This window comes from Jaculus jaculus, chromosome 15 (genome assembly GCF_020740685.1).
Source record: "Jaculus jaculus isolate mJacJac1 chromosome 15, mJacJac1.mat.Y.cur, whole genome shotgun sequence".
Lineage (NCBI taxonomy): Eukaryota > Metazoa > Chordata > Mammalia > Rodentia > Dipodidae > Jaculus > Jaculus jaculus.
The window spans coordinates 22,248,101-22,392,279 of NC_059116.1; the positions used below are offsets into that span (position 1 = coordinate 22,248,101).

Sequence of the window (144,179 nt, forward strand, 5' to 3'; positions counted from 1 at the left end):
TCCCTGTCTATTTTTCTTTCTCTCTCAAATAAATAAAGAAAAATAAAATATATTTTTTAAATGATGTGGAAGGTAAGGACCACCAGCTGAAAGCTGTCTCCTGGTTTCCACAAGCACCTCAGTACATGCATGCAGACACACTCATCTCAAACATACACACAGAGAATACTCAATCCGAGTTTATATGTATTTACAAATATTTTCTTTATTTATTATTTATTTGCATGCATAAGAGAAAAAGTCACAGAGAAAGAGAGAGAATGGGCACACCAGGGCCTCTAGCCACAGTAAACAAACTCCAGACACATATGCCACCTTGTGCTTTTTGTGGGTACTGGTGATTTGAACCTGGTCCTTTGGCTTTGCAGGTAAGCGCCTTAACTGAGAAGGCATCTCCCCCAGCCCTTGAGTTTATATGTTTTAATTGTTAACATATTTTGAGGTCTACTTGTTAAAGGAGTGTTATTCTAACTAATCAAGCTTCTGTCCAAATATTCCACACACATACACATACACACAGACACAGACACACACACACACACACACACATTTTTCAAGGTAGTGTCTCACTCTAGCTAAGGCTGACCTAAATTCACTATGTAGTCTCAGGGTGGCCTCGAACTTACTGTGGTCCTCCTACCTCTGCCTCCTGAGTGCTGGGATTACAAGTGTGCGCCACCACACCTGGCCATTCATTTATTTGAGAGTGAGGCAGACAGAAAGAGAATTGGTGTGTTAGGGCCTTCAGCCACTGCAAATGAAGTCCAGACACATACACCACCTTGTGTATCTGACTTACGTGGGTCTTTTGGCTTTGCAGGCAAGTGCCTTAACCATTAAGCCATCTCTCTAGCCCATATTCCACATTTTTTATAGTCTTTAAAACAGCCAGAAATTCATTCATAGCAAAATAAGTAAAACAGCATACCTGTTTCAATTCTTTAAAAAATTTTTTTTTTATTAATTTTTTTAATTTTTTTTATTAGAGTGACAGACAGAGAAACAGGCAGATAGAGAGAGAGGGAGAATGGGCATGCCAGGGCCTCCAGCCACTGCAGAGGAACTCCAGATGCGTGTGCCCCCTTGTGCATCTGGCTAACATGGGTCCTGGGGAATTAAGCCTCGAACTGGGGTCCTTAGGCTTCACAGGCAAGCGCTTAACCGCTAACCCATCTCTCCAGCCCCTGTTTTCAATTCTTGAGCAGATTTATTTATCTTACTTGTGGTAACTTTTGAATGACTCCAAGTATTTAATAAGTGTGTAGTTAACATGTATGTAAAACAACTGAGTTCTAATTTTGATAGGCACACGTATAACACAGTGGTCTCCAAAGTGGGGGCATATCTACTTTGTAGAATAGCAATTTAAGGCTGGGCATGGTGGCACATGCCTTCAATCCCAGCACTCAGGACGCAGAAGTAGGAGAATTTCTGTGAGTTCAAGGCCACCCTAATACTACATAGTGGATTCTAGGTTAGCCTGGGCTAGAAAAATACCCTACATTGAGGAACCAAAAACAAGGAAATAACAACAAAAAAAAGAGAATACTGGTGAGGAGGTAATATGATGGAGAATGGAATTTCAAAGGGGAAAGTGTGGGGGGGGTAGGGAGGGAATTACCATGGGATATTATTTTATAATCATGGAAAATGCTAATAAAAATAATAAAAAAAGAAAATACTGGGCAGGAGAGATGGACTGGTGGTTAAGACATTTGCCTGCAAAGCCAGAGGACCCAGGCTCAATTCCCTAGGATCCATGTAAGCCAGATGTACAAGGTGCAGCATGCGTCTGGAGTTTGTTTGCAGTGGCTGGAGATCCTGGTGCTCCCCACTCTCTCTGTTTCTATCTGCCTTTTGTCTCTCTCACTCAAATAAATAAATAAAAATATTTTTAAAAAGGTAATACCAATTTATATCTTTGAGGATATAGCAATGATGTCTTGGTCTGAGAAAAGAAAGCATGAAAACTAGAAAGATTCTTTATCCCCTAATATGGTCTATTTTGAGTATAACGTGGTTATTTATTTATGTGTGTTATGTCAGAGACTGAACCCATGGCTCATGTGTGCTAAGCACCTCCCATATACTTTATACATAAGTAAATATATATGTATATGGAACACACATTTTAGGGGTTGGAGAGATGGCTTAGCAGTTAAGGCACTTACCTGCAAAGCCTAAGGACCCAGGTTTGATTTCCTGGTACCCAAGTAAGCCAGATGCACAAGGTGACTCATGCATCTGGAGTTTGTTTGCAGTGGCTGGAGGCCCTCGTGTGTCCACTCTCTCTATTGCCCCTCTCTCTCTCTCTCAAATGAATAAGTTAAAAAATGAAGTACACATTTTGTTCAGAATTTACACAAAATTTGTACAAAGGTTTTGTACCAAAAATATGTATGATCAATAATGGATGGAGGGCAGGGGATGCAGCTCAGTACTACACTCCTAGTCTAGCATATCCAAGCCCTGTGTTTGATCCTCAGCAATGGAAGAAAGAAAGCCAGGTGTGGTGGGGCATGCCTCAGAAGGCTGAGGTAGGAGGATTTCTGGGAGTTCAAGGTCAGTTTGGGGTTACCGAGTAAGTTCCAGGTCAGGTAGAAGATAGAAAGAAAATTCCATTTGGAGACCACTGTCAAACTATTCATTCAAAGGCTATGAAATAGTCATAGCAACACAATAGTGTGAGACATCCAGAACACATTTAATAAGGAGACAGATAAGAGAATGTTTATATACAGAGAGATATACCCATCTGCTAGTAAGTACATTATAGTCTTAAGTCTAGTTTAAGTTCCTCTGTGTTTTTGGACAAGTTGCTTCATTAGTACCAGCCTCATTTTCCTTATTTCAGTTATAGATATTGGGCTAATTTGATGTTAAAAAATATTTATTGGGCTGGAGAGATGGTTAAGTGCTTGCCTGTGAAGCCTAAGGACCCCTGTTTGAGGCTCAATTCCCCAGGACCCACGTTAGCCAGATGCACAAGGGGGCGCATGCGTGTGGAGTTCGTTTGCAGTGGCTGGAGGCCCTGGTGCGCCTATTCTCTCCCTCTCTCTCTCCCTCTGCCTCTTTCTCTCTGTGTCACTCTCGAATAAATAAATAAAATTAAAAAACTTTTTAAAAAATATTTATTGGTGGGCATGGTGGCTCATGCCTTTAATCCCAGCACTCGGGAGGAAGAGATAGGAGGATTGCCATGAGTTCAAGGCCACCCCGAGACTACATGATGAATTCCAGGTTTGCCTGGGCTAGAGTGAAACCCTACCTTGAAAAACAAAACAAACACACAAAATATATAATTATTTATTTGAAAGAGGGAGGGAAGAAGGAGAGAGAAGGAGAGAGAATGAATATGAATGGCCACCTCAGGGCCTATTAGCCACTGCAAATAAACTTCAGATGCATGCGACACCTTGTGTACCTGGCTTTTTGTGAGTACTGGGGAATTGAACCTGAGTCCTTTGGCTTTGCTGGTAAGCACCTTAACTACTGTCTCCAGTACTAATTTAAGGTTTTTATACTTGTACTTAATAGTGTTCCAGAAGTTTTGAGCAATTCCTGTAAAGCTCAAGAGGAGGTGGAAGGGAAGACTGCCTTACCATTCCTTCATTGAGACTACCTAGCTCTTGCTATAGTTCAAATTACAGAGAAGGAACAAAGGCTCTGGACACAGGGCTTTAAAAAAAAAAACAAAACAAAAAACAGCAAGACAACAATAACAACAAAAAGAAAACCAGCCATGCATAGTAGCACATATCTATAATTCCAGAACTTGGTAGAATCAGGAGTTCATGGTCATCATCAATTACATAGCAAGTTCATGGGCAATCTAGGCTATATAAGACCCTGTCTCAGAAGAAAAAAAACAAACAACACTTAAGATTTCTCCTTTCTGCTTCAAAGAATTTCATCTATTCATTAAGATGAAGTAAGATTCTGTTTTTTTTTTTTTTAATTTATTTGAGAGAGAATGAGAGAGAGGAGAGAAAGATGATGGACACACCAGGGCTTCTTGCCACTGTAAATGAATTCCAGATATATGTGTCACTTTGTGCATCTGGCTCTATGTGCGTCCTGGGGAATTGAGCCCAGGCCTTCAGGCTTTACAAGCAAGTGCCTTTAATCACTGAGCCATCTCTCTAGCCTCTTGTTTATTTTTTTTATTGTTTTATTTATTTATTAGATACAGAAGGAGGGAGAGAGAGAAAGAGAGAGAGGGGGAGATAATGAGTGCACCAGGGCCTCTAGCCACTGCAAACAAACTCCAGATGCTTGTGCCATGATGTGCATCTGGCTAATGTGGGACCTGGAGAATGGAACCTGGGTCCTTAGGCTTCGTAGGCAAGCACCTTAACTGCTAAGCCATCTCTCCAGCCCAGCCCCTTGTTTTATATTATTTATTTATTTGCGATAGGGTCTTGCTCTAGCCCAGGCTGACCTGGAATTCACTCTGTAGTCTCAGAGTGGCCTCAAACTCACAGCGATCCTCTTACCTCTGCCTCCTGAGTGCTATGATTAAAGTTGTGTGCCACCACGCCCGGCAGCTTCTTGTTTTATTTTATTTTATTTATTTGAGACAGAGGAAGAGAGAGAGAGAATGGGTGCATCTGGCTTACGTGGGTCCTGGGGAATCGAGACTCGAACCGGGGTCCTTAGGCTTCACAGGGAAGCGCTTAACTGCTAAACCATCTCTCCAGCCAGTTAAATGCTTCCCTGTGAAGCCTAAGGACCCCGGTTCAAGGCTCAATTCCCCAGGACCCACGTAAGCCAGATGCACAAGAGGATGCATGTGTCTGGAGTTCGTTTGCAGTGGCTGGAGGCCCTGGCGCGCCCATTCTCTCTCTCCTCTCTCTGACTCTTCCTCTCTCTGTCACCTTGTAAAACTGAAAAAAAAAAAAATTTCAAGTCCAGAGGTAAGTGCCGCTCAGTGGCACAGCACGTATGTGCTTAGCATGTGTAAGGCCTTGGATTCAACCATTCTAGTATCCCTCCCCCAAGAACTAATTTTACATTTATTATACTATGTCATAGTACATATTAAACTCCTGGATGAGCCCAATACAATTAAACATATGGAAAGCCATAACGATCTACTTCATATAAAATGCAATGCTACCGTGTCAGGAATCTGACATCTCAGTTGGCTTTTCCTTGAATTAATTTATCTTATAAAGTCAAACTCAAGTATATATAACTGTTAAGTAGCTATATTTTATTTTAAAATATTTTTAAAAATCAACTTAGTAATGCCCATAATCAATTTAACTGCTTGACAAGGAAAAAAAAAAAAAAAAAAGAAGCCAGAAGAGAGCACAAAGAGAAGCGTTAAGCGTTGGTATATATAGCCACTTGGAACTCATTCTGTATCCCAGATGGACTTGGCACGTCACACCTCAGCCCCCCCCTCCACCTCATTCTCCTGAGCCACTGGCTGGCTGCAAGCGCCCTTCATTGATTAGCATCAGTGTAGCAGTTACTTTCTCATCACTGGAGCCACACACGCAACCAGAAGCACCTTATGAAAGGAGAGGGTTTATTCTGGCTTACATTTACAGGGGAAGTTTCTATCGTGATGGGGCAAGCGAGGCTTCACATCTTCACATCACATTAGCAGGCAGGAAGTAGCAAGAGAAGCTCTGAGCCCCAAGAGGGCTGGACTGATACCCCCCAAGACCCTCCCCCAGTGACAACCCCCCCCCCGCAGGGCTCCACCTCCCAAAGGCTCCACCTGTTAGGGACCGAGTATGAGGCTTCCGCACTACCGTAAAAGGACAGTGGTAATTTTATTTATTTATATTTATTTATTTGTGTTGGTTTTTCGAGGTAGGCTCTCACTCTGGGCCAGGCTGACCTGGGATTCACTATGTAGTCTCAGGGTGGCCTCCAACTCATGGTGATCCTCCTACCTCTGCCTCCCAACTGCTGGGATTGAAGGCGTACACAAAATTCAAACCACCAAACTGATTTAAAACTTTGCGGGTGAGATATTTTGAAGCATAACGAGAATTTAGCTGCCTTGTGTGGAAGCAAATATTTTAACTCTTGTAGGTCTTTAAAATTAGTTTTTAGTGACCTTTGGGATCCTATAATTGCCATGTTCTTGTTAGGTAGTTACATGAAAAATTAAGGCCAGGTGTGGTGGCACAGGTTTTTAATCTCAACACTAGGGAGGTTGAGGTTGGAGGATCATTATGAGTTCCAGCCAACCTGGAAACAATGGCTGGTGGCATCGTTTATGCAGCCCTGGAATTCATGACACTCCTTCCTCAGCCTGGCCAAGTGCCGGGATTACAGGCATGCACGACATCCAGCTGATGCAATGTTTTTAGGGTTTGAGACAGGGTTTTGCTATGTAGTCCTGGCTGGCCTGGAATTCCCTACATAGGCCAGGCTTGGCCTTGAACTGGTAGTGATCCTCCTTCTATGGGTGAGTATTACAGGCATGAATCAATAAGTAGGGCTGAGTCGATGTTTTTAAAATGTCATTCCTGGACTGGAGAGATGGCCTAGCGGTTAAGGCATTTGCCTGTAAAGCCAAAGGACCCAGGTTCGATTCCCCAGGACCCATGAAAGCATAAGATGCACAAGGGCGCAGGCATCAGGAGTTCGTTTGCAGTGGCTGGAGGCCCTGGCGAGGTCCATTCTTTCTCTTTCTCTGTCTCAATTTAAAAAAAAAAAAGTTAAGGGCTGGAGAGATGGCTCAGTGGTTAAGCGTTTGCCTGTGAAATCTAATGATCCCGGTTCGAGGCTCGATTCCCCAGGATCCACGTTAGCCAGATGCACAAGGGGCGCACGCGTCTGGAGTTCGTTTGCAGTGGCTGGATGCCCTGGCGTGCCCATTTTCTCTCTCTCTCTCTCTCTCTCTGCCTTTTGCTCTAAAATAAATAAATAAAATTTTTAAAAAAGTTAAAAAAACCTAAATAAAAATGTCATTCCTTTTTATTATTCGAGTAGTACAAATCAGAAACGATTCCCAAACCCTCAAACTTGCTTTTTGCCTTTTGACACCGACTTACGTCTTAGGAAAAGGCATACACACGAGAGACACCATCGGAAAGGCTTTATTGAAGTTCACCAGACCTAACAGCATTCTGTTGTCCTTTAGAAACAACAACCACAAAAACACATCACCAATCTCCCACTCTGGTTTAAGCTGTTTCTAAACTGTCCAGGGACTAGAAGTCACCCTGAATGTGTGATACAAACTTGTCCTATTCCTGCACCCTTTTCTTTTAAATATTTTGTTCATTTTAATTTATTTATTTGAGAGCGACAGACACAGAAAGACAGGTAGAGGGAGGGAGAGAGAGAGTATGGGCGCGCCAGGGCTTCCAGCCTCTGCAAACGAACTCCAGACGCGTGCGCCCCCTTGTGCATCTGGCTAACGTGGGACCTGGGGAACCGAGCCTCGAACCGGGGTCCTTAGGCTTCACAGGAAAGCGCTTAACCGCTAAGCCATCTCTCCAGCCCTATTCCTGCACCCTTTTGATCCCAGCACTGGGGAGGGCAGAAGAGACTGGGGAGGGATCCCGGTGAGTTCCAGGCCAGCTTGGGGCTACAGAGTGAGGCGGCCCTGATCTCGAAAACAAAAACAAATCGTATACAAGCCGAAGAAAACGGTGTGCAATCCCAAGTCCACAGCCTCCCCCTGCGCCTAGGGGCCTTCACCCCACTAGCAGCATCCTCACCGGCCAGGGGTCGCCTCCCCCATCCCCAGCTCCATCCTCACTTCCTCCAGCCCCACCTCCAGCTCGGTCCCGCCTCTTTCCTCGCGACCAATGGGACGCGCCGTAGCACCGGGTAGGGGGTGGTGGTGGTGGGGGGGGGGCACCACCCCGGGGGTCCCGCCCTTCGCCGCTTCGAATGGAAGCTGCCTCTTCCCGGTGTTCCCGGCCTTGCTCATGCGCACTGCCCTCGCGATCCGGGCTAGGCGCTTAGGGATCGCTTTCCTAGCGTTCGTTTTCCGTCCTGGCATCCCGCTCGTCTCTTCCCCCCCCCGCCCCAGCCTCCCCCAAACCCTTCCCATCCTCATTCTCGCCCGGGATTCCGCTGCCGCCCGCGTCTCGCGGTCCCCGCCGACGCGCCGCGGTACCCGGATGTGGAGCCGCTCTTTCTCTCGGCCGGCGGCGGGGACTCGGTGGTGGGGCGGAGCGCGGCGGCGGCGGCGGCAGCGGCGTGCGCGCGGGACGGGGGGGGCAGGATAGAGAGAAGGGGGTCCCCGCCTCGGGGTCCGGGCGTTCATCGGGCCCCGTCGGGCGATAATCACCGCCGCTACGCGGAGGAAGAGGAGGTGGCGCGTGCATTCCGGCGAACGTGGAGGCCGTCGCCACTCGGTCAGCTCCGGACGAGCCTCTCTCCTCCCCTCCGGCCTTCTGCGTTTCCCGGCCGGAGGAGGAGGAGGGGGTGGGGGAGGAAGGGAAAGAGCGTGATTGATTGAATTCCCGACGGCCGTCGTGGTAACCTTGCCAGGCGGAGGCAGAGCTGGGGCGAGAGTGATTGAATTCCCGACGGCCGTCGTTGTAACCCTGCGAGGCGGGGCCAGAGCTGGGGAGAGAGTGATTGAAATCCCGACGGCCGTCGTTGTAACCCTGCTAGGGGGAGGGCAGAGCTAGGGAGAGAGTGATTGAAATCCCGGACGGCCGTCGTTGTAACCCTGCTAGGGGGAGGGCAGAGCTAGGGAGAGCGTGATTGAGATCCTGACGGCCGTCGGTGTAACCCTGCGGGGGAGCCTGGAGGAAGCGGGAGAGTCCCCGCCCACGGCCGCCGCCGCCGCCGCCGCCGCCGCCGCGGGTCTGCGGGGTGGGGGGCGCGGCTCGGAGGGGACCCCGCCGTAGTCCTCGTGAGTTACTCGCAAGTCCCGCGGGGCTCGCTGCCGCCTCCGCCGGCGCCCAGAGTACGGCCCGGGCCCAACTCCCTCACGGGTCCTCCGGCGTTGGCGTTGGCGGCAGCGGCTGAGCCCACCGCCCGGGCCCCGATGAGTAACTCTCGTAATAACCGGGTGATGGTGGAAGGAGTGGGCGCCCGCGTCGTACGCGGCCCCGATTGGAAGTGGGGTAAACAGGACGGCGGCGAAGGCCATGTGGGCACCGTGAGGAGCTTCGAGAGTCCCGAGGAGGTGGTGGTGGTGTGGGACAACGGCACGGCCGCCAACTACCGCTGCTCCGGGGCCTACGATCTGCGCATCCTGGACAGCGCTCCCACCGGTAAGCATCCCCCCCTCCGAACCCCTCTACGCCCGAACCCCTTCACCCCCGAACCCCTACACCCGGGCCTGCGCGCGTGGGAGGAGGCGGACAAGGGGGGGGGGGTCCCAAGGATGCTGGCATTCACCACCCGGTCCATCAACACACTTGCAAAGGACAGACAGACCATCCATTCAGGGCATTACATGGACCAGGTCCATCAGCAGCAGCAGGATGCTTTGCTTCTTGCTTGGAGAGACAGCCGCCACGGTCTCCCCCACCTCCTCTTCCTTGGGCTTGAAGAGGTCTGTACAGGCCTGTCTCATTGAAAGTAATCAGTCACCAAGTGGTAGCTGTCTGAAGAGAGCTAGCCTTTGCCATATGGTGTTCTGTTGCCAAGGAGCCCCGGGAGCCCTTTTCTTTTTTTTTGTTATTGCTGTTGAGATAGATTAATCCTCCCCCCACCCCCTTGCTGAGACACAGAAAGACTTGAGTTCAGTGGACCAAGGGTATCTGAACTGTGACATGCTTTTCCACCTTAATTTTATATCTTAGTGCGCTCGCACCTCTGTGTGTATGTGTGTGTGTTAAACACTTTGTCCAAGTGGAAGCCAGTCATAGGAGACACTTGATTTTTTTTTTTTTTTTTTTTCCTGGTGAGCATCTTGTCTCATTTACTGTTAAAATTCATTCACCAGGGAGTAAATGATTTGCCACTACCTTATAGGGGTCTCTTTGTTATTTCAGGTTTTTTTTTTTAAATGTGATAAACTGAAGACCTGTTCTCACAAAATATATGATTTATTTTAACCTAATTTATTTTAAATGAGATTTATCCTTGATAATTATATTCATTAAAAAAAGCTCAAATAGAAATTACATACTTTCAAGATTTTTAAAAAAATTTTGATTTAGAGTCAGGCGTGGTGGTGCACGCCTTTAATCTCAGCACTTGGGAGGCAGAGGTAGGAGGATTGCTGTTAGTTTGAGGACACCCTGAGACTACATAGTGAATTCTAGGTCAGCCTGAGCTAGAGTGAGACCCTACCATGAAAACAAACAAACAAACAAATTGATTTATTTATTAGAGAGAGAGAAAGAGGAGGGTAGAGAGAATGGACATGCTAGGGCCTCCAGCCACTGTAAACGAACTCCAGACATGGGGCTCACCTTGTGCATTTGGCTTATATGGGTACTGGGGAATCGAACCTGGGTTCTTAGTCTTCATGGCAAGTGCTTTAACCACTAAGCCATTTCTCCAGCCTTCATTTATTAAATGAGTTGGTTTTAAGACATCAAGTTTGGCAAAACTTAAATCTTAAAATAGGCTGTAAAATATCAGTAACGATCAGCAATGAGAGAATTAAACTAAGCAGATCAGTTTTTGAACAAGTCACTTATAAGATTGCATTTGTTTACTCTTTTTTCCTCCTCCCCCCACATCTCTTTCTCTTTGAATTATTGGTGTGCAGTGTCACCAGGGTAAAGTTATATTTCGTAGCTAGCTTTTTAACCAACAAGGATGCATTTGCATGACTCAATGAAAATGGAAAGGTTCAATGGTACGAACACAGGTGGCTATTGTTATTACTGGTTTCTTACATATTCTTATTTATTTATATTTATTTGAGGTGGGTCTTGCTGTAGCCCTGGATGACCTGGAATTCCCTATGTAGTCTCAGGCTGGCCTCAAACTGACAGGGTTCCTCCTTCCTCTGCCTCCTGAGTGCTGGGATTAAAAGCGTGCATCACCACGCCTCTTACAAATTCTTACAGAACACTTGTAAGCACATTGTAAGCACAGATGTGAATACACAGAAAATAAAAATCTCTTCCCCCTGTAAGTACAAATGTCACTAAGCTGTGTTTACTCGTCTGTACTTTGTTTCTTTCACTTTATTCATGTTGCTGACTATTTATTCCATGTTAGGACACATGGAAAAGTCTACTGTGTTCTTTCATGGCTGCAAGTATTCCAGTGACTGGATGCAGTCACAATACTTTATTGGTAGACATTTTTCTATTGACGTTGTGCAGAGAGGAGATCGTCACATGAATGTTCTGGTGCACATGTGCACGTCTGCTGGAGTGCTCTTAATGTATTTTTATTTATTTATTTGAGAGAGAGAAAGAAAGAGGCAGATAGAGAGAATGTGCATGCCAGGGCCTCTAGCCACTGCAAACAAACTCCAGACGCATGCGCCCCCTCGTGCATCTGGCTTACGTGGGTCCTGGGGAATTGAGCCTGGGTCCTTAGGCTTCCCAGGCAAATGCTGAAACCGCTAAGCCATTTCTCTGCCAGCGTTCTGATAGATGGATAGAGACCAGTTGCTCTCTGAAGGGCTTTGGCCACTGCATGCTCCAGTGTATATGCATGTGCCGCTCCTGTACTTTAAAGTCTTGTTTTCCTGCTGGCTCAGGCTAAAGTCTCACCACAGCTCAGTCATTGAGGGGAATTCTTGGGATCAGTAATTGTAGGTTTATGGGGGAAATTTGAGTGTCTTTCTAGGGTAAAGGAAAAGTGTAACAGATCTGAACCACAGTGATTTTAAGAAATCTTAAATATTATTTCTCTATGATAAAAACATTCAAAATCCTTCTAGCTTTTGAAAAACACACAATCCCATATAATTATTGGTAGTCACCCTCCTGTGCAGGACTTCTCCTGTCTTCTATGGTCACGTTTGCAGGGTTGTTAATGTCTGTTTTGTAGCATGGTGTGTATCTGTTGTGCTGACTTCTCTACTATAAAAATACATTTTTATTTCAAGGTAGGGTCTCAGTCTAGCTCAGGCTGACTTGGAATTCACTCTGTAATCTCAGGGTGGCCTCGAACTCATGGTGATCCTCCTGCCTCTGTCTCAGTGCTGGGATTAAAGGCATGTGCCATCACACCTAGAAAAAAAATTTTTTTTAGTATTGACTTTGCTCCTAAGACCTACTCCTGTTTGTTTTTCTTTCTTGAAGATATATAATAACTGATGTCCATTGATATTTAACTACATTCTGCAAGGTTGACTCTATTATACTAGGTATTTCTTTTTTTTTAAATTTTTTTGTTCATTTTTATTTATTTATTTGAGAGTGACAGAGAGAGAGAGAGAAAGAGGCAGATAGAGAGAGAGTGGGCATGCCAGGTCCTCCAGCCACTGCAAATGAACTCCAGACATATGTGCCCCTTGTGTATCTGGCTAATGTGGGTCCTGGGGAATTGAGCCTCGAACCAGGGTCCTTAGGCTTCACAGGCAAGCGCTTAACCGCTAAGCCATCTTTCCAGCCCTCTTTTTGTTTTTTTGAGGTAGGGTTTTACTTTAGCTCAGGCTGACCTGGAATTCATTATGATTCACTATGTAGTCTCAGGGTGGCGTCGAACTCAGGGCAATCCTCCTACCTGTGCCTCCTGAGTGCTGAGATTAAAGGCATGTGCCACCATGCCTGGCTAGGCATTTCATATTTATTTATAAAAGTTAAAAATCACAAAATTTAAATTACTGCTGGGTGCAATGACACCCCACCATCCTGTGATAATCCATACTATCTCCAGACATTGCTCAATGCCTTTGGGTGGGGGGCAAAATTACAGGATTCGGGCTTAGTGGTTCAGGGATGTAGACATATTTATGTGTGGTAATGATGAACCAAACTCAAGAGAGCATAATACAGCTGGGAGAAGCAAACCTGCTTTGACCTTGTGGTGAGTGCTTCTTTGTCTTAAATGGGGTGGTAGGTACACTAGGTTTTGTTAGAATTTTATTTTATTTTTTGTTTTTACATTTTTATTATTTTCTTAGTTTTTTGGTTTTTACATTTTTTTTGCCCTTTTATTTTTTATTTTTTTTACATTTTTATTAGCATTTTCCATGATTATAAAAAAAATCCCATGGTAATTCCCCCCCCCACCTTCCCATTTGAAATTCCATTCTTCATCATATTACCTCCCCATCTCAATCATTGTACTTACATATATACAATATCAACCTATTAAGTACCCTCCCTTCCTTTCTCTTCCCTAGAATTTTATATTTTTTTGTGTGCTTGACATATTTTAATAGTTAATTGAAAGAAAAAAAAAAGGGCAAAGACATGAGGCTAAGCTTTTCACCAGAAAGAACTGCATGGCGTTGATCATTCTCATTTTTGTTCTTGATTTCCACCCACATTACATGAACACAAAGTTGAGCAGTGTGTTTGGGAATGAAGAAATGGGTAATCCTCATCATTCCATTTAATTTTTTAATACTTTATTTTAAATAAAATTTTTAAAAATATTTTATTTTTATTTATTTGAGAGAGATACAGAAATAGGCAGGGGGAGAGAGAGAGAGAGGGAGAGAGAATGGGCATGCCAGGGCCTCTAGTTGCTGCAAACAAACTCAAGACGCATGGCTTCCCTTGTGCATCTGTCTTATGTGGGTTCTGGGGCGTAGAACCTGGGTCCTTTGGCTCTGCAGGCAAACGCCTTAACCGCTAAGCCATCTCTCCAGTCCCCATCATTTCATTTTTGAGACTCCTGACAGTGAAGGGTTCTGGAGTGATTGGGTCATTGTGCATCTTTCTGCTAGCCCTACTCACATGCTAGAGAGTTTCTGTGGGAGTTGTATGTGGGTCTGAAATATTTTGGCATACAAACTATTTTTTCTTTGAGGACACACATGATGTATTTGCATTTATGTCTTAGGTTAGTCAGACCTTAAGTAGAAAACATTGGGTAATATCTGAGTAATGCCGCCTGTCTTATAGCCAGAATCATTTGGCTAATTTGTAGTCAGCAAGAAGATTGTGGAAATACATAGGTGATTAGTTTGAAGCTTATTTTGTGACCCAGTGATCAATAGGTATAATTGACTTTGTATCATTAGGTACTGGTTTTAGAATTTGGGGAGAAATGCATGTCTGTTTAATATCTTTTGTGATCACTTGACTTCAGTGTTACTCAGACTTCCTACTACTGTTCTGTCATTCTTGGATATGTAACAAGAAAGGAAAATTGGCTTTCTTCAAAAGTAGCTTCAATCATAGTTTGGTTAAAGATGTCTGAAGGGCAAATCTTTGGTCTTTCTTCCACTTGAAGCAAGATGTTTGTCGAGTGGAAGATTTTAAAAGTGCTGACTCCGATTAAAAAAAAAAAGAAATGGATGAATAGATTTTACTTTTCTGAGGTACCCTGTTCTGATTTGTTTATTGAGCTGTAATAGGAAAGAATATTGGCAAGGACTCAGAACCTTTGGGCAAGACAGGACTTAGGGGAATCACAGGTTGGGGAGGGGGTGAGGGATAGGATGTCAGGCCTGGAAAGGGTGAACTACTGTGACATACTGCTTCATAGCATCTGTACAGGAAGCTGATTTTCCTAGAGATCCTGCTTATTTTAAAAGCTTCCTATAAAACGACTTTCTCCGTTTATTTCTGTCTGTTGAAACTATTTTAAATGAGACTCCATGTAGGTTTATCTGGGGAAGGAGGGATGGAGATCCAACCTAGAGACATTTATTTATTTATTTTGGTGTGTAGCAAGTGCATGTTTGTGGTCACGTGACTGAACACGAGGAGATCAGGACACCCATCTCTCTTCTCCTTGTTCTCGAGCTAGGGCCCCTTGCTGGACCCAGAGCCGTTTTTCTGCTGGACTGGCTGACCAGTGAGTGACAGTGATTGTCCTGTTTCTGCACAGCCTGAGTTGTGTGGCCACATCCAGCTTTTTATGTAGGTGCTGGGCGTTGAACACGGGTCTGCATTTTTCTTTGTGTTCATTTTTATTTATTTATTTGACAGCGACAGACAGACACAGAGAGAAAGGCAGAGAGAGACAGAGAACGAGAGAATGGGCGTGCCAGGGTCTCCAGCCACTGCAAATGAACTCCAGATGCATGCGCCCCCTTGTGTATCTGGCTAACATGGGTCCTGGGGAGTCGAGCCTCGAACCGGGGTCCTTGGGATTCACAGGCAAGCGCTTAACCACTAAGCTGTCTCTCTAGCCTGGGTCTGCATTTTTGAGCAATAAGTGCACTTACCCAATCAGTTATCCTGCAGTCCCAATTCCAGAGTCTTGAGACCTTGCTTGGAGGTTCTAGCAGGGAGCTCAGCTGCTTGTATTGCTGTGACCAATGGCTGGTCCTCCCCTATTCCGGGAAAGCACGTAGCTTCAGGAGGGACGCACATGGAGCAGCAAGGGAGGAAGGGGACACACCTGGCCAGCCAGATTAGCCAAATCAGCCCTGGTGATCAATGGGGTGACAGACGTCGCAGCCAGATCACCCTCACCATCCTTGAGTCTTGAATAGATTAATCCCATACTTTTCCACTACTGCCCTGTTGTTAGGCTGCATCTTGGTTGGCTGGAGGACGCAGTAAATCAATGAGTGGACCTTCCGTGTCAGTAAGCGAAACTTTAGGAAGCACTCAGGTCACTGGGATTTTCAGTACTGCAGATTCTGACCCGCAGTCTTCTGATTCTACAAGAGCATTTCTAGCCGGTGGCTGCTGTCTTAGTACAGGTCTGGCTCTGCAGCTCAGCTTGGCCCGGAACGCGCAGTGCTGGTCTTCCACGTGCACCGCCAGAAAGAGTATTCGTGACCAGGTCCTGGATGACGCCTCACATGCTGGCTCACAGACACACTGAATAGCAGGATGGGGTGACTGGGGGCTAAGTGACAGTTTGCCTACTTGGAGATACCAGGCTGTCTGTTTAAACTTTTATTTGTTTTCATTTATTTATTTGAGAACGACAGACAAAGAGGCAGAGAGAGAAAGAGGCAGATAGAGAAAGAGGCAGATAGAGACAGAGAGAGAATGGGCGCACCAGGGCCTCTAGCCACTGCAAATGAACTCCAGACGCGTGCGCCCCTTGTGCATCTGGCCAACGTGGGTCCTGGGGGATCGAGCCTTGAACTGGGGTCCTTAGGCTTCACAGGGTGTGTAACCGCTAAGCCATCTCTCCAGCCCCTGTTTTTAAACTTTGATTGTTTGTTCATGGTAGTAGATTAATATTCTTAGTTGGGGAGAAAGTGTCTCCAAAGAAATAAGGGAAACATGTAACAATTTTCATTCCTATATATAAGCATACATACATGTGCACACATATGAGAAAGGGTCCCTCATATAATACATATGTAAAATGCATATATAATTTTTTTTCTGGTTATATACTTTCCAGCCTTATCCCTCTGATTGGGTTAGATATTGGTATGTTCCTAGTAGCTACCAGCCTGGGTCTCCACCTGGTTTGATTGCCAGCCAGTGAGGTTGTAGTATAGTTGTGCTTTTGTCTATTACAGTGTTGTAATTGTCTTTTGAACTAAATTACTAGTTTGAGGAAATGGTGAATGTGTGTGAACCTTCGGAGAGCCGTGGCTCTGAATAAAATGTGCTTTTCAAGCCAGGCGTGGTGGCACAGGCCTTTAATCTCAGCATTTGGGAGGCAGAGGTAGGAGGATTGCCATGAGTTCAAAGCCAGCCTGAGAACCAGGTCAGCCTGAGCTAGAGTGAGACCCTACCTCGAAAAACAAACAAACAAAAAAGAAAAATGATCACCAGCCATAGTGCTTTTCCCTGTGGAAAAATTGATTATACAATAAAAAAAAAAATTAGAACCGAAGCTGGGCATGGTAGCTCATGCCTATAATCCCAGCATTCCAAAGGCTGAGGTAGGATCTCTGTGAGTTAGTCTAGTCTGGCCTGGGCTAGAGTGAGTTCTATGTCACCCTGCCTCAAAACCGCCTCCAGTTTTTTTCTTTTTAGAAATGACATTTGTGATAAAATTCTTTATCAATTGGCAAGTACTGTTAGAAATTTGTTTTCTGATTTGTCTCCTCCTCATTGTGGGCTATTTAAAGTACACTTTTGGGTTCAGCAGTCACAGGCACTTGCTTGGAAAGCTGCTGCTGGCCTGGGTCTCAGCTGCCCGGCCACCGTGCACAGCAGTCATTTGCAGCAGTGAGAGACCCCGGTGTGACACGCGCACGCAGGTAATTGAAAAGATGCAGAGTACATTTTTAGGGGCCTCGGGCGGTGACCAGGTGGATAAAGTACTTGCCATACAAGCCCGGGTACCTGATTTTAGAGCCCCAGAATCTAACCAAAGCCTGGCATTGTAGAAAGCGTCTAATTCCAGTGCTCTCAAGGGTGGAGAGGGAGGTGGAGACAGCATGTCTTGGAAGCTTGTGGACCACCTCTCTGGCAAACCCAGCAGTGGACAGTGGGAGATGCTACCTCAAAACCAAAACAACAACCCCCCCAAAAAACTCACCCAAAAATCCAGGTGGAAGGTGAAGACTGACACCCGAGGTTGCCCTGAGACCACGTCGTGCTGTGGCCTGCATGTGTCTGCCCTCTCAGACGTGAGCGTGCGCGTGCCTGCATGTGTCTGCACTCATATACATGAGCGTGCGCGTGCCTGCATGTGTCTGCACTCACATACATGAGTGTGCACGTGCCTGCCTGTGTCTGCTCTCTCAGACGTGAGCGTGCGCGTGCCTGCATGTGTCTGCACTCATACACGTGAGCGTGCGCGTGCCTGCATGTGTCTGCACTCATATACGTGAGCATGCGCGTGCCTGCATGTGTCTGCACTCACATACATGAGTGTGCATGTGCCTGCCTGTGTCTGCTCTCTCAGACGTGAGCGTGCGTGTGCCTGCATGTGTCTGCGCTCATATACGTGAGCGTGCGCGTGCCTGCATGTGTCTGCACTCACATACATGAGCGTGCACGTGCCTGCCTGTGTCTGCTCTCTCAGACGTGAGCATGCGCGTGCCTGCACGTGTCTGCTCTCTCAGACGTGAGCGTGCGCGTGCCTGCACGTGTCTGCTCAGACGTGAGCGTGCGCGTGCCTGCACGTGTCTGCTCTCTCAGACGTGAGCGTGCATGCCTGCACGTGTCTTCCCTCTCAGACGTGAGCGTGCGCGTGCCTGCTACACCCTGTAGTTGTCCCATACTGTCTTTGGGGAGTTGGTTCCAGGAGCCCCTGGAGACTCCAGAATTCAGGGGTGCTCAAGTCCCTTATAAAATGGGATAGTGTTTGCATCACCCCCCATGAGCTTTGAATCGTCTGTAGACTACCTGCCCCAAGGAACACCTACTGGAATGAAATGCTGCGTTACTTCCCGACCAAAGAATGGCAGAGGAAGGTGTTTGTGCAGATGGAAAGTGGTCAGCGCATGTGCGTTTTCTTTCTTTCTTTTTTATTTTATTTTAGTTTAGTTTTTGGTTTTTCGAGGTAGGGTTTCACTCTAGCTCAGGCTCTCCTGGAATTCACTATGTAGTCTCAGGGTGGCCTTGAACTCATGGCGATCCTCCTACCTCTGCCTCCCGAGTGCTGGGATTCTTTTCTTTAATATTGTTCACGGTGGATTCAATTCGCAAAGGTGGATGCTGACTCTACGATGCTGTTTTATGCTTTTTTTTGTTGTTGTTGTTGAGCTACATGTTTTCTGTTTGCCTTATAAGTAGCTTAATATGTACTTCTTTTTAAAAAGGTATTTATTTGCAAGCAGTGACAGACAAGAGAAACAGAGAGAATGGGCACACTAGGGCCTCTAGGTGCTGCAAACAAACTCGAGGCACATGTGCCACCTTGTGCATGTGGCGCTACATGGGTACTGGGGAATTGAACTTGGGCTGTTAGGCTAACCGCTGAGCTCTCTCTCCAGTCCCAGCTTGCTTTTTCCTATGACTTTTGTCTTTTTATTTAAAATTAAATTATTATACTTATTGAGGGAAGTACAGAGCCAAGGAAAGGCATCCACGTGGCTAAAGATTCCACATGGAGAACCTGGGGAAAAAAGAAAGTTCAAGGAGCTCCTGCCATGCGGGGAGTTGGAGGGGATAAAGAACCCATGTGGAGAGTTAGGGCTGGGGACCCCCTCCCGCCTGGGCCCAGCCTAGGGAAAACCTCACCCACAGCTGGAAGTTCCCAAGTGGTCCGAGGGCCTGCCCTCTCCTTGCAAAGACTTTTTAATAACATATTAGTGGTGGTGGGCTGTCTTCTGGCTCAGGTGAGCCAGAGGGACAGCTGGTTGGTTAGGGCTAGGGGCCGTCCCAGGAAGAGGTTAGCCCTGATACCAAGTTCTGGGGGTTGAACTTGACCAACCGCCATGTTTAAATCCTATGAAAGACTTCCTCCCCAGGAGGCGTCCTGGTTGTGGAAAAACAGGTCTAAGGAACTAGACAAGAGCTGAGAAGTCAGATCATCGTTGTGTGCATGTTTAGTTGTTTTGGTTTTGCAAGGTAGGGTCTCGCTGTAGCTCGGGCTGACTGAGAATTCACTATGGAGTCTCAGGGTGGCCTCGAACTCATGGCAATCCTCCTACCTCTGCCTCCTCATTGCTGGGATTAAAGGCGTGCGCCACCACGCCTGGCTTCATCTTTGATTTCTAGCAAGTGCTTTTCACCTTCAGGGGTCCAGTCTCCCTAACTGTACCTTCCTCTCATTCCCACCTCTCATGAGAAGACACTTTAGCTGCTGTTAGAGGGCAGGGGGCGATGATGTTAGATCGTGAACTGTTTCTTGCTGAATGGCGCATGGAGTTGTGGCAGTTAGAGAGTCTTTCCCAGAGAGGGGACTACTCTAAAGGACCCTGAAAGTGTATTGATGGAGTGCAGGAAGATAGTCTTGGAAGAGAATGCTGGGGAGAAAGAATGAAAGTAAGAAGTTAATGAGAAGCGAGCGCTCAGCAAACTGGTCGCTGCCCTTCTTGTGGATGTCAAGGCCCTGGGGGAGCATTTGATGGAACCCAGGTAGACGGAGTTGGATTGTCTCGAGACCATCTGAGCATGAGCTGGCTGAGATTTTCTTCCAGAACTGTTCACTGAATGACACAATAATGTCTGACACCATCTGAATCTGTTTCTGTTTGGCTTGTAAAATAGATAACAAATTAGCAGAGTTATCGGGAACATATATTCAACATTTAACTTTGATAGTGGTGAACATAGCATATTTTAAAAATGGCCTTCCATAATAATGTACCTTTTAAAATTTGTCCTGGGGGTAGCCATGGCCAAAGTTTGGTACTATAACCACTGGGTGCCATTAAAGGCTGTGCAAATATATTTTTGGTCTCAGGACTTACTTAAGGATGTCCTGGCACAAGTTAGAAGAGATTCATTCACCATTGTGTCCGGTATAAGGACGTCTTCTGAATTAAGCAACCCATGGTCAAAGTCGTCCATATATATTTTAGATTTAAAAATAACCCTTTTGACATCTCTGGTTGAATTTGTTCTTTGACAACTTTTCAGTTCAGCACATAAAAATCTGTCATCTTTTCAGTAGGTGCACAGTATTTAATAGTTAAAAAATGTTTTACTGGGCTGGAGAGATGGCTTAGCAGTTAAGGCACTTGCATGTGAGGCCTAAGGACCCATGTACGACTCCTCAGATCTCTTGTGCATCAGATGAACAATTTGTTATAAGGATTTCTTTTGTTAATGACATGATTAATTTTGAGTTTTTTTTTTTTTTTTTTTTTTTTTTGAGTCTGGATCCCATTCTGGCTCATGCTGACCTTGAACTCACAGGGGATCTTCCCACCTCAGCTACCCAGTTTGGAGAATCTTTTTGTCTTTTAATTAAGAGAGGAGTATAGCTTGTTCATATGTGTTGATTACTGATAATCTTTCTGATCACTACTATCTCATTCCCTTTCATATGTATTCTTTTTTTCCCACTGAGTTAGAGAATGTTATCATTTTTTTCTGTCCTGCTGATAGTTTCCATTTAATATTTAACAAACTTAAAGTTGGTTTACTACATAGAAAACTGAAGTTTTTAATTTCCCTTGCCCCACACATATGCTTCCCTTTGTTGTGGTTTTCTGGAATTTTATCAGAACAGAGTCCCAAATTGCTTTTCCTTGTCTTCCTCCTTGCAAATATATGATCTCTTTTATGTTTTAGAATTAACTCTAAAGTTGCATTAAGTTTCAAGAGATTGGGGTATGTAGCTCATGGTAGAATGTCTGCTTAGTATGTGTGAGACCCTGGTTTCAGTCCCCAGCACCAAGAAAACACACCCATGCCTTGTTCAGCCAAAGAACCCAAACAGAAAACCCAAGACAAAGCCCAAAGAAAAGCATTGAACTTCATAGTTACGTTACTGCGAATTCACTGGGTTTAAACATCTAGTAATGAGTTAGGCGTCGTGGCATGTGCTCGATGTCTGAGCTGGTCAGGAGGCTCAGAGGCACGAGGCCAGCTGGGGCAGCATAGCCAGACCCACCCCGGCAAACAAGCAGAACGCACGCTTTAGCACTTTGTTGTTAGTGTTTCTTCATAATTCATGTCCTTCCTTTTCTGTTATCCTATTTTATTTGAAAAAGAGGACACTTAATTCTTTTTCAAAATTTCCTCTGTTCCATTACTTTCTAGTAGTTGGTGCTGAAGATGACAGGTCTTTTGCTAGTTGACAGGTTGATTGTTTGAAATTGCTTGACATGAATGACTTCCTGTGTGGAACAGGTAGTTTATGATATGTAATTACGTTTAGCCTCCCGCAAGAAAACTGTCACGCAGGGGACTGTTATCTAGCATCTACCAAGAACTCCAAGAAAAAATTAAGCAACTAACAAAGCAGATTGAATCAATGAACAGAAAAATTAGTTGAATAGACAGTTCTTAAACGAAGAAATGCATCTCACTCTTGCTTTCTCAAATAAATAAATAAATAAAATTTAAAAAAAGGGCTGCTGGAGAGATGGCTTAGTGGTTAAGGTGTTTGCCTGCAAAGCCAAAGGACCTCGGTTTGATTCCCCAGGACCCACGTAAGCTAGATGCACAAGATGCCACATGCATCTGGAGTTCGTTTGCAGTGGCTGGAAGCCCTGGCATGCCCATTCTCTCTCTCTCTCTCTCTCTCTCTGCCTCTTTCCCTCTCTCAAATAAAAAAAAAATATGTGGGCTGGAGAGGTGGCTTAGGGACTAAGGCGCTTGCCTGCAAAGCCAAAGGACCTCGGTTCGATTCCCCAGGACCCACGTAAGCCAGATGCACAGGGTGGCGCATGCGTCTAGAGTTCATTTGCAGCAGCCGGAGGCCCTGGCATGCCCATTCTCTCTCTCTGTCTGCCTTCCTCTCTCTCAAATAAATAAATAAAAGAAGAAATACTATCGGCCAAAAAAAAAAAAAAAAAAAGTCAAAGGTCTGACAGCGGGTTCCATACCTGCCAGAGAAGTGCAGATTACAGTCGCCTCATTTTCAGCATTGCAGCTGTGGAGCGGGCAGGGTGTGGAGGTGCTGCTCAGGGGTGCCAGCGATAGCTGCACTTGACTAGTTGCCAATTAGAACTTAATTTCTTTCTTTGTTTTTTTTTTTGGGGGGGTGGAATATAAAAGCAGATGTTCTCTTTGTTTATTTTATTTTTTTTTTGTTTTTTTTTTTTGTGGTAGGGTCTCACTCTGGTCCAGGCTGACCTGGAATTAACTCTGTAGTCTCAGGGTGGCCTCAAACTCACGGCGATCCTCCTACCTCTGCCTCCCAGTGCTGGGATTAAAGGCGTGCGCCACCACGCCCAGCTGCTTATGTTATTTTGAGACAATAATTCCAAATAATTTGGAAGAAATGACTATTATAAAAGATGGAAGGAAGTTTTCACCTAACTGGTAAATGGGATAGAAAAGGGATAGCCAGTCTTCTCCAGCTGGAGATTCCACATTCCACACAGGGCTTCTCCCTGTGAGGCCCAGGCTGGCCTTGAACTTTTGATAACTTCTGCATTCGTCTACATATACTGGGATTCACACACTGTGCTGCTATGCTCAGCTCAAAAAATAGAGATCTTAATTTAAAAATTATTATGTATTAAAGAGAAAGGCAATAAAAACGAGAGAGAGAGAGAGTGCGAGCGAGCTAGCGAGGGCATGCCAGGGCCTCCTGCTGCAGCCCATGAATCAGACACATGTGCCTTTTGGCATCTGGCTTTATGTGGGTACTGGGAAATTGAACCTGGGCCATCTGGCTTTGCAAGCAAGTGCCTTTAACCAATAAGCCATTAAAAAATTTAAATGTCTTACTTATTTTTTCATAGTTTCTTGAGAATGGGCGCGCCAGGGCCTCCAGGCACTGCACACAAACTCTAGACCACACGCCCCCTTGTGCATCTGGCTTACATGGGTCCTGGTGAATTGAACTGGGTCCTTTGGCTTTGCAGGCAAACGCCTTAACCGCTAAGCCATCCCTCCAGCCCTGTTAACTTATTTTTCCTTTCTTCCTCTATCCTTGTGAGTGCCACAGCACGTGAGTGAAGATCAGAGAACGAGGTTCAGGTTGGTCCTCTCCTTTCCACGCTGAGGTTGGGTTTCTCTCTGGCCCTCCCTCCATTGATGTTCTTCGTTGAACTTGCTGGGAGCCTCCTGGATGTTCTCATGTCTCCGCGTACCAGCTCTCCAGCAGCATGCTGAGATTACAGAAGCCCACCCTAATGTCCTGCTTTTGTTATTTTTTATTTTTATTTTTTTTATGACAGAAAGAGAATTGGCACACCAGGGCCTCCAGCCACTGCAGTTGAACTCTAGATATGTTTGCCACCTTGTGTGCATGTGTGACCGTGTGCTTCTGGCTTACGTGGGCTCTGGGGAGTCAGAGCTGGGGTCCTTAGGCTTTGCAGGAGAGAGCCTTAACTGCTAAGCTATCTTCCAAGTTCCTGTTTCTTTTGTGGGGTCTGAGGGTTGAACTCCTTTGCTGAGGCTTGAGCAGTGAGGTTTTCAGTCACTGAGCCATCTCCCCACCCAGGAACCCACCACCGTCTTATTCAGGACGCCTAGGGCTTAAGTTTTCGTGCATTTGGATCTCAGAACAGTGCGTGATATGTCTGAGGCATAACACAGACCTCGAGATTCACTCGTGGCATCCTGTAATCAGATCCATCAGCTTCCCAGTGGAGCACAGGCCTCACTGAGGCATGCTGGCTTTGTACAGTAGGTAGCCTCCTGCGTGGTTAGGTCAGGGTTGACTCAGTGACACGACACTGCACGCAGCCGCTTGTGGGGTTAAGTCAGGTGTACTCGGTGACTATGTTGCTAATTTGTAGAAAACCTTACAGGTGTTTAGGATTTTGGAATTGCACTTACGAGATCATCCCTTGGACTTAAAGGCTTATGTTCTGCATCCCCCTGGATCAGACACCTCACTTTGGAGGAGCTTGTGCATTATCGATTTCTGTGGGGACATTCCACTTTAGCCTCTTAAATTCAGGGTTTTTTTTTTTTTTTTTTTTTTTTGTTTTCCGAAGTAGGGTCTCACTGTAGCTCAGGCTGACCTGCAATTCACTATGTAGTCTCAGAGTGGCCTTGAACTCACAGCAATCCTCCTACCTCTGCCTCTTGAGTGCTGGGATTAAAGGCATGCACCATGTCTGGCTTCTCTTTCTCTCTTTTTAAAAATATTTTATGCTTGGAGAGAAAGGTACCAGCCACTGCAAATGATTCCAGATGCATGTTCCACTTTGTGCATCTTGCTTATATATGGGTAGTGGCAAATTGAATCTAGGTCCTCAGGCTTTGCAAGCAAGTGCCTTTAACCTCTGAGCCATCTCTCCGGCCCAAGAGGGGTGGATTTAGCATTATGGTAAACATTTTCAAATAACCTTTAATATCTAAAATTTATTTGACTATTAGAATATAAGATTTAGGGCTGGAGAAATTGCTAGCAGTTAAGGAGCTTACCTGTGAAGCCTAAGGACTCAAGGTTCAATTTCCCCAGGACCCACATAAGCCAGATGCACAAGGTGGTACATGCATCTGGGGTTCGTTTGCAGTGGTTGGAGGCCCTGGTGCGCCCATTCTCCCTCTGCCTCTTTCTTTCTCTCTTTCACACAAATCAACAAGTAAAAGAAAAAGAATATAACATTTAATTTACCTTACACTTTCAATCCAGTAAACATGATGCCTCGTTGTCTCGTTATTACGCAGATGAAGGAAGTCACTATGAAGCTGGTGGAGAGAGGCTTTGAGAGTGCAGTAAGCTGGAGTGTTGCTTTTAGGTCACACCCACGGGTGCTAACCTGAGCCTGCTGCCCACTGACATGTGACTGTAGCTGTTACTTCTCCCAGTCTCAATTTCTTCATGCCTAAAAATGGGGATAAGAGTGCTAATTTTTGGGGTGTTGAGAAAGTTGGATAAAATGTATGTAGAGCACCAAGGTTGGTACTAAAAGAGTGGCTAGCATTATTAAAAAAAAATCCTATTTTCATTAATTTAACATTTCTCAAGAGCAAGGAATGTGGAATATACCAACCAGCTGCCAGGTCATAGAGGCCAAGGAATTTTAATTACACTTGAGCCTCCAAACCAGTTAAGTAGCTTGATGGGTCAGGGAGACTGAGGCGGATACTCAAGGTGGTTAGCTTGCTGTAATCTCTCTAGTACTTTTGGTCACATTTGATACGGGGTTAAAGGTTGAATAAATCCATAAATCAGAAATAGAAGTTGCTATTCGGTTGGCAGATGGCAACAGTTATGCTGTAGTAACTAATTACATTTGAATAATTGCAAGTGACTTGTAACTTCCATTTTAAATATATTTTTTAAAATTATATTTTATTTGTTTATTTGAGAGAGGGAGAGGGAGAGGGAGGGAGTGGAGGAAGGAAGGGAGAGGGAGAAAGAGGGAGAGAATGGGCACGCCAGGACCTCCAGCCACTGCAAACAAACTCCAGGTGTATGTGCCACCTTGTACATCTGGCTTACATGGGTCCTGGAGAATTGAACCGGGATCCTTTGGCTTTGCAGGCAAATGCCTTAACTGCTAAGCCATCTCTCCAGCCCTGTGAAATGCCATTTTAATTTAGTTACTTTAAAAAATTAGTATATGTTTGTAAGGAGAGAGAAAGAGAGAGTGAGTGAGAACGAGCCTACCAGGTCCTCTTGGCATTGCCAACCAGCTCCAAGGGCACGCACCACTTTGTGCATTTGGCTTTCGTGTGAGCACCAGGGACTTGAACCTGGGAATGTTAGGCTTTGTAAGCATGTGCTTTTAATTATTGAGCCTGTAATTCTGTTTTAATGTTAGACGAAACATTTTAATATGGACAAAAATTTTACGTGTTAGCTAGGCATCATATTAATCTACTAGGGATGCTTGTTTCTTATTTGAAAAAATATTAGAATTTATTATGTAATATTTAAGGTATCCAAATAGATAAATTAGCAATATGACATACACATTAAACCTTAGCTATTGAGCAATTATTACTACATGTATAGTTTTTTAATTTGAGAGAGGGGAAGAGAATGGACTCACCAGGGCCTTTAGCCACTGCAAACGAACTCTAGATGTGTGCCCCCTCCTCCCCCCCGTGTGCATGTGTGACATCACGTGCTTGCATCACTGTGCGTCTGGCTTAGGTGAGACCCTGAGATTCCAACACGAGTTCTTAGGCTTTGCAGGGAAGTACCTTAACTGCTAAGCTCTCTCTCCGGCCCTGCAATATGTATTTTATTTTATTTAGTTGAGAGGAAGAGAAAGAATGGGCGCATCAGGACCTCTAGCCACTGTACTCAAACTCCAGATGCATGCACCACCATGTGCAGCTGGCTTACATGGGTACTGGGGAATTGAACCTGGGTCCTTAGGTTTCTCAAGCAAGCACCTTAACTGCGTGGCCATCTCTCTAGCCCCTAACTATTAGAATATGTTTGGACACCTGTACACTCCTTCCCATTGCATTGCTTTCCTTTCTTTCCTGAGGTAACTATCATAGCTGAGTTAACATCATTCCACGGGAATCTTTATAGTTACGTTATGTTTTTCTGTGTCTCCAAACAACTTACTTACTTAACCTAGAACAGTTTGCTTATAACACTTGATGTTCTATAATTTTTCAATGAACGTTCATCTTTACATTTGAATTTCATAGTAGTTTCAGTTCAGTTACTCTGTTTAGATGCGTCTCCTGTCTTGTTAAAATTATCTTGTTTATTATTATTATTATTTTGCTGTTATATAAAGTGCTAATTTAGACAGTGCTTATCCCATATTGAAGTGGTTCATATGCTGACTTGCTTGCAGTGAGAACTGTAGTTCACTTAAGTTTTCTTTTTTGGGTTGATATTTTACTTTAATCTTTGTGAATTTGAGTTTTTCTTGGTTCTTTTAAGAGCTTTTTTGGGTTTTTGAGGTAGGGTCTCAGTCTAGCTCAGGCTGACCTGGAACTCACTATGTAGTCTCAGGGTGGCCTTGAACTCAGTGATCCTACCTCTGACTCCTGAGTGCTGGGTTCAAAGGCATGCACTACCAACACCTGGCTAAGAGCTTATTTTTGATTAAAAAAAGAATTATTACCCATCTTGAGCAGCAGGCTGTGCTGGGATGATAAACTTTTCTAGCAAAAAGCTTTCAGCTATGTAGTTCCCTGTGTTGCCGAAGGTGGGAGAGAAGCCGTTAGGACTTAGAGCAGATGGACATCCGCGTTTCGGTAGAATGAGTCAAAAGCATTCATCAGCTCATTCATCAAGCGGCGGCAGATGTCTTCGTGAAGCTTGGGGAGGAAGAGCATTGCCCCCAAGGATAATAGGGCAGGCCACAGCAAGCAGAAAAGACGCCAAGGGCTCAGCTAGGGAATTAAGTGATTTGAAAAGAAGATTTTCAGAAATAACCCATGTCAGAGCTGGTGGTGTAAGATGCGCACGGATGTGGAGGGTCTGAGCGCCACACGAGAGCAGCGAGATGTCGCCCTTGTTACTTACCATCCTCTGTCCTGGCAGGGTTTCTTTAAACAGCAACCTTTGTTTTAAAATCAGCCACGCTCTCGTGACAGTTCCCCCGGGCTCATTTTGGCCGGGGAGCAGGTCACCGTGTGCCCTTTTTTCGAACTCTTGGTGCTCGTCTGGCCACAGCTGTTCAGGGGTTTTGCAGGTGTTGGAACGGTGGGGAGCAGGGGAGGGTTTGGATGTGCTTTTGTGTGCCTTAATGGCTTTCCTGAAGTACTCTTTCAAACCATGCATTGTAGAAAGTGGTTCTTTTTTTAACGAGTTGTCATTGCGTGCTTAATGGTTTCTTGTGAGCCCGTGAATGTTATCACTGCAGTTTGTGGAAAATGAACTTAGAGATGAAAAACATGTAAATAAAGCCTGGTGAGGTGGCGCACGCCTTTAATCCCAGCAGTTGGGAGGCAGAGGTAGGAGGATCGCTGTGAGCTCGAGGCCAGCCTGAGACTACACAGTGAATTCCAGGTCAGCCTGGACTAGAGTGACAAACAAACAAACAAAAAATGAAACAAAATTGGCATTGCGTTTTGATCTACATTATTGAGGGGTGACAGTTATAGCTAAATTCTTACTATGTGGTATGGGTGATACACTACGGTAAATGTTAAGTGTCTTCGTCGTTACGATACAACCTCAGGGTAAGGATTAAAGGATAACACGTAGAAGGCTGGAGAGAGGGAGAGAAGGTGCTAGCCTGCAAGCCTAAGGACCCAGGTTCGATTCCCCAGAACCCATGTAAAGCCAGCTGCACAGGATAGTGCGTGTGTCTGGAGTTTGTTTTCAGTGGCTAGAGGCCCTAGCATGCCCATTCTCTATCTCTTTCACTTTTTCTTCTCTCCCCCTCTCTTAAATAAATAAATAATACTTCTAAATAGCAACTATGCAACTATAGCTCTTACTGGCGTAATGAGCTGGAAAGGCAGTTTTGTGTAAATACTTGCTTAGGACTCCTGATGGTTCTTTTTTTTTTTTTTTAAAAAATTATTTATTTATTTATTTATTTATTTGAGAGCGACAGACACAGAGAGAAAGACAGATAGAGGGAGAGAGAGAGAATGGGCGCGCCAGGGCTTCCAGCCTCTGTAAACGAACTCCAGACGCGTGCGCCCCCTTGTGCATCTGGCTAACGTGGGACCTGGGGAACCGAGCCTCGAACCGGGGTCCTTAGGCATCACAGGCAAGCGCTTAACCGCTACGCCATCTCTCCAGCCCCTGATGGTTCTTTTTATTGTTAGCTTGACTGTTAAGTGCTGGACACCATTGCTGCTGCTGCTGGAATTAATGTGTACACAGGGCAGGGCATTAGAAAAATCACAAAATGCTTATCATGCAGCATTTTAGTAATTATCTTTCTAGTTTTTCTATGCAGGTGTGTTATGTAACTTTTAAATATTTTTATTTATTTGAGAGAGGGAAGGAGGCAGAGAGAGAGGGAGGGAGAGAGAATGGGTGCAACAGGGCTTCAGCCCTGTTGCAAATGAACTCCAGATGTATGCATCAACTTGTGCATCTGGCTTATGTGGGTTCTGGGGAATTGAACCTTGGTCCTTAAATATATATATATTATCATTTATTTGAGAGAGAGAGAGAGAGAGAGAGAGAGAGAGAGAGAGAGAGAGATATGAGAATGAATGGGCATGCCAGGGTCTCTAGCCAATGCAAAAAAACCCACCAGATTCATGTGCCACTGTATCTGGCTTATGTGATTGCTGGGGAATTGAACCTGGATTGTTAGGCTTTGCAGGTTAGCACCTTAACTCTGAAGCCATTTCTCCAGCCTGTGCTTGATTTCTTACTAGCTATTTTATGCTTTTCTTGTTTTCAAAGAAAAAAAAACATTTAGCTTTGTATTTAATTTTTGAGGCTAGCCCACCTGACTGCCTTTTTTTACACGAGAGAGAGAGAGAGAGAGAGAGGGAGAAAGAATTGGTACACCGGGGCTTCTGGCCACTGCAGTCAAACTCCAGATGTGTGTGCCTCCTTGTGTACTTGGGTCACTGCGTTTGGCTTATGTGGGACCTAGAAAGTCGAACATGAGTCCTTATGTTTTGCAGGCAAGTACCGTTAACCGCTGAATCATCTCTCCAGCCCTTAGGCTTTTATTTTTGATATTTTGTACTATATAGAACAATTACAAATATAAAATATTCCTTTGTTCCGGTTACTTTGGTCACATAGATTACATTTTTTTTTCTCAATTTTTATTAACATTTTCCATGATTATAAAAATATCCTATAGTAATAGATTACATTTTAACACTCTGTGTTGCAAAGGAGTGTTTCTGCTGCATATAGTGGAGGTTCCTGTGGGTCTGGAGTTGGGGACGGCACAGGGAGCCATGGCTGGTCTAGACGGCAGGACTGGAGCAGCCTGGCTTTCCTGGCAGCTCTTGTTGGCCGTGGTCCTGCCCATGTGATTGTTGGCTGCTTCTCTCCAGCCAGGTTTCTGGGCATTGGCTTGATGCGCCTAACGTAGGACTCTTGACAGCGAGGGAGAGTCATAGACAGATAATGACAGCCACATGACGTCTGCACTGGCCTTCACGACCTGACTTCAGAAGTTACTTGCCTGCACTCTGCTTAATGAAGCATTACCTGTGTGCTGAGGTCTGAAGGGGAGGGAAGCAGACTGTCTCTTGATGGTATAGGGTCAGAGCATGTGGGGTATGGAGATAGATTAGCCTGCCATCTTTGGAAAATTCTGTCTGGCATACTTCATTTTAAATATACTCTCAATTTTTCAGAAAATAATTCATTTATAGTACACAACGTAAAGCAGGGAATAATACACTTACTTTAGTATTAAAATTTGTGCATTTAAAAAAGCTCATGAAATGTATTATAATTCTTGACAGTTTTTAAAAAGTTTAAGAGATAGGAAAACTAAAAATTATTTTTATTGCCCTGAATCAGATAATTATGAAAAATTTTCATAATGTTTTATCTGTTGATAGACTTCAGAATTTACTTAAACAGCTTATCTTTATGAGTAGAACAGTTTTCTACTTTGTAAACTTTTGTTAGTTGTGGAAGTAATCATTGTAGAAATAACTACAGAATTATTGTTACAAAATGGACATTATCTGGGATTATGTGATTTGATGCGTAGGATAGTAAATTGTCAGTCACCTAAGAGATGGTTATGAATGTTCTGTATGGTTGTGGATTAGCTGGGTACTTTTATTTTTTTTTTTTTAACCCTTCCATGATTAAGGAAGAAAAGCCAGGTCCCTTTGTGGGTATTTGCTTCTGTCCCCAGAAGGGAGGACTAGGGCAGTGCAGTTCAGCGCACTGGCCCACGGCCTCGAGCATGGAGGTGCAGGGCGGTGAGAAGGTGCACAGCCTCGCCGTGCGGCTGCAGCTCTGTGGTGGGGAATCTGTGCCGCACTTAGACCGCACTGTGACTTCTTCTGGGCTTGTGGCTGATGACCACTTAAAAAAAATTTTTTTTTTTGTGGTTCGTTTTTATTTATTTATTTGAGAGTGACAGAGAGAAAGAGGCAGATAGAGAAAGAATGAGCGCGCCCGGGTCTCCAGCCTCTGCAAATGAACTCCAGACTCATGTGCCCCCTTGTGCATCTGGCTAACGTGGGTTCTGGGGAACCAAGCCTCGAACCGGGGTCCTTAGGCTTCACAGGCAAGCGCTTCACGCTAAGCCATCTCTCCAGCCCTGATGACCACTTTTGTGATTGATAGTCTTACCCCAGTGTGTGAAGTGTTCCTGTGAACTGGTGATGGTGGCGGGGCACCTGCCGTCAGCCAGCTCGGCGGTGCAAACCCTGGAAGGGAACTCGGAGGCAGTCTGCCCGGAAGCCCTAGCTCTGGGGAAAAACACAAGATGCAATAGTTGCAAGAGCCACTGGGAAGTAGAACAAGTTGCTGGAGTGGGATTAACTCACACACGAGTAACCGAGTGTTCTCTGACAACTTGAGACTTCAGTTTCTTAACTTCTGTTAAATATTGTAGACTTTTTCTAGGACATATGATGATTTTGGTCACTAAATTCTTTTTTTTTTAAAAAAAAACATTTATATTTATTTAGTTATTAGAGACAGAGGGAGGGAGAGAGAATGGGCGCACCAGGGCCTCCAGCCACTGCAAACGAACTCCAGACGCATGCGCCCCCTAGTGCATCTGGCTAACATGGGATCTGGAGAATTGAACCTGAGTCCTTAGAGTTCACAGGCAAGTGCCTTATCCACTAAGCCATCTCTCCAGCCCTGGTCACTAAATTCTTTCTGAAGACTATTGCATTTAATTAATATATATATTAAAGTCAAACTAACTAGACAGAGTGATGCAAGCTTGTAATCCCAGCTTTGGGAAGGGGAAGCAGGAGAATCATCCTGTGCTTGTGGCCTGCCTGGGCTACACAGTGAGACCGTGTTTCACAATATGAATAAATAGATGCACTGTAGTCTGTTTGTATTCCGCTTTACCCCATTCATATGTGTCCTTTGTGTATCACTTTCCCTTTTGTATGAATGGAAGCATTTTATCAGTTTACAGGTAATGGTATTGGCTCTAGAGTGGTTTAAATTAATTTTAAAAAATTTTATATTTTGTGTAACTAGTAAGTTATAGAAAGTAGGGTCTTAAATTACATACCCTGTTTTGTCATTTAATGTAACAGTGTGAATATGCAGGTTGGAAATCATGTCTCATCTTGCCGTTTTCCAGTCTGACTGTAATTCTTCTCCAAGCCTCTGATTATATTTTATGTTCCTGCTAAAACATGAATTCTCTTGGTTAATTTACACACACTGATCTCTTGTGATTTCTCCTTCCTTTCATTTCTCCTCCCCCACTTTTTTTTGAGAAAACATTTTTTTCTCAGATTACATGTTCCCAAAGAAGAACAATTTCATTTTCTACAGCTCAAGTCCAGAAAGCTACTTATAGCTGTTTTAGAAACAGCCTTCTCCATGTACTGCAGCTCAGTTCTCCAGTGCCCTGCACGAGAAGGTCCTGAGGATGTCCTACACCCTCCTACCCAAAGTCCTTTCTCCTTGTCCTGTTTTGTTTATTTATTTATTTTTCTTAGAGAATTGGCATGTCAGGGCCTCAGCCACTGCAATCGAATTCCAGACTTGCGCCACCTAGTGGCCAAGTGCAACCTTGCACTTGCCTCACCTTTCTGTGCCTGGCTTATGTGGGATCTGGAGAGTGGAACGTAGCTCCTTAGGCTTCGCAGGAGAGTGCCTTAACTGCTAAGCCATCTCTCCTGCCCTCTTTTTCCCATTTTAGTGGACATGAGAGCTGGCATAGGCAACTTTGATGTGATAACAGTCTACTTGAGTAGTTTGTCCTTACCATCCTGATCAAGGAGGATGATCATGATATCTATCTTCTCATCTGTTTTTTCTGTGAAATGTTTCCTTATTCTTTTTTCTGATGTAGTTTTTTTTTCCTAAATTCTTTTTTTTAAATTTTTTTTAATATTTCTGTTCAATTTTTATTTATTTATTTGAGAGCAACAGACACAGAGAGAAAGACAGATGGAGGGAGAGAGAGAGAGAATGGGCGTGCCAGGGCTTCCAGCCACTGCAAACGAACTCCAGACACGTGCGCCCCCTTGTGCATCTGGCTAATGTGGGACCTGGGGAACCGAGCCTCGAACTGGGGTCCTTAGGCTTCACAGGCGAGCACTTAACGGCTAAGCCATCTCTCCAGCCCCTTTTTTAAAAAATTTTTATTAACATTTTCCATGATTATAAAATATATCCCATGGTAATTCCCTCCCTACCCACCCCCACACTTTCCCATTTGAAATTCCATTGTTCATCATATTATCTCCCCATTACAATCATTGTAATTACATATATACAATATCAACCTATTAAGTATCCTCCTCCCTTCCTTTCTCTCTCCCCCCCTTTTTTTTAAGACTAGTCAAGTGCAGTAGTGAGACGGGGGGAAAGTGTAGAACAGGGAGTTCAATCTGTAACTGACTGTGAACAATCACTTGAGACAACTCACTACCTTTGGACCGGCCTCTGATGTAGTTTTGGTGCTGGCACCTGATTTCAGAAACTTGGGCCTATACCATGCAGTTAACTACCAAGGCAACCCCAAGCTCTAATTAGTGTGTTACTATTTGTTTTTGCTTGATGGCTCCTTTCCCTCCCTCCTTAACTTTTCCTTCTTTTGAGATGTCTTGCTATATATAACCTGGGCTAGCTTTGAATACACAGTCCTGTCTCTGCTTCCTGAGGGCTGGGATTGCAAGTATGATCCTTGTTTGTAAGCAGAACAGTTCTAGATTTCAGTTTATTACACTGCTTGTTCCTAAATGCCTTCAAGGCATATATATATATATATATATATATATATATATATATATATTTTAAATGAACTCCTTAATGTTTTCTCATTTATTACTTTTATGTCTTTGTTTTCTGCCCTATAGCCACCAAGTCCTGAATAGCTCTACACTATTTCTTTTTCTTTCTTTCTTTTCTTTTTTTTTTTTTTTTTGGTCTTTCAAGGTAGGGTTTCACTCAAGCCCAGGCTGACCAGGAACTCACTAAGTAGTCTCAGGGTGGCCTTGAACTCATGGCAGTCCTCCTACCTCTGCCTCCTGAGTGCTGGGATTACAGGTGTGCGCCACCATGCCTGGCTGTACACTATTTCTGTCTTCTTTTCTTGTCCCCCATTCTAATTTAACTGTCAACATATGTACTTCTGTAGACTCTTTCAAACTTTTACAGTCTGTTACTTTAGCCATCTTCACATTATAGAAAGGGTGATCTTTGAAGCCTGCCTCCAGCACACACTGATGGCCGCAGCCCAGGATCTGTGTAGGAGGAGACTGCAGGATGGTGCATGAAGCTTACTTGGTGTTGGGGTGCGCACAGGCTTGTGTGGTCTAGCAGGAATCCCAGTTTCCTGTCAGCTCGCTGCCTGTTCCTCCTCCTCCTTCCTCTCCTTCTGGGTTACCTCATAGAAACGGGCTGGTGCCCAGGCTCTGCTCTTTGTTTGAAAGCTGGTCACCTGGATGTAGAAAAAGCCATTCAGGCTCTTTTCCTTCTTATCAGGGAGTGGCAAGAGGGGGTCCATTCTTGTTGAATTTAGTAATAACAGCACTGTTTTGTATTCTAGTTCCTGCATAGGCAGCACATATTTGAGTTTCAGAACATGCTCTTTCATCTTTAAAGAACATACTGCCTTCTCCAAAGAAGCTAAAGTTCTGACTTAAAAGGCCTTGGTTCTTTTATTTCTTTAGGGAAACACTTCTCAACTTTGACAAAGTAAGAATGATGCACTGCCACACTCCCATTAGGCATTGTGAGCATGGCCAGTCTTTTTAAAATTTATTTTTATATATTTATTTGAAAGGGGGGAGAGAGAGAGAGAGAGCGCGAAAGCGAGCACGCGCGCGTGCGCCGTAGAGAAGAGAGACAGACACAGAGAGAATGGGTGTGCCAGGGCCTGTAGCCATTGCAAGCAAACTCCAGATGGATGTGCCCCTTGCACATCTGGCTTATGTGGGTCTTAGGGAAATGAACCTGGGTCCTTTGGCTTTGCAGGCAAATTCCTTAACCACTAAGCCATCTCTCTAGCCCTTTTGTTTTTTCGAGGTAGGGTCTTGCTCTAGCCCAGGCTGACCTGGAATTCACTATGTTTTCTCAGGGTAGCCTTGAACTCATGGTAGTCCTCCTATCTCTGCCTCTTGAGTGCTGGGATTAAAGGTGTGTGACACCATGCCCAGCTGTGTGGCCAATCTTGTATTTAATTCCCACCTTTCCCTTGCCCTTCCCCCCATTATTACCATCTTGAAATTCTTGCATGACAGTTACTTATTGACATTTTCTTTTTTTTTTTTTTTTTTTGGTTTTTCAAGGTAGGGTCTCACTCTGGTCCAGGCTGACCTGGAATTAACTTTGTCATCTCAGGGTGGCCTTGAACTCATGGCAATCCTCCTACCTCTGCCTCCCGAGTGCTGGGATTAAAGGCGTGCGGACATTTTCTTTTCTTGAAGTAGGGTCTCACTCTACTCCAGGCTGACCTGGAAGTCACTATGTAGTTTCAGAGTGACCTTGAACTTACAGCGATCCTCCTACCTCTGTTTCCCGAATTGACAATTTTTATACATATATACAATGTATTCTGATCATAATTCCTTCCCATTATCTTCTCTTGTCCCCTTTCCCACCCCCCCATGCACTGAACCCCTTCTTCCCAAGCAGCCCTTCTACTTTGATGTTCTTTTTCCGGGTGTGTATGTGTGAGAGAGAGAAAGAGAGAGAGAGCGAGACAGAGATTTGTACAGAAACCTTTTCAAAGGCACAAAGATAATTTAAGAGTGAGAACTTGAATCTGGGGGTGTGTCATAACTGTCAGGTTTGGGGTTTGAGACAATGGGACTGGAAGCAAACTGCTTCTTGGGCCCTTGACTTTTCTTTAATGGCGGTGCCTGAAGCAAAAAAAGCAGCTCTGGAGTGCACCCCGAGGGAGGGGATTTGGAGGGGCCTGTAGGTTTTTAGGGAGAGGAAGAAGGGTAGCGTACCATGCTTTAAGGGAGGGATGATGTGGCTTCCGGGATGGGGAGTGGCATTCCCTTCTCTTAACCCAGAGGTCATGAAGCTTTTACTCAGTTACCCTAACAGTAGGTGATTCCAGAATCCCAGACCTGCTCTGAGTGTGGCTGGTAAGAGGGAGACCGGGGTGGGGAGAGGAGGTGGTCATTCTGAAATCTTGCAAATTGTGTAAGCCTATAAGCCTTGCTTGACGTTCCACTGAGTCAGACCATCCAGGACGTATTTATAAAGCAGTGACCAGTTCACCAGCCACTCCGTGTTAAGAATTCTGGTTTCAATTTATTGAATAGTGATATTAATGTTACAGAATGGTAAAGGAGCAATACCCCACCCAATCCTGTACCCTAAGATGAAAATTATTTTCATTCAATTATGGTGACATCTTTTATAGCTTTGGTGTGTGTCCCATTTATGTGAGCAGCTTTAGTGAAGATCATTTTATCAAATGTCTCTTTCCTTTCCAGGATGGGACACTACCATGGCATTTTGTTTTCCATGTAACAGGGAAATTGGCTTGCTAATCATTTTGTTTGTTTTGAGACTGGATTTCTGTTGCCCAGGCTGACTTGGGACTTGCTCTTGGCTGAGGGTAAACCTGAACTCCTTGGTCTTCTTGTCTCTACGTCTTAAGTGCTAGGATTGTAGATGTGCACCACCACGCCCAACCTTTGCTAACCGTTTTCTAAAATTTATTATTTTTTAAATTTTTTTGTTTTATTTTTATTTATTTATTTGAAAGCGACACACAGAGAAAGGGGCAGAGAGAGAGAGAGAGAGAGAGAGAGAGAGAGAGAGAGAGAGAGAGGGAGAGAATGGGTGAGCTAGGGCCTCCAGCCACTGCAAACAAACTCCAGATGTTTGCACCCCTTTGTGCATCTGGTTAACGTGGTTCCTGGGGAATCAAGCCTCGAACCGGGGTCCTTAGGCTTCATAGGCAAGTGTTTAACCGCTAAGCCATTTCTCTAGCTCTAAAATGTATTGCTTATGGCGGAAACACACTTGTGGATAAGTGCTCAATTGTATTGTTGTTTCTTTTTCCCATGAAATCATGAGGATCAAATCATATTTTCTTCACTTAGAACAACTTTACATGGAGAACGTTGCAGAGGCAGCAGGCCCTGGCATGCCCATTCTCTCCACACCTCTCTCTCATAAATAAATACTAAATAAATAAAATGCTCAGACGAGGACACATGGCTCATTCTTTCATGGACGAGAGCTGGGTAAATGGTATTGAATCACATCCTTACTAATGAAAACAGGAGAGAATATGCTAAGTTCATAGTTGGTATTTTTAGATTCTTTGTCTTGAAATTATATGCGGCACAAGTGTCCGCCTTTGTTAAAATAGCTTGCGGAATGCTGCCCTCCACAGACCAGTGTGCGCCCAGGTACCTGTGAGTGGTCTTAAGCCTTGCCTTTGTGTCACAGGCATCAAGCACGACGGGACCATGTGCGACACCTGCCGCCAGCAGCCAATCATCGGCATCCGATGGAAATGTGCAGAGTGTACGAATTACGATTTGTGCACCGTTTGTTACCACGGAGATAAACATCATTTACGGCATCGCTTTTACAGAATCACTACACCAGGAAGTGAACGGTAGGGGCAACGGTCATTTTCCTCCGTTGTGACTTTGTATTCAGGTTTTATCCTCCTTAGCTCTAAATGTAGGACTGGGGAGTAGCTTTTGACAGGTGAGGTAACCGGTAGCAGGCCAGTCATGCTATGGGCTTGCCAGGTCGTGAAGAAGACTTCTGTGAAGATAAAACCTTAAATATATTTTTTTGTAAGATAACTTTGCTGCTTCTTTCTCTAGCAGTCTTGTGATGTTTTAAACTGTGGCAGAGATTGATGTGTATTAGGTGTCTTAGGAATAGTGAGAGGAGTATGGTGAATGGGTATTTATTTATTTGAAGGGGAGAGAGCAAGAGAATGACAATGGGCGCACCAGGGCCTCCAGCCACTGCAAACAAACTCCAGATGCCTGCGCCACCTTGTGCATCTGGCTTATGTGGGTTCTGGGGAATTGAATCTGGGTCCTTTGGCTTTGCTGGTAAGTGCCTTAACTGCTAAGCCATCTCTCTAGCCTAATATAGACATCTTAAAAATGAATAGAACATTGAAATAATGCTAGAGAAACAAAGTAAAACCCCAAATTGCTTAGAGTGTATGAGTAAGCTCACTGTATGTCGTGTCCGCCTCGACCAGCAAGGAAGACACAACCACCAGTTCTTCTTACAGCAGTTTATTCAGGCAACTTCAAGCTTCATCTCCCCCGAGCCTCGGGTGGGGATTCCTTATAAGCGCACTCACTCCGCCCAATCACCCCAGGCCACGCAACCCCTCCAGACGAGCATCAGAAACCAATGAGCGGCAGAGATGGCAAACTCCTCCAAATATGGACTTGTTTGTCCCAAGCACTGAACTTCCGTCAGGCGCCATCTTTAGGGCTTGGCCAGGGGTACTCTCCCCATAGGCCTTGGCTATGTGGGCCGAGGGGCTCCCCACAACTGTAGAAGCATTCAGAGGCGACCTTGAGAAGACATCTAGATAAGAGTGTGAGATCTTTCTCAGAGTGCGTGGTCTTCCCATGTGGCCAGAAATTTGGAGACATTTACTGTAGGTTAAAGTAGGCCACAGATCTATTTCATGGGCACACCCACACTGTGGCTTATTACTCTATCTATCTGCCTGTCTTGTCTATCACCTATTATCTATCTATCTATCTATCTATCTACCTACCTACCTACCATCTATCTGCCTGTCAGTCTATCTATCTATATAAGACATAGCACGTGCCCCTCCAAAACACACGGGGTGGGGGGGCAGATAGAGAATAGGTGTGACATCGCCTCCAGCCACTGCTAACTCACTCCAGACACATGCGCCACCTTGTGCATGTGGCTTACGTGGGTCCTGGGGAATTGCACCTGGGTCCTTATGCTTTGCAAGCAAATGACATAACGGCTAAGCCATCTCTCAGCCCATCTTTCACAGATTTTTAAACATACATCCTTGGAGTAGGTAACAGTGGGCTTACATTTCTGTCCTTGCCTGAAGCAGATGTGTACTGCACTCTAGACAGACCTGACAGCCCTGCTCTGAGCTTGTCTGCTGTAGTGCTGTCTCTCTGAGGGCCTTGTTTGCAGTTCTTGCATCTGAGAGACTTGAATTCCACCTCTAAAGTGGAGAAGACACGTATAGTGATTGCTTTGAAGTGGTTAGATTACTACGTTGACCCCACTAGTCTTTTTTTTTTTTTTTTTCTTTTGGTTTTCAAGGTGGGATTTCACTCTAGCCCAGGCTGACCTGGGATCACTATGTAGTCTCATGGCGATCCTCCTACCTCTGCTTCCCAAGTGCTGGGATTAAAGGCTTGCGCCACCACGCCCGGCTGACCCCACTAGTTCTTATATTTTTGTTAATGTAGGCAGATTAACTTTTTAAAAAATGTTTTATTTTTATTTATTTACTTAACAGAGAGAGAGAATGAGTGGGTGTGCCAGGGCCTCCACCCACTGTAAACGAACTCCAGATGCATGCGCCACTTGTGCATCTGGCTAATGTGGGGCCTGGGGAATTGAACCTGTGTCCTTTGGCTTTGCTGGCAAATGCCTTAACTGCTAAGCCATCCCTCCGGCCCTAACTTAACTTTTGAGATCTGTTAAGTGGATGTAATATTGTACTATCTTTCTCTTAAAGACCTCACAGCAATCCTCCTACCTCTGCCTCCCAAGTGTTAGGATTAATGGTGTATGCCACCATGCCTGGCTACTATTACTGAATTTTATAAAAACTTTTCAACAAATTTTTTATTTTTAGGGTTCTGTTAGAGTCTCGTAGAAAATCGAAGAAGATTACAGCCAGAGGGATCTTTGCAGGTGCCAGAGTGGTACGCGGTGTGGACTGGCAGTGGGAAGACCAAGATGGAGGAAATGGGCGAAGGGGAAAGGTATGAACTTTTTCTTCATTCATTGTGAGTGTAGAATGTCGACTGTCTGGGAGATTTTAATTGCTTCTGCATGTAACTTGGCTCATTCCCCAGCCCCATGTTAGTAACAATTTTTAATTTTTTTTCTAAAAGATAAAAGAATGTTCTGTTTCTTTGTGTTGGTATATCTGGTTAAGTTTATTTAAAAATGTTTATTTATCTATGACAGAGTGAAAGAATGAGAATGGCGCACCAGGACCTCTAGCCACTGCAAGTGAACTCCAGATGCCCGCACTATCATGGGCATCTGGCTAACGTGGGTTCTGGGGAATAGAGCCTTGAACCAGGGCCCTTAGGCTTTGCAGGCAAGCACCTTAACTGCCAAGCTGTCTCTCCAGCTCCTGGTTAGGTTTATTTTATGTCAAGCTTCAAACTTCCATTTTGTTGTCTAGAGTACCTTTTTCTAATTTTTTTTTGTTTATTTTTTATTTATTTGAGAGTGACAGAGAAAGAGGCAGAGAGAGAGAGAAAGAGAGAGAGAGAGGCATGCCAGGGCCTCCAGCCACTGCAAACGAACTCCAGCTGTGTGCGCTCCCTTGTGCATCTGGCTAACGTGGGTTCTGGGGAATAGAGCCTTGAACCAGGGCCCTTAGGCTTCACAGGCAAGCGCTTAACTGCTAAGCCATCTCTCCAACCCCCACTTTTTTTTTTTTCTAATTTTTAATTAGAAATTATATTAGTTAGAAATTTTCCAATTTCTAAATACTTATATATTTATTTACGAGACAGAGTATAGCTGTGCCAAGGCCTCTTGCCAGTGCAAATGAACTCCAAAGCACCAATTTGTGTATTGGGTTTTATGTGGGTACTGAAGGATTGAGCTTGTGTCTGTAGGCTTTGCAAGCAAGCACCTTTCACCATTGAACTGTCTTCGCAGCCCATAGAGTGCTCTTTTGTGGTTTTCCTTTTCTGTTGGTAAACCCAGGGCCTTGCTTTGGCAAGGCAAGTGCTCATCTACTGAGCTTTACCCTGACCCCGGATGCCCTTTTGATTAGGCCTCACACGCTCTTAAATTTTCCCACTATTACAATGTCATGTGAAGGAAAGTTCCAGGGTGTAGCTCAGTGGTAGAGCACACCTTGCATGCTTGAGGCACTGGGACTGATCCCCAGGACCCCTGAAAACAACCATCATTTGAATTAAATTGTTTTGTAAATTCCTTTAAAGTCCTTTTCTGAGGGACGGTATGTATAGTACGTATCTACTCTCCTGCCCTTCTATTTAATCGGCTGGGGATCAGACTAAGGGCCTTGTCAATGCTAATGCTAGGCAGGTGCTGCACCATTGAGCCCAGCCCCAGCCAGTAGGCGGCTGCTGGGTTGTCGGGTCCACTCCCTCTGTTACATACACCTCTCCAGCTACGTGGAGGATGACTGTCCAAACACTGACCTCTGTTACACCTCCCAGGGTTACAGGCTTGTGCCACCATACCAGGTTTATCACGGTTACCTTTTCTTTCTTTTTTTAAAAATTTAATTAAATTAAGAATTTAATTAAATTTAAAAAATTGTTTTTGAGATTGGGTCTTGCTATCCCATGCTGACCTGGAATTCACTGTGTAGTTTCTGGTTGGCCTTTAGCTCATAGTGATCCTCCTACCTCTGCCTTCTGAGTGCCAGGATTAAATGTGTGTGCCACCACGCCTGACTAAATGTTTTTTTTTTTTTTTTTTTTTTTTTAAATCCAGCAAATTTGGTGAGCTCTTATGTGCAGGGCTCCATTCTAAGAAGCAGGCATACAGTAGTGAGCTAGGAAGATTAGGTTCTAACTCTCCAGAACCTTGCATTCTAACTTGAGAGGAGAGATAAGCAGAAGTAAATAAATAAATAACAACAAGAAGAAATACAAATTCCTGCCAAGGTGAGAATGTGATATGACGTGCAGAGTGTCAGCATCAGTGCTGCCTGACAGCTTGTTAGAAATGGGGCCAGTTACAGATCCATTTCCTTCCAAACTTTCTTTTTTATTTATTGGAGCGAGCGCGAGAGAGGGAGATACAGAGAGAGAATGGGCGCACCAGGGCCTTTAGCCACTGCAAACGAACTCCGGAAGCATGCACCACCTTGTGCATCTGGTTTACTTGGTACTGGGGAATTGAACCTGGGTCCTTTGGCTTTGCAGGCAACTGCCTGAACCGCTAAGCCATATCTCCAGCCTTCTTTCTAGACTTTCTGGGTCAGGATCTTCATTTGATTGAACAAGATACCTGGCTCATTTGTGTGCATGTGAGCATTGAGAAGCATTACTTTGAAAAGAAAAATTAAGAGTTATGTTCATTCGGACAAGATAGCACTTCTAAATGCATATACCACAAAGGGTATGGTTGGCAAACTAGAGGGAGAGATAGGCACCTCCTTGGGGTGAGGGCAAGAACAACTAGGTGGCAGGCCTCACTCCCCAGCAAGACCCTTGGCAGCGAACTCCCGTAACATTTGTAGTCATTCTGCATCAGATGCACCAAAGAATATGTAAAGTGTATGTGAAAGTTTAAGGAATGAGCAATGTTTGGCCTTCAGTGGACAGTTAAGAAATGGAATATTATAAGAATCTTTAAATGCCTTCTGTGCCCCTCCAAGATAAGTAATAGCCTGATTTTTGTGTTTTCCATTCTCTTGTTTTTCATGTAGTGATGTACTCTGCAATTGTTAAGTTTTGAAAAGCCAAGTAGCAAACAAAACCCTAGCTCTTACAAGAACAGGAGAGAAACGTCCCTGGTCTCCCAGGAGAACATGAACTGAATAGAGTGTGCATGACCTGTCTTGCTTCAGTATCTCCAAGAGTTCACAGGAGCCTTCTGGGACTGAGAGAGGGCAGAGTCCTTTGTGAGTCCTGGGACACAAACATCAAGTGGCAGAATAGGCTACATGGTGCCATTCAGCAAGAGCATTGTGAGAGGAGAGAGGTTGTTATTTACTTTCTTGCTTTCGTGCTTCTCACCATGGCCCACTGCAGTCTTAGGATTCAAGTATTCACCGTGTGTGTGAGAGAAGGGGGGGGGCACTCAGCTGGGGTAAGTGACGAGTGGTGGCTGACGGCCACGAGGGAATGCCGTCCTTATGTAGCACAGATGAGCACGGACGTTCAGTTGAGATGTGGGTCAGGCTCACTGTGTCGTGCGTCCTCAGCTTAAGGAACTACGGTGGCAGTGGGATCTCGATGGTAAGGGCCTTCAGCTTCTCTGGCTCGTGAATCACGTGGCTGCCATCTGGGCTGCTCACCCATGTGATGGACTGTTCCTGTCTTCTGCCAGCTTGTCTCTGGCTTCTGTGTCCCGTCACACATAGCTTCATCTCTGTTTTGGTGGCATGCACAGTTACAGTAATTTTGTTAGGAAGTACATGAGGAAAAGCCTTTTTTATTTTTATTTAATTATTTGAGAGAAAGAGGCAGGTATATAGAGAGACCCATGCGCCACCTTGTGCATCTGGCGTAACGTGGGTCCTGGGTCCTTTGGCTTTGCAGGCAATGCCTTAACTGCTAAGCCATCTTTCCAGCCCAGAAAAAAAACAAAAAGAACCTTTTAACACTTCTATTCTGAAAGATGATTTTAGCTTCTTCCCTACACTTAAATTATGTAAAGACTGGAAGTCATTTTTTCAAAAAATATTTTTATTTGTTTGAATCAGACAGAAAGAGGCAGACAAGAGTGAATATGGGTGCACCAGCGCCTCCTGGCACTGGAAATGAACTTCAGGGGTATGTGACATTTTATGCATCTGGCTTTATGTAGGTACTGGGGAACTGAACCTGGGCTGCCAGGGTTTACTAGCAGACGCCTTTACCACTCACTGGCCCCTCTCTCCAGCTTTTTGAGGCAGTTACTATTAAGGTCTGAAGCCACAGAAATGGACTTGCTTGGGTTTTGCTATATTGGCACTTGTTTTTCTTTTTTTTTTTTTTTGTGGGAGCAGGGAAGGTGTTGGTAGGCTCTGAATTATCATTATTACACTTGATTTGTTATAATCTAACACATATTGCATTTTAAGAACAATATAAGAAAATATAAATGAAACCATCTTGGACATGTGATACTGACTAAAGAAATGGAATAAATAATAAGCCTTTATAGTAATATTCCTTTTTTTGTTTTTGTTTACTGAGGTAGGGTCTCATTCTGGTCCAGGCTGACCTGGAATTCACTATGTAGTCTCAGGGTGATCCTCCTGCCTCTGACTGCCAAGTGCTGGGATTAAAGGTGTGTGCCACCATACCTGGCATAATATTCCTTTTTTTTTTTTTTTTTGTTGTTGTTGAACACATTTTTTTTGTATTAACAACTTCCATGATTATAAAAAATACCCCATGCTAATACCCTCCCTTCCCCCACCTTCCCCTTTGAAACTCAATTCTCCATAATATTCCTTTTTTTAAAACAAATTTTTTTGTAATATTCCTTTTTTAATGTGTTTATTTATTTATTTGAGAGACAGAGGCAGGTAGTGAGAAAGAATGGGCATGCTAGGGCCTCCAGCCCCTGCAAACGAACTCCAGACACGTGCACCACCTTGTGCATCTGGCTTATGTGGGTTCTGGGGAATCCAAGTTGGGTCCTTGGGCTTTGCAAGAAAGTGCCTTAACTGCTGAGCCATATCTCTAGCCCCAGAGTAAAATTCTTTAAGCATGTGGTGAAGACCATTGTAATTTCTGTGATTTGACATTTTTTGCCTCAAATTTAGGGTGATCCTTCTACCTCTGCCTACCAAGAGCTGGAGTTAAAGGCATACACCACTACACCTGGCTATTGTGCATTTAAAAAAATATTTTTAGAGAGAGAGAGAACGGGTGTGTCAGGGGTTCTAGCCACTACCTTGTGCATTTGGCTTACATCAGTACTGGGGAATTGAACAAAGGTCCTTTGGCTTTGCAGGCAAGCACCTTAACAGCTAAGCCATCTCTCCAGCCCCTAGTGTGCATTTTTTTAAAAAAAATACTTTTATTTTTATTTATTTATTAGAGAGAGAAGGTAAGAGGCAAGTAGAGAGAAAAAGAGAGAATGGGCGTGGCCAGGGCATCCAGCCACTGCAAATGAACTCCACACACATGGGACACCTTGTGCAGAGATCTAGCTTCCATGGGTCCTGGGGAATCAAACCTGGGTCCTTTGGCTTTGTGGGCAAAGTGCCTGAATTGCTAAGTCATCTCTACAGCCCCTATTGTGCATTCTTCAAGGAGTTCTTAGGTAGTGCTTCATGGCTATTTTTGTTTTTCAACATGCATTATTAAATGTTTCATATAGCTACAGTAGGTTGCACTTCCTTCTTTTACAAACACTTTTGGTATAAAATTCTCAGACATACGGCAGAAGAGAAAGAGTAGCGTCACATTCCCATGCACCCGTCGTCACTGAACTTGAGTAGTTAGGAGCCTCTTACAGACGCCATTGATTGAAGAGCCATCGTCTCTGAGCTACATCCTAAGCCCGATGTGATATTTTCTGCTGCGTCATACTGGAGGGCACACAGTCTGTTTCTATCACTGTCACTGGTGCTGCAGTCAACGAATGGGTGTAGGTCTAGTTTGTCAGGTCACACCATCCACCATACTGTTTCTTAGCATTATTCCTAATGGTTTCAGAAGACATGCCATTACTGTGTTGAGCTCAGGCAATCCTGCCATCCAAACGGATGGGATTACAGATACCCACTGCCACACCTGGTTCCATACATATTTCTTTGTCTTTTTTTTGGTGGTGGTGCTAAAGTTTGAACCTGAGTCTTGTTAGGGAAGCACTCTTACCACCGAGCTGCATCTAAGCAGAATTAGAAGAGTATAAACTAACTGGTCATTCTCTTACATCTCTCCACTTTGTTTCCTTGTCAATAACATATCAGATCGTCATGTTAGCAAATAAAGGAATTTCATTTAATGACTTGTAACTGACCAATGAACTTGCTTATATATAGCCCATGTAATTTGGAATTTAGGGTCAATTTGGTTTAAATTTATCTTTGCCTTTTGAGCTTGTCATACTTTTTGTGTCTCCCGTATAGAAATTCAGTATCATGTTGTAAAACGCTGAATCAGTGTGTGACTGTATTAGTCAGAAGGACATTTTTGTCAGGGATGGCATGTTACCAGTTTCACTTCAGCTCCCCATCGACTTGTGCGTAATTGAGCAAAGTCATAAAGCAAAGCAAGGCGGTGATGGACTAAACTTAGGAGGATGGTTCCTCTTCTCGGGGCAGGAAGAGGATAGTGATGAGGTGCATTACAAGGGCTTGCAGTGCTTTTTCTTTTTTTTTTATTTTATAAATATTTAACTTTTTTGGTTTATTTATTTGAGAGTGACAGACAGAGAGAAAAAGAGGCAGATAGAGAGAATGGGCACACCAGGGCCTCCAGCCACTGCAAAAGAACTCCAGACACATGTGCCCCCTTGTGCATCTGGCATATGTGGGTCCTAGGGAATTGAGCCTCGAACCGGGGTCCTTAGGCTTCACAGGTAAGTACTTAACCGCTAAGCCATCTCCCCAGCCCTTGTAGTGCTTTTTCTTAGGCGGAGTAATAATTATATGGGAATTTCTTTCTTTCTTTTTTCCTGGTTTTTCGAGGTAGAGTTTCACTGTAGTCCAGGCTGACCTGGAATATGTAGTCTCAAGGTGGCCTTGAACTCATGGTGGTCCTCCTACCTCTGCCTCCAGCGTGCTAGAATTAAAGGCGTGCACCACCATCCCTGAATTTTTTTTGTGTGCTAGTTCCCTTGTTTTTTTTTTTTTGGTCTTTTTATGATTTTGTCCTTTTTTTTTTCGGTGCTGAGGACCGAACCCAGGGCCTTGCGCTTGCTAGGCAAGCGCTCATCCACTGAGCTAAATCCCCAACCCCCCTGGCTTTTTTTTTTTATATGGGCATTTCTAATTAAAGCAGACATGTATGTTTATAGTACATAATGTATTTCAAAACTTAAAATATTAAATGGCCTTGTTAATAACAGATTTAATGGTTCAATAGATCTTAAACACAGACATCTTTTTATTTCTGCAAAAGCTCTTTAAAATTTCTATGTTATGGGCTGGAGAGATGGCTTTGTGGTTAAGTGCTTGCCTGTGAAGCCTAAGGACCCCAGTTCAAGGCTTGATTCCCCAGGACCCACTTTAGCCAGATGCACAAGGGGGCGCACACATCTGGAGTTTGTTTGCAGTGGTTAGAAGCCCTGGCGCGCCCACTCTGCTCTCTCTCTCTCTCTCTCTGCCTCTTTCTCTCTCTGTTGCTCTCAAATAAATAAATAAAAAAAAAATTTCTATGTTACACAAATATTTCTTTAGTACAGAATAGAACAAATAGATTATAGCCAGGTGTGGTGGCACACACTTTTAATCCCAGCACTCAGGAAGCAGAGGTAGGAGGATCACCCTGAGTTTGAGATCACCCTGAGACTCCATAGCGAATTCCAAGTCAGCCTGTACTAGGGTGAGACTGTTCCTCGAAAAACCAAACCAAACAAAAAACCACAGTCTGTTGGGCTTGCCTCAAAAAAAAGCAGGTTATATATTTTATTGGAAGGAAATATTTGTCTGTTTTTAAGTTTATGAAGGGTTGCTGGTTATAAGTGTCAGAATGGAGAAAAGCAATTTGGATTGCACGTGTGAAGCTTCCCACTGTTGGTTGTAGACAGACTTGCAAATGCCCATTTGGTGCTTGCTGTATGCCATTTTTGTGTCCTTGATGGGAGGCCTTTCAGGTTGTGTCTGGCTGTCCACCATTGGCAGACTGTTCTGGCTTGGGGAGACTTTCACTGAGCTCACTTATGGGATTCTCCTGTGGGAAGAAGGAGCCCAAGTTCTCTCTCTCTGAGGCAACACTGACTTGACTCTCTAGTCCACAGTGACTTGGAATTGCCTCTGTAACCCTTGAGCTCATGGAGATCCTCCTAGCTCAGCCCCCCGAGTGCTGGGAATAAAGCCATGAGCCACCACTTCCAGCCTTTTCAAGTACTCTTGGAATATGACCACTGAGACACTTCAAAAACTTTGGGCCTGCCAATTTTTAGCCAGAAAGTTGGTTTATCTTCAATCACTTTGGATATTCAAAGATGTTAAATGGTGTATTGGATAACTGACCTGAAGGATATGCAGGACTGGGGATGGTTGCGTGGAGAAAGCACTTGCTATGCAAGTGTGAGTATGGGGTGAGTCCTCAGAACCCACATAAAGCCAGCTAGACGTTGTGGCACTAGCGTCTGTAATCCCAGCTCTCCTACAAGGAGAAGGGGGCAGAGACAGGGGAATCTCCAGAAGCTCATGGGTCAGCTCGCCTAGCCAATGCAGCCGCGAGCTGCAGACACAAGTAACCCCGCTTTTAACAAAGGAAGGGGTGAGGACTGACACCTGAAACCGTCCTCTGATCTCCGCACACGTGCTGTGGCGTGTGTACGGCCTCATACAGTCCCGGTGCCATATACTGCTCGTTTCTCTCCCTCTGTGTGTGTGCGTGCGCAGATGTGCACTCCATTTCATGTGTGGAGGTCAGAGGACGACTTTCAGGTGTTGATCTTGTCCTTCTACCTTGTCTGAGAGGCCAGGGCCTCTTTGTTCATTGCGTCCTGCAGTGAACAGCTGGCCTGCAAGCTTCTAGTTGGTTCTTTTGTCTCTGTCTCACTGCTCGCAGTGTCTGGATTTATGTGGGTCCTGAGGATCCAGGCTCGGGTCCCCATGCTCGCACAGCAGACCCCTTGTCCGCCGAGCCAGCTCCCAGGCCGCAGCGTGCTGTCCTTTAACGACGGCCAGGATTTTAAGTGTTGTATAAACCATTCGTTTCCTGACACTGCATCACTGCAGTCTCAGGACTCCCCACTGGTTTAGAATGTCCAGGTGTGGTGGCAAAATCTAGTCTAATCTAAACAGAGAGTTTGAGGCCAGCCCGGGCTTCATCCCGCATCAAGTGTTTAGCTCATTAGTGGTGTGTTTTTCTGGCTGGATGCAGGAAGCCTGGGGCTTGATTCCCAAGCACCTCCAGAAAAATCTATCAGCCGGGTGTGGTGGCGCACGCCTTTCATCCCAGCACTCTGGGAGGCAGAGGCAGGAGGATCGCTGTGAGTTCAAGGCCACCCTGAGACTCCATAGTTAAATCCAGTTCACCCTGAGCTAGAGTGAGACCCTACCTCGAAAAACCAAAAAAAAAAAAAAAAAGAAAAGAAAAGAAAAATGTAATCAAATCTTCCTATAAAAGTTATTCAAGAGCTGGGTGTGGTGGCACATGCCTTTAATCCCAGCACTCGGGAGGCAGAGGTAGGAGGATTGCTGTGAGTTTGAGGCCACCCTGAGACTCCATAGTAAATTCCAGGTCAGCCTGGGCTAGAGTGATACCCTACCTTGAAAAACCAAAACCAAAAAAAAGTTGCTTAAGCCTGGTGTGGGGGTGCTTGTGTGTAACCTGTGCTTGGGATGTCTAAGCAGGGCAACTTTGAGTTTGAGGTCAGCCTGGGCTATACAGGTTTCCCTGTGTAGCAAAACTCAACAAGACCAATTCTGGAAAAATGCAGGTTAATGATAATTCAGCAGTGTTAGAAATGATATTTGACAAGTATTTTTTATGATATTGTCACATAGGTTGATAGATGAAATGATTTTTAAGGCTTAAATATAGTTGGGGCTGAAGAGATGGCTTAGTGGGTAAGGCACTTGCCTGTGAAGCGTAAGGACCCAGGTTCAATTCCCCAGTACCCACATACGCCAGATGCACAAGTTGGCCACATGCATTTGTAGTGCCTGGAAGCCCTGATGCACCCATTCTCTCTCTTCTACCTGCCTCCCCTCCAATAAATAAATAAATATTTTAAAAAAGATTTAAATACAATCGATGGGGCTGGGGAGATGGGTCACCAGGTAAAGGCGCTTGTTGGCAAAGCCTGCCAGCCCAGATCAATACCCACGTAAAGTTAGGTGCCCAGGTGCACATGCATCTGTGATCTCAGCACACCTGCCACAACGGGAGGTGGAGCCTGGAGGATCCACAGCTCCCCGGGGCAGCTGGTCTGACTGTTGTTTGCAGCCCCAAGAAACCCTGTCTCAAAGACAGTGGGGCACACATTCCTTGAAGCTGTCTTCTGTTTCCACATGAGTGCTGTGGCACATGTGCCTGTACACGTACACACACACACACACACACACACACACACACACACACAATGAAATACGAAGGTTTAATATTGAGATAATTGACGTCTTATTTGCATTGTTTCAAAGTTGTGTTTTCTTTTCTCCAAAACTGTTAGGTGACAGAAATCCAGGACTGGAGCGCGTCAAGCCCGCATAGCGCAGCCTATGTTCTCTGGGATAATGGTGCTAAGAACCTTTACAGAGTCGGCTTCGAGGGCATGGTGAGTAGAGAAGACCCGTGAGCATGTGGGTGGGCGACGGAAGGGAAGTCATAGCTGTGCGCTTTTGTCTTGGTCCTTTTCTCCTTCCCTTCTGCTTGAGAAGAGCCATCTGAGTCGTGAGACCCGGGCGCGCGTGCATGCACACACACTCTCTCTCTCTCTCTAGAGGAGCTGTGTGAAGTGAGAACTTGAACTTTCCACATTTTACATTTTTACTGCTTGTCTGCTGAGTAGTAATAGGAATTTTCCCTTTGTGAATGGATACCTTACTGTATGTTGATTGGATTCCCTTCTTGATTTAGAACCATCTCTAGGGCTGTTCCTTAGGGTTGACTGGAGGTTAATGAGGTTTGTTAGTAGATTTGGCTTTCTATGATCTGTTAGCCGATGACAAGTATAAATTACAGTAGGCGTTTCTTCTGTGTATGTGTGTGGTTGGCATGTGCACAGGTCATGTGGGTGAGCACACTTGTGGAGGCCAGAGGTCTACGGAGTATCTTCCTTAGCTGCACCCAGTCTTACTATTGTGTGTGTGTGTGTGTGTGTGTGTGTGTAGGTGTGCCAGGCTCTCCTGTTACTTGCAAAGGAGCACAAGATGCTTGTACGACTTTTTGTATCTGACTTTATGATGATGCTAGGGGATTGAACCCAGGCCTGCAGGTTATGCTAGCAAACAGCTTTAACAGTTGAGGGAGAGAGAGAGAATGGGCACTTCAGGGCTTCCAGCCTCTGCAAATGAACTCCAGACGTGTGCGCCCCCTTGTGCATCTGGCTAACGTGGGACCTGGGGAACCGAGCCTCGAACCGGGGTCCTTAGGCTTCACAGGCAAGCACTTAACCGCTAAGCCATCTCTCCAGCTCTTATTTATTTATTTTTTGAGACAGGGTCTCATGTAGCCCAGGTTGGTCTTGCTAAGGATGAAGTTGAACTTCTGATCCATCTTCCTCCATCTCTTGCCTACTGGGATTACAGGTGTTTACCACCATGTCCTGTTTATACAGGGTTGAGTGTTAAACTCAAGGCTTTGTACATGCTAGACAAGCACTGTTCCCACTGAGCAATAGCTTCCCAGCCCCACCTTACTTAATCTAGTTTCTTTATTTATTGGAGAGAGACAAAGAGAGAGGGAAAGAAGGAAAGAGAGAGGCAGATAGAATGTGAGGGCTTCCAGCTGTTGCAGATTAACTCCAGATGCATGCACCACTTTTCATTTGGCATGCGTACTAGGGAATCAAACCAGGTTCCTTAGGCTTTGCAGGAAAGAGCCTTAACCATGAGCCATCTTTTCAGCCCTCTGTAAAGCTAATTTTAAAAAGTATTTATTTATTTATTTATTTAATTATTTACTTACTTATTGGAGAGAAAGAGGCAGAGAGAGAATGGGTGTGCCAGGGCCTCTAGCCACGTCAAACAAATTCCAGATGCATATGCCACCTTGTGCATCTGGCTTCACATGGGTACTGGGAAATTGAACCTGGGTCCTTGGCTTTGCCAGCAAGTACCTTAACTGCTAGGCTATCTCTTCATCCCTAAAACTATATATTTTTTCTTGGTTTTTGGAGGTAGGGTCTTGCTCTAGCTTAGGCTGGCCTCAAACTCATGGCAATCACCCTACCTCTGCCTCCTGAGAGCTGGGAATAAAAGTGTGTGCCACTATGCCAGGCTTTTTTTTTTTTTTTCCTTTGGCCTAAAACTATTTTTAAAGCATTTTATTTTATTTGTTGAGAGAGAGAGAGAGGCAGATAGAGAGAATGGAAGTGCCAGAGCCTCTAGCCACTGCAAATGGACTCCAGACACATGCTCCACCTTGTGTATCTGGCTTACATGGGTAATGGGGAATTGAACCTGGGTCCTTTGGCTTCACAGGCATGCACCTTAACTGCTAAGCCATCTCTCCAGCCTTTAAAACTATTTTTTTCTTTTTTCTTTTTTTTCTTTTTTGAGGTAGGGTCTCACTCTAGCCAAGGCTGACCTGGAATTCACTATGGAGTCTGAGGTGGCCTTGAAATCACGGCAATCCTCCTACCTCTGCCTCCCGAGTGCTGGGATTAAAGGTGTGCACCACCATGCCCGGAAGTAAAACTCTATTTTTAAGGAAGTTTTTTCATATTTTCATTTTTCATATTTTCAAAGTCTAGAGATGATAGAGGTAGGTTTTCTTATAAAAATCTTTTAAAATTTATTTTTATTTATTTATTTGACATAAAAAGGGAGAAAGGGAGGGAGGGAGAGAGAGAGAGAATGGTTGTGTTAGGGTTCCAGCCACTGCAAATGAACCTCAGACGCATGCACCCCCTTGTGCATCTGGCTTATGTGAGTCCTGGGGAATCAAACCTGGGTCCTTCAGCTTTGCAGACAAATAAGTGCTAAGTCATCCCTCCAGCCCTTATAAAATTCTATTTTTTTTTTTTTTTTTTAGGTAGGCTCTCACTAGTCCAGGCTGACCTGGAACTTACTATGTAGTCTCAGGGTGGCCTCGAACTCATGGCGATCCACCCACCTCTGCCTCCCAAGTGCTGGGATTAAAGGTGTGCGCCACCACGCCCAGCTAAAACTCTTTTTAATAAAACATAGGTGGGAAGGAACTTCAGTTAACCAGGTTATGGTGAGGTAAAGAAGAAAGGTGAAGTAGAGAGGAAAATGAACTGTATAAAGACTGGAGCCTGGATTAGGTTCCATCCTTTCCTATTTACGCAGGTGTCAGTCTTGGATAATTTGTTAGTAGTAGCTAGTTTAGGCTGTGTGGCTTGGGCACATGTACGCGCACACCAGCCTACGTCGTTAGCATCACAGTATTTTCAGAAACACATCACGCAAAGAACCATAACAGATACCTGGCGTTGGAAATGTGCATGACACAGTCAAGTATAAATACACGTTTACCAAAAATCTCATTTCATTTGATCTTCTCAAACAAGCTTAACAGATACGCAAGGCAAAACCGGGCTCATTTTGTAAATAAGTGCTGTCAAGTAGGACAACCTGGAGGTGTCAGTTGTTCCACCTCGTTGAGACAGAGTCTCTGTCGCTGTTTCGCCACTGCACATGCCGGACTAGCTGCTTGTGCGCTTCGGCACTCCCCTGCGCTGCCTGCTGTCGATGGCCCCGTGGGAGGATAGATGCTTGGGCCGCTTGCATGCAGCCTGAGCGGGTTCTGGGAATCTGAACTCTGGTTATGAGACTTGTACAGCAAGCAGTGAGCCCACTTCCCAGCTCTAAAGATTGAGCTTTCATTTATTTTTATTTAAAACTAAAAAGTTGGGGCTGGAGAGATGGCTTAGCGCTTCAGCGCTTGCCTGTGAAGCCTAAGGACCCCGGTTCGAGGCTTGATTCCCCAGGACCCACGTTAGCCAGATGCACAAGGGGGCGCACGCGTCTGGAGTTCGTTTGCAGAGGCTGGAAGCCCTGGCGCGCCCACTCTCTCTCTCTCTGTGTCTCTCTGCCTCCTCCTCTCTCTGTCGCTCTCAAATAAATAAATAAATAAAAATGAACAAAAAAATTAAAAAGTTAAAGGTAAATGAAGTGATACCTGTCAGAAGGTCAGTTATATATTTTTTGACAGATTTAATTATTTATTTATTTGTGTATTTGGGGGAAAGTGTGTCCCATAGCATGTGTGTGTGTGTGTGTGTGTGTGTGTGGAGGGGGGTGTCAGGATGACCTTGAGGTCTGTGCTTTTCACTTCCTAAAGGCCAGACTAGATGTATGCACCATTTTGTGTCTGACTTTACATGGGTGCTGGGGAATCTGATCCTGGGCTAGCAGGCTTTGCAAGCAAGTACTTTAACCACTGAGCCATCTCCCCAGGCTCTACCAAATGCTTTTGAAAGCAGTGGTACTGGGGAATCGAACCTGGGTCCTTTGGCTTCACAGGCATGTACCTTAACCGCTAAGCCAACTCATTCTTGACTGTTGAATGTGACTAACTCAGCTCTACTCCTCTGCAGTATGTTTGGAATGAAACTTTTGCCTGTTTCACGTATTGAGCCATACCATCTGAAGATTTTTTACTTCTTGGCGTTTGTGTAGTATAGGTGTGATGTGTGTTCTGTGTTGTGTGCACATGTATGTGCGCCGGTGTGCTCGTCCCGTGCCTGTGGATGCTGAGGCCAGAGGAGGATGTCAGCTATCCTTCTCTTATTGCTCTTCTACATATTTCATTGAGGTTTTCTCTCCCCACCTGACCTCCAGAGCTGCCGTTGGTCAGCAAGCTCTTTGAGCCCCCCTTTCCCTTGGACTGGGGTTACAGGCATGCACGACCACGCCTAGTTGATTACGGGGAAGCCCCAAAGGCCCTGCGTTTAAGTGCAAGCGCTTTTAGCCTTTGTGCCCTCTGTCTGAGGTGCTGCATTCATGAGTAATTTTTCTGATTTTTTTTTTCTTAGTCTGATCTCAAGTGTGTCCAGGATGCCAAAGGAGGTTCTTTCTACAGAGATCATTGCCCTGTGCTTGGTGAGTTAGCAGATTTAAGCACATTTCTAAGTAATGGGTCAGAGTTCATAGAATCATTGTTGTAAGTTGGACTGATGAAAGAGAAATACTGTGTTTCATTTTAGTTTTAAGTATTTGTTCCTTTTTAATGATTTGTTTAAGGTCAGAAAGAGTGATAAGATCATGGAATTGATGTTATTTATGTCATAATTTACAGTTGTTTTTCTTAAGCCAGGCATGGTGCCACATGCCTTTGGTCCCAGCACTTGGGAGGCAGAGGTGGGAGGATCGCTGTGAGTTTGAGGCCAGCCTGAGACTCCATAGTGAATTCCAGGTCAGCCTGAGCTACAGCGAGACTCTGCCTAGGAGGAAAAGATATTTTTCATTTAGCTGTAAACTTCACCATTGAAAAATATGGCATTAGGTTACATCAACATTCTCGTGCAGTACTGAGAGAAGAATCTGATAATTTAGAATTTTTGCATGACTGACCTGACAAAAGAATAGTTCCAAGCTCAGGGTGATGTGGAATATGATTCTGAGTGGCATTAACACTTCAGAACAGGAGCAAGACACCCAAACTCTCTTCCGTCTCCACGTTTTCTCTCGCACATGAACTGCGTTTCCCCCTTTCTAAGCCATTTGACTTGCCTTTTTGCCAAAAAAAAGTGAAGTTTTCTTGCAGCACAGCTTAACTTTTTTTAAAGGAAAATGTAGGAAAAATACCTGTGTTTGATAAGCTCATGTAGTGTTTTTGCTATTTTTTTAAAAACATTTTATTTATTTGAGAGGGAGAGAGAGAGACAGAAATAGGCAGATAGAGAGAATGGGCACGTCAGGGCCTCCAATTGTACATCTGGCTTATGTGGGTCCTGGGGAATTGAACCAAGGTCCTTAGGCTTCACAGACAAATACCTTAGCCACTAAGCCATTTCCCCAGCCCTAGTCCTCTTTTTCCTCTTCTTTGGAAAAATGACTAATCAAATCCTTTGCCCAGTGTCACCCATGCAGAGACGTGAACACTTTTATCACCCAGAACTCTGCATTTTGACTTGGCCTGGTCTAGATTGTCCTTCTGCCCACTTCTTAACCAGTCATCACATTGCTACAGTTTTTTTCCCCTGCGGTTGTGAGATCAAATCCTGTCTCTTGTACCTGGCAGGGAAGTCCTGAATCACTGAGCTGCATCTGTAACCCATGTTCTTAATTTTTTTGAATGTAATACCTGCTTTCTTTCTGAATTTTAAATACAACTCTCACTCCTAGAATCTCACACACTGACTTCTTAAGACCTATGTGCTATTCTTTTTTGAAAATACTGTGGTGTTTGAAAACGTTGTGGCAAGAGAAGGTTGGTAATGGGTACAAAATTGCAGTTGGGCAAGAGGAACAAGTCCTGGTGATTTGTAGGCTGACTATAGTTAATAGCAATGTGTTGTATATTTCAACATAGCTAGAGGAGGGAAGTTAAACGTTGTGGCAAGAGAAGGTTGGTAATGGGTACAAAATTGCAGTTGGGCAAGAGGAACAAGTCCTGGTGATTTGTAGGCTGACTATAGTTAATAGCAATGTGTTGTATATTTCAACATAGCTAGAGGAGGGAAGTTTGAGTGAGATCACTACAGACAGGACAGACATTTAAGGCGATAGGTATGTAACTATTCTGATTTGATCATTTCACATTGGATACTATATTGAAATAGCACATGACATCACATTGTGTTTCAGGGATATGCATAATAATTATTATTTTATTTAAGGATATTTATTTTATCCATGTGTATCTGGCTTATGTGGGTGCTGGGGAATTTAGCTTGGGTCCTTAGGCTTCACTGGCAAGTGTCTTAACCCCTAAGCCATCTCTCCAGCCCAAGAATATGCATCATTTATTATGTGCCAGTTAAAAAAAATGAACTATTGCATAGAAAAAGATTGTAAGGTAATACCATGAATAATCCTTGGCCAACAAATGAGGTAAACTGGATGAAATGAACAGACTTAGGCAGAAACTACCACTGATTAAAGAAAAAATGAAATGGTGCCTCTAGAGACTGAGTTAGTTGTCACGCATGTGAAGACACGCTTGCTTGTGTGTTGTTGTGACCCTGTCTTCTCTGTTCATCTCCCCTTCGATTAGGTGAGCAGAATGGCAACAGGAATCCCGGTGGCTTGCAGATTGGTGATCTGGTAAATATAGATCTCGACCTAGAAATTGTGCAGTCTCTGCAGCATGGTCATGGAGGATGGACCGATGGAATGTTTGAGACTTTAACTACCACTGGAACTGTTTGTGGCATTGATGAAGATCATGACATTGTAGTCCAGTATCCAAGTGGCAATAGGTTGGTAGTATTTCTTTTTTTTTTAAATTTTATTTATTTATTTATTTATTTGAGAGTGACAGACACAGAGAGAAAGACAGATAGAGGGAGAGAGAGAGAATGGGCACGCCAGGGCTTCCAGCCTCTGCAAACGAACTCCAGATGCATGCGCCCCCTTGTGCACCTGGCTAACGTGGGACCTGGGGAACCGAGCCTCGAACCAGGATCCTTAGGCTTCACAGGCAAGCGCTTAACCGCTAAGCCATCTCTCCAGCTCAGTTGGTAGTATTTCTTGATACTTCACAATGACAAAGTTGGAAAGTAAACGGTGTGATGTAATCAAAGCCTTACAATAGTTAGCTCTTCCGTGGTAGAGTCCAGAGCATGCCAGCAAGGCAGAGAGGAACAAGCAAAAAGTGTGCGTGTTGTGCAAGTGCATTTATAGGAGTCTCTTTAGGATAAAATCTACCTATTTAGCCAGATGTGATGGCTCAAGTCTCTAAGCCCAGCCTTGGGATAGGAGGATTGCTGTGACTTTAAAGCCGGCCTGGGTCATCTAGTGAGTTCCAGTTCAGGGTGGGCTACAGAGCCTCAAGAAATTATAGCAAAACAATAAAAATAGTCCATACACTTTTAATTTTTCCTTCAAGAGTAGAATACATTATATTAGCGTGCGGTCTATGTACAGGCAAAAGTTTTGTTCATGCTGGGTTGAGTCACTGTGAGGTGAATGAGTACAGTGACATTGGAAACGCCTTTGCACATGTCACAATCTCGTATTTGGGGACTCAGGCACCAACACTGACAGCAACAAGGCTGCGTGTGGCGAGGTGTGTCTGCAGTTCAGCCTCCACGAGGCTGGCACTAGTGACACTGTCCCCAAAACCAAAACCGCAGCCAACCCACCCACCCAACTAGAACAGCCTATGGAACTACAGATGACTTAGCAAGTTAGAGGACTGAAGATCATACATGTAAAATGCTTGTTTTTTTGTAGAGTAGCAATAAGCAATCTATAAATGAAATCCAGAAACCAGTTCCAAAAGCTGGGCGTGGTGGTGCACGCCTTTAATCCCAGCACTTGGGAGGCAGAGGTAGAATTGCCGTGAGTTCAAGGCCATCCTCAGCCTACATAGTGAATTCTAGGTCAGCCTTGGCTAGAGTAAACCCTACCTTGAAAAACCAAAAAAAAAAAAAAAAAGAAAATAGTTCCATTTATAAGTGCATCACAAATTAAAATACTGAAGAATCAATTTAATCAAGAAGAGGTTGGATTACACACTGAGATTGCAGAACACTATTGAGAGCAAGTAAAGAAGACACAGGTTCAGTTCTGAGGTCACCCACTGAGTGGTGCCAGGCACAGGGCGCCCTGGCATGTGTGGGCACGCCCCTCACACATGCAAGTCGGAAAAAGAAGCCACACATAAAGGAAAAGATATCTCATGTTCTTGGAGTTCATCAGAGTCAAACAGTTTTTGTTTCAAAAGAGTGGAATGGGAGAAACTTGAAAACTATATGACTGTTAAGGGACTTGTAATAGAATATGTAAAATACACAAAATATTTAAAATTCAACAATGAAAAACAACTGAATACTGGGCAAAGGATTTGATTAGACATTTTTCCAAAGAAGCTTCAGAGATGGCAGTGAGCCTTGTGGTATGAGGTGCCCGTGGATATCATAATAAAGATGTGCAGACTAAAGAAACAGATTTTCTTACGCATCTAGAGGTCAGACAAGCTGTTTTGAGTTTCTTTCTGGCGAGGCATTTCTTCTAGTTTATTGATGGTCACCTTCATCTCTCTCTCTCTTATTTTTTGCTTTTTTGAGGTAGGGTCTCTCTCTAGCCCTGGAATTCACTATGTATTCTCAGGGTGGCCTCGAACTCACGGTGATCCTCCTACCTTTGCGTGCTGAGTGCTGGGATTAAAGGTGTGCGCCACACCTTCATCTCTTTCACCAAGGATGCCAGTCCTGTTAGATTAGGAACCTACCCGTATTAACCTCCCTGTTGATCCTGTCTCTAAACAGTTCAGTGAAGGTTAGGGCTTGAGTAGGTCCACTCTGTGGGAACGTAGTTCTGTTGGGAATACACAGGACAGGTGCTTGTTACTAGGGAAGAGCAGTTCAGAACTGCAGTGAGATGCTGTTCCACACACGGGGTGTTAGGAGGGAAATACAGGTAGAAGTCATAGTGAGGTTGTACTTCATCTGCTGTGCTCTGAGGGGTTGAATGGAAAAGACAGGTAATAAGTGTTGTTGAGGATATGGAGAAATTGGGGTTGCCATAAATTGCTCGGAGCCCTGGAAAACGGGGGCCACACTGTGGAAAGCAGTTAGGTAGTTTCTCAGAATGTTCAGTTACTATGTGAACCAGCTCCTGCCCTCAGGCACATACACCCAAGGGAGCTGGGAGTGCATCCGCAGAGAGCGGTGTAAGACTGCTGCCGAAGCCTTTTTCATCAGAGCCCGAAAGCGGAGGCGACTCGAGTGCCTCAGTTACTGTGTGGAAGTTCTGTACAGTGGGATAGAGTGCTCCCAGATAATGCGGCTTAGATGAGTCTCAAAAGCGTTTTGCTGAGGAAAAGAAGTCAGCCAGAGGTTATTACATTCTTGTGACTTTTTTTCTTGATAAAATGTCTGGAATACGTGAGTGCACAGAACTGGGAAGCATATATTATTGATTATGTAGTAACTAGAGGAGGGGGTGGCAGAGTGACTTCGGGTAGTCGGGGGCTGTCTCTATGTGGTAGCAAAAATGAAATAGGGTAGTAGGGTTTGCTTTCCAACTCTTAATGTGCTTGAAGCCACTTTAAATAGGTGAACTGCAACATGAGTGAAGTACATCTCAGTCAAGTTATTTTTAAAAAAAGATAAATGGGCTGGAGGGATGGCTTAGCAGTTAAGGCGTTTGCCTGCAAAGTCAAAAGACCTCAGGACCCCCATTAGCCAGATGCACAAGGGGGCGCACACATCAGGAGTTCCTTTGCAGTGGCTGGAGGCCCTGGTAGCCCATTATCTCTCTCCCTCTCCCTCTCTCTTTCTCACTCAAATAAATAAGTGAAATAAAATATTAAAAAAAAGAGATAAGCTTGGGCTGGAGAGGTGGCTCAGCAATAGAGGTACTTGCCATTAAAGCCTAATGACCCAGATTTGATTCCTTAGTAGCCACATAAAGCCGTAGGCACAGGGTGGCATATGCATCTGGAGTTCATTTGCAGTGGTGGAAGGCCCTGGTGAGCCCATTCTCTCTCAAATAAGTAAGTCCAGGCTCTGGAATTCACTATGTAGTCACAGAGTGGCCTCAAACTCATGGCAATCCTCTTACCTGTGCCTCCCAAGTGCTGGGATTAAAAGCATGTGCCACCATGCCTGGCTCAGACCCCCTTTTTTAATTTATCAATTTCAGTTTATTTATTTGCAAGCAGAGAGGGGGTGGGGTGGAGAGACAGAGAGGAGAGAATGGGTGAGCCAGGGTCTCTAGCCACTGCGCATGAACTCCAGACACGTGCACGTGCTACTTTGTGCATCTAGCTTTATGTGGGTACTAGGGGATGGAGCCTGGGTTGTTAGACTTTGCATGCAAGCACCTTAACTGCTGAACTATTTCCCCAGCCCAATGTTTTCATTCTTTTTCAAAAATGTTTTATTTTTATTTATTTATTTATTTCACACAGAAGGGGGGGAAGAGAGAGAATGGGTATGCCAGGGCCTCCAGTCACTGCAAACGAATTCCAGACGCATGCGCCCTCTTGTGCATCTGGCTAACGTGGGTCCTGGGGAATTGAGCCTCGAACCCAGGTCCTTAGGCTTCACAGACCAGCGCTTAACCTCTAAGTCATCTTTCCAGCCCTTGCCTGTTTTGAGTCTTGGCTTTGCTCTGGTAGGTGGACCTTCAATCCCGCTGTTCTCACCAAAGCCAACATTGTCCGGAGCGGGGACGCTGCACAGGGAGCAGAGGGAGGCACTTCGCAGTTTCAAGTGGGCGATCTTGTGCAAGTTTGCTATGACCTGGAGAGGATTAAACTTCTGCAACGAGGGCATGGCGAATGGGCTGAAGCGATGCTTCCAGTAAGTATGAAGTAGTTTGCAGCTAGACAGTGTATGGTTCCTTATGATGTATTTTTGAGACCACGGTGGTTTGGATGTGATAGTTTGGGTGTATGGCCCGTAGACTGAGGTGTTTTATTAGGATTGAACTTGCGACTTGAGCCCCTAGCAGGCAGAGCCCTGCTGTGTGTGTGGGGGGGGGGGTCACTGGGGGGGGGGTCTCGAGTCCAGCCCTGAGGTGGGTGGAGAGAAGTTGGAGCTCTGGCGGTTGAGCTGGGTGCTGCCCTGCTGCTTCTGTCTGTTGAGGGTGCAGATGTGAGCCAGCTTTTTCCACCACTCATGGTGCTTCCCTGCATTCCGGAAGCTTGCGAGAAACCCTCTCCTTCCATCGGCTGCTTCCCGTCGGCTGTCTGTCCCAGCGACATGAAGCTGACTGCGACAGAAACCAAATTGGCCAAAAACTTTTCTAGAACTGGGAATGAGATGTGCCTAGTCATGCCTTCTGTTGTCTAATGGACGCCAGTCCAGCAGCCTGGAAAGGTTGCGACAGGGCTCTGGATGGTCTTCCTGGTATGCTGTGCATGGAGGACAGGCCGTGGTGTCCTTGGATTGGAGCCGAGGACGTGGTCATCCAGTCTCGGCGCGAGGCAGCAGCCCGGGAGGCTGGCTGGGTCTCCCCGCGCGGAGCCGCTCAGCCGTGTCCGGCAGTGGGCTTGCTCCTTGCTCTCGAGGGGCACAGCTTGATTGTTAAAGTCAGTACGTGTTTCAGCCACAACCAAGTCATTCCCCCTTCGTCTCGCCTGCACGCTGTCCTTTTGTTCCCTCCAGTGCTACCTTGTTTCGTTTCTTACCTACTTCCAGCTCTGTCCCAGCTGTTCATCCTTTGTGACCTCACTTGTGCTCCTGCCCCTTCCTGCCCCGCGTACTTCCTGTCCCGTCCCCCCTGTGTTGCCCAGCACTCCCCTGGACAACTTCCCTCTCCCTCTCTCCCTCCCCGTCCCTCCCCCCTTCCCCTCCTTTTTCAAGGTAGGGTCTCACTGTAGCCCAGGCTGACCTGGAGTTCATTATGGAGTCTCAGGCTGCTTCTGCCTCGAGTGCTGCGATTAGAGATGTGCACCACCACGCCTGCTTCAACCTTGGTTTTCTGTCCTAACTAGCTTTCTCTCTTCCTGTTTGGTTTCTCCTGCTTTCTTCCTGCCCCGTGTCTCCCTCCGTCCATCCGTCCTTGCCTTACTTCCTCAGCAGGTATTTCAGCTCATGCAATGTATCTTTTAGGCTTTAGGGCTGTTTCACCTTTATTCTTTTTTTTTTTTTTTTTAAATTTATTTATTTGAGAGCGACGGACACAGAGAGAAAGACAGATAGAGGGAGAGAGAGAGAATGGGCGCGCCAGGGCCTCCAGCCTCTGCAAAGGAACTCCAGACGCGTGCGCCCCCTTGTGCATCTGGCTAACGTGGGACCTGGGGAACCGAGCCTCGAACCGGGGTCCTTAGGCTTCACAGGCAAGCGCTTAACTGCTAAGCCATCTCTCCAGCCCACCTTTATTCTTTTTAATTGAGAATTTTCACTTGTGAACATACTGTGATTTGATCTATATGAGTTCTTTAAAAGAAAGAGTAAATATATATATGTATTTATATAACAGGATTAGTATGACTTAGCTACTCAGACGATACAAAGTTTATATTAAAAAAGAACAACAATAGGGGCTGGGATGTTGCTCAGTTGTTAGAATGTTTTCCTAGAGTGCACAAAACCTTGAGCTGGGCATGGTGGCTCATGCCTTTAAGCCCAGCACTCAGGGGTAGAGGTAGGAGGATAGCTGTGAGTTCAAGGCCACCCTGAGAGTACTGAGTGAATTCCAGGCCAACCTGGGTTAGAGCTAGACCCTACTTTGGAAAACCAAAAAGAATAAATTAAAAAAAAATAAAATAAATAAAACCAACCAACCAACCAAACAAACAAACAGGACCTCCACCATGGCTTCAGTTCCCCAGCACGACATACACCAGGCATGGCAGTGCCCATACGTGATCTTAGTATTGGCATGTAAAGGAAGGAGGATCAGAAGTTCACGCTCATCCTTGGCTCTGGAGAGAATTGGAGGTCAGCCAAGGCTACATAAGGCTCTGAAAAAATAAAAAGGATAAACTATAAAGTTAAAACTAAAAGGTTCCTGTTGTAGTTTGAATGGGAAATGTCCCCCATAGGCCTGTGTGCTTTGAACAGTTGGTCTGCAGCTGGTGGTGCCGTGCGGAAATGTTGTAGGATCTTTGTGAGGTGATGTCTTGCTGGTAACCGAGGTGGACCTTGGGGTTTTCATTCTGTGTGGGTACTGGGGTATTGAACCTGGGCTGGCAGGGTTTGCAAGCCATCTCCTCAGGCCCATTATTCTATATATTTTATATACATGTTATTTTTTAAAAATATTTTTTGTTCATTTTTATTTATTTATTTGAGAGTGACAGAGAGAGAGAGAGGGAGAGACACAGATAGAGAGAGAATGGGCGCACCAGGGCTTCCAGCCACTGCAAACGAACTCCAGATGCGTGCGCCCCCTTGTGCATCTGGCTAACGTGGGTCCTGGGGTACCGAGCCTCGAACTGGGGTCCTTAGGCTTCACAGGCAAGCGCTTAACCACTAAGCCATCTCTCTAGCCCATATACATGCTATTTTTATGCACACTTCTGTTTTGGAATCATTTGAAATTTTAAAAATTAATTAATTAATTTTATTTTTTTGTTTTTTTTGAGGTAGGTCTCATTCTTGACCAGGCTGACCTGGAACTCACTATGTAGTATCATTGTGGCCTCAAACTCATGGCATTCCTCCTGCCTCTGTTTCCTAGTACTGGGATAAAGGTGTGCACCACCACGCCCGGTGAAAAAAGATTTTTTTTTTCAAAAATATTTATTTATTTGTAAGGAGAGAGAGAGAGAGAGAAGAGAGGAGAAGAGAGAAGAGAAGAGAAGAGAGGAGAGAAGAGAAAAGAGAAGAGAGACAGATAGAGAATGGGAATGCCAGGGGTTGTAGCCACTGCAAACAACTCCAAATGCATGTGCAAGGCCCTTGTGCATCTGGCTTACATGGGTCCTGGGGAATCGAACCTGGGTCCTTTGCCTTTGCAGGCAAGTGCCTTAACTGCTAAGCCATCTCTCCAGCCTGAAAAAAGATTTTTTTTTTTTAAATAAAGATAGGAGCTTGACCCTTTTGGGACTAAGTGGTGTCTTAGAAATCATTTCTCGTATTAGCTGTACTGATTATTGTGTTTGGATGACTTCAGTTGCAAGTTCTCAAAGTGTGTCCTGTGGGTCAAAAAAGGAGTCTTGAGGGCTGGAGAGATGGCTTAGTGGTTAAGCGCTTGCCTGTGAAGCCTAAGGACCCTGGTTCGAGGCTCGCTTCTCCAGGTCCCACGTTAGCCAGATGCACAAGGGGGCGCACGCGTCTGGAGTTTGTTTGCAGAGGCTGGAAGCCCTGGCACGCCCATCCTCTCTCTCTCTCCCTCTATCTGTCTTTCTCTCTGTGTCTGTCACTCTCAAATAAATAAATAAAAAATTAAAAAAAAAAAAGGAGTCTTGATGATCTTTATGGACTTTTATGGCCATCATAGTCTTTATTACAACGTCTGATTTATCTTTTATGTTCTTGTGGAGGGATTTAAAATGTTAAAAATACATTTAAGTTTGGAACTAATATCCCATTTGAGTATGGGTATCTTTCAAAAGTTTTAAAATTGAGAAAACGTCAAATGAACACTTACGCAGAACGCGTAAGACAAGAAGTAGTGCTTGGCTTTGAATTGTGTACTTGAAGCTTGCAAAGGTGAGTCTGATTTCCTTTCTTTCTGAAGACTTTAGGTAAAGTTGGCCGAGTGCAGCAGATTTACTCAGACAGTGATTTGAAGGTGGAAGTGTGCGGGACATCCTGGACCTACAATCCCGCAGCCGTGTCCAAGGTGGCATCTGCAGGATCGGCCATCAGCAACGCATCTGGCGGTACGTCACGTGCTGTTTCTTTACTACAAGTGACACAGTTTACCGTAGAGCCTTTGTTAAGGCCCCGGTTCCCGTACTTAGAGTATCTTGTCTGTTGCTAGCTTTCTCCTGGATTACACAGGCTCGCTTGAATGTTGACCACCCTGTCAACTTTCGTTAGTGGCTTCCCTTCTCTTCCTCCCCGCTCTTTTTTCTTATTTTTCCTTTCCCTGTCTTAAAAATGAAAAATGAGAAATGTTAGGTCGTTTTTGTATCGCTTTCTGCCGTGTCTCTCCTTCACTGCTGTAACTTGGGAGGGTGCTTAACGTTTCAATCAAGTGATAGCGGATTTTGCCCTGTGGTTACGTGGCGCCATGATTGGTTACACCATGCAAAGCGGAAGAGTGAAGGATAATTAATAACCTTCCTGCTCTCAGTTTATGTGGACCTGGCCCACTTTGTCATTTGTCACTTGCACCAGCTTGCTTTTCAATAACTACAAGAAATAAAGAGTGTAACTTGGCACCTTCTGTAGTACTTGATTTAGAAAAAAACCTGTGAAAGGGTTGTATTATATATTCAGCCCTGTGTTGTTTTCTTTTCGTTTTATTTATTTGAGAGAGAAAGAAGGGAGGAGGCAGGGGAGAGGGAAGGGGAGAATGGGCACACCAGAGCCTCTAGCCCTTGCAGATGAACCTAGATGCATGTGCCACCATGTGCATCTGGATCCTGGGGAATTGAACCTGGGTCCTTAGGCTTTGCAGGCAAATGCCTTAACTGCTAAGCCATCTCCCAAGCTCCAACCCAATGTTGTTTTGTTGTCGAATATAGCCGAGTCGTATGTGTTGGTGAATGTGAGTATGGGGAAGCAGTGGCTGCCGTTTTAGGGAGCTTGCCGGCCCTGAGGCAGGGGTAGATCCCAAGCTGTCCCACACGGGCTCCTCTAAAATGGATGCCCCCCAGTATATTCAGGATTTTATTAAACCCTGTAATTTAGATCCTCAGCCACCTGGCTGGAGGAGGTGTCACTGGGCAGATCTTGGGTTCTTGCCCTAAAGTGTGGTGGTGGATTTGAAATTCCAGTCTAAAGATACACAAAGTACCTGAGTTCTGCCTGGACGTCCTGAAGTGGGCTTGTTTGAGGTGTGGCTTTTGGGTTTTGGCTTGTGACCATTCTCTCTCTCTCTCTCTCTGCTTGGACCTGTGAAACAGGCCAACTTCTGCTGTTATGGAACTGTCCCTAGATCTGTAAGCTTCAGTAAATACCCTGTCCTCCATAACTGTGCCTGGTTTAGAAGTTCATCTCAGTGACCCAAGGCTCTCTACTACACCCCTAAAATATGTTCCTATATACTGTAGAGATTTACATTGTTTTTGAATATTAACTGTCGATCTGCTGAATATATGATAAGCTCTGTATTCTTGAGCTCCGGTAGTCACTAAGGTATGCTCAAAACCTGGAAGGACATTTCTGTGATTGTGTTCTCATGCTACTGTGTTCACTCACAATATCTATGACATAATGTCTAGATCTTAAGTTTTTTTAAAAAATATTTTATTTTTGTTTATTTGACAGAGAAAGAGAGAGAGAAAGAATGGGTATGCCAGGGCTTCCAGCCACTGTGAATGAACTCGAGATGCCTGTGCCCCCTTGTGCATCTGGCTAACGTGGGTCCTGGGGAATTGAGCCTCGAACCGGGGTCCTTAGGCTTCATAGGCAAGCGCTTAACCGCTAAGCCATCTCTCCAGCCCCTCTTAAGTTATTATTATTTTTATTTTTTTGGTTTTTCAAGGTAGGGTTTCACTCTAGCCCAGGCTGGCCTGGAATTCACTACGGAGTCTCAGAGTGGCCTCAAACTCATGGTGATCCTCCTACCTCTACCTCCCAAGTGCTGGGATTAAAGGCGTGTGTCACCACACCCACCTTAAGTTATTTTCATATGTTTTTATATGTTTTATGTCTTTCTGTAGTGAAAACTTGAGACACATGAACTGAAGACACTTAAAATATTTCCAAGTTTGAATTTAATGCAGCTTGATAAGATAGTGTTACAGCTTATGTGGGTAATTAGTTATCTGTAGTTCAGTAGAAATACCATTAAGTTTGGAACTAATAAGCTAGGTAGGAGGAGGCTGTGGAACTATGGGTGTTATATGCTCTTGGTTAACAGCTTTGTTTGATGCTTTGCAGAAAGACTCTCCCAGCTTCTGAAGAAGTTGTTTGAAACACAAGAGTCTGGTGACCTCAATGAAGAGCTGGTTAAAGCGGCTGCTAATGGAGATGTGGCCAAAGTGGAAGATTTGCTAAAGCGGCCAGATGTGGATGTGAGCATTCCAGAAATAGAGAAGCACAGACAGAGTAGTTTAGTGACCTTGTGCTGAACAGCCTTCCTTTCTCCTTCCTTCCTTCCTTCCTTCCTTCCTTCCTTCCTTCCTTCCTTCCTTCCTTCCTTCCTTCCTCTCTTCCTTCCTTCCTTTTCTCCTTCTTTCCTTTTGTCCTTCCTTCCTTTGTTCCTTCGTTCGTTTGTTCATTCCTTCCTTCCATCCATCTATATCTTTCAGTCATCTATCTTTCTATGTATCTAATCTATCATCCATCCATCCATCTATCTGTCTGTCTGTCTGTCTGTCTATGTACAGAGAGACGGAGTGAGCACACCAGAGCCTCTTCTCACTGCACACGAACTCCAGGGGCATGCTCCTCTTCATGCATCTGGCTTGTGTCCAATGTGGCATACATCTTTACATGGCTGCTTGGGGAATTGAGTCTGGGCCAGCAGGCTTTTCAGGCACGTGCCTCTAACCATTGGGCAATCTCCCCCAGCATCAATATTTCAAACAACTTTTTGAAAAGCCAGGAATGATCGTGCATGCCTTTAGACCTTTAGTCCCAGAATTCTGGAGGATGAAGTAGGAGGATTACTGTGAGTTCAAGGCCCCTGGGGCTACAGAGTGAGTTCTGTTCAGACCACCCTGGGATAGAGTGAGACCCTGCTTAAAAAAAAAAAAAAGCCCACCAAACAAAATGAATGTTTTCATGTGATTTGTTTTTGTTTATGTGTGTGTGTGTTCACCTGTGTGAACGCAGGTGCGCCCGTGTCACACGGCACTTGTGGAGGTCAGAGGACAACTTCTGGCCGTCCGCACTGTGCCACCTCATTGGATGCTGGGTTTCTCTTGGTCACACTCTCCTCTTTATATTTATTTATTTTAGTTGTGCTCACCAAGAGCTTCCAGGAAATTCCCCTGCCTCAGTTTACCTTTTTCCATGGTTGTACAGATTGGATAGGAAGGGGTAGAATTAAGAAATCGCACTTGCCGGGCGTGGTGGCACACGCCTTTAATCCCAGCACTTGGGAGGCAGAGGTAGGAGGATCGCTGTGAGTTCGAGGCCACCCTGAGACTCCATAGTGAATTCCAGGTCAGCCTGGGCTAGAGTGAAACCTTACCTCGAAAAACCAAAAAAAAAAAAAAAAAACCCCAAAAAAGACCCCCCCCCCCCAAAAAAAAAAGAAATCGCACTTGGAGCCCAGTGTGGTTGGCACACGCCTTTAATCCCAGCACTCAGGAGGCGGAGGTAGGAGGATCTGTGAGTTCGAGGCCGTCCTGAGACTACACGGTTAATTCCAGGTTAACCCGGGCTAGAGCAAAACCCTACCTCAAAGACCAAAGTAAATAAATTAAAAAAAAATTACACTTGGTTTGATGTGACTTCAGTGGTTAAAGATGCTGCTATTGCCCATGTTTAATTCTCCAGCCACTCATGTATTTGCAACACACACACACACACACACACACACACACACACACACACGGAAGAAATTGTACTTGCCCTGCGTGTGTCTGTAGGTAGTGTTGTTGAGTGCAGCCGTTTCACTCAGCCGTGCGCTCTTTCTTGGGAGTTTGCTTCTGTTAGTATTGGCAATACTTGTTGAATCGATTGACTTATGCTGGAGTGACTCATACGCTTCCTCATCCACCTCAAGGTTTTATCATTTAACTGTGGTCTCTGAGATTTAGTAATCCACTAAGAAGTACACTGAATATGTAGAATTGATGTAACTTCCTCCTTTATTTTCCTCTCTCCCTTCCTTCCTTCAACTTTTACACATTGGCTTAACAATTCTTCCACAACTCTGTATAATCAAACGTTTGTTAAAATTCCTTTCATTGGGGCTGGAGGGATGGCTTAGCGGTTAAGGCATTTGCCTGCCAAGGACCCAGGTTTGATTCCCCAGGACCCATGTCAGCCTGATGTACAAGGGGTACATGTGTTTGGAGTTCATTTGCAGTGGCTGGAAGCCCTGGAGTGCCCATTCTCTCTCTCTCTCTCTCTCTTTCTCTCTCTCTCTCTCTCTCTCTCCTCTCTATCTCTTTCACTGTTTGCTTGTAAAAAATATTCATTTCTTGATTTTTTTTTAATATTTTTTTGTTCATTTTTTATTTATTTGAGAGCAACAGACACAGAGAGAAAGATAGAGGGAGAGAGAGAGAATGGGCGCGCCAGGGCTTCCAGCCACTGCAAACGAACTCCAGACGCATGCGCCCCCTTGTGCATCTGGCTAACGTGGGACCTGGGGAACCGAGACTCGAACTGGGGTCCTTAGGCTTCACAGGCAAGCGCTTAACCGCTAAGCCATCTCTCCAGCCCAAAATATTCATTTCTTTAAAGAGCTTTGGTGGTCTGTACTATTATGTATGGGACATCAGCTTACACTCTTCTCGTAGAAGCACAGAGTAAACTTAAATCTGCAGTATGTATATACGATTTCTGATTTGTAACTATAATCTGGCATGTGGAACACCAGGTTACATTATTCTAAAGGATCAAGAAAGCATACTTAGGGTTGGAGAGATGGCTTAGCAGAAGCCTAAGGACCCCGGTTTGAGGCTCAATTCCCCAGGACCCATGTTAGCCAGATGCACAAGGGGACGCACGCATCTGGAGGTCGTTTGTAGTGGCTGGAGGCCCTAGCGTGCCCATTCTCTCTTTATACCTGCCTCTTTCTCTCTCTGTCATTCTCAAATAAATAAATAAACAAAAATAAAATTTTAAAAATGCATACTTAAATCTACACTGTATGATATGCTACTTCTGATTTGTGACTACACAATGATAGATTGAACAATTTACATTATTTTCACAGAATCATAGAGCACACTTAAATTTGCACTGTGTGCATGTGGTGTCTGTTTCTGATTTGTGGTATTTACTTGGCTTCTTTTCTTTTGTAGGTCAATGGACAGTGTGCTGGCCACACAGCTATGCAAGCCGCTAGTCAAAATGGGCATGTTGATATTTTGAAGTTACTTTTAAAGCAGAATGTGGATGTAGAAGCAGAGGTAACTAAACTAAGCGTGAAAAACACCTAAAGCATGACATTTTTCTGTAAAATAAATTTGTGGGATGGATTTTCAGTCTTGAAATTTACTACTTGCCTAATGTTTTTCATAGTGAAAATGAAAATTTGTCAAGGCAGGTTACATCATTTCTTGTTCATTTTCTTTTTTCACTAAAGATCCCTCAATGTGCTAGGTGTGGTGGCTCACACCTTTAATCTCTGCAGGCTTGTTTCCAAGTTCCAGCAATGGGTTCTGTTCCACTGAGCGGATCCATTAGCCAACCCAAGAGCAGTTGGTTTCCCACCATGGCTGTGTGCCACTGTGGCACTTGGGTGAGCATCATGTCAGGTTGTTTGCTGCTGAGTAGCTTAGACCTTGAGTTGCTCAGACAGATGTTGGCCATTTTCCCTAGTAGCCCATGGAGCACCTTTTGGCACTAGACGAGCTAACTGGGGACTGGCTCTCTTCCAGATTCCAGCCAGGTCTCTCCATGTTCTGTAAGGACAGCATATGGTGTCTTTGGCAGTAGACCCTTTGATGGGTCATCAGTGCTGTGACAGAAGTCTGTCTTCTTTTGGGAAACTTTGTAGGTCTCTCTGATCAACAGCTCTTTGTGGATGTGAACTGCATCCTGGTACTTTCCTTCCCCACAAGGTGAAGCATGGTTAGGCAGAGGACATCTTGACTGGAAATCTTAATTTTTCTTTCCTTTAAAAAAAAAGAAAAAGAAAAAAAAACTCTTGGGCCCAATACCCATGTAAAGCCAGATGTACAAAGTGGCACTTGATTTGGAATTTGTTTGCAAGGGCTAGAGGCCTTGGTGCACCCATTCTCTCTCTCTCCCCTCTTTCTCTTTATCTCAAATAAATAAATAGGTAGACACTTCCCCATGTCGGTCTCCTGCCTTCGAGAGGACTTGTTGCACTGCTTGTGTCTGTGTTCCCCTAAGCACGGTCCTCTGATCCCTGCTTAAACTGAGGGTCAACGATTAAAACCTACTTGGGTCAGCGTGGTGGCACACGCCTTTAATCCCAGCACTTGGAGGCAGAGGTAGGAGGATTGCTGAGAGTTTGCGGCCACCCTGAGACTACATAGTGAATTCCAGGTCAGCCTGGGCTAGAGTGAGACCCTACCTAGGAAAAAAAAAAAAAACAACAAAAAACCCCACAAAACCCTGCTTGAAACCCAGTGACAGTTTTGCATGATGTGTACATTTGTTTTAAATGTATTTCATTGCATAGTCTTTATCCTTGTCACCAGTGACCTGGCATTACATGGGGTTTTCAACTCCCCTGTAAAAGCTGGAGGCCCTGCCAGGGGTTCACACACAGATTGGGAGCCTGGTTTTGGAGGGAGTCTTAGCAGCCTTCCTCAGGGGCTGGGACTGTTTGAAGACAGCATCTCACGCTGGCGCTGCCTGGGTGCACCTTCCTCTGGGATGGTCTCAGCTTCTTTTTTTTTTTTTTTTTTAGTTTTGTACTCAGTGAATACAGCCAAGTTGGTACCATTGTTAGCCTCCTCCCTGTCCTCCCCCTCCCTCTGCCCCTCCTTGTTGGGGTATATGGGTCGTGCATTGTGGAGTTAGCCATCAGTTATGGGTAGGAGGAAATGTCTCTGTGTATCATGACCCAACGTGTGGCTCTGACATTGTCTTCCCCCTCTTCTGCAAATTTCCCTGAGCCATGTTGGGTTCATTTTAGATCTGCTTCAGTGATGAGGTGCTGGGAGCCTCCGTGTCTCTGGATATCTGATTTGGTAGGAGTTGATTGTTCTCTGTGTCGATCTCCTTCACCTTTGTGCTGGTACCAGTTCCCCAAGAAAACAGCACCCTTGCTTGTTTCACCAGTTATTCTTAGTTTCAGCTGGGCCCTTTTCAGGTGTGATGGGGTGGGTCTCTCCTTAGGATCTGCGTCTCTCTTCCCGGGGAGGTGTGGCTTGGTTAGGCGGCTTCTTTGTGGGGTGAGCTCTATACGTGTACATGTCAGGAGGTAACGTTCTTACCTCACAAGCCTGAGGACCTGAGTTTGATCTCCAGCACCCATGTAAATGCTGCATGTGTTGCGTGCATCTGTGTTGCCAGCACTGGGGTGCAGAGGCACATGGACTTACTGGTCAATCACTGGCCAGATAGTCTAGTCTACCTGGAGAGTTCCAGACCAGCGAGGGACCTGTCTCAAACAGAGGTGGATAGCATTCTTGATGTACGGATGTTGTCCTCTGGCCTTCACATGCATGGGCACACACGTGCATGTGTACTCATACACAAGTGTGAACGAACACAATACACACGCAGCAGCCACACATATATACACATGCAAAAGTAGTTTCTGTGTTTTTTTTTTTTTTTTTTTGGTCTCAGGTTTCAGTCTAACCCAGGCTGGAATTCTTTATGTAGTCTCAGGCTGGCCTTGAACTCACAATGATCCCTCTGCTTCTGCCTCCCAAGTGCAGGGATTAAAAGTGTGAACCACCACCAAGCCAAAAGTAGTCTCATATATTAAAAAAAAAAAAATTTAGCAATTGCAGTTTTTCCTGTCCTCATCTCTCTTCAAAATATGCTTGTTGTAGATGGCATGGCAGACACATGTTAATTCATCCAAATTTTAGAATTTTGGGAGTGTGGAATTTGCTGGTTTATGCTTCATTTTTCTTTTTAGTATGTAATTTTTTGAAGTAAGGTCTCTCACTCTAGCCCTGGCTGACCTGGAATTCACTCTGCAGTCTCAGGGTGGCTTCAAACTCAAGGCAATCCTCCTACCTCTGTCTCCCAAATGCTGGGATTAAAGCTGTGCACCACCACACCTGGCTTCCTTCTTATTTTTTAAAGTGTTATTTAATAATACTTTTGTGTTTTCAAATATACACAAAAGTTTATACTCACAGTTTGCATTTCACTCATGTTAACAGAATGATATTATTTCTTTTAAATTTTTTTTCTTATATTAGAGACAGAGAGAGGGAGAGAGAGAGATTGAGAGAGAGAGAATGGGCATGCTAGGGCCTCCAGTCATTGGAAAAAAACTCCAGATGCATACGCTCCTTTGTGCATCTGGCTTATGTGGGGCCTGGGGAATTGAACCTGGGTCCTTAGGTTTCACAGGCAAGCGCCTTAATCGCTAAGCCATCTCTCTAGCCCCCTTCTTAAAAAAAAATCTTTATTTAATTGCAAGGAGAGAGAATGGCTATGCCAGGGCCTTTAGCCGTTGCAAATGCAGATACATGCACCACTTTGTGCATCTGGCTTTATGAGGTACTGGGGAATTGAACCTAGGGTATCGGGTGTTTTGAAGGCAAGTGTCTTGGCTGCTGAGCCATCCCTCTAGCTTCTTCAGAGCATCTCTTGTTAAAGCTAACTGTCCTGAGACTATAGAGTGAATTCCAGGTCAGCCTGGGCTAGAGTGAGACCCTACCTTGAAAACCAAAACCAACCAACCAACCAACCAACTAACTGCGATCATACTGGTTTACCATCCTGTTTTTTTTTTTTTTTCCTTTCTTGAACCACTTGTCTAATGTTAGGATAATTTTTATGTTTAAAAGTCTTTTTTTCGGGCTGGAGAGATGGCTTAGCGGTTAAGCGCTTGTCTGTGAAGCCTATGGACCCGCTCTGTTCCCTAGGTCCCACGTTAGCCAGATGCACAAGGGGCACATGCGTCTGGAGTTCGTTTGCAGAGGCTGGAAGCCCTGGTGTGCCCATTCTCTCTCTCTCCCTCTATCTGTCTTTCTCTCTGTGTCTGTCGCTCTCAAATAAAAAAAATATATATATTTAAAAGTCTTTTTTTCTTTCTTGAACCACTTACGTAGTGTTAGGATAATTTTTATGCTTGGAAGTCTTGAGCCTGCTTGTGGTGCCCTGGCGTGTACTTGTAATGGCAGGACCTGGGAGGCTGAGGCAGGAGGATCACAGATTCAGAGTCATCCTACATGGTGGGAGCCTATCTCAAAAGGTGTTATGGGTTAGAGTCACACGCCACTCGTAGATTGCTTGAGTTGTATGCAAGAGACCCTGGGTTTGATACCCAGCATGTTTCTATGGTGGCTTAGTGTCATTGCTAATAATTGAGGAATAATGAAGGCTTGTCAGTATAACTATTGGCCCAATTTATGAATGAAACAATATATTTTCTAGGCTCTTCATTTCTCTTTGGGGGTAAATTACTGTTCAAGTCAGAGTCTAGTGACTTTCTCGGCACCCCTGTTTCCTTTTAAAATTCATTGAATTTATTTTTACTTAGTTTCCCATTGTTCCTTTTTCTAAACTTAGTCTGGCTCTTGGTGTATTACTATAGCTTCAAGGTTTTTGTTGCTTTTTCTTACGAGTCACTGATGGAGATGCAATGCTCACGTGCAGGATAAAGATGGAGACCGAGCAGTTCACCATGCAGCCTTCGGAGACGAGGGCGCCGTCATAGAAGTGCTTCACCGAGGCAGCGCCGACCTGAACGCTCGCAACAAGCGGCGGCAGACGCCCCTTCACATTGCCGTCAACAAGGGGCACCTGCAGGTTGTGAAGACTTTACTGGACTTCGGTTGTCATCCCAGTCTCCAGGTAAGGCTTTGAAGGACCATGCTGAGCAGGTCTTGCTAAGACTATTAGAAGAAAGCATTTCTGTCTTACTGTAAAGGGCACCAAAGGCATAGGCTGCTGTAGAATTGTTGGGAAAGCCTGTTTTAATGAGAGAGAGAAAGCGAGAGAATTGGTGTGCCAGGGTCTCCAGCCCCTGCAGTCTAAGTCCAGATGCGTGTGCCCCCTTGTGCACACGTACAACTTTGTGCACTTGCGTCACCTTGTGCGTCTGGCTTACGTGGGACCTGGAGAGTCAAACACGGGTCCTTAGACTTTGCAGGCAAGTGCCTTAACTGCTAAGCCATCTCTCCAGCCCCAGTGCCTGCATTTTTATATTTAACCGAGCAAGAAGCTGGCTTTGGTGGTGCACACTTACAATCCCAGCACTTGGGGGAGGTAGAGGCAGGAGGATCCCGAGTTCCAGGCCAGCAGCATCAACTCCGTAGCAAGTTCGAGGTCAGCCTGAGATACAATCTGAGACCTTGTCTCAAAAACCAAATGACAGCAACAATAATAAAATCCTCCAGGTCCCCTAAAGCAAAACAAAACAAGAAAAAAAAAAAAAAGGAACTACAGACGAGAGCATGACCCCTTACTGCTAGTTGTTCCGTTGTTGAATGAGGCTTGTTTCCTTGTTGTTCTATGGCTGTGATGATGAATTGAAGGTGAGCTAATGAAAGCCTCTTTTAACTTAAAAAAAAAAAATAAATAAAGGACTCTGAAGGCGATACTCCTCTTCACGACGCCATAAGTAAGAAGCGTGATGACATCCTGGCCGTGCTGCTGGAAGCTGGTGCCGATGTGACCATTACCAACAACAACGGCTTCAACGCCCTGCATCACGCCGCGCTGCGCGGGAACCCCAGGTAGACGCTGCCTTTTGCTGCCGCGGGCCCCTGTAGAAGCATCTCCCCTGTCCCTGTTGTAGCTGTCTTCCTGCTGCTGGTGGAGCAGTTGCAGCTAGTTTTAACTCTCTCTGAAGCTCTGTGGAGATCACGCATATATATATTGCTTTTTCAAGGTAGGGTCTCACTCTGGTCCAGGCTGACCTGGAATTAACTCTGTCGTCTCAGGGTGGCCTTGAACTCATGGTGATCCTCCTACCTCTGCCTCTCAAGTGCTGGGATTAAAGGCCTGTGCCACCACGCCTGGCTTATTTTGGACATATATTAAGTGTAGGTATAAAATGTCAGGGATACTAGCTTATGTCTAAGATTTGATTAAAATGCATTTTAACATTTTTTTCTTCAAGTTCATTCTTAGAGTGTCTTCTACACTCTCACGTTCTATGTTTACATGATATATATGTGTGTGTGTGTGTGTATATTTTAAATTTACCTGATTATTATATAAACCTAGTGTAGAGGGACTCTAGTCACTCTTGTAGTATGTATTCTACAGAAAAAATAGGTTTGCTGGTAAAAATTGAAGAAAGACTGCTTTTGGAGAATCATATTATTTTAAAAAGTGTCTTCTTGTTATTTATTTATTTGACAGACAAAGAGAGAGAGACACACAGAGAGAGAAGAGGCACAACGGGGCCTCCATCCACTGCAAATGAACTCCAGACGTGTGCGCCCCCTTGTGCATCTGGCTAACATGGGTCCTGGGGAATCAAACCTGGGTCCTTTGGCTTTGCAGGCAAATGCCTTAAGCACTAAGCCATCCCTCTAGCCCGAGAAGCATATTTATTTATACGGACTTAGAATCCTTAGAAAGCAAATGTTTAACTTTGTGCTTAATATTGAGATTTTCATGAACTCCTTTTTTTGGGAGCAATTTTAAGCCAACATACATTTTAGGGAATTTTGCCATAGGTGTCTTGTCTTTTCTTTGCCCTCCCTTCCTTCTTTCATATTGAGTCAGGGTCTGATCCAGTCCATGCTGACCTGGAGCTTACTCTGTAGCCCTGCTGGCCTCAAACTCATGGAGCTCCTCCTACCGTGGCCCCCTGAGTTCTGGGATTAAAGGCATGAACCACCGTGCTTGATTTGCTGTCTTGTCTTTATAGTTGAATCAGGCCTATATATCTTAACTGTGGAAAATATTCACTATGATGTGTATTTTGATAAAATTATTCATGCAGAATTCTTATTCTTTGGTTCTTGTTAAGTTTTTATGTCATGGTTCTAATTATTTTACCATCTTTGAAAGCCACTTAGGCTCACCACTAGAGGGCGATCACAGAGAGCGGGAGGCCTTGCTGCCGCTGCTCTTGGTACTGGCGTGAGGAGCTGTGTCCCGCAGCGAGATGGACCGGCAGGCATCGCGGAGATCGGGTCCTGAGCTTTTTGCACATGACAGCTGTTTGGACACTTTGTACTTGTGCACCTTGAGGGAGGCAGAAGATTCTTATGTTCTTTGCCCTTCAGATAGCAGATGGTGGTGGGGACGCTTGCCCTGCCACCCTATAGGCCTCTGCCGAGGCCCAGAGGTGCATTGTCTCATCCTTTCAAAAGCCTTTAAAGTTTTAACTTAATTCAGGTTTTTGTTTTGCTGTGCTGAAAGTTGAACCCGGGGTTCCATGCATACTAGACATGCACTGTACCATTGAACTATGTCCCCGGCCCTTCCAGCAGCTTTTGAGGCAGGAGTTAATACCTTTGTCTCATTTATTTTTATTTTTTTTGATTGTTTTAAAAATTTATTTTCTACTGACAATAACCCATAGTAATTCCCTCTCCTTCCCCCTCTCAAGTAGTCTGTCTTTTATTTTGATGTCATCATCTTCATTTTGATAGATGGAGAATGTGAGGATTATATGAGATGAATTTCCTTATCCAAGATAATGTAGCTGATAAAGAAGCAACTAGAACACGAGCAAGGGCTCTCTCTGTGCCTCTGGGTCCTCAGTGTTCAGCACTTGGCACTGCTACTTGTGTCTTAGGATCTGTATGTGAGATGTGACACCCAGGCAGTGAGGGTTTAACTTGGGTGGGTAGCACCCTTCTCCTCACTGCGTTTTTGTAAAGGGATAGCTTTGTTCTTTCACTAATTTCTATATTCAGTTAAATCTAAAATTATGTTAATTTACTAATTTTTTTTCTATTCCTGTTGTTGCTGACCTAATTAGGTACGCACCATTCTCACCTAGATTATTACCATAAAGTTCTAGTAATTCTCCCTGGGTTAATTTTCCTTTCCTTTCTTTTCTTTTCTTTCTTTTTTTCTGAGGTAGGGTCTCGCTGTAGCCCAGTCTGACCTGGAATTCATTATGTAGTCTCAGGGTGGCCTCGAACTCATGGAGATCCTCCTACCTCTCCCTCGCAAGTGCTGGATTAAAGGCGTGCGCCACCACACACAGCTCCTGGTTTAATTTTCATACAGCTGTCATTCTAGATGCAAGATCTGATGGCTTCTCTATCCTGCTCTGAAACCTTCAGTTGTTTTTTTACAACATGAAGCCTATATACCTTGACTTGGCATTCAAGCCCATTTCTTTCTTTTCTTTTTCTTTTTTTTCTTTAAGGTAGGGTATTACTCTAGCCCAGGGCGACCTGGAACTTGCTCTGTAGCCCTAGGCTGGCCTCAAACACAGTAATTCTCTTACCTCAGCCTCCAAATATCTGGTAATTATTTTGAATTGTTTCATTTTTACTAGTAATAGGCATGTTACTGTCAATGATGCTAAACCCATGGAGGAGAAGAAATTTGTTTTATTTCTTCCGTTCTTGCATAACTTTATAGAATTCCTCAGAAAATATAATACATTGACTCTTTCAGCCAGATAATGATTTGTATTGGATGACACTATAAAAAGGAAAAGAGAATATGCTTTCATTTTAATATTGATTGTGTGCTTGTGTTAGTGTATGTGTGTGGATGTGTGTACCATAACATGAGGTCAAAGGAAAACTTTTTTATTGTTTTATTTATTTATGTAATACTTATTAGATACAGAGGGACAGAGGGAGGAGAGAGAATGGGTGCACCAGGGCCGCTAGCCACTGCTAACGAGCTCTAGATGCATGCACCACAATGTGCCTCTGGCTAACGTGGGATCTGGAGAATCGAACCTTGGTCCCTAGGTTTTGCAGGCAAGTGTCTCAACCACTAACCCATCGCTCCAGCCCCAAAGGAAAACTTTTGAGGTGTCTAGGCTCCTCCTTTTTTTTTTTTTTTTTTTTTTTTTGAGGTAGGGTTTCACTGCAGCTCAGGTTGACCTGGAATTAACTCTGTAGTCTCAGGGTGGACTCGAACTCACAGTGATCCTCCTACCTCTGCCTCCCATGTGCTGGGATTAAAGGCGTGCCTCACTACGCCCAGCTCCTCTTTCTTTAAGACAGGGTCTCTTGCTGTTGCAAGTGAAGGTCAGCCTAGCTGTGTTCAATACCCCACTTCTCATCCGGCTGTGCAGCTTTATGTGGTCTGGGGGTTTGAGCCCCGGGCTGATAGGCTTTTGCCTGTAACACCACCGACACAGCTCCCAGCTCGTCCGCGTTCATTGTATAGCGGAGCAGTGTTTCACGAACACCTGATTTCGTTGTTCCTTCTTCTTAACACACTGAGGTGACTGTGGGGTGTGATTTTAACGGAACACAGAAGCTGATAGTATCAATCTGTGTATTATTGTAATCATAAATTGCTGTGTTTGGGGATTTCTTTTTTTTTTTTTTTAAATTTTTATTAACATTTTTCATGATTATAAAATATATCCCATGGTAATTCCCTCCCTCCCCAGGATTTCTTTTTGTATTGGGTTTTTTTCCCATTTCTTTTTTTTTTTTTAAATGTTTTTTATTTATTTATTTGAGAGCGACAGACACAGAGAGAAAGACAGATAGAGGGAGAGAGAGAGAATGGGCGCGCCAGGGCTTCCAGCCTCTGCAAACGAACTCCAGACGCGTGCGCCCCCTTGTGCATCTGGCTAACGTGGGACCTGGGGAACCGAGCCTCGAACCGCGGTCCTTAGGCTTCACAGGCAAGTGCTTAACCGCTAAGCCATCTCTCCAGCCCTCTCATTTCTTATTAGAGTTGGCTTCTCTTTCCTGACCAAAGTCAGAGCGATTCAGAAGCATGCAGTTTCAGTGTGCTTAACTTTAACAGCAGCAAGCGTGGCTGTCCTTCACTCTTAATTTGGAAAACGAGATACAGTCCATGCAGTGCATTATTCTTTCTAGAACCTAACACATTGGCTGTTTTTGGATAAAATACTAAGTATGATTAGATGTACTAACACCTACTCGAGTCATTTTCTTTCTTAAGTGTGTGACACTGGATTGTCACACTTGCATTTGCTCTTCTGTGCCGTTGTGCTTGGCTCAGCTCAGCTTGGCTGTCAGACAGACTTCCTCTGTGCTCCACCTTCCTTGCAACTAGAACTTTAATTCTTAGCTGTTTCTGTGTCCTGATATCTGGTATTTGTTTATTTCATTTTATTTGTTGGTAGTACTGAGTTTTGGACTCGGGGCATTACCTATGCTAAGCAAGCGCTCCCCTGCTGAGCTAGCCTGACTTTTATACAGATGTTGCCCTATAGGCTTTAGGCACTTCTCTTTCTATTGGGTAAAATTTCAGATTTAAATCAAGAGCAGAAATTACTTGTGTTGTGGGGGCTACTGGGAACAATACTGTAAAATTTGTATTGCATCTTCAATTTAAATTACTACTAAAATCATAAGATTCAAGTAGACCATGCAGTGCTGGGCACTTAGGTTTTCAGGTTTCTGTGATGCTCACGAGAGGCATTTTTGTTTTGTCACCTAACAACACATGGTTCTCTTACTGAATATGTGCGCAGCTCAGGTGCTCCCTGTAGAATGTTGTGATGCCGTCATTTAACTCTCAGTGCTGAAGTTTGGCCTGGTAAGTGAGACGGTGCTGCACACGCGAAGCTGCGGTCGTTGGTCTTAGAATACTCGCAGGATGAGTGTTGTCTGTAGTGTGCACGCATGCACTTCCTCGCAGTCCCTGGGAACCTTGTAACACACGCGTATTTGGCATGACTGGCTGAGGCTGGTACAGAGGAGCCTGAGCCTGGTTGGTGGGGTGCAGCCGAGGTGAGGTTGTTTATATACTCCTCCCTTTCTTTGCTCACTGTCTTTAGGGACTCGTTTTTTACTTTGAAATAGAGAAATGGTCAGGAGTAGAGGATTGAACATTTGGAATTTTAAACCACAACTTGCCTTCAGTAACTTAATTAATTGCTAAAATGTTTATTAAAGCATGTAAAATAGTTGTATAGTTATTACTGAGAAAATTGGATGCATATTGTGCACTTGTCATTTTTCCCTTCAGTTTCTCTCCCTTGGAGCTCCATGTACGTTTTTTGTAAAGGACAAAGAAGACAGGAGAATGAAAGAATGTGACTATTAGGAAAGGCCCTCATTTGACAGTCAAGGAAACAGTATTAAGAGTTGAAATATCTACATGGGTGAAAAGTAATGGTGCCTAGCACTTCGTTTGAGCATGAACAACCTTTGGTTCAGGGTCAGAAAGCTCTCTTGATTACTTGAGTCTCTCCCAGAGGTACGCTAGTATTACCTCCTTTCTCACTCTTGTGCTCAGGTATGTAGTGGTGAAATTAAAGGATAATTCCGTGGAAGATAATGACTCAGCATTTCTAGGATATTAAATATTCTTATAGTTTTCCTTAACTTAAAGTACGTGTGCCCATGTGAATCTCATGTGGCATTCCTGTCCTGTTTTCAAATGGGAAGCTTATTTTTATTCAGAAGCAGTCTGTATTCATTATCATTCTGAAGAATAAGAAGCTTAGGGGCTGGAGAGATGGCTTAGTGTTAAAGGCTCTTGCTTGCAACGCCTGACAGCTCAGGTTCAGTTTCCCAGTACTCATGTAAAACCAGATGCACAAAGTGGCACATGCATCTGGATTTTGTTTACAGTCGTGAGAGGCCCTGGTGTGCCCATTTCCTCCCCCCACCCCCCGGCTTGCAAATAAAATTAATTTAAAAAATACCAAAAGACCACAAAGAAAAAGATTATTATTTTATTGGCAGTTCTTGTCATCCACACATTTTTTTTATGAAGCTTTTTATAAACATCTTTTAACTCTATAGTTCTTCCATGTAGAATTGACATTGCAAGTTATTTTCAGTCACATTCTGAGTAAGTTGAAATTAGTTGACACGTCATTGATACTCATAAATGAAGACGCTGGCTCTCCTGTAGTAATCAATGCATAGCTACAGCTGGTTGAAGGGGACCAAATCCATTGAAGAGGCGATTTGGTTCCATTTTACCAGCTTTAGCAAAGCATTGTAGTGCTGCTACTAGTTTGGGATCCAGAAGCATTCAGTGCTTTCTTTGCAGTTGTAAGAACACAGCAGAGAGTTTACCCGTGCGAGAGACGCTCTCTCCAGTGCATCAAGCACAGTGTGAAGGTCCCGTGTTGAAGGCGGTTTCCTGTTTCCTCCGCTGCCAGTTCAGAAGAGCTTTCCCTTAACACTGCAGTAATGCACCGGCAATTACCGGTGTGCATCTTTGCTCCGTCCTTAAATATAAACAGTATCAGCAACAGAACAACAGCATTTAAGTCAACAAAGGGATCTTGATGTATTTCAGAGTAGCATTTTCTGTTTTCTTTCAGTGGTAAACCAGACCCTTTAAAGGAGTTGAACTGAACGTGGGGACGAGTGGTCAGTCACGCCTGGCTCCTGGTGCTGCTTTTTAGTGTGACGGTTGAGGACTACAGCAGGCTGCTGTCGGGGCGGGGGGATACGTGTCGCCCTAAGAAAATACCTCTGCCCTTTGGCTTATAAATGGCTGACACGTGTATTCATTGGGTTTCTTGGGTTTGGGTTGAGAGGAACTACCAAGCATGCAGCCTTTTCTGCTTTTTTGTTTATGTAGCATTACTAATCATGGGCTCATCATTTAACCTTCTTAAAGGTGTGTTTCCTTGGCTACACTTGATGTTACTCAGATATAGATTGCCTTGTTACTTCTCACTGTCAGCTTAGCAATTGACTTGTGGTTAGCTACAGTCCATGAATTTTGAGTCTTAAAACTTACCACTTAATGATTTTAAAATCAGCCCTGTAAATACTTGTTATACCGTGGTTCTACTGTTGATTTCTGTGTATGGAAGGGCTGTTTTCTGCAGCATACTTGTGTCAGATACAACTCAGAAAATTTAGTCTATCAAGGCAGAACTCTCAGGGATACATGAAGAGAGTGTTGCACAGAGTTGTTGGCATTGAGCAGGGGGTCCGCACTACCTTGGGTAGTGTGCAGACAGTTTTCATATGAAACCCAGCATTCGGTATCTGCTGGGCGTTAAATGCTGTGCTGCTGGTGAGGTTAATGCGACTGCAGCTCTTTCCATCATGTATTCTAGCAGAAGTGAAACAGGTGTTCAGTCGCCTGAACGTAATTGCTGGCGATAGCAGCCACCCAGCTTCTATTTTTGCTAGTTACATGGAAGCCGGTTAGCAGCTCCAGTTGCTCAAGTGTGCTTTTGGATGGCAGTTTGGTTTCATACACTGGCCATATCGGGGCAAGGAGAGGCCATGGGAAAAAATAGTACAGCATTTGATAATGTCAGCATCTGTTATCCCTGTCAGGCAGACAGTTGAAATGTTTGAGTTATACCAGTGTCAGCAAATGCCCAGAGTTTAACATGTACTCAGTTCAAAACGAACAGCTGAGCTGAGTGATGGATGTGACATTTTAGAGTGATTGAAAATACTCTTAGATATGTTAAGCTAAACTTGTAAGCAGCAGGATCTGCTTTTAACTTTACTTTATAAATAAATAGCACATTACTTTGTTTTCTAAGGATTGTAACAAAGGCATTCTCAGTTGCTGGAATGTTTTAATAGAATTATAAAAATCTTTTATACCTGCTTATCAGTTGTTAGTAACTTCATGATGTATAGCTTTAATAAGTATATACAAAATAGATTGCACAAAACTATTTTGATATTTCTAACATGCTGTGTATATTGGATATATCATGTTTTTACTATAAAAATTGAACTATAATTATGTCAATAAAAATGGTTATCCTACTGTTAGTTTTTGATTAGTTTTCACTTTATATACCCCCTTTAAAGAAAGCAAATTCAAAGATAATACACAGTATTTTAAATATTTGAGTTTGTTACTAATTTACCCTTTGAGTTGTGGCTTGGCATTTTGTCATTTTCACCCTCAGTTCTTACATTTTAAGTATTATCAGCATTCAAAGTGGAGATTGGGTTAATGATCAGGCAAATTGGGAAGAGCTACAGATTTTAGTTGCTCAATAGAATTTAACTTACAAGTTAGTCTTTTTAAAGGTGCTGGCTTTCTGTAGCTGTCAGAAAAGAAAATCTAAAACAATGAGACTTCTGTCTTAAAGATTTGTCTAGTAGTAATAGTTTATATATTCACCACGTATATGTGGGTAGTCAGCTTCTGTTGTTTTGTTTTTCTTATCCAATCAGTTGTCTCTATTCATAATGATACACCTAAATTAAGATCAGATTGTGGAGACAGAAAATGGGTGAAATATCTTATTTCGGTGGGTGGGAGGGCTAGACTATTTTCTCTGTTGTTCCATTTTAATTATGCGAGTATTGAAACAAGTGAAATGTATCATGTTTTGTCCATAATGGTTCTAATATGATAATTTGAAATGCACTTCAGTGAGCTTTTCTGCCACAAAGTGTAAATCCTGGGGGGGCGGGTAATTTGGTTTCCGTCTACAAGTGGCAGGTACTTTCTTGGTGGGGGTGTTTCTATTGCCAAAGGTCATTTGCCCGGGATCAGGCTGTGAGGACAGCTTACCTCGTGAAGGTCATCCGCCTAGAAAGAAGCAGGGCTGGCGCTCTCTGGCTGCACTCGAGTTCCCTCTCGGCAGCTGTTGCCCACCAAAAATACACACTTCTTTACATTCCATAGCTTTGTATGTCCGTATGGCACATAGAGAAGTATGTCCTCCGGGTAGGTGCTGCTAAGACGTCGACTGTGGAAACAAAGCGCCTGCTTTCGCTCTTGTTAGTGAAGCACGCGGCTTCCTGATGTAGAGTGGCGCACTCATTTGTTGGTTAAGTTATCAAAGACTTAACTTGATAGCAGATTTACCTGATCTGGCTCCCAGACAGACAGACAGACAGATAGATAGATACATACCTAAACACTCCGCCAGTCAGTTATCTGTGGAATTTTGTCCTGATTTGGGTCTTTTTACTAGACATGCAAGAGAATCTGTGGAGATTTACAGTGTATTTCAGAAACAGCCAAGGTCAGCCTACTGTTTCTTCCGAGTCCTCAGTTTCTTCTTTTTTTGTAATTTGATTCTAGATCCTACAAGCAGATGATAATTCATTTCATTCAGAATCTTTTTACAAACCAGACGCACTTACTTAAAACTTAACTAAGGACCAAGTTAGTAGTTCTGGGACTGACCGTGCAGGTGATATAGGGGTTGCCAGGTCACTTTAGTGTGAGCAAAGTAGTTTTTGAAATGATGAGTTTGTCTAGTATTTTTTTTTTAGGGACATGGATAAGAACTCATGATCATTTAAAACTTCTTTGCTGGTCCTTTGTCTCAATGGTTTCTTACTTGGATATTGTGTTGGTGTTATTGTGTAGTAAACCCAAGTTCAAGTTGATGTATGGATGGGTGCCTGCTTTTGGTGACTTTAGTAATTTTGATTTTAAAGAAAAAGTTTTAATATGAAGAAAAACAGCCAAAGCTGCCAACTTTTCCAGAATCTCTCAGAGAACAGAAGTGCTTTAGCTGATGAGCCCTGGGGTTTAAAAGCTCAGTCATTTAGCAGAAAAATAATATAATCAGTGAGTAAGTTTTAATTAGTATGCCATTACAAGGTTAATTTAAAAGGAAACCTCAAGAAATTTTCAGATTTGGGAAAATATGAAAAAGGAAGGAGAAAAACAAAGGCAGCAGAAATTGTGCAGCCTCCACTCCGAGGGAGCCCGTCGGCGGCACCACGGCAGCTGGCGCGCAGCACTGGGACTGCGCGGTGCCCCTCGGCTTTGCGTCTGAGGACAGCTGATGATGAGCATTAAGAAGTGTTTTGTAATCTCATAGTTTTTAGAAGCTAGCACACTGTGGAAGCAGGGGATGCCAATTTACTGGAGATGCAAACCATCACTTAATAAAGGCTAAATCTTTAATAATGCAGTTGTCAGCAGTGGAGTTGTATGTTTTTGAGATTGAGTTATCTGCTAAGATATTTGAACAACATTCCATTTTAAACTACACTGTCAATTGGAACTTTGAGATTAGACTCTGCCCAGATAGAAATGAATTTAACAGTAAGAGCATATTCACGTCCATTCTAGATAAGCATGCAGAAATTCACAGGCCTTGTGTTCGGTTACCTGTGAGCCTAGCGTAACTGACAGAGAGTCACCCGGCAGCAGCCATTGCATCTTGATCGTTTCTTCATTCTATTCACTGATTCAGCACTTCCGTTTAGGATCCCCATGAAGTCAGGGGCATGTAAGTGAATGCAGAGCCTCACCTTTTAAAACAAACGTGAAAGTCAAGTGAATAAACAACAACAACAAAAAAGGTAACCCACTTTTCTCTTCCACCCTCCCTCTTAAAAAAAAAAAAACAAAAGCAAACCAAACCTACAATAAAATTGAATCAATGCTGGCTTTTTGATTTGGAATGTAACAACCAGTACCTATAGATCCACAGAGAAAGTGAAGTCATTGAGGGAGACTGCTACAACAGCTGAGAAAATGTACCTAACTTCTCCCCCCACCTTAGATACAATGTCTCAGAAGAGGGGGAAGCATTGCAGAAGTTAATTTTACACACCTCGCTGCCCGCAAGTAGCTGCAAACGTCCCCTGTATTTCTTGGCCCACCAGAGTGCATCGGGCTTTCCTGACTCCTCAGGAGAGTCTGCATCCTTCTTGCTCTGAGATTGCTTGTTTGTTTGTTTTGAGTTTCAGGCTTACTTCATGGTTGTGAAGCTGCCTTGTCATATCCAGAGGTCAAGTCTGCCAGCAAGGTCAGGACTTCCCCACGGTCACCTCGGAGGCTAACTTATATCCCCTCCGTGGCAGCTTTATAGGCAGCTAAGCATTTGAAACACGCACTCCCAGGCAAGCAGGCTCTCTTGTGCCTCTCTCTTCCCTGACCATATTTAGTCAACCATAGCAAAAAATAGTCTCTCAGCTGTCGATGGTCGATCCAAAAGCTGAGGAAGCCTCTATCTTGCTTTCTGCCTATTGATTGTTCTTCCTGTGGTCCAAACAGCGCTTTGCCATTTGTCTTGCCTTTTTTTTTTCCTTTAAGTACTGCCAAATAAAGCGGTCTCTCATGTTTCCACTTACACTTCCCTGCTCTTCACTGAGCCTGCGCTGAGACTAGGAAAGCCTCCTGCGGCTGTCGCTATACTTGGAATCCCTGCAGAGGAGAGAGGAAAAGCATCGCCCGGGTCAGCAGTAGCAAGGCAATCTTCAGACAGATCCGGAGCACCTCTCCTCCTGCCAACAGGGATTGCCTAACCTGACTTTTTTTGTTGTTGTTGTTGCTAAAAAACTAAAAACATATGAAAAAGCCATATGGAAACCTACTTCTTTGTCAGCCAATTAAAAAAAAAAAGTTTCAGCTAATTAAAAAAAATGTTTTGAGTTAGTAATACATTACACAGCTGATGAAAGGATTTTGCAAGATTATATTTAGGGCTAGTTATTGCTATACATGCTTTAAAAATGTATTTAGTAGGGTTTCAGTGGAAAACAGAAATAACAGACTCATTAAGAAGAGAACAGTGGGTCTGGAGAGATGGCTTAGCAGTTAAGCGCTTGCCTGTGAAGCCTAAGGACCCTGGTTTGACACTCGATTCCCCAGGACCCACGTTAGCCAGATGCACAAGGGGGTGCCATGCATCTGGAGTCCGTCTGCAGTGGCTGGAGGCTCTGGCGCACCCATTCTCTCTCTCTATCTGCCTCTTTCTCTCTGTCTGTTGCTCTCAAATAAGTAAATTAACAAAAAACAAAAAAAAAAATTTAAAAAAAGAAGAGAGCAGTGTTCAAATGAGGTCTTTGAAATACCTAAAACTAGTTCAGTGCCAGTTTTGGTTAATTTGTTACTGTATTTAGTGAAGACAGGGTCCAGAAATCTTCCCAGTCCGTAATGGCATGCTTTGAGCTGTGCATGTGGAAGTCCTCAAGTGCAGTTTTGCTTGTTAGTATGAATCCATTTTATATTTGAATGTGAAGTGTTTCTTTCTGTAAAGCCACACTCCTAGGTTTTCTGAAATAATAGTGTTACAGGTGTGGTCCCTGCACTTTCCACCACAGACCAAGATGGTCACGAACTTGGCTATACCTTTGCCACTTAGGCTGTGTCTTGAAGGAAAAAAAAAATCTGCTCTCCATTTATTCATTTAAATGCTTTATTTGGGCTGAAGAGATGGCTTAGCAGTTAAGGTGAATGCCTGTGAAGCGTAAGGACCCTGGTTCGATTCTCCAGGTCCCACATAAGCCAGATGCACAAGGAGGTGCATGTGTCTGGAGTTCATTTGCAGCGGCTGGAGGTCCTGGTGCGCCCATTCTCACTCTCTCCCCCTCTCTCTCTCAAGTAAATAAATAAAATAGATAAATAAATGTTTGTTTGTTTGCTTGTAAGCAGAGGAGTGGGAAATGGGCTTGTCAGGGCCTCTTGCCACTGTCAACAAACTCCAGTTGGATGTGCCCCTTTGTACATCTGGCTTTACATGGATACTGAGTTATTGAACCCAGGCTGGCAAGCTTTGCAAGCAGATGCCTTTAACCATTGAGCAATCTCTCCAGCCCAACAAACATATCCTTTTTGGACAGAGTTGTGTAGAAACCTTGTAGCCTGGCCCAGAGAACTTCTGCTTGCATGTGATCAACTCTCCTAATTGAGTCTGTCTGTGGATTGTGTACTCACTTGCTTTACCTACAGTCTCTGAGATTTTAAGTTATTTATTGAATACCTAATAGCCATGGTGCTATTCTAATATCCTTCTGAATTAAATAATGCTAATATGAAAGGGCTCCCCTTTGGCTGTCTGCTGGGCTTGGTTGAGAACATATGCCTTCTCTCTGAAGGAAGATGTTAGAAATAGCATGTCAGACCCTAAAAACGGACCCAGTGCCATTTGAACACTGCATACCAGGGAAGACAGCTGCCGGCCCTCAGTCTTCTTTGAACTCTCTGCTTGTCATTCAGCACATGTTAGCGCGCTGCCATGTGCCGGGGATTATGCTCGGCACCACTGTTGGTTGTTCTGGAACTTAATGCTCCTTTGGCACTGTTTACAAATGCCTGCTTAACTGGCAGTAAGAGCTTATGTTTAAAACATCCATGTCCTTAACCTTTTGGAAAACAACCAATTGAGAAATAAAGTTGGTGCATTAGGAGAAACATCTTGCCAAACCATATAGACTGCACTGCCGAGGTCAGAGTCTGTGGCTTCACAAAACTTCATTGACTTTCGGAGCGAGTGACCATGCTCCATGTAACTTTGGGGCATTCAGTTCTTGTAGTGTAACAACAGGCTCTCCTCTTACTAGCTGGAAGTGCTGGGGCCCGGCCACGTGAAACAGAGAAGAACAATCGTGTGCCAGTAAAGGACAAGAAATAACAAGATAGCTTTTCCTAGGGTGACACACGTGAGGATAAAACTTGAAACAGAACCAGGTGTGGTGGTGCACTCAGGAGGCAGAGGCAGGAGCATTGCCATGAGTTTGAGGCCACCCTGAGACTACATAGTAAATTCCAGGTCAGCCTGAGCTAGAGTGAGACCTTATCTTAAAAAAAAAAAAAAAAAATTGAAATAGATAAAAGTTAGATGGAAAAACAGGATGACGTGCAGAATAAGACTGTTTTTTTTAAAAATTTTTATTAGCATTTTCCATGATTATAAAAAAAAATCCCATGTTAATTCCCCCCCACTTTCTCCTTTGAAATTCCATTCTCCATCATATTACCTCCCCATCACAATCATTGTACTTACATATATACAATATCAACCTATTAAGTACCCTCCTCCCTTCCTTTCAGAATAAGACTCTTTGTAAATAGAAGTGCAAACCTGAAGAACAAGGCGACTGCCTGGTTTTTGAATGGATTGTCAGTTTGTGGAGTAGACATGCTATCTTTGCACCCCAATGTCACCGGGTTGGCACTTGCTAACTAGGATCTCTTAGCAGAGATCTTGACAGACACTGAAATTAACAAATCTCCATTGTAGAAAGATAGTAAGTATCCCTTGCCATCCTGCTCTTTATTCCTTTATCATACAGTTTCTTCATTTATCTACTAGCGACAAGACATTATCTGATGATTTCAAGTTATGGCTTGCATTGTTTTTTATATTAATTAGGTCATATATAGACAAAGTCTCATATAGGCTGGCCTTGAACTCACTGTGTAACTGAGGATGACCTTGAACTTTAAAATAATATTTTAATTTATTTGAGAGCAGGAAGTGGGGGCAGAGAGAGAGAGAGAGAGAGAGAGAGAGAGAATGGGCACACCAGGACTTCTGGCCACTGCACATGGACTCCAGATGCAAGTGCTACCTTGTGTATCTGGCTTACGTGGGTCCTGGGGAATCGAACTGAGGTCCTTTGGCTTTTCAGGCAAGCACCTTAACTGTTAAACCATCTCTCCAGCCCGCCTTTGACCTTTTGATGTCTGCCTCCACCTCTCATGTGCTGGGTATTACAGGTGTGTGCCGTCACACCTGGTGAATGCAGTGCTGGGGATCGAACCCAGGGCCTTGCATGTGCTAAGCAAGTACCACCCACTCAATTGCGTTCCCAGCCCTACATTTTTTTTTTTTTGGTTTTTCGAGGTAGGGTCTCACTCTGGTCCAGGCTGACCTAGAATTAACTCTGTAGTCTCAGGGTGGCCTTGAACTCATGGCGATCCTCCTACCTCTGCCTCCCGAGTGCTGGGATTAAAGGCGTGCGCCACCACGCCGGGCCAGCCCTACATTTTATTCTTAATAAAAAAAATTTTCAAGCCAGGTGTGATGGTGCATACCTTTAATCCCAGCACTCAGGAGGCAGAGGTAGGATCGTTGAGAGTTTGAGGCTACCCTGAGACTACATAGTGAATTCCAGGTCAGCCTGGGCTAGAGTGAGACCCTACCTTGAAAAACCAAACCAAACAAACAAACTTTCACAGATGATACTCGTATCTTCGCAGTTTTCTAAAAAACAAGACAAAACAAACAAAAAACCCCAAACACCACCACCAACAAAAAACCCTGTGAAACCCCTGTATGTTCTGTTTCTCACATGGTCTGATAGTGTCACATTAGAATTATGATATCCAGGCATTTTTTTGTATAAAGTGGTACCAATATTTTTCTCCATTTATCTGAGACCATGGTGGTTCACACATATAAACCCAGCGCTTGAGAAGATGAGGCAGGAGGATTGTGGATTTAATGGCAGCTTTTGCTCCATAATTAGTAAGACTGACCTTAAAAAAATTGATCAAAGTTATAAACTTCCCAACTTGAGTTCAATTTTAGAGATTCTTTGATTCTTCAAAGCCAGCTTTAGACTCCTTGAACTTCCTATATGAGATTCATAGACTACTGTCATTAAATGCACACATTCCAAGTCATTTGAGCACCTAGTCTTCTTGATTTTTTATATTTCTGTTCTTATATACTCTTACTCTACATCTCATCTTGTTTTTCCATCTATAAATACATTTTTTTAATTTTTATTTTCACATATATCCCCTTAGAAAACCTGTCCCAACATATACCTTTGTCTTCATCCTGTCTTCTGTAGGCACAAGACTGTTCTTTTCTGTTTCAAGTGTTTTTGTTACTGTACTGCTTTTTTCTAGGGCTGCGCATAAAGTAATGGGTTCGTTGGTATCACATCTACACACACGCGTGTATCAGTGTTCTGGCATGGGCACCAGTGTTTGCTGTGCCAACTCCACCACTCTCAGCCTTAACAAATCAGTGAATGGGCAAATATATCAAAGGAGTTTTCTCCAAAATGACCTTGAAAATGGTCCATACAGGGCTGGAGGGATGGCTTAGCAGTTAAGGCGTTTGCCTGCAAAGCCAAAGGACCCAGGTTTAATTCTCCAGGACCCACGTTAGCCACATGCACAAGGGGGCGCACATGTCTTGAGTTAGTTTGCAGTGGCTGGAGGTTCTGTTGTGCCCATTCTCTCTCTCTCTCTTTTTCTGTCAAATAAATAAATAATAATGAAATATTAAAAAAGAATGTTCCATATAGATTTTTTTGTGAAGAAAAGTTCCCTCTGAATTTTACACCCCCTCGCCATTTTTTTTGGAGGTAGGTTAGCTTTTTGTGTAAGGAGCATTCAGGTCCCGGGTGTGGTGGCTCATGCTTTAATCCCAGCACTCAGGAGGTTGAGGTAGGCGGATGGCTGTGTGGCTAGAGTGAGTTGCAGGTCAGCCTGCGCAACAGTGAGATTCTGCCTCTAGTGGGGGGCTGGGAGAGAGAAGGAAGCATTCATTTGATTCTCCTGTTTTCTTATGCTTGAGCTTTTAAATCTTTGATACTTTTTAGGATAACTTGGTCTTCTTAGATTTTAAATTAAATTGAATTATAATTACCACTGTATATTTTGATCAAAACTGAATTTTAGCACTGGTTAATGTATATCAGATATTTTGTTTTTATTTATTTATTTGAGAGCGACAGAGAGAGAAAGAGGCAGATAGATAGATAGAGAATGGGCACGCCAGGCCCTCTAGCCACTGCAAAGGAACTCCAGACGCATGTGCCCCTTGTGCATCTGTCTAACATGGGTCCTGGGAAATTGAGCCTCAAACCAGGGTCCTTAGGCTTGACAGGCAAGCGCTTAACTGCTAAGCCATCTCTCTAGCCCTGCATTTTGTTTTTTAATAAACAAACTTCAGACTCATGCACCACTTTGTGCATCTGGCTTTATATGGATACTGGGGAACTGAACTTGGGTCCTTAGACTTAGCAGGCAAATGCCACTGCTGAGCCATCTCTCCAGTTTTGTATATCAGATTTTAATTCTTCCATTTATAACACTCTGTCACTTACGGACATTTTTTTTTAAATTTTTTTTTTTAAATTTATTTATTTAAGAGTGACAGACACAGAGAGAAAGACAGATAGAGGGAGAGAGAGAGAATGGGCGCGCCAGGGCTTCCAGCCTCTGGAAACGAACTCCAGACGCGTGCGCCCCCTTGTGCATCTGGCTAACGTGGGACCTGGGGAACCGAGCCTCGAACTGGGGTCCTTAGGCTTCACAGGCAAGCGCTTAACCGCTAAGCCATCTCTCCAGCCCACTTACGGACATTTTATATTCTCATTATTCTTCCTACTTTATTTGTTGGTGTTCCCTGATTGTTATTTGTTAACTCATGCATAGAAACTATGAAATTGTGTCCAGAAAAGTCAGTAAAACAAAAAATTGTGCTGTCCTTATACATTGTTGCTTTCCTCTTTGGGCTTTCCCTTACACTGTTTCCCATTCTTTTAAAAAAAAATTATTGTGTTGATTTCTTTATTTTATTTTATTTTATTTATTTATTTGAGAGTGACAGACAGAGAAAGAGGCAGATAGAGAGTGGACGTGCCAGGGCCTCCAGCCATAGCAACAAACTCCAGATGCATGCGCCCCCTTGTGCATATGGCTAACGTGGGTCCTGGGGAATCGAGCCTTGAACCGGGGTCCTTAGGCTTCATAGGCAAGCGCTTAACCACTAAGCCATCTCTCTAGCCCCCCACTCTGTATTGACTCGATTCCTCAAATAGTGGTAGTTTGTTTAGTTCTCAAAATTCCAAAGAGCTACACATGTGAGAATTAGAATGACTGAATTTTTCTTTTCTCTAGAGATAGGGCTTTTCTTTAAAAGTCTTCATTAGGTTACAAAAGTTTCTTTGAGATGTGGGTGGTGGCGCAGGCCTTTAATCCCAACCCTCAGGAAGCAGAGGTAGGAGGATCACTGTGAGTTCAAGGCCAGTGTGGAACTACAGAGTGAGTTTCTGGTCAGCCTGGGCTAGAGTGAGACCCTGCCTTGAAAAAACAAAACAAAAAGTTTCTCTTGAATACATTTTTTCCCTAAAGGAAACAGTAAAAATATCAAAGTGTGTAAATATAAACATACTGTGAATTTTCCTTTCAGTGCAATGCGTGTTTTGCTATCAAAACTGCCAAGACCGTGGATTGTGGATGAGAAGAAAGATGACGGCTATACCGCCTTGCACCTGGCTGCCCTGAACAATCACGTGGAAGTGGCCGAGCTGTTGGTGCATCAGGTAGGGCAAGCACTTCAGTACCTTCAAGCAATTCGAGAACAGTCTCCTGCATTAATGTGTTTCTTTACCAAATGCATGCTAACATAGGTTTTAGTAAAACCCCATGGAAAAAATGGATACTCTGTCTTCTGACATTCGTTATTTTGTTTGTTTGTTTACATATAGCTCAGGCTTGCCTCAAAATCATGATTCTCTTGCCTCAGCCTTCAAAATGCTGTGGTTGTGTTTACCCTTCCTGTTTAAATATAGGGAATGGTGTGTGTGTATATGTGTCTAGATTTCTGTAGTTCACTGCATTTTTTTCTGAATAGACTTCCTTGGATGGTCCAATAAAATGGCCATCAACCAACGAGGAGAACCTCTGTACTGTTATGGAAATAACTAGTCAGCCCCAGTCACCAAGGGCCTCCATGTTGATGTTAAAGCTAGTGTGGCCAGTTGTCATGAGACAGGCCTGGGGGACTCAGTTCTAAAGCTGGCAGACCCCTGGAATTTGTGCTTGGAATGTGGCGCAGGTCTCTCTCATCCATCAGTCTGTCCGTCATCTGTGTGGGCACACAGCTGCCTCTGGAAGGAGGCGGCTCTGCTCAGCGCACTGGCCTGTGACTCAGTTCAGCAAGGTTTTCGAATACCGCAGGCAAGCAGCTGCTGTGTCCAGTGGAGTTTCTGATGTTAAGACATTTACTGTCTGCTTAAGGTGAAGCCACGGAACAGTATAGTAGTTACATAGAGTTGTCATATTGGCAGGGCATGTAGCTGACTGGTATAGGAAGCATGACCTGGGTTCCGTGCCCGCCTCTGACAACTTACTGTGCAAATTGGGCAAGGTGGGAGGCTGAAGCAGAGGTGGCGGTGCTGTGAGTTTGAGGCCAGCTGGCGCTACCCGAAAGTTCCAGGTTAGTGTGGACTGAAGAGCAAGGCCCTGACTCAGCGAACAGTGACGAACCGACAAGTACCAGATTGTAAGAGGAATTCCCCCACACTACGGAAAGTTAAAGAAATAGTTCAGAAGTTCAGCTGGGGAGCTGGGGACTTGGCTCAGCATTAAAGGCATTTTTTACAAAGGCTGCCAGCCTGGATTCAGTCCCCCGACACCCATGTAAAGCCAGATGCAAAGAGGTGCATGCATCTGGCTCTTGTCTGCAGTGGCAGAAGACCTTGGTGCACCCATAGAAACAGACACGCATGCATACACTAAAATAAAAAAGTAATTTTTATTTTTTGCAGTGGGGCCTCACTATAGCCCAGGCTAAACTGGGGCTCAGTTTTTAGCCTCAAGCTGGCCCTGAATTCATAGCAATTCTCCTACCTTTGCCTCCTGAGTGCTGGGATTCAAGGTGTGTGCCACCATTCCCAGCTAAATAAAATTTTTTAAAAAGTTAAACTAGCCATCTCTATGTAATTTTAAGCCTTTAATGCTAAAATTATTGCTGTCTGTGTTAATTATGGTAATCCCTTTTTTATTTAAATCTAAATGACTGGCCTTATATTAACATCACACTGCTTTAATTATTATGGTTTTATTTTTTATTTATTTTATTTTATTTTTTTTTTTGAGGTAGGGTCTTACTCTGGCCCAGGCTGAACTGGAATTAACTATGTAGTCTCAGGGTGGCCTGAACTCACAGTGATCCTCCTACCTCTGCCTCCCAAGTGTTGGGATTAAAGGTATGCATCACCACACCCAGCTTAGATTAAGTTTTGAAATGAGAATAAATCCTTAAGCTTTTTTCTTCTTTCTTAGGATTACTTTTGTAAGTCTAGATCTTTTTTCATTTCCACACAAATTGCACAGTCAGCTTATAAGTATCAGTTAAAGGCTTGTGGGATGGGGCTGAGGAGGTGGCTCAGCTGGTAAGAGCACTTGCTATGAAAACCTGAAGACCAGAATTTGAGTCCACAGCCCCCACGTAAAAAGCTGGGCATGGGGCTGGAGAGATGGCTTAGCAGTTGAATGCTTGCCTGAGGACCCTGGTTCGAGGCTCGATTCCCCAGGACCCACGTTAGCCAGATGCACAAGGGGGCGAACACCAGAGGAGTTCCTTTGCAGTGACTGGAGGCCCTGGTGCACCCATTCCCTCCCTCCCTCCTTCCCTTCCTCTGTCGAATAAATAAGTTCAAAAGCTTAAACCTTAAAACTTAATAGCAAAATACAGGCCCCTGTCTTCATCTGATACTGGAGAGATAATCCAGGCTTTTAGGAGGCATAGCCATGATCATAAAGGATGAATACTGATAAATTGGATTTCATTAAAAAAATTAATGAGCGGGCTGGAGAGATGGCTTAGCGGTTAAGTGCTTGCCCGTGAAGCCTAAGGACCCCGGTTCGAGGCTTGGTTCTCCAGGTCCCACGTTAGCCAGGTGCACAAGGGGGCGCACGCGTCTGGAGTTCGTTTGCAGAGGCTGGAAGCCCTGGCGCGCCCATTCTCTCTCTCTCCCTCTGTCTTTCTCTCTGTGTCTGTCGCTCTCAAATTAAAAAAAAAAAAAAAATTAATGACCAACAAAACTGGTTATGGTGGTGCCTTCCTGTAATCCTAGCTGCTTGGAAGGCTGAGGTGGGAAAGACAGTGTGAGGCCAGGGTGGACCTACATATCAAGACCCAATCTCACTCACCCCCCCCCCAAAAAAAAAACCCAATAAAACCGAGTGTTAAAATGTGGAACAATAGAATGCAAATATATTCCTGAAATTTTTTAAAGTTTCCATTTTGAAAGATGATTTGGATTTTTATTTTACCAAGTTGAATGTATAGTCTATGTAACCCTGTCCGTCCCATTGTGAAGTACGGGTCCCAGAAGACACATTTCCACACTGATTCAACTAAGGGTTTGTGGCAGCTTTGTTTAAAATTGCTCCCCATTATACTCAAAGTTTCAGTGATAGAGAAGCTCAGGAAACTTCAAAAGACATTCCCCCAGTGTTCACATTTCTGTGAGAACTGATGTGATGAGCTGAGAATGAGGTACTTCATGACCAGTCAAAGAAACACAATAAAACAAGCCAGAAATGTTCATCTCCCAGAGGAAGTCATGGCATCTGGAGTTTCGGTTCTGCCCAGTAGCTCAGGCAAGGCTACAGGCGGCTGGCAGGGAGTCAGAGCGCGTGGCTGGTTTTATGTCCTAAGCCAAGAAAGATCGCATCTTAAATCTTTGGCTGTGTTCTTAGGTGTATTATGGGTATGCTAGACATTGTGTGAGACAGGATTGCTTGTTTGCTCGTTTACTTTCTCAGTTCTCACACAGACCCTATGAAATGCCAGTGGGGACTGCAGGTGAGCTGTGCTGGAGTTCCACACAGTGCTCTCTCTTGACCTGGTCTCAGGTGGAGTCACCGTCACAGACACTTTTCAGCTGGCTCTCTACTTCAGGAAGTTTTTTGCCTCATCCATCACTTCCCTGTGTGTGCAGCGGTTTCCGTGCAGAACTGCGCCGTGCAGCTCCGGAGGAGAAGTGGGCGGCCGCGTGTGCTGTTGGGATTCCTCACCGCGGAGCGCGGCTTGCCGCTCCTCCCGCTGTTGTGTAACGTCTGCCCTTCTGCTTTAGGGAAATGCCAACCTGGACATCCAGAACGTGAATCAGCAGACCGCCCTGCACCTTGCCGTTGAACGACAACACACCCAGATTGTTAGGGTAAAGTATGGATTCACGTACATTTTAGCTTACAGTAGTTTTTTAACCAGGCTGAGTTTGAGAATCTCTTGAAAATTGAAATGATACAAGTGTTCAAATTCGTTAAAAAAAAAATCTTAAAATTCTGAGTTCAAAACCTTCACCATGCTCTTGCCAGGTTTGTGAATTCCTGTATTTAGAGAGAAAATGTTCAAGTAACCTATAATTAATTTTTTAAAAACTGCATCTCGGATTGGAGAGATGGATTAGTGGTTAAGGTGCTTGTCTGCAAAGCCTCGGAACTCATGTTCAAATCTCCAGGTCCCACATAGCCAGATGCAGTGACACAAGTGTGCAGTGTCGCACATGTGCACAGATGTCTGGAGTTTGTAGCAGGCTGAAGGCCCTGGTGTGCCTAGTCTCTCTCTGCCTGCCTGGCTCTCTCTCTCAAAAAAAAAAAAAAAAAAATTGTTTTAAATGAGTCTGGTATCCAGGTGTGGTGGCGCACGCCTTTAATCCCAGCACTCGGGTGGCAGAAGTAGGAGGATCACTGTGAGTTCAAGGCCACCCTGAGATGACATAGTGAATTCCAGGTCAGCCTGGGCTAGAATGAGCCTTGATCTCAAAAAAAACAAAAATAAAAAACCAAAAAGGTGTGTGTGTGGGGGTGGAGGGTGGGGGAGTGGATGCTGGAGAAATGGCTTAGCGGTTTAGGCACTTGCCTGCAAAGCCAAAGGACTTTGGTTCAATTCCCCAGGACCCACATAAGCCAAATAGTGTGGCACATGTATCTGGAGTTCATTTGCAGTGGCTGGAGGCCCTGACATGCCCATTCTTTCTCTCTCTCAAATAAATATTTTTAAAATGTGTTTATTCTTAATGTGTATCATTGAGAGTCACCTTCAGAGGAAGGGCTTTGGCTGGGAACCCAGTGTTCCGAAAATGATGAAATGCATATTTGTGTGCTACTACCCTGGGGTTCCAAACAGCAAGCGAGACAAGTGCCCTCAGTATTTCTGGGAAGCTGTAATTCTTAACTTTTGGAGGCTGAGGTTCAGCGTAGTATCACCTGGGAACTTGCTAGAAAAGTTCATTCCTAAGCTCTCTTGTCAGGCAATCAAATCCTCTAAGGCATGGTGTAGTAGTTACTTGTGTCGTTGCTGACAAAAATAGTTTGAAGAAAGAAGGGTTTATTTTGGCTCCCAGTTTAAGGTCCAGTCCATCACATCAGAGAAGAAGGCGCTTTGGGGTGAGTGTGATGTGGATGGTCACATTGCGTCCCTTGTCAGAAAGCAGAGGTGATGCAAGTACTCAGCTTGCTCCTTCTTTTCCCTTTTTACTGAGCGTGGAACTCAGCTCATAGGCTGGAACCATCCGCACTGAGCGTGGGTCTTGTCTCCTTAGTTACCCTCTCTAGAAACTGCCTCAAAGACACACCCAGAGGGTGGCTCAGGTTACTCCAAATCCAGTCAAGTTGATGATGGAGAGTGACCATATGGGTGGGGACTTCCCTGGTTCAACATGCTGTCCAGGGAGTTTTTTAAAAATTTATTTATTTATTTGAGAAATATACCCTAAAGTGAATTTTTATATAGCCGTTTTGGAACAAAAAAATATATATATATAACGAGGTGGAACAATGTAATATGTCAAGAGAAAGTAAAGCCATATCCTTGAAGTTAGTTTCTATAGTTGCTATTTTTAAGGGTTTTTTTTTTTGGTTTTCATTTATTTATTTAAGAGAAAGAATGGGGGGGGGATGGGTGCGCCAGGGTCTGCAGCCACTGCAAACAAAGCGTATGCACCACCTTGTGCATCTGGCTTATGTGGGTCCTGGAGAATTGAATCTGGGTCCTTTGGCTTTGCAGGAAGCACCTTAATCTCTAGGCCATCTCTCCAGTCCTATAGTTGCTATATTTTTTTAACTCTTTTTTGTTTATGGTATTTATAGAAAGGATTAGGAAAATTGTTAAAGCATTATAAGCAAAAATCTTAAATTTGGTACATGAAATAGTAAGTACTTATAGTTTAGCAGTCAATGTTCATATTTATTGTTATTTGAAATCTTTTGCTAAAAATTCTTAATTTATCTTTCATAATTTGTGGTCTTCCTCACAATCATTTGAACATTATAATTATAAAATTTAAAAGAAGGGGGAAAGTCCCAAGTTTTCCCCAGTTTTACATCTAAAGTAGATGACTTACGTAAAGAGGATGAGTTCCCATTTCTTTCTGTTTTCTGTAACTCAGCATATTTTAGTAGCCAGAACAGTTCCTTCTTTATAAGGGGCCAGAGGACTGTCAAATAGTAGAAAACAAAGACACCTTAGCTGTAGTGACAACTCTTTCAAGTAGATCCAGAGTGCTTAGATTTGATATACTGGGTGTGAGCATTTTACCCAAGTGACGCTTCTCTCTCACTCTCCTGTAGCTTTTGGTTCGTGCAGGTGCCAAGCTAGACATTCAGGATAAGGATGGAGACACTCCTTTGCATGAAGCTCTGAGGCATCACACTTTGTCTCAGCTACGCCAGCTACAAGATATGCAAGATGTAGGGAAGGTAGATGCTGCTTGGGAGCCATCGAAAAACACAGTGAGTGAAGATAATCTTTTATCGTTACAGTTACTGCTTATTTAATATGAACTGGGTCACCTGTCTTTTCAGAGCTACATACGTAGAACTTGGGTTTATGCTCTTCACTGCTGACCACATTGTTGTACATGTTTACCAAAAGCTGTTTGGCTCTGCTTAACTTCAGCACTACAAATAGATGTGGAAGGGTGTGCTGTGATTTCCATTTGAAATCCCTAATGACCGCTACTATTGACCGTCTTTCCATTTGCTGTCAGCACATATATTTGATGAACTATGTACTCAGTCTTCTTTCATTACTTTCTCTGAGTTCTTGGCTTTCTTTTGGTTTAATGTTTGGAAGTGCCATGGATGAAACCAGAGCCTCATGCATGCTAGGCAAGTACCCTCCCACTGAGTCTTCATTGTCTTATTTCAAGAGTTTGTTTCAACTTCATATCAGATGCCTGAGAGCTGTGTTGTTTTCTCATAGCCTTGTGGCCAGTCCTGCCACCACTGCATCCTCCTCCTCCTCTTCCTCTGTGGAAGCTGGGAGATGGCTCATTAATGAGTTTGGATCCCCACACCCATGTAAAAGCTGGGTGTGGCTGTGCATGCTCGTAACCCCAGTGCTGAGGAAGTGGATATAGGGGTCCCTGGGACTTGCTGGCTAGCTAATCTAACTGACTCAGTGAGCTCCAGGTTCAGTGAGAGACCCTGTCTCAAAAAATATGGTTGAGACACTTAGCACAAGAGTATGAAGCTGTATGTAATGTGTGTTCGGAGTTTGTGAAAAAATAAAATTTCATTTAAAATAAAAAAAAAAAATACGGTTGAGAGCAATGTCCCCCAGCGTTGACCTCAGGCCCCCACACAGGCACACCGCATGCGAAGAAAATGCGGCTGAATAACTCACTATACTGGTAACATACCCGGTGGTCCCTGATACCCAGGAAGCTGAGGCTGGAGGATGGCTTGTTCAAGGCCAACCTAAACAAAATATTAGCATACCCAAATTAGCAATGTACTAGAGGGTTGATCCATCACAGCCAATCCAGAGTTAGATCTCCAATAAGAAAACTAACTCAACATTAGAAAAGTTAAACTCACCAAATTATCAAAATGTTTATCTCAGCAGATGTGAAAATCTTAACAGATGCAAAAATAACAGTTGATTAAGCCCCATATCATTTGAAAAAACGTTCTGGTTTTATTATTATAGGAATTAGAAGTTTATATGCCTAACTTTAATAGTATTTTTAGATAGATCTCTTAATTCTGATGAAGTCTAATTTTAATCAGTTTTTTTTCATTTATTATTTATGGGTAAGCCCTGAGAAATCTTTGCCAAACTGAAGGTCACCAAGATTTTTCTTGTTTTGGACTGGAAGTTTATAAAGTTTTAGCTGTTATATTTAGGTTTATCATCTGTGGTTTTTATTTTTATTTATTTTTTAATTTAAGATGGGGCTGTGTGCTATAGGCTATTTTTGAACTCAGTACGTGGCTGCAAACTCTAGTCTTTTTGGCGCTACCTCCCAAGTGCTAGGATTACAGGCATGTGCCACCACACCCAGTTTCTATGGTGCTGGGGATCGAACCCAAGGCCTTGTGCATGCTAGGCAAGCACTCCTCCACCTGAGCTCCCCCCCCCCCCCGCTAGTTTTCATATGTAGCATGGCAGACAAAAAGATCAAAGTTCATTTTCTCACTGGTGAATATCTACTTTCCCCCACACCATTCTTGGAAGAATTTTCTTTTTTTTCTACTGAATTGCCTATCTGCCTTACCCAAGATCACTTAGCTGACTGTATACATGAAGGTCTCTTGTCTTTTGTTCTTTTGGTCTTTATTCTTAACTCTTTGATGCCTGCCCAACTATCTTGATTACTGTAGCTTTATGATGCCACATTTATTAATGATGTCTGATAATGCAAGTTCTCTACTTTTTTAAATGTATTTTTTAAGCCTTTACTTGTCCATGTGCATTTACAGATCAGTTTTAAGCGAATAAAGGGGTAGGACTATCTTATTTTGCAATTGTGTGTATTCTCTAACTCCTTGCGCCTCCTTTTTTGGTTGTTGTAAAGGTCATGGAAAGTGCTTAAAGCAGTACTTGGCTTATTGTAGCCGCTTAATAAATCTTTGATGGTTTTTGTGGCTGCTCTCTGATACGTTTGGGTCGGTAGCTCAAATGATAGAACCAGCCGCCTGTTGAGTCTCATGCTCCGGGTTTTGGGCTGGCTCATAGGGACTGATTTCTTTCTCAGTTGCCTTCCCCCTCATGGTTTTGAGCTAGTTCCTGAGCCAAACTGAATAGAAATGCAAGTACTGTGTGTGTCCCACCCTGAGTGTGCTCAACAACGTGTGATCTTGGGAGGAAGCTGAGGGAAGCGAGCGGGAGGGGCTCCTGTAGGAGCCGAAGTTCTTCAGCACTCAGCGCCCGCCCGCTGGGGACAGTGACTGACCGCAGACCCCTCAAGGGAGACTTCCCACTCTGTCTCGTTTCAGTTAATCATGGGACTCGGTACCCAGGGGGCCGAGAAGAAGAGTGCAGCATCCATTGCCTGTTTCCTGGCAGCCAACGGTGCTGACCTCGGCATTCGGAACAAGAAGGGTCAGTCACCACTTGATCTTTGTCCCGACCCAAGTCTCTGCAAGGCGCTGGCCAAGTGTCATAAGGAAAAAGTCAGGTTTGTATTCTTTATTACCACACGACTTAATGTTCGATTCATAAAGTCTTGTATGGTTTCATAATGGAGGCTTTGATACTTGGAAGAGATACTTGTTGTCTTTGCAAGTTTTAATGTTTTCCTAAGAAGGGCATTTCATACTCTAAACAGAACAGAGCTCACTTACAGTTGGTGGTGGTTCTAGCATCCTGCACCGAGAGCTGGGAGCCCGCGTCAAGGAAGGACTGAAGGGGTAAATGATGAAGTGACCAGTTCTTGGTGCAGTTTTCCTAGGTGGTCTTTTCACGTTTTTGTCTTTTTTCTGAAAATGAAATGTGCCAGTGACTTTCATTATATTTTTGACATGGATATTTTCTTTTCTTTCTCTCTCTTTTTTTTTTTTTAGCTTGGTTTTTCGAGGTAGGGTCTTACTCTAGCTCAGGCTGGCCCAAAATTCACTATGAAGTCTCAGGATGGCCTTGAACTCACGGCGATCCTCCTACCTCTGCCTCCCGAGTGCTGGGATTAAAGGCGTGCACCACCACACCCGGCTGGCTGGCTGGCTTGCTTTCTTTCTTTCTTTCTTTCTTTCTTTCTTTCTTTCTTCCTTTCTTCCTTTCTTTCCTTTCTTTCCTTTCTTTCCTTTCTTTCCTTTCTTTCCTTTCTTTCCTTTCTTTCCTTTCTTTCCTTTCTTTCCTTTCCTTCCTTCCTTTCCTTTCCTTCCTTTCCCTCCCTCCCTCCCTCCCTCCCTCCCTCCCTCCCTCCCTCCCTCCCTCCCTCCCTCCTTCCTTCCTTCCTTCCTTCCTTCCTTCCTTCCCTGAGCATGGTGGCGCACACCTTTAATTCCAGCACTCAGGAGGCAGAGGTAGGAGGATTGCTATGAGTTTGAAATCCCCCTGAGACTCCATAGTGAATTCCAGGTCAGACTGGGGTTAGGGCTGTCATAGGTGAAAGGAATACAGTGAAAGTGTGTGATAGTACATACATTCAAAGGCATTATGTGTCCTTAGGGAACAAAATTACGTTACAGGAGGAAGATGCATTTAAAATAGATACAAGGGCTGGAGAGATGGCTTAGCGGTTAAGCGCTTGCCTGTGAAGCCTAAGGACCCCGGTTCGAGGCTCAGTTCCCCAGATCCCACGTTAGCCAGATACACAAGGGGACGCACGCGTCTGGAGTTCATTTGCAGAGGCTGGAAGCCCTGGCACGCCCATTCTCTCTCTCTCCCTCTATCTGTCTTTCTCTCTGTGTCTGTCGCTCTCAAATAAAAAATAATAATAAAAATAAATTTAAAAAAATAAAATAGATACAAGGCACTATAGTTATTGCAGTGACGACTTGAGGAATGCAGTCTTGCTATGGACCCTTGGTGTGTGTGTGTGTGTTCCTGAGCTTTTGAAGCTTGGGGTAGAAAGAGTGTTCATTTTCTGTGGCTGTAATTAGTTGTACCTGTATTTATACATTTATTAGATGTAGAATTTTATCCTCCTTCAGGACATGCTTATGCAATTTCAGAACAGCCAGAAGTGTCATATTTTCCAAACTGTCACTTTTTCGTGGACTCTGACAAGACTTAGTTCTGTCCTTAACAAACTAATATGGTTGCTGTGAAGACCTGGTCTTGTTCTTATGCTACCCTCTACCAGTTCCATACAGACAAACCAGGTTCAGAGTTACATTTATGTTATATGTACATTTTTAAAATTTGCTTGTATATTTTATATTATATCTGTATTAAATTACTGTTGGCTAGTTACTTTGATTTGTTTCATATACTCTTCCAGTGAGTAAGTATTCATTCAATTTAAAAATTGGGGCTGGGCTGGAGAGATGGCTTGGCGGTTAAAGCACATGCCTGCAAAGCCTAAGGACCCCAGTGTGATTCTCCAGGTCCCATGTAAGCCAGATGCACAAGGCAGCACATGCGTCTGGAGTTCATTTGCAGTGGCTGGAGGCCCTGGTGTGCCCATTTTCTCTCTCTCCTTCTCTGTGTCCCTAATAAATAAATAAAAATAAAATCTTTAAAAAAAAATTGGGGCTGGAGAGATGGCTTAGTGGTTAAGGTGTTTGCCTGCAAAGCCAGAGGACCCAGGTTTGGTTCCCCAGGACCCACGTAAGTCAGATGCAGAAGGTGTGGCGTGTGTGTCTGGAGTTTGTTTAAAGTGGCTCAAGGCCCTGGCATGTCCATTTTTTCTCTATCTGCCTCTCAAATAAAATAAATAAAAATTATTAAAAAATTGAATTGTACTACAAGTATGTAAAACTGAAAAGATTACAGATATGTTTATACACACATATGTAGTTGACATAAGGATGTTAATATTTAGTTGGGTGTGGCGGTTCACACCTATAACCCCAGCCCTCAGGATGCTGAGGTAGAAGCAGGCCAGCCAGACCAGAGGTCCAGGTCAGCCGGGGCCGCACTGAGACCCTACTTCACTGCCCACCCCGGATGCTAATAAGTAATTTTTAAATGTAACCAAGGTATTTTTTTGTTTACTAATGGCATCCTGGATTTTCTTTTTTCTTTAATTTTTAAATTTTTATTAACATTATCCATGATTATAAAAAAATATCCCATGGTAATTCCCTCCCTCCCCCCCCCTCCCCACACACACACTTGGATTTTCTTTTTTCAAGGTAGTGTCTCACTCTAGCTCAGGCTGACCTGGAATCCACTCTGTAGTCTCAGGGTGACCTCGAACTCATGGCAATCCTCTTACCTCTGCCTCCCCTGTGCTGGGATTAAAGGTGTGTGCCACCACGCCTGGCTCTGGATTTTTTTTTTTTTTTAATGTGTGTAGTAGAAATGTTTGAATCCGCTTGATCTGAAATGTTTTCTTTTATCAGTGGTCAAGTGGGCTCCCGCAGTCCTTCTATGATCAGCAATGATTCTGAAACATTAGAAGAGTGTATGGTGTGCTCTGACATGAAGAGAGACACACTCTTTGGTCCATGCGGCCACATTGCCACCTGTTCTTTGTGTTCTCCACGTGTCAAGAAATGTCTCATCTGTAAAGAGCAAGTTCAATCTAGGACAAAGGTAGGGACAGAGAAATAGTGTCACAGAACACTACAGGATGTAATTTGTTTAATTTTGTTCTTCCAAATAATACTTAAATACAGGAGTACATAATTATTATCAATTCAGCATTTCTGAATTTATTGTGGGCTTAATCTTATTAATGTACTTATTCTTCCAAGTTCATTATTACTTGAATTTAACTATATATTGTTTTTAATTGTTTTTAACCTAAAGTATGGTAGTTAAAAGTAAAAGGTATCTATTTTTTTTCTTTAAAAGCCCTGCATAATTTAAAATTGTATTTTAGTTCTGTTTTGCATACTGTGGAGTTTTCAAGCCCCTGGGAAAGTACAAAGTCACATGACCCAACCCTGCAGATTTGCCAGGTTTCTTGTAGAGCCTGTGACTATAAAGAAATACTGACCCCAAGTGGCTAAAAGATAATCAACAGTTTTGCTGGGAAAAACAAATTATAAAATTGAGTATTTGGAGAAAGGGATGTTACTAGAAATACCACTTGGAGTCCTTAGCAACTAGAAAAACAAATTACAGATTTAATATAAACTATTTCTGTTAGTAAACAAAGGTGGTTTTTTTAAAGTGTTAAGCAGAAATGTAGGAAACGGTCACTTTCTAACTGCCAGAAGCTGGAGTCCGTCCTGTACACAGAACTTTCCTATAACAAAGTGCTTTGGTTTAATAATTGCACTTCTGGGAGTCTAACCTGAGGGAGGATAAAAAATTACAGTTACAAAGATTTTATGTTTTTATTTATTTTGGTTTTTCGAGGTAGGGTTTTGCTCTAGCCTAGGATGACCTGGAATTCTCAGGGTAGCCTCGAACTCATGGTGATCCTCCTACCTTAGCCTCCCAAGTGCTGGGATTAAAGGCATGTGCTACTTACTGTGCCCGGCTTAAAGTAGTTTTCTAAAAAATACATTTATTATTCATTTACAAGGAGGCGGGGGGGGGGGATGGGCTCACCATGAACTCCTGCCACTGCAAATGAAGCTCCAAAAGCATAAGCCACCTTATGGGCAGTCTTGCCCCATCTCTGACCTCAGAGGAAATGGCGATCATCTCCGTAGTTCTTCAGCCAGGTGGAGATGTAGAAATAGAGCCTGCTGAGCCCGGCTCCCTGAAGTGAGGATGAGCATCAGGGGCGCGGGAGCAGGGCCCCCTCGTCACTGGAAGCCCTTTGGGCTTACGCTGCTGGGTTCTCCACTCCGCCCTTTTCCCTGTCTCTTTTCCTGTAGATTGAGGAATGCGTGGTGTGCTCCGACAAGAAAGCGGCCGTGCTCTTCCAGCCCTGCGGACACATGTGTGCTTGCGAGAGTGAGTAGCCTGCGCAGGCCTTCCTTCCTCAGCAGGGCTGGAAATAGAGGGGAACTAAAAATTACAGCCTTGAGTTTCCGGGGTTGCTTGTGTATTGGATGACCCACAAACATACAAGTTGGATGGGCCTACAGTACTTTCCTTCTCTTTATCTCTACTGAAATGTCAGTTCTTCCCTTTGAGCAATAGAGAAAATGGAATAACATGCTTTATTCTACCCATTTGGAGTTTGTTGCCTTAGCACAAAATGGTCTTTTTTTTTTCTACTTGCAATAGAGTCTTAGAACATTTTGTCATCCTTTATTTTACTCTTTCATATGTTTTCACAGTAGTAACACTGCCTCTTCTGATTGTTTTCCACTCCGGAGGAGCTCTCCACCACCATTGGGGGCTGCGGTGGTTCTCTTCTGTTAACTGATAGGTCAAGAGAACTTGTCATCTCCGTGAGAACAATGTTTGAAAGTTTCTCTTGAGCACATTCGTTCTCTCAGAGGCCTTTGCTTTTTACATGCCCCTTCTTTTCAAGTTCTTACGTTGTTTGATACTCTCCTATTTTTTCCCCATTTTATCAGTGAAAGCTTTCAAGTTTAACATTGTTATCCCTTATTTCACAATATAAAATAGTTCAGTCAGCAGGAGTGATTAAAAAAAATTTTTTTTTAAGCCAGGTGTGGTGACAGAGTGTCACTAAATACCCTAGATTGGCTTCAACTTACTTGTGTAGCCTCCACTAGCCTTGAACTTATGGCAGTCTTCCTGCTGTAGCCTCCTGATTTTTACCATGTCTGGCTTTCTTGGGGTTGGGTGGGGGGCTGTTGAGATAGGGTTTCTTGCTATATTCCTCAGGCCAGCCTCTTATCTCATGATCTCCTCCCTTTACCTCCTGAGGGCTGGGAGTACAGTTGTATACTACCATTCTAATTCTTAAGGTTAAAAAAATTATTTATTCATTTTATTTATTTGAGAGAGAGGGAGGGAAGAAGGAGTGTGTGTGTGGCAGCGCCTCTTGCCATTGCGAACTCTAGATGTATACACCATTATGTGCACCTGGCTTTGTGTGGGTATTGGGGGATTGAACCCAGGTCATCAGGCTTTGCAAGCAAGTGCCTTTAACCACTGAGTCATCTCTCCAGCCCCCTATATTTTTAAAGAATATTTTATTTATTTATTTGAGAGAGAGAGAATGGGCACTCCAGGGTCTCCAGCCACTGAACATGAACTCCAGATGCATGTGCCACCTTGTGCATCTGGCTCATGTGGGGCATGGGGAATTGAACCTGGGTCCTTTGGCTTTTTAGGCAATTGCCTTAACCATTAAGCCCTCTCTCCAGCCTCAGTCCCCGAAATCTTAAGATTTTGAAGTATCTGTGGTGTTACTTAGTTTTAAAAACATCCATGGGGCACAGGAGATGGCTCAGAGGGTAAAGTGCGGCTGTGTCATGAAGGGTGCCTGAGTTTGGATCCCCGGAGCCCACTTTGAGCAGACACTGTTATCCCAGTGCCCTGTGTGAGAAGAGCCATAGGACACCTGCGCGCTGCGGGCCGCCGAGCTGGCAAACGAAGCCCTGCCTCAACCAAGTTGGCAGTCTCGTTCCAACCCTCGACATCGCCCTCTGACCTCCCCAGGTGCCCTCCCGACCACACACACACACACACAAGAAAAGGAAAATTCACTGTTGGACTAGATTAGAAAATCTCATTGTTTTCCTAAGAGGCTGTCTGTTGTGGGGCCACAAAAACAGACCACTCCCTCTCAGCCAGGTGACATTGCATGTGGGGGTCACTGTAAATGCTCGTTTCAGAGTGTTCAGACTAGGGGCTCGCGTTTGTGTTGAGCTGAGCCCAAGCCCCTGTCGCTGTTCTCAGACTGCGCCAGCCTCATGAAGAAGTGCGTGCAGTGCCGGGCCGTGGTGGAGAGGCGCGCGCCGTTCATCGTGTGCTGCGGCGGGAAGAGCTCGGAAGACGCCGCCGACGACATGAGTAAGGGCGCGGTGCGGTGCGGTGCGGTGCGGTGCGGGCGGGTGCGGTGCGGTGCGGGTGCGGCGGGCGGGCGCGGTGCGGGCGGGCGCGGTGCGGTGCGGTGCGGGCGGGTGCGGTGTGGGCGGGGTGCGGTGCGGTGCGGTGCGGTGCGGGCGGGCGCGGTGCGGCGGGCGGGCGCGGTGCGGGTGCGGCGAGCGTGGTGCGGTGCGGGCGGGATGCGGGTGGGCGTGGTGCAGCGCGGTGCGGGCCCGGTGTCTGGGCTGACAGAAGAAGTGTGTTTTCTAGGGATTTACACTCACCAGATCCGCAATGAATTGCTTCTAGCTGTGGTCTCGTGAGGAACCTCTGTGTAGATGTAGTAACGTTTAATACTCAGAACGTTGGGCTGTTGCTTGAAGAGTAACAATTGGAGGGAAGGCTTGATATTCCAAAATACTTTCGCTCGTACAAAAGAATTAACATAAACTGGGCACGGTGGCGCACGCCTTTAATCCCAGCAGTTGGGAGGCAGAGGTAGGAGGATCTCCATGAGTTTGAAGCCACCCTAAGACTCCATAGTGAATTCCAGGTCAGCCTGGGCTACAGTGAGACCCTACCTCAACCCCCCCCCCCAAAAAAAATAATTAACTTGTTTTCTTTATATATCAGGTTTATAAGCTCAATTAGGTAGCTCATATTTGGGGCAGAGTAATTCTAGGTAAGTTGAACTGGAACACACAAAAAAACAAACAGTAGGAAGATGAAAATATTTACTTTTAAGTCTCCCCCTGCTTTTTGATGCTGTGCTGGGGTCAAATCCAGGTCCTTGCTCCTGCTGCGCAAGAGCTGCACCACTGAGCTACACCACATTCCCGACCTTCAACCTTTCCAGTAGTATAGCTGTTAAAAATACTGGCTTAATGGTTTCTTTGATTCTTGGTTATATAAACTTATTTTGTAGACAGATGAGGAAGAACATTGCTGTATTTACTCTGCCTATGCCTTTTTTTTCACAAACAGAGCCAATAAAAATCACATGGTCAGGGGATTAAATGGAATAAATGGCCAAGAATGTAAAGAGTAGGAAACATGAAGTAGAGGCCCTATTTTTGCAACCTGTTAGGTATAGCCTTTCTTGAGTTCTCATCTCAGATTAGTAATGCCAATGAAATATATGCACGAAAGAGGTTCTGGGCATGGTGGCTCACACCTATAATCCCATTGCTTGGCAGGAGTGCAGGAGAATTGCCGTGAGTTTGAGCCAGCCTGAGCTACAGAGTGAACCTTGTCTCAAAATAAACTGGGTGTTGCAGTCAGGTTCGCATTGCTGGTAGAAATCACCCAACCAAGAGCAGCCTGTGGGAAAGAGAGGTATTTTGGCTTACAGGCTTGAGGCTCCACGATGGCAGGGAAAATGATGGCATAGCAGAGGGTGGACGTCACCCCCTGGCCAATTTAAGTTGGACCATAGCAACAGGAGAGTGTGCCAAACACTGGCAAGGGGAAACTGGCTATAACATCCATGAACCTGCCCCCAGTAATACACTCCCTCCAGGAGGCGTTAACTCCCCAATCTCCATCAGCTGGGATCCTAGCTTCAGAACACCTGAGTTTATGGGGGACACCTGAATCAAGCCACCACACTGGGTATAGTGGTGCACGCTTGCAATCCCAGCACTCAGGAGGTAGAGAAGGAGTATCGGGTGTGCAAGGCTGGCCTTGGCTGAGTGTAAGGCCACCCAGGCCTTTATCTTAAAAACAAGGGAGGCTAGGTTTTTGTTTGTCTTGGTAATTGTTGAAGAGACTTTATTCAGTTCTGTCAGTCCTTAGAGGATCCCGGTGTGTCCGGAACCACGGAGTTGTGAGTGTGCTGAAGGAAGTAGGCGGGACTGTTACTTGCTGGGTTAAATAGAATTATACCCAAATTTGGAGACCAGATCTTGCTGTGTGGCCCACGCTGGCGTTGACCTCACCGTGTAGCCCAGGATGACTTTGGACTTCAGCAATCTGAGAGCTGAGATTAAAAGCATGTACCACCTTGCTTAATTCAAACTTACTTCTTTTTTAAAATTATAAGTAAAAGATTGTAACTTGCAAGTTACTACTGTTGTAGTGTGGAGAAAACAAAAACATTTAAAAAAAATACCATAAAATGGCCTGTTTTTTTTTTTTTTTTTTGGTCTTTATTGCCAAGGCTAGAGCCTTGTGCCTTGTATGTGGCAGGCAAATGTTCTAGCAGACACGTTTTACCACTGAGCTTGTATCTAGCCCGATAGTTACGCTTGTAATAAGTAAAACAGAAACACATGACAACTAGAAAGCTGTGTTGGAGCGGTGATAACCGGACATCTTTCTACATGGCAGCCGGCGGGACCATCCCCGTCCTGCAGAAGGACAAGGACAACACGAACGTCAACGCCGATGTGCAGAAGCTGCAGCAGCAGTTGCAGGACATCAAGGAGCAGGTAAGGACCGCGCGCCGTCCAGCATCACCGTCTGTCCCGTGTGGCGCTTGGGTGTCGCAGCCAGTGAGAACGGCCTGTGAGGTCTGGCTGGGGGTGGTCCAAAGCATGAAGCACAAGGGACCAGTAAGCACGGGAAGAGGCCGGAGCGCGGCAGTGAACGCAAAGAGCGAGGCCGACTGTTTGCCCCGCTGCTGAAGCAGCGTGCAGCAGCCGCAGCCCCTCGCTGCTGTGGGGCTAAGAGTTAGCACAGTCCTTCGTACGTCATCTTGTCATTGCCTGCTAAAGCGACACACCATGTCTTTTGGGTGTACAAATTTACTAACAAAGTCCCAGCATTTCAAATCAAAGGTAGTGGTTTTGGTGGCTGAGGAATGCACCCAAAGGACGTTTCTAGGGCCAATGGCAAGAGGCTGGTCAGGCCTGCACAGTATCAGGCCCCTCAGCGTTTCATCAGGGATGACAACGAGGGAAAACAGTAACAGAAAAATAGAAGAGGTAGAGAGACTAGTTGCAAAGAAGGGATTTTAGTGGGAGGGGGTCGTGCTCAAACTGCGGTTCATGTTTGAAGACTGTCCGTAAATGTACATAAGGGAAGTCTGCTCAGGGTGTGAACTGTGTGTATGTGCATGCATTAACAGACTAAAAAATGTATGTGCTTGGCTGTTCATGAAGAAAAGGAGGGAAAAAATAAATGCAACTTTCAGACTAGTGTTTAGCAGTGAAGGTGGGTGGAAGGGGCTAGGGGCTACTCCGGGGTGAGAGCAGATCCATACTTTAAAGTGAGTACTGCTGGGGGCAGCCTTTACACCCACGCAAGTCAGGAAGTACTCCTCGGTGCCTACTGAGTATTAAAGCAGCACAATACAGATGGAAAGTGGGGGGCAAGTCTTGAGCCAGCTCTGGTGGTGCACCCCAAAGCAGCACAGCAGAAACAACAAAACAAGTCTTTTCGGGCATCTTACTCGGCCCCTGACTGTATTGCTTTCTGTGGGTGATGATCACAGTACTCGCTGCCCAGCACTTGGAGTCCCCCCTCCTGAGTCTGCCGTGTAGATTTGCGTGAAGCCTCGGTAGTCATAGATGGCGACTCACCGTGACTCATGACCACATGCAAGCTAAGTAGCCGAGAACTGAATGAGTGTGGGTTCCAAGCCTTCATCTGTGCAGCTGAAGCGGTGAAAGCCTTGGAATTGAAGTTGTTGTCCTTATAAAATCCCATATACAGCAACACTTGTGGTATAGTGAATAATGACAAGGATTTAAAAGTTCTTTTGTAAGCCAGGTGTGGTAGCACCGGGGAGGCTGAGATAATAGGATCACTTTTGAGGCCACCCTGAGACTACATCCAAATTGTCCACATGGGATTCACATGTACTAGTGTGTAACTAAGTTAATAGCCTTGAGCCGTTTCCTCGTTGTTTTCTTTCTTTATTTGAGAGAGAGAATGCCACCACAAATGAACTCCAGACACACGTGTCACCATGTGCATCTGTCTTACGTGGGTCCTGGGGAATTGAACCTGGGTTCTTAAGCTTTGTAGGCAAACACCTTAACCACTAAGCCATCTCTCCAGCCCAGTTTCATTGTTTTTAAAGTGAGAAGGATAGCGTGGTGCCTACTTCTCTACTGTGCTCCCCAGTCCCTGGCGCCCTGCCAGAGCAGCTGGGTGCTTGGAGTTGGGAAATCCAAATCAGACTGAGTGGAATTGTTTTCATCCATTTCCTTTTATGTTTTAATACCTACATCCTTTGTTTCATACAGTATTTATTTTACGTAGTAATTTTATACTATTCTGAAAGACCAACCAATGTCTATAGGGATGACATTTTGACCATTTAAAATTTTTAATTTTGGGGCTGGAGAGATGGCTTAGTGGTTAAGGTGCTTGCCTGCAAAGCCTAAGGACCCGTGTTCAACTCTCCAGATCCCATGTAAGCCAGATGCACAAAGGTGAGGCAAGCAAAAGGTTGCCCATGCTCACTAGGTGGCACAGTGTCTGGAGTTTGATTTTAGTGGCTGAGGCCCTGCCATGCCATTTCTCTTTCTCTCTCTTAAAAATTTTTTTTGGGGGCTGGAGAGATGGCTTAGCGGTTAAGCGCTTGCCTGTGAAGCCTAAGGACCCCAGTTCGAGGCTCGGTTCCCCAGGTCCCACGTTAGCCAGATGCACAAGGGGGCGCACGCGTCTGGAGTTCGTTTGCAGAGGCTGGAAGCCCTGGCGCGCCCATTCTCTCTCTCCCCCTCTGTCTGTCTTTCTCTCTATGTCTGTCTCTCTCAAATAAATAAATAAATAAAAATTAAAAAAATATTAAAAATTTTTTTTTGAGGGGCTGGAGAGGTGGCTTAGTGGTTAAGGCACTTGCCTGCAAAAGCCTAAGGACCCAGGTTCGATTCCCCCGTACCTACATAAGCCAGATGCACGTGGTGACACATGCGTCTGGAGTTTGTTTGCAGTGACTGGAGGCCCTGGCGTGCCCATCCTGTTTCTCAAGTAAATGAAAAATAAATAAAAAATTTATATTTAAAAAAACAACAGATATATTTGGCTAAACAACAAAAGAAAATTAATGATACAAGAGTTACTGGTACACTTTCAGAACACAGACCTGCTCGGCGTTTACTCTGTTCTGTTCCGCTGCAGACAATGTGCCCCGTGTGCCTGGACCGGCTGAAGAACATGATTTTCCTCTGTGGCCATGGGACATGCCAGCTCTGTGGAGACCGCATGAGCGAATGCCCGATTTGTCGCAAGGCCATCGAACGAAGAATTCTTTTGTACTGATGAAGAAACACAGAGTGTGTCGTATTAGCTAAAGTGTGTGATCATGAGATCTTAGAAAACTTAAGCTAGCTAAAAGTTTAATGAATGAATTTGTAACCTCATAGTTTATTGACCGGAGGGTAGAGTGTAAATTTATCAGAAACAAACAAACAAAAAAACCCAACACAAAACAAAATCTTCACCACAGTGTTTGAAATTGTGACTTAACCCCCATCCCCCAAATTAAGAACACAACCCTATTGTAATTCATAGGGAATTTACATTTCACTTCTAAGGGGAAAATCCCTTAAGGATCTCTTTCATTTTTGTTTTATTGTATTTTCTCATATAATTTATAAATTTGTTAAATCTTAAAAGACATGCTTCCATGTGATGAGTTATCCTTTAAATTATCATGGTTTTATACAGTGAAATGATACAGGCACTTTGAAAAGTCATGTATCAAATGAATTGGCAATCTGAACTATATCACCTGTATTAAGTAATAGCATTGTAATACAAATGCCACATAGTTAGAGAAGTACCGAAGAGAAGATTGTACTCTTAACTTACACCAGAAGGTGTGCAAATGTTTGTCTCTGCGCTCTTTGAGCAGTCTTTAGTATAAACTAAGAGAATTTCACATTTGGCTTATTTTCTAGATTTAGAAGGAAATGGTTTGCCTTAACAGTGACATGGAAAGGAACAATGAAGCCGTAGTGGAAAACTGAAGAGGGCCAACAGCAATGAAAGAGTACCTGTTGCCCTCCAGCTGCACTGCTTGCAGTTCCCTGGGCTCTGTTTGCATCTGCCAGCCTTTAGAAGAATGTCTGGGTTTCCCTGTGGTGGCTTACTGTGTTTGATGTAACCCGCAGGTTGATCCTGCTCTGTTGGGACCTCTGAGGTTCCCCATTGAGCTTGGGTGATACATTGCCCAAAGGCAGCAGTGTTTTCTTGTGTGTGTCTATTAATTCTGACAGTGTTACTGATTCTACCCTCATCAGAGGCCTTACTTCGTTCTTACTGTAAAGGATACAGCCTCTCTTCATACCTACAAATGAAGGTATTATTTAAACTGCCAACAACAGCCAAGTTGTAATAGATAACCTAGTTACAGATACTTACATAGAAAGAGTGTCAGGACATTCATAGAAGTAGATCTGATTACTTGTAGAATTGGGGGGCGGGGTGCACACTTTGACTCTAGGACATCTAATCTTTTTATCTCCTGGGAATGCGTGATCTTTTGTATCTAGGGTAAATACACTCATAAGTGTTTTGGGGTTCCTTGCTGCTAGATGATAACAAATATGAGCTGTTGACAATAGTGACTATTATTACAGACTGTGGATAGCTTATTCTTAAACAGAATCCTCTTTTTTGTAGTTACTCCCCATTTTGAACCTGGGCAGCTTCTCTCACTTCGGTTCCTCGGCCATGGCACAGTGGTGGCGAGCAAGGTGACAGCCTGTCTGCGCAGGGCTGCTCCGTCCTTAGCCGTTGCTTCTTGTGCCAGGCCCGCCAAAGCAGTAGTGAGCTTTGCTGGCTGCACTTGTAGGCTCAGCAACGCCCTGCCTGCTTTTAGTGGAGTAACTATTGCCTTTTTTTTTTTAAACCTTCCCCTCTTTGGGCTTCTGATACAGAATCTCTCACTATATTCCAAGCTGGCCTGGAACTTGCTATGTTGTTCAGGCTGGCCTCAAACACGCGACCCTCTTGCCTCTGCCTTCCAAGTATGGGGTTTCAGACACTACATATGGCAACTGTTACCATTTTGAACAGTAAAACTTTTATAAATTTCCAATTTGAAACTTTATGTGGGGACTGTAATTGTCTAATAAGGAGCCAATGGGGCCATTTTTTTAAAAGTATATTTTGAAGTAATGAAAAGATGCATGTGACTGATTTGATGTTTACATAAAGCGACAAACTGTCTTCTTGCAGATTGGATAATAGCAGCAGTCTGGATTTTCTTTCTTCCCTGACACAGATCGCCCATCCCTGTCTGCCACTGCTGCAAGGCAAGGGGACACCTAGGTGACCCATGCAGCCTGGCGACCTTGTGGGTTACAGCTGCATTTCTCTGAAATCCTTATTTGTCTCCTGAGCTGCTGTGCTAACTAACACCTATATCCCTGCAAGGTGATAGCACCTTCCAGACCAGTCATTATTTCCTCCATCTTCAAAACACAACATTAACTTCTATCATAGAAGACATGGATCGTCTCCTTTTAATGCCAAGTACATGTGGGTTTTTCTCTACTTGTATCACTTTAAAATCTGTTTTGTGAATGAAGAGGTCCTTTTGTTTATGTCATCAAACACCTAAAATTACTTTAAACTCGTTTTGCGTTTGTGGGAGACAATAATAAGATTGAGGACCCGACCACGTAAAGTGGCTGTCCTCCGACTCTGAAGCTGCTACCTCTTTCTGTGCGTCTCTCGGCCGTACTTTTGCCACTTGGGTTTGTTTCCACCTCCTTATCTAATCCTGTGCCTCCAAAGAGTTCTTACTTTCCCTCGATCACTTCTAAGATGACGTGCGCCTGGGCAGATAAGATAGGGATTGAGTGTCAGCTAGCGGCCCACCGCTGTAACCAAGCTCAGCCTTGTAGCACGGTCACCAGGGGTGTGGCACTTACAGGTTTCAAGCCATCTGCAGACACAGTGATCCAAAAGCGCAATTAGTATTTCTTCCCAATGTTTCAGGAGAGCTGCCAGTAGTCCCGGGGTTCCTCTCTGTACCCCTGCCCTACCACGTTTCCTGCTTTATCCTGCGACTGTCAGCTCACTTACTGCAAACGCAGCTCTCCACGTGGTGCTAGCCCGGCTGCATTTGTTCACTCGCTTTCACAGACTTACCTGTACCACACGCATAGGTAATTTTGTGGGGAGCAAGATTTTCAAGAGAAGATAATTTTGTATTAGTGTGAGAACACTATATTAGACAACTCTTTAACTGGCTAAATTATGCTTGACTTAAGATATTTGTAATTTTAGCGGGGCGTGGTGGCGCACACCTTCAGTCCCAGCACTGGGGAGGCAGTGGTGGGAGGATCACTGTGAGTTCGAGGCCACCCTGAGACTCCATAGTGAATTCCAGGTCAGCCTGGGCTAGAGTGAGACCCTACCTCAGAAAACCAAAAAAACAAACAAACTGATATTTATAATTTCAACCATTGCAAATTAACCAGCAGTCCACTGAAGCATGCAATTGATAGATAATGCTGGAACTCACTCTCTTAAACTCTGTCTTGATGGCTTTATCCTGTAAGAACATTGGAGAATCTTGGCACACTCCTGCCGCGTGGCCAGTTCAGTTCTCACAGCTTGCTGAGTTGTTTTCACACTCCAGCACATCCTGTGTAATTGTATGTTGCCCATTTGCTGTTTGTTTATTCTGAATTTTGGGCACATTTCAAACTAGGAATTAGTTAAACTTGTGAACTAAGATGAGGGATCTAGTCGAGCCAGGTCAGGACACTGGGTTGCAACAAATAGGAAATAGAAGTAAGTGTGCACATAATAGAGAAGGTATCATGGGCGTTCACGTTTGTGAAGTGTACTTAAGTCTGAGGAATAAATCCATTTTAGCATGGTTTATTTCACAGTTGTTTTGTGAATTACAGATTGCAATACAAGTTACTTGTAGCTAATTCCAGAAGGAAAAGCACTTATCCTCAGATAATGTTTCATAGTAATAACGTGTAAAAATTAAATCATAGAACAGGGTTTTTTTTTTGCATTTTTTATGTGGTAAAAATCATATACAACAAGCTTTTCATTTTAGCTGTGTCTAAGTATATAGTTTTGTGATGTAAGTACATTTACTTTGTTCTAATACATTCTAGAATTTTTGGCTTGCACAACTGAAATGTCATAATCACTAAATAACTCACATTTTCCCTCCTTCCCGCCTATGAATTTTGACCATAGATAAATGAAATGCCTGAATTACTTAGTAGTTCATTTATTTTGGTAAGGTCTAAGTAAAGTTATGGTCAATATCAAGTTCCTTAAATCTGAAGGGGGGGGCACTTCCATCCCTCCCCCACCCTCATTGTTGTAAACAATAAATGAGTCTTACATGCATGTAAGTGGGTTTTATCATTTCATTTTGAGCCAGAGAGGAGAAATACACTTTAAATAACAGAATTATTAGGTTAGCTTTGAGTTTGTACTAAACAAACAGATTTTCACAAACAATGTGTGCCTTGTTAAAAAGTCAGCTGTCTTTAAGTCTCCTTGTCAACGTTGTAGAATACTTTTTTCTCTGAAAATGGCAACCTAGAGCCGGGCGTGGTGGCGCACGCCTTTAATCCCAGCCCTTGGGAGGCTGAGGTAGCAGGATCGCCATGAGTTCTAGGCCAGCCTGAGACTCCATAGTGAATTTCAGGTTAGCCTGGGCTAGAGTGAGACCCTACCTCACAAAACCAAAAAAAAAAAAAAAAAAGAAAAGAAAAGAAAAGAAAATGGCAACCTAATTTACCTTGAGTATTATGATAGGAATGCTTACTGATATTACTTGATAATCATGTATATCCTTGGAACTTTAACATATATACAACTATAGCAGTATTAATAATTACAGTTTTAAAATATTAAATTTGAGGAAGCTGTCTAATGTTGTTTCATGTGTCTGTTGCTTTACGGAGGTGAGGGGCGACCCTCTCTGTAGATGAGCTTCATGTGAGCTTCAGGTTAGTAGTGGGTTAAACTCCAGTACAACGGGAGAGCTAGCTAGCTGCTGAGTTAAAATTGTAAGTTTCTACTTCAGCATTTTCTACCTCCTTTTCTTCCAGAGTGAAAAGGAAATGGGAGCCTGAGGTTAAAATTGACATTTTGTTTTGTTTTGTTTTGCTGAGCACTTAGGCAGTAGGCACAGGAAAATTGACCTGTCACAAGAGTCACGTGCTTTAAAGCTGCAAGTCATAATTGACGTGTACAATGTCTAGGAAGAAGTATTTCGATTTTCTATGTACTGTTCTTGATTTTTATTTCAGAAACGTAAGTTCTTTCCTCCACAAAGCAAAATGGCCCTGTGATTTTTTTTTAATTTTTTTAAAATTTTTATTTATTTGAAAGCAACAGACAGAGAAAGAGGCAGATGGTGAGAGAATGGACGCACCAGGACCTCCAGCCACTGCAGACGAACTCCAAACGTGTGCACCCCCTTGTGCATCTGGTTAATGTGGGTCCTGGGGAATTGAGCCTCGAACTGGGGTCCTTAGGCTTCACAGGCAAGCACTTAACCGCTAAGCCATCTCTCCAGCCCCTCTTTTTTTTTTTTTTTTTTTTTTTTAATAAAAGAAGGAAACATGCCATTTTGTCCAAGGTTATGATTTCAGGACACTGTTGACAGTTCTGACTCAGGGCTTTTTAGCAATTTAGCCAATTGTTAAGTCTATTTGGAAAACTCCCATCTGCATACTCTTCAGTGCCTTGAAAGAATTACTAACTTGGCGACACTCCTGAAGCGTTGTAGGATGGTCTCTAGTGCCCGGGTCTAACGTGCACATTTCTTGTCATGTTGCTAGGCTGCACGTGTTCGCATAATTCTTTAAAGGAAGTTTCTAGATTTGCACTTGATATTTGTTGTAAAAAAACTGACAACTTAAGGCCTTGACACTGTTACTAGAAGCCTGATTATTGTTGTGATTATGCAAAGTCACCTACAAGTAGCTTCTGGGGAGAGGAAAATGCTTACGCCGCCGTTTACTGTTTAGCACAAAAGGAGGATCAATTTGGGAACCAGATTATCTTCCCCTCAAAGGAAAACAAAATGGAGCAAACCGAAATCCTTCGTTCAAGCAATTCAGTTAAAATGTTAGCTTAAAGGCAATCATGAATTGCATGTCACTGTTGATGCTAATCTTGTAGATGAAATCCAGTTTCTCTCTGTTGACCTCAGTCTCATCCTTATTGCATATTCATTCACATGATAGAAAACTGTTTTGTTTATCACAAATGTTTTGCTTTGTATCTGTATTTTTCCAGTTTTTTTTTTTTTTTTTTTTTAGCATTCAGTGTTGGGATAAATTTAAAGCCTTGTTTGTATTATAGTGTCTGTATAGATTCTGATTTATGAGCTTTTGTTTAAAACGCTTAGTAAGAACTAAGCTTTTTAAAAATGAATGAAAACACGTACCATTAATAAATTCTGTGGCATAATACCTATTCTCTCTGACTTTTGGAAACTGTTCTTTATAATAATATACATGAATTTTTATTTTTAAGGCATTTGAACACAAATCTGAATACATCCAAAAATCTCTTGTTATTGGACAGGAAATGGCCTTATCTTAGAGAAACAGGGACACCCATCTCTAAGTCACCACGAGGAGTCAGCATCCACATAGAGGCCTGCACTGTGGCCCTGCTCAGGAGCCTCTGTCCAAGGGCCAAAGAAGTGTTTTCTGTTTCAACCCTCTGCTCTCTTTCAGGGTCAAGATGCATTATGAAAATAGTCTGAGTAGGGTACACTTGAGCAAAAGAAAACTTTAACAGGAAGGACTTAACTTTTCTATATGTAAATCTTACTCCACAACTCAGATATCTATTTCATTTTTTAAAGGTAGCCATTTTTACAGTGATTTATTTGAATTTTGTAATTGAGTGGTTTGGAGGTTATTTTACTTTAAAAGTTAATAGAAGCCGGGTATGGTGGCACACACCTTTAATCCCAGCACCCGGGAAGCAGAGGTAAGAGGATCACCATGGAGTTTGAGGCCAGCCCGAGACTACATAGTGAATTCCAGATCAGCCTGGGCTAGAGTGAGACCCTACCTCGAAAAACTAAAAAATAAAATAAAATAAAGGTTAATATAAGCACTTATTTGTGAAATTGAGAGGTGTTCTAATTCGATTTCAAAAGACACCTCAGAGTTTAGTAGAAAAACCATGTGAAAGAGAATCTTTTGTTTATTTGAAAAAAGCATGTGTATTACAACTTTTAAATTGTGCATTGATTTTAGATAACCTCTGATTAGTTGGAGTTTTGTTTATTTCCAATGCTGTATAAGTAGATATCTCATGGTAATATTTTTTATTAAAGTGAAACTGTATAGGTTTTAAAAAATAAAGACGTTTTAGAAAAGCTGACTTGTATTTTTATCATTGACAGTCACTCACCGTTCACAGGGGTTAAATGTGTTGATAGCATAGCCTTTTCCAAACGTAACTTTACATGGTTGCAGAATGGCAGTAGGAATTTACTGGAGACAGTGAGTGTGTGTGTTACAATAGAATACCAAAGTAATTTTTCAGATAAATTGATGATGGATGATTATTTAGCTAAGTTTCTTCCTTTATATTTTAATTAATGTATTTATTTTATAAATTTTATTTATTTGCAAGTAGACAGAGATAGAAGAGAGACAGAATGGGCATGCCAGGGTCTCCAGCCATTGCAAATGAGCTCCAGATGTCTGTGGCGCTTGTGCATTTGACTTACGTTGGTCCTGGGGAATTGAACCTGGGTCCTTTGGCTTCACAGGCAAATGTTAACCACTAAGCCATTTCTCCAGTCATTTCTTTCTTTATAACGAAACTAATTGATTAGCTCACTTTTATTTTATTGAGGCTAAACTACCCTAAACCTGGTAGCCACAATAATTGAGACCAGAGGCATAACAGTCAACCACATGTCAAGGGGGTGGTATGCAGTGCTGTCTAGCCAGGATGCATGTCAAACCTTTTGGCATTGCAACAATGACATTGTCATCTACAAACTGCACAACTGAGTGACAAAAAAAAAATTACAAAGGAGAAAACTCAATGTCTAAGTTTATAACAATTTTTTTCTTTAAATTTTATTCGTTTGAGAGAAAGGCAGGTGAAAGAGAACGGTCACATCAGGGTACCTAGCCCCTGCAAATGAACTGATGCATGTATCACCTTGTGTATCTCGATTACGTGGGTACTGGGGAATTGAACCTGGGTCCCTAAGCTTGGCAGGCAAGGGCCTTAACCACTAAACTATCTCTCCAGCCCTGCAATTATTTATTTATGTTTATTTGCAAGCAGAGAAAATGGTTACACCAGGGCCTCTAGCTGCTGCAAATGAACTCCAGATGCATGCACCACTCTGTGCTTCTGGCTTTACCTGTGCCCTGGGGAGATCAAACTTGGGTCATTTCGCTTTGCAGGCAAGTGCTTTAACCACTGAGCCATTTCTCCAGCCCTGGGTTTGCTTTTCTAGTGGAAGTTTGCCCTGCTTATTAGTCACAAGCAGTCAGGGAGGCTTGATTTGTTCTCTGTAGTCAGGGCAAACCATTCTCCAAAAACTAAACGAATCCCAGCCTTCTGGAGCAGAGGCTGCTGCAGGGGCCAGAACCAGCTAGGATTGATGAGTTACTAGAGGCTCAGCTAACCTAAAAGAGTTGAAAATTTCAAGGTATATTGCTAGTACATAAAAGTCAATTTCATTGCTACATATCCATGATGAAAAAGGAAAGTTTTTGTGTGTGTTTGTGTGGTAGGACCTCACTGTAGTCCAGGATTGTGGCGAACAGCCACCATGCCCAACTGAAAAATTGGAATTTGAAATTGAAAATAACAATGCATTTTAGGTAGCACCACAAAATTTGGAATGCTAGGGCGTAAGTCTTAACTACATAGAAAATTGTATGAGGAAAACTACTAAACTGATTAGAAATTTGGAGAGCTGTACCATCTTTGAACTATGTCTTGTGAATATTGACACGGTGATATTGAAGTGATATGGAAAGGCAAGAGACCCCAGAATACATTACTGAAGAAGTAACAGGTCGGAGGGCTGACACCACAGTGCATAGTATGTGTAAAGCCAATCTAAGGATGACTGGGATGTCTATGAAGTAGTGGTAATAGGAGCTGGAGAGATGGATTAGCGGTTAAGCGCTTGCCTATGAAGCCTAAGGATCACGGTTCGAGGCTCGAGTCCCCAGGACCCAGTTAGCCAGATGCACAAGGGGGCGCACATGTCTGGAGTTCGTTTGCAGTGGCTGGAGGTTGTGGTGCATGTATTCTCTGTCTCTCTCTGCCTCTTTATTTGTTGCTCTCAAATAAGTAAATAAATCTTTGTTTAAAAAATAAGAAGAGAGCCGGGCGTGGTGGCGCATGCCTTTAATCCCAGCACTTGGGAGGCAGAGGTAGGAGGATCGCCGAAAGTTCGAGGCCACCCTGAGACTACGTAGTGAATTCCAGGTCAGCCTGAGCCAGAGTGAGACCCTACCTCAAAAAAAATAATAATAAGAAGAAGAAGAAGAAGAAGAAGAAGATTTAAAAAGAATGGTAGTGGAACTGCTTGTGGGATGTCCATGAAAGAATGAGGTGGTGGAACAGCTCGCAGATGGAGTCAACAGGTCATTGATCAAGGAGCAAAAGCAAGGAAAAAAGCAGGAAATGGTGCTGGGAGCCATCTGCTTTTATGAGCTTTTTAATAAAAAAGAAAAAAATTGGAAGCATGATTCATGAAAGAGAAGAGTGATCCAGTCAAGTTAAAACAATACAGGAAGGAGCACATTGTTAAGAAAATGAAGGGTTGGAGACCAAGATGGCTTAGTGGTTAAGGTGCTTGCATGCAAAGTCTAATGACCCAAGTTCGATTCCCCAGGACCCACATTAAGCCATAGATGCACGAAGTGGTGCATGTGTTTGGAGTTTGTTTGCAGCGGCTTGGTGGTCCTGATACACCCATTCTCTCTGTCTGTCTCCTCTCTCTCTCTTGCTCGCAAATAAATAAAAATTAAGAAAATGAAAAGAGACCCTGCCACATGTACACACTGCAAATAAACAAATAGGAATGAAATTATGTCATTGCCAGACACTAGATAGAACTGGAGATCATGTTGAGTGAAGCCAGGCACAGAAAGCCAGCTGTTACATATTTTCTCTCCTGTGTGGAATCTAGATTTAAATATATATATTCTTGAAAACAGGGGCTGAGAGATGGCTTAGCAGCTAAGGTGCTTTTTATTTATTTTTTGTTTATTTATTTATTTGAGAGCAACAGACAGAAAGAGGCAGACAGAGAGAAAGAATGGGCGCTCCAGGGCTTCCAACCACTGCAAATGAACTCCAGACACATGCATCCCCTGTGCATCTGGCTAACGTGGGTCCTGGGGAATTGAGCCTCGAACCAGGGTCCTTAGGCTTCACAGGCAAGCGCTTAACCGCTAAGCCATCTCTTCAGCCCAGCTTAGGTGTTTTGGTCAAAGCCAAAGGACCTAGGGTTGATTCTCCAGGACCCATGTAAGCCAGATGCACAAGGTGGTGCATGTGTCTAGAGTTCATTTGCAGTGGCTGGAGGCCCTGGCATGCCCATTCTCTCTCTACACCCACCTCTCTCTCTCTCTCTCAGATAAATAAAATACTTAAAAAGAAAACAGAAGGAGAGACTATTTTGGGATACCAGCAAGAGAAGGAGGAATGGGATAGGAGGTAGGGCAGGAAATAAGGAGTAGGAAAAACCAATATGTTTGAAGATGTCACGATGAAAGCTGATGGTGGTGGTGGATACTTGTAGTCCCAACACTTGGGAGGCCAGGGCAGGAGGGTGGCCTTGAATTCAGGGCCAGCCTGGGTACAAAACGAAGAGCCTTGCTTAACACGCACATGCTGAAGGAATGTATATCCAAAATGTACAAGGAATTGATAAGCCTGAATAGTAAGAAACATAATTTAAAAAAAATTGTTTATATTTATTTATTTATTTGAGAGTGACAGAGAATGAAAGAGAGAGAGAGAGAGAATGGGCATGCCAGGGCATCCAGCCTCTGCAAGCGAACTCCAGACATGTGCGCCCCCTTGAGCATCTGGCTAACGTGGGTCTCACTGAGGTCCTTGGGCTACACATGGAAGAGCTTAACCACTAAACCATCTCTCCAGCCCAAGAAACCTAATTTAAAAATGGGAAAAAGTTGGACATGATGGTTGACACCGCTAATCCCATCCCTTGGGAGGTTAAGGCAGGAGGATAAGCATGAGCTGAGCCAGCCTGGGCTATATCCTGAGTTCCAGGAAAGCCTGGGCAACACAGTGAGATCCTGTCTCTAAAGAAAAACACAAGCCAGGTGTGGTGGCGCATGCCTTAATCTCAGCACTCGCGAGGCAGAGGCAGGAGGATCGCTGTGAGTTCGAGGCCACCCTGAGACTACATAGTGAATTCCAGGTCAGCCTGGGCTAGAGAGAGGCCCTATCTCAATAAAACAAAACAAAGAAAAAACCCAAGTAAGGGGCTGGAAGAGATGGCTTAGTGGTTAAGCGCTTGCCTGTGAAGCCTAAGGACCCTGGTTCGAGGCTCGGTTCCCCAGGTCCCACGTTAGCCAGATGCACAAGGGGCGCACGCGTCTGGAGTTCGTTTGCAGAGGCTGGAAGCCCTGGCGCGCCCATTCTCTCTCTCTCCCTCTATCTGTCTTTCTCTCTGTGTCTGTCGCTCTCAAATAAATAAATAAATAAATAAATAAATAAAAAGAAAAAGAAAAAACCCAAGTAAATCTAAATAAATCATCAATTCGTCTGGACATCTCACCAGAGGAGATATGCATATGGTAAACATGAAAATATGTTCAGCATCATATATCACTAGAGAATCATCAGGGTGAAGCAACAGGGTGACATTACTCACTGGCAGAATGGCTAAAGCTGACAATGCCAAGAGGTGACACACAGCAGTGAGAGCTCCCGTCTGGTAGTCCCAGGGTGGCCTCGAACTCCACGGCGAGTCTCCTAGCTCTGCCTCCTGAGTGCTGGGATTCAAAGGCCTGTGTCACCAATGCCCGGCTCTGTTTTTAGTCTCTATACAAGAAATCAGTGGTATATGATCATGCAGCAGGTATTTGCCCATACCAAAACCATACGTGGTGATTTATTTAGTCATAGTTTCTGTAAACGTAAAGCAAAAGTGATAGTCTGATGGCAGGGTGCCTCCGTGGGTAAAGTGTTGGCTGCAAAAGTACAAGGACCAGAGTTCAGATCCTCAGCGCCCACATGAATGCTGGCATGGTGGCCGCGTGTGTCTGTAACCACAGAGCTGGGGAGACAGAGACAAGAGGGTCCCCAGGACTTGCTGGCTAGTGAATCTAGTCAGTGTGGTTAGCTCCTAGCTTTAGTGTGAGACACTGTTGCAAAAAAATGTGGAGAGGGCTAGAGAGATGGTTTAGCAGTTAAGGTGTTTGACTGCAAAGCCAAAGGACCCAGGTTTGATTCCCCAGGACCCACCTAAGCTAGATGCACAAGGTGGCGCATGCGTCTGGAGTCATTTGCAGTGGCGGAAGGCCCTGGCTGACCCATTCTCTCTTTCTCACTCCCTTTCTCTCTCAAAGTAAACTATATTTTTTAAAGTTGTACTGTTTATTGCATGTGTGTGAGGGAGCATAGGTGTACCAGGGTCTCTTGCTGCTGCAAAAAACACCAGACACTTGTATCACTTCGTGCCAATTTTTTTTGTTTCTTTGTTTTGTTTCTCAAGGTAGGGTCTTGCTCTAGCCCAGGTTGACCTGGAATTCACTATGTAGTCTCAGGGTGGCCTTGAACTCATGGTCATCCTCCTACGTCTGCCTCCCTAGTGCTGGGATTAAAGGTGTGCACCCGGCTTGTGCCAATTTTTGTGTCTGGCTTTATATGGGTGCTTGGGGAACTGAACTGGAGCCTTTGCAAACAAGCAACTTTAACCACTGAGACATCTTCCCTGCCCCTTATCTCTCACTCTTTCTAAAGAGTCCCTTTACAAGAACAGATTAGCTAACGTCTATCATGATGCCTAGTCAATATGGCATTGTCATATTTAATGGTGGCACCTATGTATCAGTGCCTAGCATGCCTCCACACAGCCCTGGGTATGCGTGTGACTCGACTAACACTGCATTTCACCTACTTAGAGGTCAGGGGGGCTCATAGAAATTAAACTAATTGTTTAATCTTTTTAAAAATTTTCCATTTATTTATTTGCAAGGGGAGAGAGAGGGAGAAAAAGGGGGAGAGAGTGGGGAGAGAATATGAGAGAGAGAGAGAGAGAGAGATAAATATGCCAGGGCCTCCAGCATCTCATTGCAAATGAACTCCAGAATCATGTACCACATTGTACACCTAGCTTTACTTGGGTACTGGGGAATCGAATCCCGGGTCGTTAGGCTTTGCAGGAGGTGCCTTAACCATTGTGCCACCTCTCCATCCCTTAATTGTTTCATCTCTCATTCATCAGTAATTGAACTGAAAGCTCAAACCAGTTTTCTTTCTTTTGTGGCATTTTGAGACAGGGCCTTATGTCTACCAGGCTGGCTTCAAACTCATTATGTAGCCCAAGAACGTCCTTGAACTCCTGATCTTCCTGCTGCGCCTCCCAAGTGCTGGGATTCCAGGTGTGCGCAACCTCACCTGGCTTCAAAACCATTAATTTTCTTTTTCTTTGCTCTCTCTCTCTCTGCCTACTTCCTTTCTTTCCTCCTCCTGTTTTTGTTTTAAAATTATGAATCTTGGGCTGGAGAGATGGCTTAGCGTTTAAGGCGTTTGCTTGCAAAGCCAAAAGATCTCAGTTCGGTTCTCCAGGACCCACGCAAGCCAGATGCACAAGAGGGCACATGTATCTGGAGTTGGTTTGCAGTAGCTGGAGGCCCTGGTGTGCCCATTCTCTCCCCCTCTCTCTCAAATGATAACTAACTAACTAAATATTAAAAAAAAAAAATCTGGGATTGGAGGGATGGCTTGGCCGTTAAGGCATTTGTCTGAAAAGCCAAAAGATCCAGGTTCAATTCCACAGGACCCATGTTATCCAGATGCACAAAGGGCGCACGCGTCTGGAGTTCGTTTGCAGTGACTGGAAGCCCTGGCGCTCCCCCCACCTCTGTCAAATAAATAAACAAACATAAATATTAAAAAAAAAAATCTGAATCTCATATTCTTGACATCGCTCCCACCCTGCCTTTGATGAGAACACCCAAGCGGCAGGAACGAAGCCGATCTGATAAGTAACTGCAAATGAAAGTTTCCAGCGCAATGAGAGAAACTGGAGGAATCAGTAATTTCCCACACCTTTTCCTAGTAAAGGCCTGGGGGATGATCCCTGCAACGGGATCCTTATAAGGTGCACCATCTCATTTGTACCACCAGAGGGCAGCACAATCACGCCAGTGAGTCAAAGTCCTGTTCTGCCCTGAGCACTCCGGGTCTTGGGACCTGGAGGACGCTGCGGTGAAGGGACCTGGGCCTTTTACAAACCATTCTCTTCCCCATCACACCGTTTTACGTAGCCTGTGTTTGCCCGCGTCCTCTTCATCCTCTCGCTGCTGTGTGCTGGGAAACAGGTGGAAGGAACAGAATTTAATCATTCTTTCAGTTTGACTTAAAAATGGTGCGGTTAGGGCTGGAGAGATGGCTTAGCGGTTAAGGGCTTGCCTTTGAAGCCTAAGGACCCCGGTTCGGTTCGAGGCTCGATTCACCAGGACCCACGTTAGCCGGATGTGCAAGGGGGCGCACGCATCTGGAGTTAGTTTGCAGTGGCTGGAGGCCCTGGCGCGCCCATTCTCTCTCCCCGTGTCTCTCTCAAATAAATAGATAAAAGTAAACATGTATTTAAAAAAAATTGTGTGGTTAGTAAATGAAAATGTTAAAAAAAAAAATAGGGCTAGAGAGATGGCTTAGCAGTTAAGGTGCTTGCCTGTAAAACCTAAGGACCCAGATTTGATTCCCCAGAACCCATGTAAGCCAGATGCATAAGGTGGCACATCTCTCTGGAGCTCATTTGCCCTAAAGTGCCTGTTTTCTCTTTTTCTCTATCTGCCTCCTTCTCTGTCTCTCACACACAGTATTTCTAAAATAAATAAATTCAAAATGTTAAAAAAGGGCTGCAGAGATAACTTAGATGTTAAAGCGTTTGCTTGCAAAGTCAAAGGACTCAGGTTTGATTCCCTGGAACCCACCTAAGCCAGATGCACAAGGGGCCTATGCATCTGGAGTTCGTTTGCAATGGCTACAGGACCGGGTGTGCCCCATTCTCTCTCTCTCTCTCCTCTCTCTCTACTTGAAAATAAATAAAAATAAAAAACAAATAAAAAATTGTATGGTTACAACAGATTTGTTTTTAGGTTCTGCCTCCTGGAGTGCTGGGATAAAAGGTGTGCACCACCATGCCTGGCTTGAATTTCTTTTAAACTTCCTACCCAGCAATTATTGAGTCTGAGTCAGGGTTTCAAACAAGAGATGATAGGTTTAAGGCAGCGATAATAAAATAATCACATATGAAGGAACCTCTCTTCCTCATGGCTCATGCTTGATGCAGTATTTGAACAAGGGAAGTCTGACCCTTAGTCTCTGCCCCTGAGGATGCTGACAAGTTGCCTCCTACCGGAAACAAAAAGCCACATCTTCCGTGGGCCTGGCAGGAACGATTTCCTGTCATATAAACTGATAAGTGAGCTCAAAAGGTGTGGCTAGGATCTCATAGAATTTAAGTGCCTTCTTTAGGAAAACAATAGAAATTGACCAATAAAAATGTAGATGTGAAAGTGATTTCTTTTTTCTTTGCAAACAGAGAAAGAGGTAGAAAGAAGACAGAGAGAATGGGTGTGCCAGGGCCTCCAGCCATTGCAGGCTGCAAATGAACTACAGATGCGTGTGCCAACTTGTGCATGTGGCTTTGCGGTGAGTCTTGGGGAATTGAACCCAAGTCTTTAGGATTTGCAACCAAGTAAGTGGTAAATGCCTTACCTCTGAGCCAGCTCTCCAGCCCTGAATTAAAAAAATTTTTTTTGTTTTTATTTTATTTTTTATTTGCTTATTTGAGAGCAACAGACAGAGAGAGAAAGAGGCAGATAGAGAGAGACAGAGAATGGGCACGCCAGGGCCTCCAGCCACTGAAAATGAACTCCAGATGCGTGCGCCCCCTTGTGCATCTGGCTAACGTGGGTCTTGGGGAATTGAGCCTTGAACCGGGGTCCTTAGGCTTCACAGGCAGGTACTTAACCGCTAAGCCATCTCTCCAGCCCTGAATTAGTTTTAAATTTTTAAAATATATTTTATTTATTTGGGAGAAAGAGGCAGAGAGAGATAGAAAGAGAGAGAGAGAGAGACTGGGCATGCAGGGCCTCCAGCCACTGCAAATGAACTCTAGATGCATGTGCCCTCTTGTGCAGCTGGCTTACGTGGGTCCTGGAGAGTTGAACCAGGGTCCTTTGGCTTTGCGGGCAAGCCCTTTAACCACTAAGCCATCTCTCCAGCCCTGAATTTTTATTTAGAATATGAAAATAAACCCCAGGGCCTGGGAAGATAGCCAGTGCGGGTCAAGCGCTGGCCACACCAGCTTGACTGCCTGAGTTCGGATCCCCAAAACTCACAATTCCAGTGTGCCTACAGCAAGCAGGGAATCAAAGACAGGAGAATTGATGCTCCCAGAAGCTCGAGGCACAGCTGGCCTGGTTAATGCAGTGGTTTAGAACTAGAGACCTCGCTGGGCGTGGTGGCGCACGCCTTTCATCCCAGCACTAGGGAGGCAGAGGTAGGAGGATTACCGTGAGTTCGAGGCCACCCTGAGACTCCATAGTGAATTCCAGGTCATTCTGAGCCAGAGTGAGACCCTACCTCAACAAACAAACAAACAAACAAACAAAAAACTAGAGACCTTGCCTCAAACAAGCATGGAAGGCGAGGACTGACTCTTGAAGTTAAACTCTCTCTGCACGTGCAACGTGTCATGCACGTTACCAGCACTCATAAATGAACATGCCGCACACACACATGTACATATTATACACACAGACACACCAAAAAAAAAGAAAAGACAGAAAAGAGGGGGGAGGGAGGGAATTGCCACGGGATATTGTTTACAATTATGTTGTCAATGAACCGAAAGAAGGAAAATAATTAAATATGTTTAAAAAAAAGAGAAAACAACAACAACAAATCATAATTAGGAACAAAAAGGACTGGACATATCTCTAAATGTCATTTTGCGTTTGTTAATTTATTTGCAAGCAGAGAGAAAAGGAGGGGTGGGGGAGAGAATGAATATGGGTGTGCCAGGGCCTCTAGCCACTGCAGATGAACTCCAGACACATGTGCCACTTTTTGCATCTGCCTTTACATGGGCACTGGGGAATCAGGCAAGCGCCTTAACTGCTGAGCCAAATATACACACTATATTTTGAATAATTTTCCCAGTGCTAGTGGACTCTTTTGGCTCCTGTTTTACATGTCTAAAGGTTAAGTGACTCTTCCAACTCCAGTCTGACTACATCCATCCACACTTTAGCGTCAGACACCATATAGCCCCGCAGAGTGGGCCCATCTCCTATTTCCACAGGATCAGACAGCGAGAGTGCTCCTAAATGCTGTCTCTATACCAGAAGAACTTAGAAATAACCCAGGTATATACAGAAATAACCATGGGCTGCATGGGCGGTGGGATCTGAGCTCCGGCTAGGCCCACTCCCTAGCCCCTATCTTTAGAATTTTTTAAAAAAAATTATTTATTTGAGAGAGAGAGAGAGAGAGAGAGAGAGAATGGGCACACTAGGGCCTCCAGCCACTGCAAATGAACTCCAAATACATGCACCACCTTGTGCATCTGGCTAACGTGGGTCCTGGGGAGTGGAACCTGGGTCCTTTGGCTTTGCAGGCAAACTCCTTAAGTGCTAAGCCATCTCTCCAGCTCTGCTTTACCTTTTTTTTTTTTGGCTTTTTGAAGCAGTGTCTCGCTCTAGCTCAGGCTAACCTGGAATTCACTCTAGTCTCAGTGGGCCTCAAATTCACGGCCATTCTCCTACCTCGGCGTGGCGGCGCACGTGAATTCCAGGTCAGCCTGGGCTAGAGTGAGACCCTGCCTCGAAAAACCAAAAACAAAGCAAAAAAAAAAAAAAATAGCTAAGCCAGGCGTGGTGGTTGTGCATGTTTAGTCCCAGCACTTGGGAGGTAGAGGTAGGAGGACTGCCGTGAGTTCGAGGCCAGCCTGAGAATACAGAGTGAATTCCAAGTCAGCTTGGGCCAGAGTGAGACCCTACCTCAAAAAAAAAAAAAAATAAATAAAATAAATAAATAAAAAGCTAAAACAGTGCTGAGAAGACATGGGGGAGGAATGTTCAGCACTGCAAAAATATCTCTATCACACCTTCCAAGGCTCAGGGTCCATTGCGGAAGAGGTGGTGGAAAGAATGTAAGAGCCAAAGGAAAGGTAGGACTCTTTACAATGTACTCGACCAGAAAGAAATTGGCCCCAATATCCATGACCTCCCTCCCCTTTCCTCCCCTCCCCTCCCCTCCTCTCCTCTTCTCCCCTCCCTCCCCCTCCCTTCCTTCCCCTTTCCTCCCCTTCCCTTCCCTTCCCTCCCTTTTCCTTCTCGCTCCTTCCTTCCTCTTTCCCCCTTCCCCTTCCTTCCCCTCCTTTCCCCTTTCCTCCCTCCCCTCCCCTCCCCTCTCTTTCCCTTCCCGTCCCATGAACTACCACACTTGACAACTCATGCTTACTCACTGCTTTTTTTTCTCTTTTATTTAGTTACTTATTTGTAACTTAAAAAGTCAGAGGAAGATAGAGACAAGAGAGACAGAAAGAGAGATATGGGCACACCAGGGCCTCCGGCCACTGCAAATGAAGTCCAGATGCATGCGCCACGTTGCGCATCTGGCTTACGTGGGTCCTGGGGAATTGAACCTGTGTCCTTAGGCTTTGCAGGCAAGTGCCTTAACTGCTCAGCCATCTCTCCAGCCCTTACTCACTGTTTCACTGGCTTCTTTCTACAGAGTGGAATCCAGTTATTGCACTTTTATTCTTAAAAAGAAGGAGGGAGGGGCTGGAGAGATGGCTTAGCGGTTAAGCGCTTGCCTGTGAAGCCTAAGGACCCCGGTTCAAGGCTCGGTTCCCCAGGTCCCACGTTAGCCAGATGCACAAGGGGGCGCACGCGTCTGGAGTTCGTTTGCAGAGGCTGGAAGCCCTGGCGTGCCCATTCTCTCTCTCCCTCTATCTGTCTTTCTCTCTGTGTCTATCGCTCTCAAATAAATAAATAAAAAATTAAAAAAAAAAAAAAAAGAAGGAGGGAGGAGGGAATCTGATTTCCTTAATAGTATATGGGTATCTGTTCTGATGGCACATAGCTACAAGACTTGAATTTCCATCGCCCAGGACAGTCACACCTTTTCCCAAAGTCAGCTGCTGGATCCTGTTATCACAAGCCAGAAAGCTGGGCCTGGGGGTGGAAAACATTCTCTGGAAGGTGTGCAGGCAACAGCAGGTCAACTTTGTTGAGAAGGGGGCTGAGGTCGTTTCTTTCCTCTGGAGCATGAGTTACACAGGAAAGTGAGGGCCCCAAGCGTAGCCCCAGCACTCTGGAGGCAGAGGTGTAGGTGGATCTGGATCTCTGAGTTCGAGGCCAGCCTGGGACTGCCGCATAGTGAATTCCAGGTCAGCCTGGGCTAGAGCAAGACCCTACCTCACACCCCACCCCGCCAAAATAATAATAATAAAAAGAAAAAAAAAGAAAGTTTGAGGCCAGCCTGGGACTACATAGTGAATTCCAGGTCAGCCTGGGCTAGAGCAAGACCCTACCTCGAACCCCACCCCCCAAATAATAATAATGATAAAAAGAAAAAAAAAAGAATAATGAAAAAAAAAAGAAAGCTACAGAGACAAAGAGGAAAAACAGAAGAAGAAAAGCTTAAGGACATAACAACCTTTTCCCTTCTCTGCTTTTATTTGTAGTTTCATTTCAAAATATGTGCTCGCCATTTGTTCCCACGTCTCCAGTGAAAACAATTATAACATGTTATGTCTTTACCCGATTCTTTCTGATTGTCAGAAATAAGAGAAACATCCAGATCTCCCAGGCAAGTCTCTCTCGGTACCAGGCAGTGCCATTGCCCTCTGGGTTTCCTAGGCTTCCAACGTTATTTTTAAAAAGACAGGGCAGGGTGCTTCTGGGGCCAAGTAGGTGCCTCCTGGCTGTTGCTGATGGATGGATGGTCTCCTAAGTGCATGTTCTGAGCTTAAGAAACACAGCACGTAAAACCCTGTGCCAGATCTCACACAGCCGCCAAATCACATCCGCCCCTATCTCTCTGGACGATCCTTCCACCACCCCCTGCGCACCCACCCCCCAAAAAAATCTAGGTCTGGCACCTTGCCCTGAACCCGCGCCAACTGGACATTAGCAGACCAGGCTGCAGAGGGAAATCCAGATACTCCCCAATAAATCTCCCCCGGAGCCAAGCCCCGAAGGTCTGTGTGCTCGTGGGCAGTGGAGGAAGGGGGCAGTGATGTGTGAGTGGAATTTGCAGAGACCCTCAAATCTTTAACGCTAGACAAGCAGAGGAAATATAGTTGCCAAGTGTTCTGCTCTCAAACGTGCCAAAGTCCAGGCAAACAGCTCAAAACACGATTTCTAGTCTTCTCCCTCCACCGGTTTGCTCTCTAAGGGAGGTGCTGTCATGGGAGAGGAAAGGACCAAAATAGCCCCGCGTGGTGGCGCATGCCTTTAGTCCCAGCACTAGGGAGGCAGAGGTAGGAGGATCGCCTTGAGTTCGAGGCCATCCTGAGACTACATAGTGAATTCCAGGTCAGCCTGGGCTAGAGTGAGACCCCTAGCTTGAAAAACAAAAAGTAAAAAAAAAAAACCAACAAGAAATGGCCAAAATATGAGTACCCCGCTCCCCCACTTCAACAAAAAGCTGGAAAAAAGTCAGGAAGGATTCAGAGTTTTCATAACCCTGGGAACACTGAAAATTAACTGTAGTTCTGGCCCTTTTTGTAATTGTCAGAAAGTTCACTTTCACTGTTTAAAGGGCTCAAGCTAGAGGCAGAGATTCAATTCTTACCCAGAGATTTTTTTTTTTAGGTTAATTTATTTATTTGGAGAGAGAGAGAGAATGGGAGAGCCAGAGATTACCCAGAGATCCTTAAATTAATATTTAAGTGCCTAGCTTAAATGCCTTAATCCTTAAGTAAGAAATTGTATATTTAAAAGTCAGATACTATACACATCGCTGTGAGTGAATGCTCCAATTAGGGTCTGGCAGACTCATACCAAATCGCTCACAGAAGTTGCCTCTGGGAATCAGGTGGGAATGTTGGAGAAGCTGAAGAGGAGAGAGGGGACAAAATATTTAATATTTTCACTGTAAAATTTCAAACAAGAATGTAGATGCTTCTCAATTTATGATGGGCTTATATACCTACCAATACCCTGTATTAGGAACATTCTAGGTGAGGGCTGGAGAGATGGCTTAGCTTGCTTTGGAGGCCAAGGACCCAGGTTTGATTCCCCAAAACCCAGGTAAGGCAGATGCACAAGGTGGTGCATGCTTCTGGAGTTTGTTTGTAGTGGTTAGAGGCCCTGGCATGCCCGTTTTTTTTCTCTTTGTCTCATAAGCAAATAAATAAAAATAATTACAAAAAGTTTTGAGAATCTTTTATTTATCTATGAGAGAGAGAGAAATGCCTTCACTGCTAAGCCATCTTGACAACGTAGAGAGAGAGAGAGAGAAAGAGGCAGATAGAGAATGGGCGCGCCAGGGCCTCCAGCCACTACAAACGAACTCCAGACGCATGTGCCCCCTTGTGCATCTGGCTAACATGGGTCCTGGGGAAATGAACCGAGGTCCTTAGGCTTCGCAGGCAAGCACCTTAACCACTAAGCCATTTCCCCAGCCCCAAAATAAAATATGTGTTTTTTAAAAAAGAAACATCCTAGGTAGAAAGCGCATTGTGTACCCCTGACCTATTTAACACCCTAGTCCAGCATGCACCTTGTGAGGGCACAGAGAGCAGAGACTAGGGCCCGGCAGCTGAAGAGAAGATCTGACCATGACTTGCAGAGAGAAAGATCAAAATTCAAAGCTCAAGTGCCGTTTCAGCCGACTACAAATCTCTTTCTAACTATCTTGGAAAGAAATTTAAGTTGAAGGTAAGGTGAGTCCTTGTTATGTATTTATGTGGGAAATGGTACTAATATGTCCCTGAAAGTAAGGGGTCTGGATGTAAAGTTTCCATAGGGCAACGATGTCTTCTGTAATCCCACCCCACTGACACATCCAAAACCTACGTACTGATCTAAACTGAGAACAGTCATTAGAAGCCCTTTTGGCATATTTGTCTTGCTAGAGAAGTTTCATTTAAAAAAAATATTTAAAAATTTTTATTTTTGAGTGAGCGAGAGAGAGAGAGAGGGAGGGAGAGAATGGGCTCACCAGGGCCTCCAGCCACTGCAAACTGCAGACAAATGCTTCCCCTTGTGCATCTGCCTTACGTGGGTCCTGGGGAACCGAACCTGGGTCCGTAGGTTTCTCAGGCAAATGCCTTCACTGCTAAGCCATCTTGACAATGTAGAGTTGGCTTCTTTCTTACCCAGCTCGAACCTTGTAAATTTAGAGAGGCCAGTGCTTAAAAAAAAAAAAAAAAAAAAAAAATGAGAGAACATTGAAGTTTTCCTTCTCAACTAGGCAGTCCATATTTTCTGTTTTCATGAATTAGGATTTGGAATAACATGGCGGTGATTATAAGATGCAGAAGAAATGACGCCAGTCCAATGAAGAAGATGCTTTCATTGTTGTCCCCCTGGAGGAGGGAAGGACATCCCAGGGGGGAGAGGCCTTGACAGGTTCAGTATAACTTATCAGGCCTTCAAGTAATGAGCTGAGGTTAAGCTTCCATTCAGCTATGTTAAAGCTGTCAGACACCAGCCCTGAAATCTGTAAGACATTACAGATTGGGATCCCCTGGAGGATAGTGGGAAATCTGCATGAGAATCACGATACTGAGAGAGAGAGAGAGAGAGAAAGGGAAAGGAGAGAGAGGTTTGGAGTGTCTTCACGCTTTGGCCTGACCCTTGATAATATTTGGAGTTTGGTTTTGTTATTGTGGTAGGATTACTAAATTCTCTGGGTTTTTGTTCGGTGGCTCCTGAAATTAGACCATTCCACTCCTGGGACGATTCATTAGCATGTAGGGCGGATGTGGATCACCTCTGTGGACAGTCCGCCCCCCTGGGCAGCTGAGGCAGAGCCAACCCTTTGTCATCCAGGGAGACCCGGCTGTTCCGCATGCAGAGAGAATGCTGTCAGGATGTCAGAGAGCAAGCACTTGGGAATAAGTGGAAATGGGTTTCTTCTCTGTCCTGTCCACCCCAAGGTGAGAAAGAGAGAGAGAGAGAGAGAGAGAGAGAGAGAGAGAGAGAGAGAATGGAATGCCCCCTAGCCCTTGCAATGAGGCAGGATAAAACTAACATAGAGGCTGGGAAGATGGCTTAGCCATTAAGGTGCTTGCCTGCGAAGCCCAAGGACCCAGGTTCGATTCCACACTATCCTCGTAAATCAAATGCACAAGGTGGAGCATGCATCTGGAGTTTGTTTGCAGAGACCTTGATGCGCTCCTTCTCTTGCTTTCTCTATCTGCCCCTTCCTCTCTCTCTCTAATAAATAAAATAAAATAAAATAAATATAAAAAATAACATAGTGAAGGCTGGGGAGATGGCTCATTTGATAAAGGGCTTGCTGCAGAAGCATGAAATCCTAACATGTACATAAAAGATGGGCATGGTGGCCTGTGTTTGTAATCCCAGTGCCGGGAAGTAGAGGCAGGAGACTCCCTGAGACTTGCTAACTAGTTTAGTTGAAACAGTGAGTTCCAGGTTCACTGAGAGACCCTGCCTCAAAAACTGAGGTGGCACTGGGCATGGTGGCGCACGCCTTTAATCCCAGCACTCGGGAGGCAGAGGTAGGAGGATCGCCATGAGTTGGAGGCCACCCTGAGACTCCATAGTGAAATGAGACCTTACCTCGAGCAACCAAAACCAAAACAAAACAACAGCAACAACAAAAAATAATAGAATGAATTAGGTTTCATCATGGTGTTTTCTTTTTGTTTTTCATTTTTTGTTTATTTTTATTTATTTATTTGAGAGTGACAGAGAGAAAAAGAGGTGGAGAGAGAGAGTGAGAGAGAGAGAGAGAAAGATAGAGAGAGAATGGGCGCGCCAGGGCCTCCAGCCACTGCAAACGAACTCCAGACACGTGCACCCCCTTGTGCATCTGGCTTGAGTGGATCCTGGGGAATGGAGCCTTGAACCCAGGTCCTTAGGCTGTACAGGCAAGCATTTAACTGCTAAGCCATCTCTCCAGCCCAGGAAGCAGAGATTTATAATATTTATACTTCTGCTAGCATTTGGGTCCTAAATGGTCACTAAAAGTCCATGTATCAAAGTCCTGCTCTGCAGGGTGGCAGTACTGGTCTTTAAGAGGTAGGGCTTGCTGGGCGTGGTGGTGCACGCCTTTAATTCCAGCACTCGGGAGGCAGAGGTAGGAGGATCGCTGTGAGTTCAAGGCCACCCTGAGACTCCATAGTGAATTCCAGGTCAGCCTGAGCTGGAGTGAGACCCTACCTCAAAACAAGATCAACAACAATAACAAAGAGGTAGGGTTTAGTGGGAAGTCTTTAGGGCAGCGAGGGTGTGTACTTGAATGGTCTCTTCCTCATTTTTCCCTGTTTGGCTCCTTGGCCATGACATGAACAGTTTTGCTCTGACTGTGAACTTCTGTCCAGCCACAATGTCCCACACAACGGGGACTGTAGATCAAGGCACGAAGCCTTCAAACCTGCCGGGCAACGTGAACCTTTTCTCTCTATAAGTTGTCCTGGAAATTTTGCTCCAGTTGCCAAAACATGGGCTGGGGAGATGGCTCAGCAGTTAAAGGTGCTTGCTTGCAAAGCCTGCCAGCCTGGGTTCAACTCCCCAGTACCCTTGTAAAGTCAGACGCACATGGTTGGACATGTGTCTAGATTTCTTTTGCAGTGGTTGGAGGCCCTGGAGTGCCCACATTCAGTATCTTGTTCAAATAAAGAAGCAGCCAGGCATGGTGGCGCACGACACCTTTAATCCCAGCGCTCAGGAGGCAGAGGTAGGAGGATCGCCATGAGGTTGAGGCCACCCTGAGACTACAGAGTGAATTCCAGGTCAGTCTGGGCCAGAGTGAGACCCTACCTCACACACACACACACACACACACGAATCAAATATATATTAAAGAAGAAAGAAGCTGGGCTAGAGTGATGGCTTAGCAGTTAAGGAGGTTGCCTGTGAAGCCTAAGGATCCCAGTTCGATTCCCCAGGACCCATGTAAGCCAGATGCACTAGGTGGTGCATGTGTATGGAGTTTGTTTGTAGTGGCTGGAGGCCCTGTTGTGCCAATTTTCTCTCTCTCTCTCTCTCAAATAAATAAATAAGTAAAAATACTTTTACAAAAATGAAGAAGAGCTGGGTGTGGTGGCACCCACCTTTAATCCCAGCACTCGGGAGGCAGAGGTAGGAGGATCGCTGAGAGTTCGAGGCTACCCTGAGACCACGTAGTGAATTCCAGGTCAGTCTGAGCCAGAGTGAGACCCTACCTTGAAAAAACAAAAATAAATAAATAAATAAATAAAAATAAAAAATATGAAGAAGAAAGCTGACTAACTTGCTTCCTCATGTCTTCCTCAGTATCCTGCATTTGTGGCTCGCTTGTGATGAATGGACGAAGTGTTTTGTGGGCTGACGATCTATCACCATATCATCAGCAATGGTGAGTCAGCTGTGGAGGCCCTTAGACTATCGGGACAGCCCAGCTGCTCTTTCTTTGTTTTGTTTTTGAGATGGGCTTCCTATGTAGTCCTAGTGGGCCTGGAATTCACTTTGTAGACCAGGCTAGTCTCAGATTGGCAGGGATGCCCTGCCTCTTTCCTAAGGGCTGGGAGTACAAAATTCCTTACTTATTAAAAAAAAAAAAAAAAGTGCAAATCCAAGCATGGTGGTGCATGCCTGCGATCCAAGCCCTTGAGAGGCGGAGGCAAGAGTATCAGGAGTTCCCGATCATCCTCAGCTACAAAAGAAGTTTGAGGCCAGGCTGAGCTACATGTCTCAAAAACAAATAAGCCATTGAAGAATAAAGCAAATAATATTCAGTATAGTTGTGATAAACTGACATATAGTAAATTTTTCTTTTTATTGAGGTAGGGTCTTGCCCTACCCCAGGCTGATATTGGAATGCACTATGTAGTCTCAGGCTGGCCTCGAACTCACCATCACACCCAGCCATATAATTTGTTGTTGGTGGTGGTTTATTGGACATGGTATCTCACTTTAGCCCAGCTTGACCTGGAACGCGTTCTGTAGTCCAAGCTGACCTCAGACTCATGGCGATCCCCCTATCTTAGCCTTGTGAGTGCTGGCATTAAAGGCCTGAGTCTATGCCTGGCTCTGACATACAATCTTGTTTTATTTTTAGTTCAATTGTTTGTTAACCCTTTTTTTTTTTTTTGTGGTAGGGTTTCTCTCTAGCTCAGGTTGACCTGGAATTCACTGTGTAGTCTCAGGATGGCCTTGAACGCTGATCCTCCTACCTCTGCCTCCTGAGTACTGAGTACGTCCAGTTTTTGTTAACTTTTTTTTTTTTGGCAACTTCCATACATCTAGACAATATATCACGATTCCAGCTCCTTGCCGCCACCCTCTCTTTTCCCCCTGTTAAATCCCCCCTCCACTGAATCCTTTCTGCTTTCCAACACTAACATATAAGCTTAACAGAAAATTCCAGTGTGAATGTTCCAGAGAAATTGCCAGGTATAGCTCGGAAATTTGGTTGTTATCCTAAGGCCTGGGTTTCCTAAAGATGAGCCTGCTTCCTACGTGCCTCCTGGGTCAAAAGACCCTGAGTTCCTTTGCAAACTCATCCAGAGGTATGCGAGAGGCCAGGTGTTTTCCACAGGACGGTGGGATTTCCCAATTCTAAAACCCCCTGCCGCGGCTGGTCTGCAGAGCTCTGAGCGCAGCCCGCAGGAGGGCATCTTGGGGCTCAGCATCTGCCCTCATTGGCACTTAGCGGAGGAAACGGAAGGAGAGGGAGACCTTATTACCATCCAGGTGTCAGAGCTTATTGTAAAAGCCTGTAATTTATTGATGTAGGAAAGGACATACTGACAGCTCATTGCAACTAATTAAATTTTATTAAAAGATATTGAGGAGGGCTTGAGAGATGGCTCAGTGGTTAAGGCATTTGCCTGCAAAGCCTAATGGCTTGGGTTTGATTCTCCAGTGCCCATGTAAATAAAGTCACAAAGTGGCACATTCACCTGGTGTTCATTTGCTACAGCTGGAGGCCCTGGTGCACCCATTTTTTTTCTCTCTCTCTCCTTGTGAATGAATAAATAAAACTAAAATTTTTTTTTGAAAACAAAAGCTATTGAGGAGATAGGGCACCTTTGAAGAATATGGAAAATATTTTTCCATGGACACATTTGAATAAACTTAGTTTTTGAAAGTTATATATAAAATGTCTTGATATTCATGTATATAACTTTCATGTTTTTAGCAGTTATTTTTCTGCTTGATTCCTCCCCCCCACTTCTTTCTTGGGGATTGAACCCAGGGCCTTATACATGCTAGGCAAGGCTCTCTATCACTGAGCCACATCCCCAGCCCAATGTATATAGTCAATACAGAAAAGCTAATTATTATGTACTCTTACAGAGTTACTTTCTACAAACTTCATTTAATAGCTAGTTCGTGATCATGCCTGCTTGTCTAACACTTGGGAGGCTGAGGCAGGAGGATTGCTGTGAGTTTGAGGTCAGCCTGGGCTATACAGTGAGTACCAGCTAAGGTTGCATAGCAAAACCTTGTCTCCAAAACAAGGAAGGAAGGAAGGAAGGAGGGACAGAAGGAAGAAAAGAAGGTAGGAAAGAGAAGCAAAAAAGAAAAAAAAATACTCAATAACAACAACAAAACCGAAATAAAATAGAAAGCACTTAGCCGGGCGTGATAGCGCACGCCTTTAATCCCAGCACTTGGAAGGCAGAGGCAGGAGGATCACTGTGAGTTCGATGCCACCCTGAGACTCCACAGTGAATTCCAGGTCAGCCTGAGCTAGAGTGAGATCTTACCTCGAAAAAACTAACTAACTAACTAAATAGCACCTAATTCACATAACAGAAGAGGCTCATTGGCTGTCTCCACTCACAAGGTCCTTTCCTGGGTGCGGCTGCTGCCACCAGCCCCGGGTTGGAGACCCACCAGCATCCCCAGCCGAGCTGGTTCCTGCAGCCTGTGGGGGGGCGCTGGGGGCTGGAGATTGGGTATGCAACGCTGAACTAGCAAGCAGTGATTAGAAACAGTACTGCTCTGGGTCTCTGTGAGCAAAAAAATTAAAATAAAATAATGGCCAGGAGAATCCGACTTAAGCCCATGGGAGAAATCCCACACCTGTCTGTCTTCCACATGTCTGTACCTCTCATTTATGAAAGCCAGAGCCTGCCATCCCCAAATCTCTGACAGGGGCCCCTCTGAGCGCGCTGTGTCCGCAGATGTCAGAGCTAACTGGCCCTGGGGTTTGAAAGCATCCTTCCTTTCTCTTCCAGCCCCAGGGGTTCTGAAGAACATTTCCAAGGCCCTTAAGGATCCAGAGCCTGCACCCACCCCCACCACCCCACGCCCCATCCTCACTCCTCGCCGCCCCCCAGGACAGCAGTTGCGGGGTGCCTTGGACAGTCTGCAGCTCCCCGCCTAGCGGGCCTGCACTTTGGGGTTTGAAGAGGCTCTTTTCCCCCGCCTGCCCCGTTGCTAGGGCTGGCGCTGCTTCCAGGTCTGTTATCAGCAGGAGGACAGTTTAAACAGGCCTTATCGCTGTGTATTCAATCAAGGTTTATGAGGCCTGATAAAGATGCCACCTAGCCGCTCTGCGTGCCCATTGAAACTCTAGGCCCTGGTGGGATGGGAATGCAAAAAGTGTTCTGAAAAATAATAATAAAAGATTTCTGAAATCAATACTTGCTTTGCTTCTGTTAGAGATGGCATGTGCAGACATGCGATCTGTGTGGACCAGCCTGCTTAGGGCCCAGAAAGGGGCAAGCATGATCCCTCCTCATGGGCAGTTCTGACAGAACATTAGGGGTACCCGCGACACAATTGTGCCTTCAATAGCATATGTTATCACAACTGCTTATTCAGTAATTCAATGGACATCGTTACCCTTGGCTTAGGCGCAGCAATCAGCTATTGTGTGCTTTTAATTTTGCGTCCTTTTATATCACTGGATCGTGACCACAAAAAAAAAAGATATTTACCTTCATCTTTAATTTTAATGAGAGATTTCTAACTGAATGTGTTTGATGTATTCTATCAGTTTCTTCTATTAGGAAGGAGGAAAAAAAGTGTGTGTGGAGGGGTGGGAATCACCC

At 44.3% G+C, this 144,179-nt stretch overlaps 1 protein-coding gene across 1 annotated transcript; it reads left to right on the forward strand.

The window, feature by feature from the left end:
* Window positions 1-8,846: 8,846 nt before the first annotated feature.
* Mib1 (MIB E3 ubiquitin protein ligase 1) lies at window positions 8,847-119,110 on the forward strand. Its single transcript, XM_045134689.1, has 21 exons — window positions 8,847-9,206; window positions 37,855-38,026; window positions 40,250-40,379; window positions 50,629-50,733; window positions 55,120-55,186; window positions 57,303-57,507; window positions 61,377-61,560; window positions 65,390-65,534; window positions 67,705-67,838; window positions 70,749-70,856; window positions 75,208-75,405; window positions 76,138-76,289; window positions 94,490-94,622; window positions 98,166-98,252; window positions 100,663-100,824; window positions 103,315-103,496; window positions 106,327-106,519; window positions 107,758-107,836; window positions 109,703-109,816; window positions 112,160-112,260; window positions 114,899-119,110. Exons 1-21 carry the CDS (start codon window positions 8,978-8,980, stop codon window positions 115,037-115,039), a joined length of 3,021 nt encoding a protein of 1,006 aa, XP_044990624.1. The 5' UTR covers window positions 8,847-8,977; the 3' UTR covers window positions 115,040-119,110.
* The last annotated feature ends 25,069 nt before the right edge of the window (window positions 119,111-144,179 follow it).

Coding starts and splice junctions, on each gene's coding strand:
- Mib1 (XM_045134689.1), top strand. CDS start 8,978: ATGAGTAACTCTCGTAATAACCGGGTGATGGTGGAAGGAGTGGGCGCC. Junction 61,561..65,389: donor GGGCTGAAGCGATGCTTCCA/GTAAGTATGAAG, acceptor TTCTTTCTGAAG/ACTTTAGGTAAAGTTGGCCG. Junction 103,497..106,326: donor TGTCATAAGGAAAAAGTCAG/GTTTGTATTCTT, acceptor TTCTTTTATCAG/TGGTCAAGTGGGCTCCCGCA.